The sequence below is a fragment of the Pelmatolapia mariae genome, linkage group LG4 (genome assembly GCF_036321145.2).
Source record: "Pelmatolapia mariae isolate MD_Pm_ZW linkage group LG4, Pm_UMD_F_2, whole genome shotgun sequence".
Classification (NCBI taxonomy): domain Eukaryota; kingdom Metazoa; phylum Chordata; class Actinopteri; order Cichliformes; family Cichlidae; genus Pelmatolapia; species Pelmatolapia mariae.
Window position 1 is genome coordinate 35,636,999 of NC_086230.1, and position 139,029 is coordinate 35,776,027.

General features: G+C 47.9%; 9 protein-coding genes and 2 non-coding genes across 17 annotated transcripts in view; 9 read left to right on the plus strand and 2 right to left on the minus strand.

Annotated features, from left to right (window-relative positions):
• The window catches only part of nr1d1 (nuclear receptor subfamily 1, group d, member 1), an 11,306-nt gene extending 8,938 nt beyond the window's left edge, over positions 1-2,368 (plus strand). The window contains exons 7-8 of the mRNA XM_063472586.1: positions 15-225; positions 984-2,368. Coding sequence (XP_063328656.1) covers positions 15-225; positions 984-1,204 — 432 coding nt within the window. The 3' untranslated portion in view covers positions 1,205-2,368. The remainder of the gene's footprint in view (positions 1-14; positions 226-983) is intronic.
• Positions 2,369-6,704: 4,336 nt separating this feature from the next.
• On the minus strand, positions 6,705-17,674 carry si:dkey-225f5.4 (uncharacterized). 2 transcript variants are annotated; one of them, XM_063472593.1, is made up of 10 exons: positions 17,478-17,674; positions 10,159-10,290; positions 9,821-9,914; positions 8,779-8,902; positions 8,536-8,693; positions 8,043-8,185; positions 7,788-7,965; positions 7,452-7,591; positions 7,208-7,370; positions 6,705-6,903 (listed from the first exon to the last, which is right to left on the minus strand). In XM_063472593.1, the coding sequence occupies exons 2-10, from the start codon at positions 10,173-10,175 to the stop codon at positions 6,838-6,840; spliced, it is 1,083 nt and encodes a 360-aa protein (XP_063328663.1). In that variant the 5' UTR covers positions 10,176-10,290; positions 17,478-17,674; the 3' UTR covers positions 6,705-6,837. The 2 variants fall into 2 exon arrangements, with proteins under 2 accessions (XP_063328663.1, XP_063328661.1); XM_063472591.1 differs by having other exon boundaries at positions 7,776-7,965.
• Positions 11,053-25,937, plus strand: wipf2b (WAS/WASL interacting protein family, member 2b). 4 transcript variants are annotated; one of them, XM_063472590.1, is made up of 9 exons: positions 11,053-11,220; positions 12,356-12,452; positions 12,545-12,842; positions 17,378-17,407; positions 17,613-17,738; positions 17,975-18,631; positions 22,520-22,735; positions 22,948-23,049; positions 23,297-25,937. In XM_063472590.1, exons 2-9 carry the CDS (start codon positions 12,387-12,389, stop codon positions 23,335-23,337), a joined length of 1,536 nt encoding a protein of 511 aa, XP_063328660.1. In that variant the 5' UTR covers positions 11,053-11,220; positions 12,356-12,386; the 3' UTR covers positions 23,338-25,937. The 4 variants fall into 4 exon arrangements, with proteins under 4 accessions (XP_063328660.1, XP_063328657.1, XP_063328658.1 ...); XM_063472587.1 differs by lacking the exon at positions 17,378-17,407; XM_063472588.1 differs by lacking the exon at positions 17,378-17,407 and having other exon boundaries at positions 22,520-22,597.
• A 421-nt stretch (positions 25,938-26,358) lies between these two features.
• Positions 26,359-37,872, plus strand: utp18 (UTP18 small subunit processome component). Of its 2 annotated transcripts, none has more exons than XM_063472594.1 (13): positions 26,359-26,729; positions 27,539-27,687; positions 27,795-27,890; positions 28,991-29,067; positions 29,150-29,247; positions 30,025-30,150; positions 30,228-30,402; positions 30,478-30,578; positions 32,964-33,054; positions 33,148-33,271; positions 33,380-33,554; positions 33,626-33,768; positions 35,140-37,872. In XM_063472594.1, exons 1-13 carry the CDS (start codon positions 26,511-26,513, stop codon positions 35,162-35,164), a joined length of 1,599 nt encoding a protein of 532 aa, XP_063328664.1. In that variant the 5' UTR covers positions 26,359-26,510; the 3' UTR covers positions 35,165-37,872. The 2 variants fall into 2 exon arrangements, with proteins under 2 accessions (XP_063328664.1, XP_063328665.1); XM_063472595.1 differs by having other exon boundaries at positions 28,991-29,049.
• A 3,137-nt stretch (positions 37,873-41,009) lies between these two features.
• Positions 41,010-47,415, plus strand: LOC134625655 (E3 ubiquitin-protein ligase TRIM58-like). The gene is made up of 12 exons (XM_063470911.1): positions 41,010-41,117; positions 41,481-41,924; positions 42,181-42,285; positions 42,668-42,763; positions 42,876-43,109; positions 43,196-43,394; positions 43,477-43,566; positions 44,369-44,395; positions 44,682-44,708; positions 45,958-46,133; positions 46,213-46,368; positions 46,923-47,415. Exons 1-12 carry the CDS (start codon positions 41,010-41,012, stop codon positions 47,130-47,132), a joined length of 1,872 nt encoding a protein of 623 aa, XP_063326981.1. The 3' UTR covers positions 47,133-47,415.
• A 2,043-nt stretch (positions 47,416-49,458) lies between these two features.
• On the minus strand, positions 49,459-56,132 carry ube2m (ubiquitin conjugating enzyme E2 M). The gene is made up of 6 exons (XM_063472596.1): positions 55,853-56,132; positions 54,008-54,102; positions 53,634-53,672; positions 50,627-50,730; positions 50,462-50,525; positions 49,459-50,346 (listed from the first exon to the last, which is right to left on the minus strand). Exons 1-6 carry the CDS (start codon positions 55,965-55,967, stop codon positions 50,206-50,208), a joined length of 558 nt encoding a protein of 185 aa, XP_063328666.1. The 5' UTR covers positions 55,968-56,132; the 3' UTR covers positions 49,459-50,205.
• A 1,925-nt stretch (positions 56,133-58,057) lies between these two features.
• Positions 58,058-74,109, plus strand: zgc:158376 (uncharacterized protein LOC100101643 homolog). Its single transcript, XM_063472597.1, has 11 exons — positions 58,058-58,680; positions 61,688-61,888; positions 64,058-64,201; positions 65,276-65,362; positions 65,446-65,616; positions 65,790-65,822; positions 65,910-67,132; positions 68,187-68,350; positions 68,771-68,932; positions 69,021-69,242; positions 69,320-74,109. The coding sequence occupies exons 2-11, from the start codon at positions 61,703-61,705 to the stop codon at positions 69,583-69,585; spliced, it is 2,658 nt and encodes an 885-aa protein (XP_063328667.1). The 5' UTR covers positions 58,058-58,680; positions 61,688-61,702; the 3' UTR covers positions 69,586-74,109.
• A 3,654-nt stretch (positions 74,110-77,763) lies between these two features.
• On the plus strand, positions 77,764-89,023 carry kpnb1 (karyopherin (importin) beta 1). Its single transcript, XM_063472598.1, has 22 exons — positions 77,764-78,081; positions 78,915-78,973; positions 81,005-81,187; positions 81,264-81,464; positions 81,541-81,693; positions 81,782-81,841; positions 81,916-82,005; positions 82,093-82,203; positions 82,310-82,411; positions 82,499-82,723; positions 82,805-82,996; positions 83,226-83,356; positions 83,732-83,879; positions 84,050-84,121; positions 84,199-84,343; positions 84,447-84,529; positions 84,736-84,843; positions 86,129-86,272; positions 86,495-86,600; positions 86,936-87,050; positions 87,440-87,601; positions 87,691-89,023. Coding segments are annotated over exons 1-22 (2,631 nt in total). The 5' UTR covers positions 77,764-78,041; the 3' UTR covers positions 87,692-89,023.
• On the plus strand, positions 86,730-86,867 carry LOC134626840 (small nucleolar RNA SNORA79). The gene has a single exon (XR_010093849.1). It is a non-coding gene; the product is annotated as a small nucleolar RNA SNORA79 (small nucleolar RNA).
• A 1,228-nt stretch (positions 89,024-90,251) lies between the features above and the next one.
• Positions 90,252-90,333, plus strand: trnas-uga (transfer RNA serine (anticodon UGA)). Its single transcript has one exon. It is a non-coding gene; the product is annotated as a tRNA-Ser (tRNA).
• A 248-nt stretch (positions 90,334-90,581) lies between these two features.
• On the plus strand, positions 90,582-100,803 carry LOC134626625 (suppressor of cytokine signaling 7-like). 2 transcript variants are annotated; one of them, XM_063472599.2, is made up of 10 exons: positions 90,582-92,853; positions 93,953-94,014; positions 94,721-94,825; positions 95,114-95,251; positions 95,582-95,721; positions 95,795-95,963; positions 96,040-96,168; positions 97,410-97,545; positions 98,214-98,381; positions 98,789-100,803. In XM_063472599.2, exons 1-9 carry the CDS (start codon positions 91,163-91,165, stop codon positions 98,359-98,361), a joined length of 2,718 nt encoding a protein of 905 aa, XP_063328669.1. In that variant the 5' UTR covers positions 90,582-91,162; the 3' UTR covers positions 98,362-98,381; positions 98,789-100,803. The 2 variants fall into 2 exon arrangements, with proteins under 2 accessions (XP_063328669.1, XP_063328671.1); XM_063472601.2 differs by lacking the exon at positions 94,721-94,825 and having other exon boundaries at positions 98,789-100,802.
• Positions 100,804-139,029: the final 38,226 nt, after the last annotated feature.

Sequence of the window (139,029 nt, forward strand, 5' to 3'; positions counted from 1 at the left end):
GTTTCCTGTCTCAGGTGCTGATGGTGCGTTTTGCGTCGCTGTTTAACATGAAGGAGCAGACGGTGACGTTCGTCTCCGGCGCCACCTACAGCCTGCAGGAGCTGCGGGCGATGGGCATGAGGGACCTGCTGGGAGCCATGTTTGACTTCAGCCACAAGCTGGCGGCGCTGGAGCTGGACAGCGAGGAGCTCGGACTCTTCACTGCCGTGGTGCTCGTGTCAGCAGGTGAGGAAAGATCGCCGCCGCCATAGATTAGCTGAAACGTATCGCAGTTATTTAAGCATATTTTGTTGACAATTTAAGAAGGAAGTATAGAAAATCAACTTCCTGTTTGTAGCACGTAACTACGGCGAGTTCAGGTGTAGCGTGGCGAGCTACACGGTAAGTTCAGGTGTAGCCCGAGTTTGTGTGGTTTAGCTGTTGTTGTTGTTTTCGATGCACGTTCAATCATCCAGGTATGGAAATCGCCAAAAGTTGATTCTTTCATCTGGATGTTTTCAGTGGAGAAACGTTTCGTCATCATCAGGTAACGTTTCTCCCTCTGAAAACTTCCAGATGAACAGAATCAACTTTTGGGGATGTTGTTGCTGTTGCTGCTGTAGTTGCACCAGCTCGTTGAGTCGCAGGTTGTGCCATGTTTGGTGTAGTTGCAAAAGGTACCGTTTGTTCAAGCTGTTGCTGTAAGTGAAGCGTCGTGGTTGCAGTGATTTAGGTAGCAGCGGGGTATGTAGATGTTGTTGCCGTAGTTGATGTATTGTGTTTAGTTGCTTATTTAATTATATTTGGTTGTTGTTGTGTGTCGAAGTTGTACATGTGTTTGTTTTTAAACTGCTTAGTTGCAGCTGTTGCTGTAGATGTAGTGGGTGGGGTAGTTACCGGGTTTGGTTCAGTTGCAGTAATTGTAGACGTAACAGTTGTTGCAGTTGCTGCAGCTGTAGTGGTTGCCCGTTGCTCGCTGACCTGCCCTCTCCGTGTGGTTTCAGACCGCTCCGGCATCGAAGACGTGGCGTCGGTGGAGCAGCTGCAGGAGAATCTGATCCGCGCTCTTCGCTCGTTGGTCAACAAGTCGCCCGTCGCCCCAGAGAGCGAGCACCTGGACGTGGACTCGCCGCGCTTCACCAAACTGCTGCTGAAGTTGCCCGACCTGCGAACGCTCAACAACATGCACTCTGAGAAGCTGCTGTCCTTCCGCATCGACGTTTGATGACATCACTGCGATGTCACCACATCGCCACGCTCTCCAGCCCTTAACATTGCAACGTCATCCAGACCGCATCGGACTGGCAGGATGATGATGTCCTCAGCAGAACTTTTCAAGACATGCGTCTCCCCGCCAAAATAAAAGTCTGCTTTACACAGCTGGTTGATGTTTTAAAGGAGCACGCCGCCATTTTTAAACCACACTATTTTAACCTGTGTAAGCCCAAACCGCCCTATGACAGCTGGGATAGGCTCCAGCGCCCCCCGCGACCCTGAAAAAGGATAAGCGGAAGCGAATGGATGGATGGAAGCCCAAACCGTTAGCTTAGCCTAGCCAGCCCAGTTCTTTGACTTTACTGGAGCGTCGCCAGCAGGAAGTGTGAAAGACAAAAGAAAGAAGCGTGAAGGACGTGGACGACGACAGTCAGACACATTTCAGCCGAGTACGCTAACTGACGAGCTCACACAGAAGAAACCTGTTCGTTCAGCTTCACTTCCACTTCCTGTTGATGTCATCATTCTGTCTGATTTTAGCTTCGTTAACGTTCATGATGAGTTCAGACGCTTTTAATTTGAAAGTTTTCCCAGCTGGAGACAGATGCACACTAAAAGTAGCTCTTTCAAACGTCTTCACCATAAACACACGAGTAATGTGGACGCATCCAGCAGCTTTTAATGATTTTAAGGACTTTGGGATCAGCTCCTTCGATTTTCAGCGGCCGGCGATCTCTGACTGCAGCGGCCTCCGCTTCCACTCTGCAGGAAACAGAAACTCTTCCAGTACGAACTGATTCATCCTGAACTTCCAAACTGTGGAGCGCCCGGAATGATGACTCCACCCACTAAAGAGACGGAGGAGGCGGGCCGTGACCTGGTGACGCCTCAGACAAACCTTATGCAGCTGATGTTCTGTAAAGAAACTGTACATAGCCATGAACACAAAGATCCAGCTATACTTGAACTGTTTGCCCTGAGATGTGTTGTACACAACTATTTTTGGTTAATATGAATATATGCCTGTGCAGATATCGTGACTATTAAAGTATGTACGAGCGAGGAAGTGCACCTGATGAAAGAAGATCTCTGATGTGTTTTAATCTGTGGTTTATGTTGTAAAGACGTTATATAAAAATATATAAAATTACATATAAATATATGCACACATGAATCTGAGTCGTCCTGAATCTGTAATATTCACACTGATCATAAAGATGTTACTGCGATGGACTTGATGATTGGATAACGACTCAGAGCTGAAGTAAAACGACTCTTCGACCTTCAGTTTTCTCTCAGCGAAGCTCATTTTACCCACCAGCAGCTGCTGACACGTTCTGATTGGTCGGTTCAGGACAGGACGCCCCGCTTCGATATTTCCAACCGTGCAGATGCTAGCAGCAACATTAGAGCTCCATGAGTGTGGTTGGAGGAGAAGCTGGAGTTACAGCGGCTGGTGGAGATGCTGTAGTGGCAGGGTTTGATGTCACAGACTCAAGCTGCTGCTGGTTGTAGTTGCAGCAGCTGTAGAGCGGGTGGTGTAGCTGCAGAAGGGCCTGATCCGAGCTCTCTGTTATTGTACCGCAGCAGCTGGCTGTGCTGAAGGTGATGCTATCAATGGCTGCTCGCTTCACGCCCCAAATCAAAATGGAGGAGGCTGTAAAGCAGCTCATGATGTTGGGACTAACAGTCACAAAAAGTCATTTTACTACAATAAAAACTTTTTAAAAAATCTGAAAACTGAACAATCAGTTTTATTTAAATAGCGCTAAATCCCCATCCACCTGTCAGTCAAAGAGGCCACGCCCCTAATAATGAAAACTTTAAACAGTTGAGTTATGACCACATCCTCCCCTGTGCGGTTGTTATGAAGAAATGATCAAAGCGGTTTGTGTGTCAGGCTGCAAACGTGTTTGTTTTAACACGGAAGTCTATGGGACTGACTCACTGCTGCCTCTGCTGGGCACCACAGGAACTGCAGCTCTCAGTGCTTCCATCTTGGGTTTATTCTAGTTTATTTAGACACAAAGCTTCGTCTATGTCACCCAGCTCACCTTTATTAGTGGAATATAAAGGTGTTTAGGGTTATATTCCAGTGGGTCTGAGCTCAGCGGCACAGTCTGCCCTCTGGTGGCGTTTTTGTGCCTTGCACTACTGTCACTGAAATACAACATCTAACATCTTCTCTTCACCATCACACATATTTATCACTCTGTGAACAGTAAAGTATGAGAAGAAAAGAAAAAATATTTCATGTGTAATTTCAGGTTAAATGTTTAATGTTTCATATAAGAACGAGACACGTTGATAACTTATTAAAACAAATGAAAAACATCATATTTCATATGAACTATAGGCTGTAAATACAGCAGCGCCAGCTTTCTCCTTCACCAGACTCCTTTGACTTTTTCACTGATTTTATAGCCTCAGACTGTGACAAACACATCCAGGTGTGTCTGAGCAGCATGAGGTGAAGCTGATCGTGATTGGTGGGTTTTTGGAGGTTAGTGTCCTGTTGGCTCTGAGCTTTCAGCAGTCAGTGGGACAGCAGGAGAAGAAGGAGAAAGTGAGTCACTCTGAGGAGAAAGTAGGTCGAACTGCAGCCTCATAATCAAAGTTCCACTTTCTGGATTCTGATTGGCCAGCTGCATCTCGATCTCAGCATCCCCACTGCCCAATGAGCAGCCAGCGGGCGGAGACGAGCGCTGTCCCAGTTTCAGATGGACTCGCACATCACTTCCTTTTAGTGCTCTGCGTCCTTATATAACACGTTTACAGCTGTGTGGTGCGTCACCGTGACAACGGGTCACTCTGATCTCTGATTTACAGCAGGAGGAAGAGGTCGTCAGGCAACAAACAATAACACAAACAGATGTTGCACACTTGTTTGTATGTGTGACACTGAGCTGCAGGCACATGCTTCATATCCACACCTGCATGGTGATGATGTTTTCGTGTGGGAGCAGTTTCCACCAGACTCCAGTCAAAAATGTTCCGTTTTTCACACGTTGACTTTTACAGTCACGTGTTTTTCAAACTTCAGTCAGATGTTTATCTGGGTTAGAGCTCCTCCACTGACGCACCAGACTCCACTCATATACGTGTGTATTTACAGTTAATAATAGCTGCTTTTATTACACCTGGCAGCCGTCTCAAACCGTCTGCTCATCTGAGGAGATGCTGACAATCAGTAAATGCTTGGAGCAAAAACACGAAGCAGCTCGGCTTTCGTACGTTCCTCAACCCAAACTCCATTCACATTTGTGCTCATTTTAAACACGAACAGAATCCTTCACTTAGTCCACTCAGAAATTTTCCTGATGTCAGTTTCCTACTGGTGACTCAGCAGCAGTCACACACGTCCATGTTACGCTGTATTAAGAGTGGGTGAGATGTGTGTGGAGGGGAAACTCCACAGTGATCTGCAGTAATCTCATTCTTCAGCCGGACTCCTGTGCATACACACTAACCAGCAGCTGCTTTTACTCCACTGTCCTCTCACCGGACTCCAGGTGGACCTTTCCACACCTTGCTGTGATCAGTGAAAATCTAACTATGTGCCAAAGAGCATCAGTTTTACAGGCTGTAATTTAGAATTATTTGTTACACCAAACTCCGTTTAGTTTTTGGCTGATTTTACACTTCCGTGCATTTGAACCAAGCCCCAGTGAGAAACGTGCTGTTAAACCTGCATGTTCTGCAGACACACGTGAGCTCCGTGGCTGTTTCCGTGTTTCTATGAGAACACGTGACCCGGTGTGTCAGCAGCAGGAAGTCTTCCCGCGGGCTGCGCTCGGTTTTCCCTCAGGAGCCGCTCTGTCTGGTTTCTGACGGCGTGACGTGTTCCTGACATGTTATCTAATCACGCGGACATGCGTGTGTGTGTGTTACGTCACGATGTACAGTATCGGTACAGCAGTGCATGCTGGGAAGCAGCAGACAGCAACACGAGAGGAAACAGCGGGCGTTTATCAATATGCGTACTTGCGTTCTCGTGTACTCGTGATACGTCATCAGTCGGAGACCAAGTACTGTTCCAATTCGAAGTACGCATCACACCGAGAACGCGAAAAAGTCCCGGATGTGTTCTCGATCCGCCCATTTTATCGAGCATGCATCGGTGTAGACTTGGGACAGCTATATATCCCAGAATGCATTTCGTCCAAAACTCAACAGCGGACTCCCGGCACATCGCCCCCCCCTCCCCCCCCTCCCCCGCTCGCGGACTTCTCACTACTCAGGTTAAAGAAACTCCAGCAGCTGTCTATAGTATTGAGTGTCCACTAGAATAGAAATAAAAGCGTTCTAACATCTCACCTGCTTGTTTTTATTAAGGTATGTACACGTATGTACATGTACACTATTTTTATTAATAGAGGTTTCAACACTGAGGTTAACAATGATATATAAGTCACTTAGATCACTTCTAAATGTTAATGTTTGGTTTATTTCAGTGTTTTATTTGTTCCTGAGTAAACTGGTTTGGCTGTGATTAAAGTTAAGCTTCATAACATGTTACTCACAGTTAAATTAAGAGGGGACGGCAGTAAAAACTCCGGACCTGTGACATCATCACGTACGCTGGTACAAATCATGAGTCCGTGCTCGGGTACTTGAGAATTGAGAAACAGCCCACGAGTCCGTGCTCGCGTTCTCGGCGGGTACGTACTCCCGTGCGTTCTCGGCGAGTACGTACTCACCGAGCACGCCAGTACGTACTCGCGTACTTGGGCATTGATAAACGGCCAGCAACTCCCGGTGGCAGCTTTACAAAATAAAAGCTTCAGCTAAAGAATTGAATGAATATTTTTTTCTGCTGGATTATAAATGAAAGAAGTTCATGAAATGTTTTCAAACATCGTTTTTTTAAGTTTACATTTAAAAACAGACCCAGCTCCAACAGTCGCCCTCTAACTGGATTAGAGGCAGAAATGGGCTTTTAAAAACAGCCTTTTTATTAAAAATGAAAATGGTTTTACTCTGCAAACATGCTTTTATTGATTAAAATCCTTCAATAATTGGTTTATTTTTTCTCGTAAATATTCCTTTAATTTGACATATTTACTGACAGTTTCATTATTCCCTAAATATTTTCTTTATACGTTTTTATTTTCAGTACATTTTTTCTTATTCTTTTATAACTGACTGCATTAAATTACAAAACTTTGTTAGAGTGCATAAATGAGTCCCTTTGTTACCTGAACACCTGGCTCAGCTGTGACTGATGGATGCTTTTATTACCTTCAAAAGTTGATGCTGTTCATCTGGACGTCACCTGGATGAGTGACGAAACGTTTCTCCCACAAAACGCTACGTCCAGATGAACAGAATCAACTTTTGGAGATTTACTTTCCTGGGTGATTGAGAACGCATCAAGACGATGCTTTTATTAGTTTAAAGATGAAGTTTCTGCTTCCTCTGTGTGAAACTGATGCTTCTGTAAATTCTATAAACTTCTTTATTTATCAGAGACAAACTTCATGTTTCACAGACCCAGTTTGTCCTGCAGGCAGAGGTTTATTTTCATGTCATGTGATTACAGACAAAAACACTTCAGGGCAGGTAACACATGTGCAGGTGAGAGAGCGACCCCTGGTGGACGTGTGAGAGAAGACAGGAAACGGTACAGGAGGAAGACGTCGTTCAGAGGAGAGGACTGCTGTAGAGAAACACCAACCACTCGGTCAGACGCAGCTCACCGCTGGGAGGCTTAGACACACACACACACACACACACACACACACACACACGCGTTCGTGTGAGACGCTGCAGCTGGAGCAAGAACACACGAGGTTAAATCAAAACCACTGAGATGAATCGTTGAGGCGGTCTTTGGGAGGTGGAGTAAAGTGGGACGCCTGTCACGGCCCACCTGTGCAGGGTAACCACAGCGACTCAAGCATTCTTTACTTCCCCTGACTCCAAGCCTCGCGTACTAACAAACCTGAAACTCGATAATTTCACCTAAAAACAAGAATAAAGCACAGACTGTGAAAACAGAGCTTCCTGTTACCTTCAGCCCAGATGTGTCCACATGTTGCCCGTCCCGCCGAACGGACAGCAGGCGCGCCCGCCCCGCGCGCGGGTATCCCTCCTCCACCTCCAGGTGACACACCAGCGATGCCGTCTTCAGGTAGACGAGGAGGCGCTGGGCGGGGCGCCAGTCAATAGCGAAGCTGAAAGACAGATGGTGATTAAACGCCGACGTGGGAAAGAGGCCCCGCCCACGTCAATTCAATAATTGGTCAGCGCTTCACCTGGACCGCAGGCTCTGGATCTCAGACAACAGCTCGGCCTGCCCAACATAACACCGCATCACCTCCAGCAGGGCGGCACTCAGCTCCACCCGTCGGCCCGTCAGGCTGTCCTCCGCGAGGCCCGCCGTCCCCTCGCTCACCTGAGGATCAGACACCTTCATCACGCTCCATTTGAAGTTCGGCTACACATACTCACTGATCGATTGATCTACAGTTTGTAAGACACGCCCCTCGCATCTGTGATATCCAATCAGTTTTAATGAGTATTGATTATTGATGGACTAACAGTTCTGAGTGTCGGAGGAAACCTGACATCACACACACCTGTGTCCTCACCTGCAGTCTGAAGCGGTCGTCATGGCTCCAGGTGACTGACAGCCTCAGCGGCTCCAGTTCATTGGACAACAAGTCAGAAGAGGGGTGTGGCCTGAGCTCCACACAAAGCTCTGATTGGTTGAAGGCGAGCAGGTTGATCTGCATGACGTCCTGCGTGGCGCTGACGTGCACCTGCAGCCTGCCAGGTGACAGGAAGTCAGGTTAGCGACCAATCACAAGGGCTTCAATAGAGTCATGTGACTTTGTGGCACTCACTCGTCTCTAAGTCGCTGCCACTCAATCAGGTGACCGAGCGTCACCTCTGACTCCGCCCTCAACTGGGCCAGCTGAAGGTCACATGACTGCAAAGCATTCTGGGCGTTCAGCAGAGACGACTCCAGCTGCTCACTATGCTGCCTCTGCAGGGAACAAGGAGACAAGGGCAGGAGGAGACAAGGAGAGGAGAGGATGAGGCGACAAAGAAAAGCAAGATTACCTGATGTTTCACCTCCTCGACTCTTAGTGACTGACTTTAACCTCTGTGTGTGTGTGTGTGTGTGGATACCATGTTTAGATGTCTTTCTGAGGACCAAAACTGGAATGTGACTATACTTGTGGAAGATTGAAGACATTTTGAGGCTCAAAATATGGTTTTAGTGTCAGAGTTACAGTTAGGCTATGGTAAAAAGGAAAAGCATTATGTCAATTAGATGCCCCCACTAAGATATGAAATCAAGTGTCTGTGTGTGTGTGTGTGTGTGAGCGTGACCTTGCTATGCAGATGCTGAGCCAGCTGTGTGAGTGTGTGTCGTCTGTCGTGGATCTGTTGGATTCTGTCCTGCAGAGATCTGAGCAGCGCCTCGGTCTCCTCCACCCCTGACCTGCTCTCCACCTTCAGGGCCTTCCACCTGCCCCGAGCCCCGCCCTCTGACACACACACACACAGTAAGTCACTTTCTTTGTGTTCTTTCCAGGTGAGACAGCACCACAGTGTGTGTGTGTGTGTGTGTACCTGGTTGGGGGGGGCAGGACTGTGCCATCAGTTGCTGGGCAGACTCCAGTCCTTCCAGCAGTGACATCATGGAGTCGAGGACAAACAGCTGACGCCACAGAACCTTCTGCATGCGACGGCGGTCCTGAACACACGTGACAGGACGATTTCAGGGAACTGTTTTGATCTGTCAGCTGATTGTAGTAAATACAACATAAAAGAGATGATGTCACACAGAAATTAGAGCCAACTTAAAATAAACAATAAAACAACATCATAGAAACATGAGGGTGACACACTGACGGGGCTCAGTGTTCAGGTCTGAGGAGGATTCATACCCAGGAGCACAGGTATACGAAACATATTCCATAAACAAACACTCACAGTGTGTGTGTGTGTGTGTGTTCTGTTAGCACTGTGGACTTTATTAAACACACCAAAACATCTGGATCCTGAGCATGAGGAAGAAGACTGACTGAAGCTCACTGAACCTCTGACACGCTCCAGACTGCTGCCTGTGAGTCATGTAACATGGCAGCCATTTTTAATGAGGACAGACAAAGCAAAGCCTTTCGCCAGCGTCCCTCCGTTATTGACGTTTCTCAGCCTCGTAGCTGGACTTCATGTATTTGTGGTGATTTTCATCAGACCCGAGTCTGTTTCTGCTGTCAGCCTGGAGCTGCTGAACAGATCTTCACCGTTTCTGAACAATGACAATAAACACCTCCTCTACTTTATTCTAACGTTGCAGGGATGGCTGTAGCACGGTGACGTGTTACACACACACACAGAGGGAACTGCTCAGTAACTGCGTGTGTGAGTATCAGCTGCGTGGTGTCTCTGGTATAAACACTGATTGAAGTCCGCTCTGACAGGCTGGCCTCACTCAGGTGAGAAACTTTAAAACTTGTGACTGAGCCAACTCAGGGCCTGCTCTCCATTTCATCTGACTTGTTTACGGTTTAACTATTCCCTAAGTGGGGGTCAGAGGTCAGGGTTTTGTGCGTTTCGCGAGGACTCTGATGTGTTGTGAGGTGTAGGCGGACTATTTTCTGCCACAGACCGTAAGGAAGAGCACCATCCGCGCCGCCTGGTCGCAGTCCGGCTCCGGTTCTCCGCGGGGCTCCAGCAGGGCCGGATCACAACGCCGAAGCACGCTGACAGCAAACAAACAAACAAACAAACAAACAAACAAACGTCAATACTGAACCCTCGGTGACGCAGACCGTTAGCTTCAGCTGCTAACAGCCGATAAACTTCAGATTTTCAATGTTTTATTTCATCACGCGAGGCAGAAAACCGTCGCGTGACCCACGGTTCACGTGTGAAAAGGTTTCTGGAGTGGAAACAAACATTTATTGATGAGATTGATCAGAAAATATGAAATATTTTCAGACTTACGCTCGCACCGCCGCCATCTCTGTTTTCAAATATCCGCGCTCCCACCCGGGAGCTGATTGGCTCTCTGACAGTGACGCTGCAGGCAGTTAAGCCAATCATCGTGTTGAAGACAGCGACACTCAGCGGTGAAATCTGAAAAGCACCCATGAAATAAAAAACTTTAAACATTAAAAACGTATTTTTTCAGGTTTAAATAATCCTGATGCAGAGGAGGAGCCACGTCAGGTCATTCAGGTAAAACATGGAGTCGAGTGAGGACAGAGTGTACAAACTGGTGTATTACATTTAAACTTTTACATTTTTACAAAAGGGTCAAGAGTCTTTAACTGAAAGAATTTAAAAAGAAATTTAAATGTGTTTTATGAATAGAGAAAATGATTGCTGTTTTTGAGATTCTTTAAAAATTTACTTGATATACATTTTATTTGATATTATAAACTCATAATATTCTGATTGAACGCTCGTGATTATGACAACATTTGATTTCGAGAACTTCATGTTAAAAGAGATCAAAATGAATCTCTGCCTTCTCCTTCTTCTTCTCTAACCCTCTGCATGTCCATGTCCTCTGAGGTCCTCTTCTTCTCCTGCCTGGCAGCTCCAGCTTCATCCTTCACCCTCCCTCCTCTGCACATGCTCAGACCATCTCAGCCCCTCTGAGATGGTCTGAACCCCCAATGGACTCATTTCCATCCTGCTTACTCCCAGTGAACATCTGAACATCAGATTTTTTTTTAAAAAAAAAGGGAAAAAAAGGAAAATTTACGGAAATAAAATAACAATAATCTTATAAATGCGCTCATTTGTCTTTATTAAAGGGAAATGGGTTTAAACTTGTAATTGTGTAATAAGAATGCCAGAATGCCGTTATTTGGCGCAGTGAGCATGCGCAGGTGCAGCAGCAGGTCACGTGTTCTTGTAGAGAAAAATAAAGAAATCTCTGCAGAGCTGAGGCTAACGGCGGAGTAACGGTCCTCACGGCGGAGACTCCGGGAGTGAGAAAGCAGCCAGCGAACCGAGAAAAGCATGAGCTAGGCCACAGAGAGGCAGTGACGCTCACAGGTACCGTTTATTCACCTCACCTGTCCGAATGTGCGCAAAGCTAACGCGCATGCTAACGCTGAGCTAGCAGATTGGGCTCGCGATGGAGCTAACTCCGCATACTGATCAGCCTCTGCGGGGGGAGGATTGCACGGATAGATGTTGGTCACTGTGCAAACAGCTGGAGGGGAGCGCGGTGAGGAGGATGGACCGTTAGCCCAGCATCCTAGAGAGACAAGGCCGGTTAGTCCGGAGCCAACCCCCCCGCCACCGGACCCGGGCTGGTGGGGTCCAGTGGAGGCAGAGTTGAGAAGCTGTTCAATAGTTCAGGTTTGACCAACAGAAAACTGGTTTAAGCCACCAGGTGAATCCAGACTGCACCGTCAGGGTTCAGGCCTCCATCACAGGAGCAGCCGCTCACCTCTGACACTATGGCTTCGTTCACACTGCAGGCGAAAGCGCATCAAATCCAACTTTTTTGACCCTATGCGACCCATATCCGATCATGCTATGACAGGGTGAACGGCACAAGTCCGATCTGGGTCACTTTGGTATGTGGTACTGAATCCGATATATATCTGATGTTTTAGAAAGCGACTGCTGTTTGATGGTCATGTCGCATTAAATCCATCTTTTACGTCACTGACACAAGACAGACGCCAATTATCAGCGCTGAAGAAGACATCGTGAACGCTTCCTGGCCATCCAGTGAAACTGTTGGGAAGACAACGTTGGAGAAACGTGAACATTTTATTTGTACTGTATAATCTGCAGATTCTGAGAAAAATCTGCAACTATCCTTTGAAGCACCGCTCCTCTCTAAAAACAGCGATAAGGATAATTATTAGACCATATGTAAATAACACAATAACTTTATAACTTAAAGCAAAATTGGGAAACGTAAAGTCCGAAACAGTCAAACAATCCTGTTTGCTCTGGGTCTAAACAGAGCGCGTCGTGTGTGACGTCTTCTTTTGCGCATGCGGGCCGCTTTGAGGGTTCACACTAGAGCGCGTTTGCTGTCACATTTTATTTGTAGTGTGAACAAGCAGACAAAAAAATCGGATTTGATCATTAAGAGCTGCAGTGTGAACGTAGCCAAAGAAGAACAGCATCATCAGGAAGGTAATGATCGGATTGTGTGTCTGTGTTTCAGGTGATCAGGTGTGTGTTGTATCAGCTGCAGGATGCCCATCCCTCCTCCACCTCCTCCTCCACCTGGGGGACCCCCGCCTCCCCCCACCTTCAGCCAGGTGAGCTTTCTCTCATTCATAACCTGTGAGCCCGAGAAGACTCGCAGCATGTCACAGTCTGGTTATTTAACTCCACTTCCATCTCTCAAAAGGCCAATACCAGCCCCCCGAAGCTGAGCAAGGAGGAGGCCAAAGGTCGTGGCGCTCTGCTGTCGGACATCTGCAAAGGCGCCAAGCTGAAGAAGGTGGCGGTGGTAAACGACCGCAGCGCCCCGCTGCTCGACAGTAAGACTCAGACACCAAAGAGCCAAACAACCCCCACAGAGCACCCATACATTCGCTTATACCAGTACCTACACCAGCAGCAGAGCCTGCCCAAACAGCAGGGGGCGCCGTCTGAGGAGCAGAAGAAGACGGTCGGAGATAAGAGCCCCACGCTGTCGCTGGAGAGTAAGAACGCCATCTTCTCTGGTACTGGAGTCAGCGTGCAGGAGGCCGAGCGTAGCCTGAAACAGCCGCCGTGTTTCCTGTCCACCGAGGGAGAGGGGCAGACGGGGCCAGACCCGCTGAGGTCAGCTGACCTGATGGTCAGCAGATCAGCTGAAGGTTTACCCCCCGAAGGGGTCCTCGGGGTGCTAAGCTCAGCTACGGAGCGCTTCCTTTAGATTCCTGCGTCTGAAATCAGCTGATCGCTCATAACCATGTGACCAGCAGACGCAGTCAGATCAGAGCTGACCTAAACTTGCCTGCACAGCGGAGCACGCCTCACACTCATCCTGATGAATAACTAAACCTGTGGGGGGCACGGGGTCCTGATACGGCCCCGGTCACGAGCTCACGCTTCAGCCTCTGATGTATGTAAACATGGCGTGGGCCACGCGTGTGTGACTTGTTAGTGCTAGCACTTTAGTTCAGAACCTGCGCATTAAAACCACAGACTCCTGTTCTGGGATCTGTTTTCCAAAGTTACCAAAATAAAGTTTAAACATGTTTCAGGACAAACACTCAGCAGAGTTTAAAAAGGAAGTGAGCGCAGGCAGGTAACACGCAGGTAATTCATCGAACCTGCTTGTGTTTCTGCTGCTGGCCAGCAGGAGCAGCCGCTTGGCCGCACAGACGGCGTTTAAATGTGACCCGGGTCCTTCGGGCTGATATGCGGTCACCCCTGAAGATCCAGCCTGTGCAGGAAACCCCGTTCCTCCTGGAGCTGTCACACACTGGTCCAGAAACATTCTCGTCGTCAGTGTGACGTCACAGCGAGGACGCAGGTGATTAATCTGACCTGGTATCAGTGTTGGGATTGGAGAGAGTGTCAGAGCTTCGACTCTTCTTCTGCGTACCCTCGGTGGCGGCGAGGTGTGAACAGCTTCAGCTGTACAGGCAGAGACGGCCGTCAGCAGCCTCTGACGCACGCTCGGTCAGTTTGTAGAAGCAGGCTGAAACAGACGTCACTGCATGAGCTGAAAGACTGGAGGAGCGATCGCTCTGCTGCTGCTCCTCCGTCTGTAGACGGCTCGTCGTCTGTTTGACGGGCGGCTCTGAAAGTGGCCGTGACTCCTCTGCCTGTCATCAGGCTCACAGTTGACCTCCACACACACACGCCGTGTCCCCTCCGGCTCTGACTTCCTGTTTGTTTCTGTTCCACCTTTTCCTGTTTCTCCTCATCTGATCCGTTCTGTCTGTGTCGGCTTCACCCTGAACCTCCGTCATGTCTCTGCTCTAACTTCTCTTCCTTTCTCCGCCGAGTTCAGACTTCAGGTTAAAGTTGCACCATGGCGGTGGCGTGCGGGCTCGGTGGGCAGGTGACGGAGCGGCTGTTGAAACAGATGCTGCAGCTTCCTGCACAGCTGCTGATGACCTGATGATGCTTTCTGCTTTGCTGTGTGTGTTCCTGCTCTGTAAATGTCTGCCGTCCACGCCACCCACAGTTTCATCCCAAACCATCGACGCACTTGCGACCGCACGTACGCGACACGGCTGAGCGCTCACCTGTCGGTGGAGCTGATGTCCTGGCCTGATGCTGGTTTGCAGAACAGGAATGTTTACAAGCAGATTGAAAGCCGCGCTCGCCGTTTCCTGCATAGACTCTGTCGGGCGACTGAAAGCCGCCCTATCACACACCGATCAGCAGGATCATTGTCGTTGTTATTTATGTAGCACATTTAACTCCAACAGCAACGTTGACCAAAGTGCTGAACAGAAATACCAAATAACTCTCATAGTGTATTAAAAAGGCAGTGAATACCATAGATTGACAGTCGGAGCCTGTCTGATGTGTGGGGGGAGATTATTCCACAGTTAAGGCGCCACGACCACAAACGTTCGATCGCCTCTGTGAACCAGCCTCGAACTGGGTACGGCTAAAAGCAAAAGATCCTTTGATCTAAGAGATCCAGAGGGTGCATAAGGCTGCAAGAGGTCCGATAAACACCCAGGAGCCTGTCCGTTCAGGGCTTTGTAAGTCTACAGTACAATTTTAAAATTAATTCTGACGTGAACAGGGAGCCAGTGAAGACGGCGAGCATCGGGGAAATATGTTCACGTCTTTTAGTTTGTGTCAGAAGACGAGCTGCAGCATTCTGGACCGACTGCAGTCTTACAAGGCAGGTCCGACTAACTGCAACATATGAGGAGCTACAACTGTCCAGGTGGGATGTAATAAAAGCGTGAATCGCCTGTTCAAAGTTTTAAAAGATAAAAATGATCTCACCTTGGATAAAGGCCTCAGTTTGTAAAACAACTGAGCTAATTTGTTTTTTAAAGGTGAAATTATTTTCAAATATAACCACCAAATTTTTAACGTGCGACTTAATAAAAGGCTCAAGACTACAGGTGAGAGTTAAAGTGCTGGGATTGCTACGAAACGTTTAGGACGTTGGAGGCCATCCAGGCCTCAACTTCACCGAGACACTGATGAAGGCTTCTACTGGAGCAGAGCAGCTTCTCATCAGTCTGTGTGTCATCGGCGTATCAATGGAATCAAGTGTTATATTCATTATATGAAAGTTAGCTAGAGGCAGCATATAAATAGAGAGTAAATTGGCCCCAATATGGAACCCTGAGGAACACCACAAGTAAGGGGAACTGAAGAAGACGTGAAATAGCCAAAGCTCACAGAGAAAGTCCTGAACCACTATGAGGGAAAACCCTTGGACAGAGCTTTAAAACCAGACTGAAACCTCTCCAGAACATTTTTATAACAACAGCTGTGTGCAAAGAAATTTTGTCTCGACTGTAAAGTAGAAACCCAGAACGTGTCCACGGCGGGTGGATGTTTCAGGAGTGAAACTGAGAGCGTGCAGCGGGATCAGTTAGCTTTTAGCTCGTACGCAGACACGCCTTGCTAACCTGCAGCGGGACAAGTGGGCGGCAGACACCTCTGACCTTCCTCTACAGCATGAAGCCTGCCGAGGGCTGCACAGCTCGGTCATCCTGCTGCTTTCACTGCTGAAGGGTTGCTCTGCTTCCTGTACCCGTGTGCTCAGACCAGCTACAACTCAAGTTAGCATTTCCACTTCCTGTTTCCTCGCTTTGAAGTCAGTGGGCTTTCCTTTCAGTGTCTGAGAGGTTAACACTCAGGCCCCGCCCCTAACAATGCAAACTCTAGCTGTGTCCCAAAACGTCGGCTGCATCCTTCGGAGGACCCGGCCTTCGCGGTCTACGTGGGCCGGGTCCTTAGAAGACTGAGAAGGCCGGAAGTGCGAGGCTGTGAAATGGGACGGTCTAGCCTTCAGATTAGCGTCACCGCTGTCTCGGTGGAGTTTAATAAACTCGGCCGTCTGCTCCTTGCTATCTAAAATATAACAGGACACTGGCGTAAATTCTCGACCGTCTCACACTTCTGTTTAATCAGTTTTCTGTTTAACGTTTATTCAGCTGTGTGAAAATCCCGGAGGAACCCACCCGATGGATTAATAAAGTTTTATTTAATCTAACAATCTAATAACTTTGATCTCAGCCAAACCGATTTACTCCGGAACAAATAAAACACCGAAAAAAGGCAAACAATAACATATTTAAGTTATCCGAGTGACTTATATATCATGTTTAACCTGAGTAGCGAAAGAGCGGGGATCTAAAAACGATGAAGCCGGGAGTCTGCTGCTCTCGCCGGCTGGAGTGACCATTGAACCCCCCGGCTTGCTATCGAGCTGGTGGGTAACAGACGTCTCCGAAAACGTCGGCACATTTTTGCAGATATGTGATGTCTTGATAAACCAAGCAGATATTTGTAATTTACACAGCTACTTTCTCGCCTGAAAATATGTTAAAAGTTTATTTTGTGACCCAGAAAGATTAATAAGACTAATTTTAAAACTTAGTAGCGGCCGCCATTGTTGGCAGCTGAAATTTGGCTGGGCCGCGCTATGAATTCTGGGATATGGTGGGCCACGAAGGACACACCCGACCCATCCTTCAAATTCGGGGAAATGAAGGACGCATTTGTCGGCCGCATTTGAAGGAGTCGACGAATTGGGACAGCCTTCGTCGCCTGGCTGTGACGTAATCGGCCTTCAAATGTGGCCTCCGGAGGATGCAGCCGACGTTTTGGGACACAGCTTGTGACTCACTGCTGCCTCTACTGGACGGTAGAGGAACTGCAGGATTGGAGGTGAATTAATTGTTCTAACATCGCCTCGTTAACCCACTGGCTTCATGAGTATGGAAAAGGGGCGGTGCTAACTTTAGAAGCAGAATGGGCCTTCAGGTAAAGGTGAAATAAACAGACATTTTATCTCACGGGTGGGCGTGGCCACACTTCAGACCAACTTTACATCTACTTCCTGTAGCAAATCCCAGACTGATTATTCCATGTTTTCAGTCGTCATGACGTCTGGTCTGATGGTGGTGATGTGACTCCTTCCTCTTTCGCCCTACCTGACGGATAAAATGTCTCCAGTTTGTTCCTGACTGATGCAGCCCTGATGATGTCACTGTGATGTAATAGGTTATAATCGATGTGTTTTCGACTGTTTGTTGTGCTGGCGATGATGTCATCGGAGCTGCGTGGGAGCGTAAAACACTTAAACTTAAAGTCTCACTTCATCTCACCTCATCTCACCTGTGGCAGTCTCTTGACCTCACCTGCATCCAACCTTGCACACTAATCCATCCCATCGTCACGTCAGTGTCGTAGCTGTGGTGTCGGTGTAAAGCAGTGATGTCACACCCTCAGGAGACGGAGCCCTCACTCATCTGTCCGATGGTTGTGGTTCTCAGAGCCGAAAGGAGGTGGAGCAGCAGCTGCAGGAGCCAATGGGAGCGGAGCAGGCAGTCCATCTGGTTCTGCTGCACCAATCGGAGGCCTGTTCACAGGCGGAGTTCCCAAACTGAGGCCAGTCGGAGGTGAGAGGTCATTTGCTACTTTGTCACTTTGTATTTTTTCAATTTCAGATCGTTTTTATTTGTTTTCATATTTTTTTTTGTGTTTGTTTTATAAAAAATCTTCTCTTAAATTTTTAAAATTTTAATGATATTTTTTATTTTTATTGTTTATTTTTATTTTTATTTACAAATAAAAACAAACGGGTGTTAATAAAGTTTTAGATGTTTGTAAACTTACCTTGCCATATTTTCCATAGATGGCGCCGTCGGTCGCTCTCCCTCCACTCGGGCTGCTGCGCCCCGCCCTCCCAGCCATCGCCATGATGATGCAGAGAGCCCCTCCCCTCAGGCATCATCACCCATGGAGACATCTCGCACGCCGCGTCCTTCCCTCCCCAACCTGTCTTCATCCCCTTCCCCCTCCTCCCCCTCCTCTACAGCCTCATCCCCCTCCACCGGCATGAAGCACTCTTCCTCTGCCCCTCCTCCACCCCCTCCCTTATGTCGCAGAGGTAACGCCCCCTCCCCTCCCACCTCCGCTTACAACAGAGAGAAGCCCCTTCCCCCCACCCCCAACAACACCCCTCCACTGCCCTCCAAACCCCCACCATCTCCTAGCAACAGCAGGCGCCCTCCTACCTCGGGAGGAAACCCCGTGTCCTCCTCCTCTCTGGCCCCGCCCCCTCCACCATACCGCATCACTAACGGCCCAGCTGGTGGCGGTGGAGAGGCAGCACCCGAGCTGCCACAGCGCCACAACTCACTCAGCAACAAGAGGCCCGCCCCCTCACCAGGGGGCCACACCCCTTCCAGAGGCCCTGCCCCTCCACCTCCTCCAGCTTCACCTACACCCTCCCAGCAGGGTGCCAACAGGCCACCGCCCCCTGTTAGAGAGCCGCCAGGTAGAGGAGCAGGTGAGAGGTGATGTCATTAAGTTACACAGGCAGTAAGACATAGTGCTCCGGGTGCATTATGGGAAATTTAAGAGCAAATGTTCATTTTATTTTCATGAACGCTTTAACAAATATTTTAATAAAAAAAATTTTATTGAAAATAATAATTTTTGCGTTCTGTAGCCATTCCTGCAGTTTAACTAATTGGTGTGTGTTATCTGGCTTCATGGACAGATAGAGCTGGGTGTCATCTGCATAGCAGTGTAAATGTATGCTATGTCTTCTAATGATGCTGCCTAAGGGAAGCATGTATAATGTAAACAGAATTGGTCCTAGCACTGAACCCTGTGGAACTCCATAATTAACCTCAGTGTGTGAAGAGGACTCTCCATTTACATGAACATATTAGAGTCTATTAGATAGATATGATACAAACCACTGCAGTGCAGTACCTGTAATACCTACAGCATGTTCTAATCACTCTAACAGGATATTATGGTCGACAGTATCGAACGCTGCACTGAGGTCTAGCAGGACAAGCACAGAGATGAGTCCACTGTCAGAGGCCATAAGAAGATCATTTGTAACCTTCACTAAAGCTGTTTCTGTGCTGTGATGAGCTCTGAAACCTGACTGAAACTCTTCAAATAAGCCATTCCTCTGCAGATGATCTGTTAGCTGTTTGACAACTACTCTTTCAAGGATTTTTGATATGAAAGGAAGGTTGGAGATTGGCCTATAATTAGCTAAGACAGCTGGGTCTAGAGATGCTTTTTATTTTTTTATTTCTCCAGGCTAAATGATGATCCTCTAAATTTGTGACACGCCATTTCCTCTCCAGCTTACGAGTTATCTGCTTTAGGCTACGTGTTTGAGAATTATACCACGGAGTCAGGTACTTCTGATTTGAGGCCTTAGTTTTCACAGGAGCTACAGTATCCAGAGTCGTACGTAGTGAGGAGGTAAAATTATTAACAAGATAATCGACTTCTGTTGGAGTAGCGTTCAGATAGCTGCTCTGCTCTGTGTTGGTACAGGGCATTGAAGATGATAACAGTGGGTGGATTATATTCTTAAACTTAGTTACAGCGCTTTCAGAAAGACATCTACTGTGATAAAGTCTACTCTCCACTGCTGTGTAATCAATCATTGTAAATGTAAATGTTATCAGGAAATGATCAGACAGCAGAGGGTTTTCAGGAAACACTGTTAAATGTTCAGTTTCTATGCCATACAGTGGCTTGCAAAAGTATTCGGCCCCCTGGAACTTTTCCACATTTTGTCACATTACAGCCACAAACATGAATCAATTTTATTGGAATTCCACGTGAAAGACCAATACAAAGTGGTGTACACGTGAGAAGTGGAACGAAAATCATACATGATTCCAAACATTTTTTACAAATAAATAACTACAAAGTGGGGTGTGCGTAATTATTCAGCCCCCTGAGTCAATACTTTGTAGAACCACCTTTTGCTGCAATTACAGCTGCCAGTCTTTTAGGGTATGTCTCTACCAGCTTTGCACATCTAGAGACTGAAATCCTTTTGCCCATTCTCCTTTGCAAAACAGCTCCAGCTCAGTCAGATTAGATGGACAGCGTTTGTGAACGGCAGTTTTCAGATCTTGCCACAGATTCTCGATTGGAGTTAGATCTGGACTTTGACTGGGCCATTCTAACACGTGGATATGTTTTGTTTTAAACCATTCCATTGTGGCCCTGGCTTTATGTTTAGGGTCGTTGTCCTGCTGGAAGGTGAACCTCCGCCCCAGTCTCAAGTCTTTTGCAGACTCCAAGAGGTTTTCTTCCAAGATTGCCCTGTATTTGGCTCCATCCATCTTCCCATCAACTCTGACCAGCTTCCCTGTCCCTGCTGAAGAGAAGCACCCCCAGAGCATGATGCTGCCACCACCATATTTGACAGTGGGGATGGTGTGTTCAGAGTGATGTGCAGTGTTAGTTTTCCACCACACATAGCGTTTTGCATTTTGGCCAAAAAGTTCCATTTTGGTCTCATCTGACCAGAGCACCTTCTTCCACATGTTTGCTGTGTCCCCCACATGGCTTGTGGCAAACTGCAAACGGGACTTCTTATGGTTTTCTGTTAACAATGGCTTTCTTCTTGCCACTCTTCCATAAAGGCCAACTTTGTGCAGTGCACGACTAATAGTTGTCCTATGGACAGATTCCCCCACCTGAGCTGTAGATCTCTGCAGCTCGTCCAGAGTCACCATGGACCTCTTGGCTGCATTTCTGATCAGCGCTCTCCTTGTTCGGCCTGTGAGTTTAGGTGGACGGCCTTGTCTTGGTAGGTTTACAGTTGTGCCATACTCCTTCCATTTCTGAATGATCGCTTGAACAGTGCTCCGTGGGATGTTCAAGGCTTGGGAAATCTTTTTGTAGCCTAAGCCTGCTTTAAATTTCTCAATAACTTTATCCCTGACCTGTCCGGTGTCTAAATCCAATCGAGAATCTGTGGCAAGATCTGAAAACTGCTGTTCACAAACGCTGTCCATCTAATCTGACTGAGCTGGAGCTGTTTTGCAAAGAAGAATGGGCAAGGATTTCAGTCTGTAGATGTGCAAAGCTGGTAGAGACATACCCTAAAAGACTGGCAGCTGGAATTGCAGCAAAAGGTGGTTCTACAAAGTATTGACTCAGGGGGCTGAATAATTACGCACACCCCACTTTGCAGTTATTTATTTGTAAAAAATGTTTGGAATCATGTATGATTTTCGTTCCACTTCTCACGTGTAGACCACTTTGTATTGGTCTTTCATGTGGAATTCCAATAAAATTGATTCATGTTTGTGGCTGTAATGTGACAAAATGTGGAAAAGTTCCAGGGGGCCGAATACTTTTGCAAGCCACTGTATGTTAAAACAAGATCTAGAGTGTGATTAAAGTGGTGGGTGGGTTCTTTTACATTTTGACAGAAGCCAATTGAGTCTAATAACAGATTAAATGCCATGTTGAGGCTGTCATTTTTAGCATCTACATGGATGTTAAAATCACCCACAATAATTATTTTATCTGAGCTGAGCACTAAATCAGATAAAAAGTCTGAGAAATCAGAGAGAAACTCTGTGTAAGGCCCAGGTGGACGATAGATGATAACAAGTAAGACTGGTTTCTGAGTTTTACAGCTGGGGAGGACGAGGCTAAGCATCAGGCTTTCAAATGAATTAAAAGTCTGTCTGGGTCTTTGGTTGATTAATAGGCTGGTGTGAAAAATTGCTGCCACACCGCCCCCTCGGCCTGTGCTTCGAGGTTTCTGGTAGTTAGAATGACTCGGGGGTGTTGATTCATTTAAACTAACATAATCATCCTGCTGCAACCAGGTTTCTGTAAGGCAGAGGAAATCGATTTGTTGGTCAATTACTAAGTCATGTACTACACCGTTCAGCTGCTTTACTTAGTAAAAGTCTGCTTGCTCGCTCCGGCTGTGAGCTCCTCGCTGATGTGTAATTACAACAGTGAGTGCGTGACGAAGTGGGTGTGTCTGCTCTTCAGTCATGGAGCAGGTAGACCGGCTCTGACCGAAGAGCCTCTGGTTGAAGGCGACGCTGTGGCTCTACTGTGATCTGAGCACACGAGCTGTGGACACTCAGGGTTTAAATTAGATGCAGAGACGGGTTTAAGGTGGAAATACTGGAATAAAAGAAGTGATTCTGAGGTTTTCACCCTCAGGGGAGTTCAAATCATGTTCAACGTCATCTCTGGACGTCACGTGATGGAATTTATTTAATCGTACTTGTTCTGAAAATATTCAGATTACCTTTGGTTTCGTTTTTTTCTTTTAAAACTTATTATGAAATTGTTGTAACTTCATAAAAATTTTAACAAATTATTTTTGATTGTTACACAGTTTTCAGAAGTACAGTAACCTGTGTCGATCTCTCCTCAGCTCCTCCGGTTCCGGTCCAGACGTCCTTGAGGGCTGGTGGCAGAGAAGCCCCGCCTCCCCCTCCTTACAGGACACATGGTAGCCCCTCCCTCTCTTCCGATCCCCCGACCCGAGGAAAACCTCCTCCCCCGCCCACCCGCACCCCGGCCGCTCCTCCCCCGCCTCCCCCTCCTCTCCGAAACGGGCACTCCTCCTCCGTCCCTCGCTCGTTTGCGGGTGAGTCCGTCTCCAGCAGGCGGTCGATGAAGCTGCTGCTGATTCTCTCTGTGATGATCTGATTAGATCTGAGTTCGTCTCCTCGCTGCTGTGTCGTCCTCCTGTCTCTCCCCTCTTCTCCTTTTATTTGTAAAGCTTGCCGTGTAAACGCACACGCAGCTGTTTGTATCACACTCTGAGCTGTTTCCTGACTCTGTGTCGTCCTCCTGCAGATGATTTTGAGTCCAAGTACTCGTTCCATCCTCTGGACGACTTCCCTCCTCCGGACGAGTACAGACACTTCACCAAGATCTACCCGAGCAAGGCCAACAGAGGTACGACCTCGTGCACGTCTTTGTTTTCATTCGTCCGTTTTTTCACGAAAATAACACAGAACAGGAAGTGACGTTAGGACGACGAGTTCTGCTGAAACAGAAAGAGGTTCAGTGGATCCGTCACATTTTATTATTCATTCATTTATTTATTTATTTATTATTATTGTTATGATTATTACAAACAAAGAATCCGAGCAGACACAGAGGGAGCGCAGAAGTTTAACAAACATGTTTTTGTTTGTTTCAGTGATGCGAGGAGCTCCTCCCCTTCCTCCGGTCGGGAGGTGAACCAGGAAGATCACACACCTGGACCACACACACACACAGAGACACACACACAGAGACACACACACACACACACACACAGAGACACACAGAGACACACACACACAGAGACACACACACACACACACACAGAGAGAGACACACACACACACAGAGAGACACACACACACAGAGAGACACACAGACACACACAGAGACACACACAGAGACACACACAGACACACACACACAGAGACACAGACACACACACACAGAGACACAGACAGACACACACACAGAGACACAGACAGACACACACACAGAGACACACACAGACAGACACACACAGAGACACAGACACACATACAGAGACACAGACACACACACAGAGACACACACACACACACACAGAGACACACACACACACACACAGAGACACACACACACAGAGACACAGAGACACACACAGAGACACACACACAGAGACACAGACACACACACAGAGACACAGACAGACACACACAGAGACACAGACAGACACACACAGAGGCACACACGCACAGACACAGAGACACACACACACAGAGGCACATACACACACACACAGAGGCACACAGACACAGAGACACACACACAGAGACACACACACACACACAGAGGCACACAGAGACACACACACAGAGACACACACACACACACAGAGGCACACAGACACACACACAGAGACACACACACACACACCTTACATCCATCATCCTGTCTGAAGTCTGCGGCGTTCCGGCTTCGTCATCCTCGCCTTCTCCATCGCTGCCTCATCTACGCTCACAGCTGATTGGCTGAGAGAGGTCTGACAGAGGGACAGACTGACGAGTCGCAGAGAGATGGCGGGAGGAAGCACTGAGGAGCCTGATTTAAAGGGCCAGTACATCCGTGCACGAGTCCTCTGAGATAAATGTGAAGCTCGGGAGGCGCTGAGCCTCCTCTCTGCACCGTTTTCATGTTTTTAGTTTTGCACCGGCACTTTTTGTTTTCACAGACGTCTGCACAGACGCAGGACACAAGAACAAAGTCACTCAGTGACTGAGCTTAAAGGAGCCGCTCGGCGTTTTAGGAAACCTTCTACAAGGAGCTGATTGACAGGAGACTCGTCGTGTCCCCGAGACGATGACGAAACATTGAGTCGCTCCTTTAACGAGGCAGGCTTCAACTCATGTTTCCTGTAGGAAGCTGGATCGGGACCTGAACTGAACTCACTTCCTGTGTGAGTAGACACGATGGCAGCGTAACTGCTTCGTCATCGTCACCTGCCGTGGTGATGTCATTGACCTCTTACCGAGACTGGAGCTGGTCCGTGAGCGGGCGGGTCTTTAAGTGCCAAGTGGGAGTAACTCATCTGGGATCAGCTGACTCCTGCTGCAGGTCATCAGCAGGTTATACCATGTTGGTGGACTGTGTGGGGGGTGATGGAACAAACCATCACAGACAGACTGGAAGTCTCCCACCTGCAGCGAGGACTTCCTCCCTTTTTTCTTCCCTCTAACTACAGACTAAACCTGGTGCATGTTGTCTTTATCTGAGCTGTGTGTGCGTGAGAGAGAGAGCACATCATTTCTTTTTTTAACATGCAGTGTTAAATAATTACCCATGATGCAGAGCGCGCAGGTGTGAGTTGACACTCGCTCTGATTTCAGGAGCTGAATCTTGAGTTTTGTTTGAGGTTCAAATCAGGAAGCTGACGATGTAAAATAATCTGAGAGCGACGAAGTCGAGAAGTCCTGATGAAGAGTCACACGAGTAATGATGATACTAATGAAAGTTCTTGGAATAATTTGTCAGTAGAAATGCTTTAATGGTTAACGTGATAAAACATTTAATTTAAAAAAGCTCTGAAAATAATTTTGACTTAATGCTCGAGTTGATTAAAATAATAAAATGACATTCAGAGAAAATGAGGACATTTCTGGAAATGAAGTCAGATTGATTACGTTTCTTTGATAAAGCTGAAAAAGAGAAACTGTAACGTGTAAAATCAGGATGTTTTTATTTACCTCGTTTTCTCTAACGTGTCCGTGTCACACTCATGTTTCCAGTTTCTTGTGACTGTTTCAATATTTTTGAACGTACGTTCATGTTTGATGACTCGTTTTGTTTTTCACATGAAGCCTTCTTCCCGTCGCGTCCTGAATCCTGGTCACGTGACCCATGAGCGATTTGAGACTGAATCTGATGTGGTGCTCAGGTTTGAGGTGTTTGCGGTCAGAGCAGATTTCGACTCTTCTTTTCTGGACCTTCGCTTGCGGTCCTGCAGCAGCAGAGTGCGGCTCAGTCTGCACGCTTCGTTCCATTTTATAGCAAACTGTCTGATTTTGTGTTCTTTGATGATGCATTTTGAACTGCAGCAGAGCCTCCTGCCCCATGCCTGGTCTGTTCTGCCTTACACACAGTTAGACTCTGTAAAAAACTACTAAAAGCTGTAACAAAGCAACCCGTGTGCTGCAGGGTGGCGGTAGTGACGGTAACCATAGTGACGATAGTGTCGGGCTGTCCTGCAGCTCTACTGAGGCTGAAGCTTCAGTCCCAGTTTAACAGCATGCTCCTCTGCTCTCAATAAACTCCTCAGCGACTCTCTGTGTCCTCTCTTATCTCCTCACACAATAATATTTCTATGGCTCTGTTATAAAATCTGATGGTGTGAAGAAATTACATGAAACATGGAGCTTTGTAAATAAAATCAAACGTTAAGTAGCTCAAAAATCACATTTTTTAGCAGCAGTCAAAACATGAAATGGAGTTTGAGATATTCATTTAATCACACAAACACAACGTGGGGAGTTCAGCAATTTGAAGAGGAAAAAATAACATTTAGAAAAAACGGAGAACATTAATTCAGTAATTATATTATTTGATATTTATGTGGAGACTGAGTTTACATTTAGAGTTTAAAAAATAAAAATATATTTTCTTTTTGGCATTTCTGCTTTCAATCACTAGGGGGCGGACTTTATTTTTCCGGGTTCGGAGGTCATCTTACCGGAAGCACGTGATTGCACAGCGAGTGAGGGAAAAAAAAAAAACACACTGGTCTCCACATGTGCAACACAGTCTGCTCCATGCTAAGAAAAGGATTACAAGTGTTGTGAGGCTGGCTTAAATTCGCAGTTTTCTGATTGGAGTTTGGTGCAGAGGACGGAACAAACATGGAGGACATGAGCTTCATTAAGCTGCCGGCCAATGAGGGCAAACAGCCGGCCAAGAAGAGGGCGAAACCCCCGCAGTCTAGCCTGGAGGAAGAGGAGGAGGAGCGGCGGAGGAACGTAAAGAACCTGGCGGTGCTGGGGGAGAAGAACAGCTCGGTGAAGCTGCTGGAGGAGCTGGTATTCGGGGCCGAGGAGGAGCTGCTGGAGAGACTCGTGGAGGTGACGTTCACCAGAGACCGTTTAAAAAAACAGCTCATTTAAATTTTTTCGGACACTAACTGGAAACCTCTGCCTCTGAGACCGAGCTGCCGTAACTCTCATGAAACGCAGTTATATGTGGTAAATTCGGTTTAACTGACCTGAAAGAAAAGTCACGAAAATCTTTGCTAACTGAAAAACTCTCCGTTTCCTGCGGTCGGCTTCAAAGTAAAGACAAAGTTTGACATTTACAAAAGTTTGCGGGGTGTTTCTGGTAAATTCGGCTCGCTTATTAACAACCATGATGTCTAATCTTTTCAAGCTTAGCTTGTATGAACCAAACTCCATTCAAAATATCCCTGACTTTTGTTCTCGTGCGCATGAGCAGATATTACTTTGAAAACTAAGGTTACGAAGTTTTCCAAGCAACCAGCAAACCTTTGGGTTTACCGCCAGACTCCATTTAAAAGTCTTCTAATTTAGATTGCCTCTGTTTGTGTGTGAACCAGGCTGACAGTAATCTACCACCAGACTCCATTTAAAAAAAGTCTTGTTTTTCTTTCCCTGCTCAGAAGCTGAAACTTTTGTGTATATATAAGACGAAGACGACTGTGTAGGACTTTGATTTAGACCCGCTGAATATCTGAGCACCAGGTGAAGAAGAGTTTTTGTGGTGAAACACTTAAATGTCAGGTCACCTCCCGTTTGAACGATGCTGTAAAACTGGGTGAATTTTTGAATGGAGTCTGGTTTGTGGAGCTTGGTGGTGAATCGTGCTGGGTTCAGGTCAGGTTTTGGTTTTTCACTGATGCTTCCTGTTCCCTGAGCAGGAGGACGAGGACCAAACCGGACTCCTGCTGCTGGAGGACAAAGATGAAGAGGAGGCAAAGGAGTCTGAGGATGAGGGCGGAGTGCGGCAGGAGCTGCAGGCCGAGAAGAAAGCGGCGTGGGTGGACGAGGATGACGAGCTGGAGGAAGAGTGAGTGTTTCACAATAAGACGTGTTTTAGGCTGAAAGCAGGAAATCAAAGATGATTGTGGTGAGTGAAGACTCGCGTGATGATGCTGAGGTGTTGGTGTGTTTCAGGGTGGACATGAAGCACCGTTTCCGTAGAAACCTGATGAAAGGCGAGGCAGAGTCCATCATGACCAAACAGAAACTGCAGCAGAGGATGAGGGAGCAGTGAGTATGCACGCACACAGACTAGGGCTGCCACGATTAGTCGACTAGTCACGATTACGTCGACTATCAAAATCGTCGACGACTGATTTAATAGTCGACGCGTCGTTTGAAGCTTTGTAAGATCCCAAAAGACGCAGGAATAAGTAGTAGGATTTAAGAGTGTAATAACGGACTGAAACAGAAGATGGCAGCACTGCATGTACAAGGATGCCAGCTGCCGTTAAACCCCGAAGAAGAAGAAGTAGCTCTGTCCCAGAATTCATAGCGCAGCCCAGCTCAGTTGTCAACAATGGCGGCAGCTAGTTAGTTTTAATATTACTCTTATTATTCTTTCTGGGTCACAAAATAAACGTTTAACATATTTTCAGGCGAGAATGTAGCTGTGTAAACCTCAAATATCTGCTCAGTTTATCAAGACACCACATATTTTCAAAAGCGCTCCGACGTTTTCGGAGACGTCTGTTAACCACTAGCTCGATAGCTAGCCGGGGGCAAGGCTCACTAGAGCCGCTGAGAACACCGGACTCCCGGGAAATCGTTTTCACACCCACCGCCGTCTTTCGCTACTCAGGTTAAACATGCATAAGTCACTTAGATAACTTAAAAATGTTATTGTTTGGCTTTTTTAGTATTTTATTTGTTCCTGAGTAAATCGGTTTGGCTGAGATTAAAGTTATAGTTTTTACACAGCTGAATAAACGTCAAGCAGACAGCTGGTTATCAGAAGTGTGAGATGCTCCAGAATATACTCCGGTGTCCTGTTATATTTTAGATAGCAAGGAGTTTATTAAACTTCACCGAAACAATCTGCAAATTTCATTAAAATTTAATAAACTATCATCTTGTCTTTATTTTTAGTTAGCACATACTTTAAACACTTAAAGCTGTAAGCTAATGATAGTTATATAAGAGCAGATGCTGCTGGTGCAATAAGCTGTACGTTTTACGTCCAATGGATGCATGACCTGATTAGTCGACTAATCGCAAAAATAATCGGTGACTAGTCGACTATCAAAATAATCGTTTGTGGCAGCCCTAACACAGACGCACACACACACACACCTATAAACACACCTGGACGTGTACTGCGTGTGTTTCAGGTTCCAGAAGGCGATGGGAGGAACTCCATCATGGGCGGAGAGCGGTGCCCAGAAGAAGAGTAAGAGGAGGAGGAGAGGTAGAATCTAAAATGTTTTTATTATTTTAAGAGTGTTTTCAGTTGACAGAAACTCAGACTCTGCGTCTCTGTGTTCCTGAAGCTGAGGAGGAGGAGGATGAAGATGAGGAGGATGACCTGCTGAGGAGGACGGGAAACTTTGTGGCGTCCTCGGACAGCCTGCCCAGCAGCATCCTGAGGGTCAGTTAGTCCAGCAGGCTTCTGTTTGTCTTTCAGGCTGTTCCACCAGACTCCATTCAAAATATTGCTCATTTTACGTGTTTGCTGTAGGTAATGTTACAGAGCGATGAGTGTTAAACCGGTGCTGGGATATTTTAAAGTTTGTGTGTGAGAACAGGATGTGAGGCTTTGTAAAAGGTTTTTCTGCTGAATCTGGTGTGACGTGGTTGCCAGACTCCGTTCAGGATATGGATCATTTTAGCAGCAGCAGCAGTGACTGTGTGAACATGGGCTTTGTTAAAAACATGTTTGATGCCTCACAGCGCTTTGAGTGAATTCTGAGCTCTTCACTTGAATTTTGTTTGTTTTTACAGATTAATAAAGTGAGGTCGGACGGCTGTTTACTGACATTTTTGCCACCAAACTTCATTTAAAATCCTCTGAATTTTAGATTCTCTTGCACAGCAGTTTCAGGCTCAGCTTGCAAAGTTGGTTCAGGTCATTTTCTACCAGACTGCATTCAAAATCTGCTAATTTTCTGTTCTGCTGTTCATGAGTGAAAGTTCATGTTGCTTTCCGGTTGTCAGTGCAAAACCCTGTCCTCAAACTGAAGCCGAAGGGTTCATGTAAAAACCTGTGGCGGGCTTCCTGCCAGACTCCATTAGAAAAACGGCTGATTTATGTTCTGTAGCTCACAGGTGAATTAGTTTGATGCTGTCATTTGTTATAAACACACACAGACGAGCGCTCGTTAAAACATCAGGTCTGACTTCCTGTCGTCTCTGCGTTCGTAATCAGGTGAAGAAGTGTCTCCACGCCAACAGCGCCCGGCCGTCTGAGGACAGGCTGACCACCGTCCAGTTCCACCCCAGCGCTCAAGTCGTCATGACTGCCGGCCTCGACCAGTCCGTCTCCCTGTTCCAGGTACGGTCGAGCCTCTCTGCTCAGGTGTTAGGCTCAGGTGGGAGGGATCACGTGATTTTGACCTTCCTCCTCTTCAGGTGGACGGGAAGACCAACCCGAAGATCCAGAGCATCCACCTGGAGCGCTTCCCCGTCCACAAGGCGCAGTTCAGCGTGGACGGGGAGACGGTGATCGCCACCAGCCTCAAGAACAAGATGTTCTACCTGTACGACATGATGGAGGGCCGCGTCTCACCTGTGCACACCGTCAGAGGTGAGGCGGGGTCAGAGGTCGGGGGAGGAGACGGTTCCCGAATTTCAAAATAAGAGCATCTTTGTTTGTCATCAGGTCTGAATGAAGCTCGAGTGAAGGAGTTCTCCGTGTGTCCTGAAGGAGGCGCTCTGCTGCTCACAGGCACCAATGGATACCTGCACCTCCTCACCCTCAAGGTAACTCCTCCCCCTCGCCCCTCCCCTCTCCTCCTGGGTACTCCTGATAACTCAAGCTGTGTCCCAATCCAGCAACCGCACGCTTCATAGTACCCGCACTTCGCAGACTACGTGAGGCGGGTACTCTGAAGTGCGGGGAGGCCAGAAGAACGAGGCTTGTGAAATGGGACGGTCTGGCCTTCGTCGCGCTGCTCAGGTTGCCTAGCAACCATGATACTAACAGCTGGAAATGTTTCATACAGCTTTGTTTGACAGAAATGAAGGAGAAAAAATGTTTTTTTGTTTGTTTATTTTTTTTATGAGATCTGTTGAGTATCTGAGGCTGAGACCACAGGACTGTAAAACATGATTGTTGGGCTTCACTTCTGTACTGAACAGTCATTTTAAGATTAGTTAGTAAATAATAATTAGCTAATGTTGTTCATGAGACTAAAATCATCTCACTTTGGTAATGTAAATATAATATGGTCAATTGCAATTATTTATATTTCCTCACCTTAAATCTTCACTCAAAGACAAGTATCTTTGACAGTGTATATATAGATGTATTATACATAAGAGACAAATATTGTTCGTCTAATATGTTGGCATTATTACATTTGGCTCAATGCTTACATATATGTGTAAAACTGTTTCTGATAAAATGAAGAGTAGACTGATATATTGAATATTCCTTTATTGGGTGAGAAAATCAGACCATGTCATAACTGCTTTAAGTCATACAGAATAGATATCAGAGCCTTAAACAGGCTGACTTCTGCTAAATGGGTCAAACTGGGCAGAAAGTAAACAAACACATAACATCCTTATAGAATATGATGTAACACTATAGATCAACTTACCTCAGAATATATAAAGCATATAAACAATTACAGCAATATGATGCAACAAACACAGCAGTGCTACTAATCCAAAATACTCAAAGCTTCATAGAACTGAAACAAACATTTATTTTTAGCTCCATTCTGCTGCTGATACATACTTTAGGTTTCTGAATATTAAACTTGTTGCTGCCTTTCATAGTGTGTAACTTGAAGGCCCTGAGTACTTTCTCCCACACTGAAAACACTGGAATGATAACATTATTTGAACATTACCTAATAAGACTGATTCAGGACAGATAATTAGTTATGTTAAACTTTCCTAGCAGTCCTTCACAAACAGGGAACAGTCTGTCTATTCTCTCCATCTGTCAGCTGCTGCTGGCTCTTCCTCCTCCTCTTCCTCACACACTGCTGAGTTTGTCCTGGTGGATCATCAGGGGTGCAAAGCCTCACAGATGATGTGCAGCAGTGGGTCCCCAGTCTGTCCTCACTCTGGACACTTGCAGTTGTCACACATGGAAATCAAATGTGTGATAAGCTGCAGGATTCAAACACAAGTGTAACTTATAAATACATGTTCATACTTTTATTCCACAATCAGAGAGAAAGAAACAGAGAGAGAGTGCAGGACAGACAGACAGGTGACAGTCTCAGGTGTATACACTGCTACAAAACAGCACAAGAGAAGGAGGATTTAGTGTTTGTGTTATTACGAGTGCTAAACAAGAAGAGTTCCAGATGGTCCAGTGGACACATGTGTGACTCCTGTGATTAAAGCATCTTTCTTTCAGCTTAACGAGTGAACCGTCAGCTCGTTCAAACACACGTTAGAGTCCGTTTGGCTCGACACCACCGAACAGAGGCAGCAATATAACATAGCTAACATTAACAGTGCAGTGAATCCTGCTTGTGCCGTGATATTCAGGACTGCAAACCGAGCAGCATCACTGACTTTCAGCTTGTTGTGTTTGTGGATATATGACTGACTTTAATTATCCATAAAATCATCACATTCTCTGTAAGATTAAGGTCGACTATTGAACGGCGTATATTTGAAAGGCTTTAAAACCAAGTTAGTACAAACATCACTAATGTCACATAACTTTGCCGACATGTGGCCAACAGTAATGTTTTAATGTTCTTCATTATTAAACATTCGCACATAAATAAGTGACATAATATTCAGTACTTACTTTTGAGAGTTTAACTTTTCGTCCGCCCCGCTTCAGCCATCCACCTTTTTTTCTGAACAAATTATCCACACCCACCGCCGCGCTATGAATTGTGGGATATATGGGATCACGAAGTGTACACCGGACCACACTTCAAATTTGAGGAAATTGACGGCACATTTGGAGAACACTTTGGATTGGGACAGCCGTTGTTGCGTCGCTGTGACGTAATTGGTCTACAAATGCGCACTCTGGAGCGTGCGGTCGCTGGATTGGGACACAGCTACAGTGTAGCTCTGACAGAGGCGGAGCTTGCAATGTGACCAATCAGAAGCATGGACAGGTGAACTGATGAAACTCTAATATTAGAAAAATCTGTGTGTGTGCAGACAAAGGAGGTGGTTCGCAGTATGAAGATAAACGGTGATGTCAGCGGCGTCGCGTTCTCTCCTGATGGCAGCAAAGTCTTTGCAAACTCGGGTAAGTCGAGGAAAGGTGGGCGTGTGTGTTCCTGTTCTTGTCATGTGATTAATCTTTGTGTGTGTGTGTGTGTGTGTGTGTGCGCGCGCGCAGAGGATGGGGAGGTGTATGTGTGGGACATGCGCAGCAGTCGGTGTGTGAACAGGTTTACGGACGACGGCTGCGTGAGGGGAACTTCCATCGCCACTTCTCAAAACGGGCGGTACCTGGCCTGTGGGTAAGACACGCCCTCGTAACCATGCTGCTCTCTGATTGGCTGAGAGCTGTGTGTTAGTTAAGGTTAAAGATGCCGGAGTGCTCAGTGCTGAGCTCCTCTTGTTTTCAGCTCTCAGTCGGGTGTGGTCAACGTCTACTCTCAGGAGGTGTGTCTTAATTCGGCCAATCCAAAGCCTCTGAAGGCAGTGATGAACCTGCTGACCTCAGCGACCGCCCTGACCTTTAACCCCACATCGGAGATCCTGGCCATTGCGTCCCGCGCAGAGGATGAGGCTGTGCGGCTGGTGAGAGACGGCGGTGATGATGATGACGATGGCGATGATGAAGAACATTAACAGTTTACCTTTGTCCTCAGGTTCACCTGCCCAGCCTCACCGTCTTCTCCAACTTCCCCGTCGCCAAGAGGAAGATCGTTTATCGAGCCAGCTGCCTCGACTTCTCCCCGCACAGCGGCTTCTTCTCACTGGCTAACAACAAAGGCCACGCCCCCCTCTACAGGTGAGACAGTCTGTGGTCCCACAGGCGTGACCCTCTGGAGTCCGGGTTTTTTAACCTCTAACTCTTCTTTGTATTTGCCCCGCCTTGTGTTCAGTGCGGCCTCGTGCGTCTGAACGTGCACGTATTTCTTCAGTGTGACAAACACGATGCAGCTGAAATCGCACACGAGCGTCAGACCTGTCGCACGCCAGCATGATGTCATAACTGCAAACAAAAACTGTTTATAAACTATTTTTACAAACTGTTTACCTGAAAACGCCGTGATGGCCTCGGGCGTGTCTTCAAACCCATTACAGAAGCGGTCACAATAAGACGCCACGCAAATTATGTGTCACTCCAAAAAGTAGTTCCTGTCCACCACAAGGCAGCGGGGCAGATCACAGCCCTGAAACCTAAAGGTGTATCCCTCCTCCTGTCCTCTACCTGGACACAACGTTTACATCTCACCTGCTTTTGGCGGCAAAATCACAAATCCCCCAAAACGCGCCCTCTCTCTCTCTCTCTCGTCCTCACCAACTAATGCTACGTGTTGTTTCTTTTTTTTATATCGTGTTTTGATTGGTTCATCTTTTCCACAGCGTCTTTGTCCCGTCTCCCGCCCCTCCCTGAGCCTGGTTCTGTCGGAGGTTTCTTCCTGTTAAAAGGGAGTTTTTCCTTCCCACTGTCGCCAAAGTGCTTGTTCATAGGGGGTCATATGATAGTTGGGTTTTCTCTGTATGTATTATTGTAGGATCTACCTTACAGTATAAACCGCCTTGAGGCGACTGTTGTTGTGATTTGGCGCTGTGTAAATAAAGTCGGATTGAGCGCTTGCCGTCATGAATCAATCATGTGATCGTGACCCCGTCCGTGGACAGCAGGGGGTCAAAGTTTAAAAACGGCAGCGTGGACTTTTCTGTGTGATCAGCTGTTAATACGACACAAACTCAAACAGGAAACTGAGGGTGAAGTCACTGCCACCACATATAGGTCGCCTCAGCAGCAGTGTGACGTTTGGAGGCGGAGCGCTGTCTGCTGACCCCTAATCACATGACAGCTTTTACTTTGAAATCCAGTTTATCCCGTTTGGAGAGACCATCGTCCTCACAAAGTGACTGAAGCAGCTGCAGCGAGTTCTCGGGGTGAAGAGCGCCCCCGTGTGGTAAAGAGCTGGAACAGCTGAGAGCGCACCGGAGCGAGTCTCACACACACGTTTACATCCATGACACACTGACCTCAGCTGGACACACTTAGGCTTCTGTGAGATGATTGATTGTGTGTGTGTGTGTGTGTGTGTGTGTGTGTGTGTGTGTGTGTGTGTGTGTGCTCGCACATGTGTGTGCGTGTCACGTTCCCGTACATGCTAACGTTGACCCTGCTCTCTGTCTCCAGGTTGCTGCATTACAAAGAGTTCTGAGGGGCGGAGCTTCGAGCACGAATCAGACTGTTTCTGTAAATACTGAAACCTGCAGAGGACCAATCAGCTGCAGGAGGCGGAGTTTGTTTGATTGTTTGTATGATGTGATTTCATAAAGACTCAGAGGATCCCTGCAGTTTCCTCCGTTTGTTCAAAACCAGTTTTATGAAACGCTGACGTCGTTCTGAAGTGTTTCAAATAAAACTCACTAAATATCATCAAAATACAAAAATGTGAAAGAAAAAACATTTTATGTAGATTTGACAAACTGTCGAACTGCCATCATAGAAATAATGTTTTTATTTGTAGTTTCATTTTGAGTTCAGATAAAATATTTTATTGATAAATAACATCGCAGTGAGCTTTAATTAAAGAGGAAGTCTTTAAGGACTGCTGCAGGTTTGTAATTGTAAATAAAATAGTCTTTTGTAGAATCTTATAACAGAAATCACTGATTAGCTCTTATTGTCTAATAAAAACATTCAGGGACACACACACACACACACACGCTGTATAATGGGTCATTATGACACACACAGGTCAGGTTGGAAGGCCGAATTTGAAGATAATAAAATTCTACAGGTTGTCTCATAATTCCTCGCACACAGGTGACATCTCCACTGATCGACTGGTTGATTTGATTTGATTACATCATCAAGTGAATTGAGTGATTTTTGAGCTGTTTTGGCATCATTGAGCTTCCGTACAGCAAACAGCTGTTTCATGAACAGTCAGCATTGAGGAAGTTGCAGAAGTGACCAATCAGATGACAGGAAGATCAAACTGGATTTACCAGCTCGCTCACACACGCTCGCGCGCTGCTGCAGGAATGTCCTCGGTCCTGTCCGTCCGCCTCCTTCAGGCTGAAGCATGAAAAGCTCGTGTCACTCCCAAAAACTCGTCAGCGCTCACTTCCAACCGTCACGTTAACTTGGCCCTCGAGCCAGGCATCATCCAACCTGCTGCCATCACAGTTCCAGAGGTCAAAGGTCAAATTCTTGTTGAAAATAAAGTTTGAAAGATTTTTTTGTTTTATTTAAGCTTTTATTAAATGAATAAATAAATATAATGATGTTTTCATTTCATGTTTATTTTATAACATTTATTTTATTAAATAATTCGTTTGTTTACTAATATTTGTTTCATCAGCTATAATTTAGATACATTTTTGTTTTATTGTTATTTCATTTAGTTTGGGTTCGTTTGAAGTCTGATTACATGATTGAAGTTATGAGAAGATCATTTTAATGTTTCTTTGTTTTTAAAGTTTGGGACTGAAACATTTTTAAAAACCAATAAAAGGATTTGATCTGATCGTGTTTCCGATCGATCGGATGTTAAAATGTGCCTGAAAGTTGGGGGAGCAACAATCTCACCTCCCAGCTGCATAAACACCCACCCATAAATCCACCCACCAAACTAACCTGGCTGCTTTCTGCACCTGTTGGCCCCGCCCACGCTGACATCACAGAGGAGCACTAACCAGAGTTTCAGGCTCCAGAAGTGGCTGACCTGACAGAGAGGAAGGTAAGAACTTTTCCCTGTTTCACGTAGAATGATCTGGACTCACAGACTGATCTTAAATCACAGGAACAAAAACGTGTTCCAGAAACTCGAGCGGCTGCGAGAGTTTAGGTTTGGCTGTGTCTCTGATTGGTCAGGTGAGCACACCTGTGCAGGTGTTCCTGTGAGTTTGGCCTCCTGAGTCAGAGCTGCAGGTGGAGCCTGCTGTAGGTTTGATTTCAGATGTCTAACCTGACGTGTGAAAACAAAATCTTTACAACCAAAGTCTGAACCTGTTTGTGATCGTGTGGAGTCTGAGCACCTGTGGAGAGGTTCACACCTGAGCTCCAGCTTTTACTTTCAGTCTGGACTAAGACTGAGCTGCAGACACGCTGATGTCTGAAAGTTTGAAGTTTCTGGGTCATAGAGAGGATCTGATTGGCTGCTGTGATGAGGAAAGGTGTTTCTCTGCTTCCTGTTCCACCTTGTCGCTCACTAAACACGAGCAGCTGTTAGTGGGAGATAGAAGTGAAGCTGTGGTGCTGCTGGGTGAAATCCACGCAGTTAGTCTTTGTGTGCTGGTGGAAGAGCAGCGCCTTTAAACAGAAACCACAAACAGCTGCTGAGCTTCACTGCCGGTTTGTCCTGACTGAGTGGGACGCGTTGGTCCTAACCCACCGGTGGCGTGCAGACACCTGACGACGCCTTCCCGCCCCAGTGGAGGCAGTGTCAGGCTGGGTGGCTGATTCGAGCCGCACAGACGCCCCGAGGATGGACTCGGGTTCAGATTTAGCCCAAACCCAACGAGCTTGTGCAGAGTCGTGACTTTAAAGTCGTCCCAGAGTTCAGGATGTTCTTACTGCTGTCTCAGAATTTTAAAATTCAGATGATCTGAAGTTACATGAAGTATTTTTCACTCTGCTCATTTTGAAGCTTTGAAACAAACAAACCTAACTGATGATCACATTTTTAGACTGTTTTCATTTCTCTGGCGTTCTGTCCGGTTACATTCATTTAAAATGACTCTGACTTGACTTGTTTCCATGTGCTGATCTTATCTCAGCTCTGACTCACTGTGACACGCAGAGCTGCTCGTGGTGAAACACGTAACAGGTGTTTGTTGATGCGTCTAAATTCTCCGATGGTCTGCGTGCAGCACTCGGGGCAGGCTCAACCTTTTATCGGGCGGCGTGGTCGCATCCACGCTCCGACATGTTTGTGCTGCTGCCGAGTTTCCACTCAGCTCTCACTTCCTGTTCTGGAAATAATGGAGGAAAAACAGGAAGTTTAAGTTTTGAAAACAGATTCAGCCGCACCTCCACCATTAAAACAGGACGTTACAGACGGAAGACAAAATAAAATCAAAATAATAATACATAAACGTATTACATGGTCTCGAGTGGTGGTGGGGGGATTTATTAAATCGATTCAGCACAAACATGTAAACAGAGAGCGTGGATCGTCCACAGACGCCGTCGGGCTGAAAGCCGACAGCTCACAGGTTTCATCAGTCTGACCAAAACTGACTGAACCAGCAGCAGAAGATCAAACTACGCTTCATGTTTGATAATCATCATCATCATCACTTCCCTCTGACTCTGGCTGTGACTTCCTGCACAGCTCTCTCTCTCTCCCAGTGCACTCAGAGACCAGTTTACCATCAAATCTCTGTTTTCTGCATTATTCTCTGCTGCTGTGTTCAGTGCTGTCGGCCTCTGACAGCAAAGCCTCATCTCTGCTGTTCACACTGAACAAATGCAAACTTCAACGATTGCTCAGCTGTGTCTGTAATCAAACCTGTGACTCTGCTTCACTTCAGCAGCTCATCTTCACATGTTGATTCATGGTTTTATTTTAAATGGTAAATGGCCCGTATTTGTATAGCGCTTTACACTACATTCAGTCATCCACCCATTCACACACACATTCACACACTGGCAAGATACATTGTAGCCACAGCTGCCCTGGGGCGCACTGACAGAGGCGAGGCTGCCAGACACTGGCGCCACCGGGCCCTCTGACCACCACCAGTAGGCAACGGGTGAAGTGTCTTGCTCGAACCGGCAACCTTACAGTTACAAGGCGAACTCCCAACTCTTGAGCCACGATCGCCCCAGGTTTAAGGTTATCTGCTTTAAAAAGCCAGACCAGGAAAATCTGCTTCATGTGTTTCTGTTTTAGCCTCAGTTACTTTGACACAAAGGCCTCTGCTGTGATGCTCACACCTCTGATCAAGTCTCACAGTGTCAGCTTTGTTTTACACAGAGAGAAAATATGGAGATGAACTGATAAATGATCAGAATTAGAATATTTCTGACTGACTGAGTCAAAACTGAATCGAATCAAATTGAATCGGGACCTTGTGAATCGATACCCAGCCCTGGCCTCGAGGGTCAGCTGTGGTAAACAGCCCTGTGATTGGCTGGTGACCTGTGCAGGTGTGGCTAAGAACAGGTGGGCTGTTTAAGTCCATCCTGGTGCTGCTTCATCATCAGCGGCCATGTTTCTCTGAGGTGAGCAGACTTTTCCTTGGTGTGCAGGTGTGGGCTTTATACTTCACAGACGTCATGCGGACAATTCGGTTTTTATCAGGATTCCTCTGAAACTTCCCGATGGATTTGTTTTACATGTTCCAGAGACGATGAACTTTGTCTGGCTCTGGATCGGGGAATTTTTGGAAGCGTTCTTTCAGACAGAGACTGGACTTCCAGCTTAATACCAGAGAGAAACTGACCCGGACCTCCTCGTGAGACTCCCTGATGGAGGAGGACGGGGAATAAAAAAACAAATCTGAATGTTTCCAAAGAGCTGAAATCATCAGAGCCAAACACCTGACCTGTTTGTTCTGTCACGAGGGACTCGGGACTACTTTACTGGTTTATGAAAGGGTGTGTGAGCGCTCTCCCACCCACGGGGATCAGCTGCTCTCTGAGTGTTTTACAGTGTAGATGTGCAGATGTTTCCAGATGTTGGCAGAGCGACGCTTTGATCCTGACGGGAATGAAATCAGCTGAAGCTCAGAGTGAAGATGAGATGAGTTTGTTTGAAATGATCTCATCACAGATGAATCACCTCACGCTCCCTGCTCGGCCTCTGATGAAGAGGAGTGGCACGTCCTCGCTTTGAGAGTGATGAAGGTGAGAGGTCATCCTCTGGCTGAAGCCCCATCAACTTCTGCCTTTAGGGTGGAGCTGCTCGAACAAGCCGGAGGACCCGAAAGGTTGATGCTGTTCGTCTGGAAAAGGGCACATCCAGACGAACAGCATCAACCTTTCGGGATTTCCTTACCTGGATGACTGAGCATGAACACAAACTGGAGGATCACGGTGACGCTGCAGCTGAGGCGGTCGTGCTGTTATCAGAACCAGTTCCTCCGGCGCAGTGACGCTGAATAAACCTGCTGCCGATCTCCTGTGACCAATCCCAAACTCAGACGTCACGGAGGAAACGGGCCGAGGCGCAGCAGCCCACCCGACTCGCTCGGCTGCCTCTCCATCAGCATCCAGAGTGTCCAGTTCAGTGGGAGCTCACGGAGCGTGATGCTGCAGGGCGCCGAGGCCATGCTCCCCCCGCTGCACGTCAGCCTCTCCTCGCAGACACGCCTCAGCCTGCTTCATTCTGAACTGCAGCTTCACGTGTCGGCTTAAAAACACAGTTTTAATCTTTTAAGGCCTGGAAGCTTCACCTGTGACCTCACAGGAACACAAAGGTGCAGGTTCCTGTAAACAGCTGGCCCCGCCCTCTCCACCTGTCCAGGCCTGAGCAGGTGTTGACCATGCCCACCTGTCTGTCCCCGGGCTCTGACTTATTGCTGGTATTTGTGGTTCTGGGTCAGAGTTCAGTGGGATTGGAGCAGGAATGCGGTTTGGCGTGGGCGTCCTGCAGGTCTGAGCAGATAAACATCGCCTCCTCCTCCACCCGCTCCACCATCGCTTCACCGCAACGCTGCTTCATGGTCACGAACCTGACACCGCTGGAAAGCCGGGTTATTGATATGCAGCAGCATCTGTGGGTGGAGCAGCTCATTCCTGCAGCGCATCTTGTTTGGTGGATTTGATGATTGAAGACCGTCGAACACCAGCAGCCTGACACCACCTGCTCCGTGTCACAGCTGTGGGAGACACCCACAGACTCGGGTCTGCTGCTGCACCCACAGGTCTGGTTGGTGGCCATGAAGCATCGTTACGGTGAAGCGATGGTGAAGCAAACCCAGATGTTCTGACTGAAGTTTATCAGTCAGAACATCTGGGTCGCCGGGCGGTGACGCTCTGAAAGGTTACAGATGTTAAAGCGCCTGATCCTAAACCCCGCCTCCTCTGTGTCCTCCTCCAGGAGCAGCACGATGGCGGAGTCGGCGGAGCTGTTCACAGAGCAGGAGCTCACCTGCTCCATCTGCCTCGACCTGTTCACCGACCCCGTCTCCACCCCCTGCGGACATAACTTCTGCCAGGTGAGTCCCACCTGCAGGTGTGAGCACAGGCGGCGCTGTGCGTGGGATTGGAAGCTGCTGCTTCAAATAATCAGAAAACGTAAACAAATCTGTGATCATTGACGTGTTTCTGCTGCTCGTCACGTCCTGAAATGCTTCATTTGTACAAGCTGCTCTCGATTCTGAGTGTTGTTGTTGTTGTTACTATGACGACGATGGTGTTGATTAGCTGCTGTTTTTGGCAGGTCAGGTATTCGTCCTGCTTTACAGCATTTTAAGAACTAACCAATCACAGGGTCTGCAGCAGTGTTAGTAATGCAAACAGAAAACTACCTGGGGGTGCGTTCAGGTGCAGTGGGTTACCGGTGCGTCCTGTGCCCGCAGGCGTGTATCGGTGGTTACTGGGCGTCCAGTGCCGTGTCCACCTGTCCACTGTGCAAACATCAGTTTGAAGGACGTCCTCAGCTCAGCATCAACAAAGTCTTCGCTCAGATCGCAGAAAAGTACAAACAGACTCACTATGCACCGTTACCGTCACCCTTCGGTAACGGGACGCCCGGCGCCGCGATGGCAGGCGCCATGAACACCAACCCCTTCCTGACGCCTGAGCCATCAGTAGCTCAGGCGAACGGGGACGTAGTGTGGTGCGACGTTTGTACGGGAATCAAACAGCCCGCCGTCAGCTCCTGTCTCACCTGCACCGCCTCCTACTGCACTGAGCACGTGCAGCCACATCACACCACGCCATTCTACGCCAAACACCCCCTGATGGACCCCCAGGAGGCCCTGAGGGGCCGCACCTGCTCCGTCCACCGGCGCCTGATGGAGGTATTTATTTTTCTCTATGATTACTTGATTTGATGTTTATGTAACATTTAAATATTTGAATGTTTTTTTTATTTTAAAATGGTCATTTTCAGATGTTACAATAATTATTTTTTATATTTTGCCACATTTTATATATTTTGAACAAATTCAAAAATTATTTTTGTTTTATTTTAATAACTGTTTTTATTTGATCATGTAAGTAAAACTTTTCCATATCAGTTCATGTTCTGCATTGATGAGCGGCTCACCTGTGCAGGTGTACTGCAGGACGTGTGAGAGCTGCATCTGTGCCATCTGCGTGCTGGAGGAACATCGGATGCATAAAACCGTCTCCGTGCAAACTGAGAGGCTTAGCAAGCAGGTACAAATATCCCAAATTATTCCCGGGAACGCCATTTATTAAAATAATTTGATTCTATTTTTTTATTTCATCTCATTTTGGTTGACTGTTATGTTTGTTAATGCTGCTCATTACATTTCATTACAATTCGTCATTTAATTTATTATTACATTTATTATTTGTTGTAAATTTGTAAATTTTATTTGAAATTAATGAATTTTTGCAATTGTTAAGATTTTTTTGTTTATTTTTGATGAAAAACAAAGATTTTAAAATGATGAAAAAACATTCTGGAATGAAAATAAATCCTTCGAGATGAATACAAAAAGTAAAATTCATTGTTTGGTCCAAAGTGATTTTTGTTGTGGCTCTTTGAATCGACCGTGTCTGCCTGCCTCTTCAGAAACAGGTGTCCAGGACGGAGCAGGAGATCCTGAACCGGATCAAGGAGAAGGAGATCCGTGTGACGGAGCTGAAGAAGAAGCTGGACAGCCTGCAGGTGACACACCTGTTTGCTCCTTATGTAAAAACCTGGGGGGGGTGGAGCATGTGGAGGACGATGGCGTTGTCGCTCTCTCCTCACCAAACATCTGAACCCGTCTGTGTTTCAGAGCTATGCTGACAGAGAGCGCGGCGAGGTCGAACTCCTGCTGGGCGACCTGTCCGGCTCGTTGGACCAGATCCGGTCTCGTGTGGTGGGCGGGATCGAGACCCAGCTGAATGCTGTGATGACAAAGGGGGAGGGGATGGTGAACCGCCTGGAGGAGGAGCTTAGCCAGCTGATAGAGAGGAGAGCCGTGCTGGAGGCACAGGCTACCAGTCAGGATCACATCGCCTTCCTGAAGGTGAGGATGCCTGCAGCCACCGATCCCAGAATCACGACAGAGGCCCGCTTCATCACCCCTCTTCATCACCCCTCTTCCTCCCTCAGACATACGAGGCGACCACGGCTCCTCTGGCCGAGGATCTGCATGCCCAGGCGGATGACGACTCGCAGCTGGTGCTCCACTTCCATCTGGGCGAGGTGAAGCTCGCTCTGTCCGAGGTCAAGGAAAAGATGGAGGAGATCCAGACCGGGGAGATCCGCTCGCGAGGACCGCGAGGATCCCGAGGCTCCCGAGCGGACTCCTGTGAGTTCCAGATGTTACAGCACGGTCTGCAGATGTTGGGTTCCAGATGTTTCCTCTGAGTCGTTTCTTTCACCTGTTTCAGTTTCAGCCGGTGACATGATGGCGGCAGAGAGCATGCTCAGTCTGAGAGCCAGCACGACCAGTCTCAGGAAGAGCCAGTGGTCCCTGAAAGGTGAGAGGTCAGAGGTCACTTCCTGTATCTACCTGCAGGTGTGCCACATTCCGGGTTCAAATCCCCGACATTCCGATCATTCCAAGCACTTAGGAACTGCTCCTCTGTGGAGCCCTGCAATAAAGAGTGACTCTATTCTATTCTCCTTACTGAGGGAAAGAGTTTATCCAGTCAGAATAAGTCAGAGAAGCGAGCTCCGTCAGCAGCAGACAATTACAGCCACGGTGTAGGATGGAGCGCTGTTGCAGGTCCACTCAAGACACCACCCACTAAAACACACGCTGATTATAAATGTATGTTATCATCACCTCACTGCACTCTGTGTACATATGAAAAAGGAAACTATGGAGCGGTTCTTATATAGCCCTGGTCTACTCTGAGCACTCAGCGCTTCCCGTCCTCACACGTGCACACGTGTCCTCACACGTGCACACATGTGGACATGAGTCCACACATGGACACTCTGATGGGTCAGTATCATGCCCAGTGATATTTAGCACGATTGAACCACAAACCTTTAGATCAGCAGATGTACATGTGCAGTATTTTGGCTCTTTTGTACACCACTTCATTTTTTTTTAAGTTTTCATACTTCACTTTTCTTCCTGTGCCCTGTGAATGTCCACAGTGTCTCTGCTGTGGGAACCACTTGTTTAGTGATAACATGTTGCTTACCTCGACAGGTTGACTTGTTTAGGGAAGTGTTGCTCATCCCACAATCTTTTATGATGAGGAAATGAGTTACAAGTTGTGGGGCTTTTATTGTGAAAGAATAACTGAGTGTTTTCCTGTCTACTTTCAGACCTAAAGAAGAGCAAGCAGGTGTCAGGTACGTACCTGTGTGAGTGTGCAGCAGACACGGATGCTCACCGTCAGCCTTTCAGACACCGATAACCTGAAAGGCTGACGATAATAAATAATAATGAATCAAATCAAAGATAACAGATTTTTTTAAAATGCTGGTCGTTTTTAAACGACACAAAGATGAAGTGAAACGATAAAAACACTGAGTTGTTAGGAGGTGATTGTTAGAGAAGCTGGAGCGGTGGGAGGTTTGTGAAGAGATGAGAGCTTGTTTCAGATTGCTGATGAAATGTGTTCATTTGTTGTTGCAGGATACAAGAAGGCCCGACTCTACATGGGTGAGGTTTTCAGCGTTTTGGTTTCTGGGTGTTTCGGTTGATGCAGGTCGGGTTTGGTTATAACTGCATTCACACAGACAGACAGCTGCCAGCTAATGCTCGGCAACATCCAAGTAAAACACTCTGGCTCCACCCCCTCAGACGCTCTCTTACCACAGTAACCTCACAGCAGCCACGTTACTGGTCACATGATCTCATTAAACAGCCCAAACACGGTCCAGAGGTCCAGCTCAGGTGAAGCTAGCCACCTGTGTCACCATCCACCTTTCAGTCACAGAGGCCACGCCCCTTAATAAAGCACATTTTAAATGATCCACAGAGACCAAACAGTTTGTGTTTCAGGCTGTAAACGTTTGTTTCTGCTGTAAAGTTTTAACATGGGGGGCTGACTCACTGCTGCCTCTACTGGACGTCAGAGGAACTGCAGGTTTAGCCTCATGGTGAGGTCTTCAAATTATATATTTCTAAGCAAAGATAAGTATTGGTGCTTCATTGGATTCAGCGTTGTTATATATATATATATATATATATATATATATATATATATATATATATATATATATATATATATATATATATATATATATATATATATATATATATATATATATATATATATATATATATATATATATATATATATATATATATATATATATATATATATGTGTGTATATATATATGTGTGTGTGTGTGTGTGTGTGTGTGTGTGTGTATATATATATATATATGTGTGTGTGTGTATATATATATGTGTGTGTGTGTATATATATATGTGTGTGTGTGTGTATATATATATGTATATTATATATGTATATTTGATTTCTGGACTGTAGAGGAGCTTTGCATGATTCACAGTTCAAAATAATCCTCCTGTATCAGATACTGGGCCTCAGCGCAGGTTCTCTCTTCATCCTCTGAACGTTGTGATTGGCTGCCCTTCATAATCGTCAGATAGGTGCAGCTCATGTGGTAGAATCGACCGTAAAGGGGATGTGCCCTCTCTACGACATCATTTCCTCCCCTTTTGCTGCCTCTGCGGTCTGATCTTCAGATTCACAGGGTTACTGAAGCTGACTCTGAGATCACTGATATGAAACTCCAAGGCTCAAACAGGGGAAGTCCACCTTTACTCATCCTGTGGTGAGGTGTCGGGATCGTCCTGGATCGAGTTCTTCAGCCATTGTGATGACTATTTCAGCCTCCAGGGGGCCTTGCTGTTATGTTTACCTGTGCTTGTTGCTTCCAGAGGACGCGACGCTGAACCCGGTGACGGCGTATCCCTTCCTGATCCTGTCCGAGGACCGGAAGCAGGTGAAGAGAGGAGAGAAGCTGCAGTTCTACAGAAACAGCCCGCACAGGTTCGACGTCTGGTCCTGTGTCCTCGCCAAGGAGGGATTCAGCTCCGGGCGCCACTACTGGGAGGTCAGGACCCAACCGGCCTTGGGACTGGGTTCAGTAACGGTTAGCAGGATCCAAGTCTGACCTCAGGTGTGTTTTTCAGGTGTGCGTCGGGGAGAATAAGGACTGGAAGCTGGGCGTGGTCAGCGAGTCGGCTCAGAGGAAGGGTCTGTTCGATATGTGCCCGTCTCACGGATACTACGCCATCTGGTGGAGCAGCAGCCAGCTGAGGGCGCTCACCACGCCGCCGCTCACCAAGGTCCAGTCCACGTTTCACATGCACTTTATGTACGGAAGGCCACTGGTGCCACAAGAAAGCAGCCATTCAGACTTAAACATTATTTTGGTCAGCGTGACTTTAACATAGAAAATCTCTAAATTTAATTGAAATAAGTTATCGCAAAAAGTACCCAAAATCCATCATTTCCACACATTTAATAACTTTAAAATCTGATCAAATTAATTCTAGTGTGTTAATGACAAAATTTTAAGGCAAGAAGGATGCAAACAGGCCCATCCTGTAAAGCTCAATAAAAAAAAAAAAAAACAAATTAAAATTCACACCAAAAAGTCAGCATGTTTAAAAACTTGGTTTTTATTTTTAAAAAGCAATAAATCTAAAAACTGATTCTTCATTTTCACACCGTCATTTATGTTTTTAATGCAACAGTTAAACTTTGAGTCCTTTAATGAATACAAAAATGCCACAGTGTCTTTTTGGCACCAGTGGGCTTCCACACCTTGAGGCTTCTTGACAGTTTGCAACTTCTGTCGACTCGTCTTAATCGCAATCTGTTTGCGTCTCACCTGCAGGTCAAAGGTCACCACCCCAAGCTGCGACAGGTGGGCGTGTTCCTGGACGTGGAGGAGGGTCAGGTGTCCTTTTACAACGTCAAGTCGGGCTCAGAGATCTACAGCTTCCACACATCCACTGAGTTCACCGAGAGGATGTTTCCTCTGCTGGGGACCGGAGACAAAGAAGTCCCCCTGATCCTCCTCACCACGCTGCAGCACCCGGCCTGAGGGACTGGGACCAAAACCGGGACCAACCGGAGGGTCAAAGCTGAGCGAACTAAGAGCAGAGGGAGGAGGTGGGAGGAACTGCGGGTGGAGTCGAATCGTCCTCACGTTGATCTCCAGACTCTGCAGTGAGACTTGAAACAACAAAGGATGTTTGTCTCGTTTTGTCCCCGTTAGATCCTGACAGGCGATGATTTTGTAATATTGATCACTGAAGAACGATGTGCTCTTACAGCAAGAGCTGCTTCTTAAATTTAAATGTAAATATGGTCATAAAAATACATCAAATGAATCGAGGGAACCAATTTTTTAAAAAATTAAAATGATATAAAGAATGAAAGTTTTCACTTTGTGTAACCAGTTTGCTTTTGTAACGCTGTAAAACTAAAAGATTAGTAACACTAAACCTTTATTGAGATTTTGTGAAACATTAAATATAAAATTATTAAACTCAAAGCAAATATTTGATGTCATGAATACGTCACGTTTAATGTAGCAGCTTATAGAACAATAGTTAAATTCTGTTTTCATATTTTTTCTAAATGCGTTGCCTTTTTTTAGCAACATATTGGCAACCTTCTTTTCGGGGGGCGGGCGCAGCAGCTTCTAGTGGACGTCAGAGGGACTGCAGCCATGGTGATAGTTAACAACTGACAGTTAAAATATTTTATGAAAAACAAACATGTCAGCGTGACCTCGGATTTTTGCCAGATGCCACTTTGGTTAGTATGAACGTCCGTGTGCTGTAAAGCTCGTTTTTACAGTAGATTCTGAGACGTGTCGAATAACGTTGGAAATAAAAGTGAACTTGTTAAATAAAGAAAAGTAGAATTGAGGTTGTTGACCTGGGTTTTTTTTTTTTCTTTTATTCATGTTGCTGAAACACAAACTTACTGTGATCAAAAATAAACGATGTCACAATAAAATCTCCTGTTAAAGGGCTGACATGAATGAGTGAGGGGCGGTACAGGTGTTGGATGAGCTCCGTCAGCCGATGGAGGAATCCAGACTTCCTCAGCAAGTGAAGGTCAGAGGGTCACAGATTAGAGATGGGCACGACCCCTACACCGGCAATGTGCCACGTGACCATAGACCAGCCTTACACGGATGCACCCCACAGCCAGCAGGTCAAGGTTCAGATCTGGGATCGCACCACAATCGCAAAATCCCTCCATGCGTCCAGACCCGACCCTCACATCACAGCTCGGATCAGAAATTCATTTCATTTCTTCATTTTCACCTTCTGATGATTGGTTTTACTTCCTGCTGCTGACCGCCATTGCTCCAGCTTGTTTCTCTGATGTAGGACGAGCTCAGGACCAGTCACATGCTTTTAAACAATGTATTCCTGACACTCGTTATTAGATTAAAAGAACCAGGTAACGCACACTCGCTGCACGAGTCCATGGTTGTCATCGGTGACGCTGAAACAGAAATCATGTCCGTTTAAACCTTTCACATGTCAAACGTGCTGCGTGCTCCGACCTGCCAGACAGTCCGACAACTTTGTAATAGCAGGTTATTAGCTCAGTGCCCCCTACTGTCCCACCCATGTTACTACAGCTCCAGCTCCTGGTCGTAACGAGCTCACTGAAACTGAGCGTGGTGCTGAAACGGGACGCCAGCGCCGCTGTCTCTCCTAGGTATTCCACGATCAGCTGATTACCGTAGGGCAGGGTCTCAGGGTGCTGAGGCGTCTGCTCAGCTTCACGCTTCATGTTATCCTTACACCACCGAGCACTGAGGCGTAGAGCTCGCCGCAGAGCCTTACCTGACCATCTTCAAACTCCTCCCCCCACACTGGTGACATCATCTGTGGCGATCGAGGACCGAAGTGACGTCAGCACAGCTCTAGTCATTCAACTTCATATTTTATTTAACATAAATCATACTGCAGTCAGTGTGAACAGCCGGGGTTTCAATATACACAATAGAATCGTAACATTTTAAGCCCCTCCCCCTTAACCCCCCCCCCAAATGAAAATCGACCCCCCCTCCCCCCATAACCCTGCCCCCAGACCTGCAAGCCTTTAAACATAACCCTCCCACCCTATAACAGCCCCACCCATCTCACACAGCTCCGCCCACCAACCGTCTTCATGTTTCCATCTAGCAGCAAACTCCAAACTCCTCCATCCGCCACACCTGCAGAGCATCATGTGACCACCTTAAGCCCAATGGCACTAACAAGCCCCTCGCATAAAATCAAGCTCCACCTCCACACCACCTGCGGAGTAACAAGCCCCTCCCTCCAGTGTAGGCACACACAAAAATCAAAAACATGTAGCATCTCCTAGCATTGCTAACAGACTCCGCCCACTCCCACAAGCCACTCCCCCTTTGGTGTGGGCACCCACAAAACACTGGAGTAGAAAAAAAAGAGCATGTGCTTAAGGCCCCTCTCCTACAAGCCCCTCCCCTTGTGCTGACATTATCATTACATCTGCAGGTGCAGCGGATGGCTTTAAGGCTCCGCCTACAGGTGGTCACAAGCTCCGCCCACAAGTGTCCATACAACACTGAAGCTGCGAGGGTTTGGAGTTTGCTGCTAGTGGACTTGCATGTAACCAACAAGGGGGCGGGTCCATTCTAACCGCCCATCTGATGTCAGGCGCCCTCGCCAAAAACTCGAAAACTAACAAAAAGAACGAAAAAAAAAAAAATCACATGGGTATCATCATCACCAGCATCATGGCCATCACTGACCACCCTGCCCTCCCCCTCCCCCATTATCATCATCATCGGCGGCCGTCTGCTGGCAGCCATCTTTTTGAGTCCATTTAGGTGTGTGTTGTGTGTCGGCGTCCCGCGGCGGCATGTCGACGGTTCAATGCTGCGTCTCAGAAGTTAAACAGAGAGAAACGGGAGGAGAGGGAGGAGGGCAGAGGGGGAGGATGAGGTTCTTCTTCTTTTGTTTTGAAACAGAAAAGCGTCTTCTGGCGTGCTGCTTCCTGTCGCCGCAGCTCCTGCTTCAGCCAACGAGCAGGACCGGGGAGGAGGGGGAGGAGAAGTAGTGAAGGTGGTGGGAGGGGGGAGGTGGGATGAGAGGGAGCTCAGAGGATGATGGGACGCTAAGTTATTTAAGACATCTCTCAAAGTAGGTGGCGCCCACGTAGCCGCCCCTCAGGGAGCGATGGACATTCTGCTCGAAGAGCCGCCGGTTCGTCTGCAGGACCTCCGCCGCCTCCTTGTTCAGCGGATCCTCTGGGTTTGGCTCCTGCGGGGGGAGACGGGGAAGCAAAAGGCGAAAACAGTCGTTAAATGTCTCGTTACAAAACGTTCACCAGCTGAGGGCAGCACTGAGCCGCAGAAGAGAAAACATGCGCACTCACTAGAAATAGATACTGTAGGCCGTAGATGATGGAGTTTATTGTCAGCACGGGCTTCCAGTCCTCTCTGTGGAGAAGGAGGAACAGGTGAGCAGCAGACCTCACCTGGAAACGCTCACCTGTCTGACCTCAGTGTGACCTCAAGTTTGATTTTAAGAAAGCACACACCTTAGGATGTTTAGGCAGACGTTGCCCTCCAGGTCGATGTTGGGGTGATACACCATCGTCTCACACTTTACCTTTGGGGGGTCGTGGGGGTAACCCTGTCCTACCTGAAACACACACACACACACACACACACACTGTCAGATCACCTGCTTCTTAACGAGCCCCCGGCGATGACCCTCGAAATGCCGCCGGACCCTCTGAGCTGAGATTAGATTAGGAGCCTCTACAGGTGAGGTCAGAAGTCTCCGCCAATCACAGGCGTGGATGTCAGGATGGAACGACTGTACAGCAAACATCAAAGGAGTTGGAAGAACAGGTTTGTGAAGACGTTTCATCCCAGAAGCTTCTCTGTCCCAGATTTTAGTGGGAGTGGCCCTAAGAGTATTCATCATGTGACTCATCACATGAGCCAAGGTGTGAAAAAGGTGTGGGTGATTATCAGCAGATGTCTTGGAACCATTGTGAGACTTTGCCCCACCCCATCATGTGACCCACTGAGGTCACCTGACGCAGGTTGTGAGTGGGCGTTAGGGGTCTGGGAAGGATCTCAGACTGCAGTGTAGGTGGCGAATGTGAACACTGGCATCCTGGATAGAGTAACCTTTGACCTTTAGATGCAGATGAGTGTTTTGCTTTTAGAGCTGAAGAAGCTTGTTGGATGAGATGAAACGTCTTCAACAACCAAACACAAGTCTGCTTGCTTTCTTCCCGAGCTCCCTGGACTTCCCTGAGCTGAATGAAGTTTGCATTTGTTTTGGATTTTCTCTGATCCACACAGGCCCAGATACACAGACACATCTTTTATTAAGCGGGTTTTATTTTGACAAGGTCAGGTTATTCAGATGTGTCACCACTTTGGCCTGGAAGAAGACCCAAACTGTCCCCCTCAGATGACACCACATTGGTTGGGATGTTCAGGAACCACCGAGACTCAAGCCTGCCATGACCCACAGTGAAGCCAGTTTCACATCACCACGGACCGAGAGGGTGCCGACCAAGAAAGAAGCACCTGCTCCAAAATCAAAACCTTTAAGGTGGATTGAAACGTGTACCTGCCCACATGGATGAACCAAATGCCTCCAGGAGAAGAGTCTGATGGTCAGAGACAAAGACTGAGCTGTGTGGCCAAAGGTTAGTGGTGGTTAGAGCTGGGCGATAGAACGATAACGATATGTATTGCGAAATAACTTTTTCTCGATAGAAAAATTAAACTATTGCGATAGACACTCGTCTCTCTTGCTCTCTTAAAAAAAAGAAAAGAAAAGAAGAACAGCCAATCCAAATTAAGTAGCGCAGAGCCGAACCAATCACAGCCGCAGCGTCACGTCACGTGACTTGTTACGTACAGCACGAGTTCCAAGACGCACATGTGTAGTTTGGGAAGCAGCCAGCCGCCGTGTCGGTCGCGAACGAAATGGCTCTAGAGCCGAATCTTTGACGTGAACGTCGCGAGCCGGCTCCTTATCGCGAGCCGTGGGTTTTTTTTCTTTCTTTCTCTCACCCTCTCTCTCGCACTTTTTCCCGCTTCACTCCGCACGCGAGCCTTGTGCTTTACGCTGGGCAGAGGGGGGAGGGGCGGTAGTTACACTCGCAGTAGCACAGGAACAGAGCGGGAGGGAGAGAGAGAGAGAGAGAGCCAGGGACAACAACGTCACATTAGAAAGGTATAGTAATCATCCACAACTATTTTCAGTTGCAGATGATAAAGGATTCAGAAAGTTCAGAAAGCTATACAACAAGGAGAGATTGAGAATTTCCTTTTAGTTCTCAGTTTATTTGATATTGACAAAAGTTAGTCAATTTTGTCTGTTCTTCTGTAAAACAAACTAAGATTTATTTTTAGAATTAATATTTTGTTTCTAAGTGGAATTGACAATTTAGTCTGTTTTGTTTGTTCTATTTTGAAACGTAAACGCTTTAGCGGCTGCCTTTTGTGTAGTTTGCAATATTTGCCTTTATTTATCTGAAAAAGTCTCATGTTCCTTAAGTACATCTACCCTGTTGAACTTATTATGGGAAATAAATATTAAAATCAAGACAAGCTGGTGATTATTTCACATTTTACTTGTGAGCAACGGCACATTTAAATCTTACACATATAGTTATTTGGCTTATATGGTGATATATATCGTTATCGCCTGAAATGAAAAAAACATATCGTGATATGAAAAAATCTTATATCGCCCAGCTCTAGTGGTGATGTGTTCATTTATTGGCCCTGTGTGGAGCAGGGAAACTCCAACACTAATTCAAACCTGTTTTTTAGAGTTTTAGAGTTTGCTGTACAGTCACTTCAGCCTGGAACAAGAACATCCAGGCCCATGACGACTGACCACAGCTACCAGTCGCCAACGGTGACGGTCCAGCCCGATCCTGAACTATAAAAACTATCATTGAAACGCATTAAAACGAGCCACGCGCTTATCAAAACGTCTCTTTGCCTTCCTGTAAATCATCAGCGACGAGCCTCCTCTCCTGACCCCCACCGGCGTTCCTACCGGCCTGCAGCCGCCACCGCAGCAAGTCTGCAGGCGGGCCAGCCGGAAGACCAGGTGGACTCGGGAGACCTGCAGGACCGTGGAACGTCACACGAGTCTGTCAGCGATTATGATGAATCCACCTGCTAGTCCTTTACGGGCTCACCTGCAGAAACCTCAGGACTTCTTACAGCTCAACCATGAGGACATCTAAACACTGAGTGAAAGGCAGCACCTGATTAATAACACCAGAGAAAATGAGAGCCTCGTGGAGAAAACGGAAGAAAAAAGTGATTTTATCATCGCTGGAAGCCAAATTCATAAATAAAGTGATAATTAACTAATGGAGCTACATTAGTGAGCCTCTTATTGATGTTCTCAGGGCGCTGTGGGCCGGACTTTACACAGGTGAGACCTGTTGTAAGACCAGTGGAGGCTGCTGAGGGTCAGACTGTTTCAGGATTATTTCAGCATGAAGAGCCGAGGGTGGAGCCGAGGGTGGAGCAGAGAGAGAGACGGCTGTTTCTCACCTTAAAGCTGAAGACAAACTTTCCTCCTTTGTAAAAACCCTGAGAGACAAAAAGACAAACAGAGGCAGACTCGTTAGCTCAGCATCATCTTCATCTCCCGATTCAGCCCCTCATCCTCACTCTGTACATCCTGAGGTTTCATACACCTGTGTGCCACATGAGTGGGAACAATCAGCTCTGGTGTAGCAGTGTCTGAAACTGGTCCTGCGCTCACAGGTGGAGGTGTTTCACTGCTTTTACAGACAGCACTGCTCGTGTTACTGACACACACCTGCAGCTCTCACAGGTGTTTATCCTCAAAGTCAGAGAGGAATAAAGTTTTTATGCAATCACGTCTCTGAATGAAATACACACACACACACGCACGCACGCACCTCGTCCGGTGAAATGATGAGTCTGAAGTTGAGGAGGTCGTCATCATCGGGGAAGTTGATCTCACACGTCTTTGGTAAGTTCAACTCATTGATGTCTGAAAAACAAACACAGGCAGGTGTTACTGATTCTGATTCGTCCTCGGGAATCAAAGACGTCCTTCATCTCTTCTTCTTTCACTTTTCAGAGGCTCATGAAAACATCTGGAGCTCTAAATACCTTGTCCGTATGCTAGGACCTGTGAAAAAGCAGTGCTGACAGGAGGGTCTCTGAACTGTCCCAAAAGACTTAAAACTCCAGAACAACATCTGGAACACTTTCAGCTAGAACTGGAACCTTCTCCAAGACCTCCTTCAGCATTTCTCAATCTCACCTTGGTATTTAAGGACTTCTAAAACCTCTGGACCTCTTTAAATATTCTTAAAAATCTCCACATATTGTGTTCTTTAGGACTTCAAAAATGTTATGTCATCATCTCCAAAATCTCAAGAACCTCCAGAGAAGAACACAAACCTCCTTAATCAACTTAGATGAGCATCAATGAGAAATAACGGCCTAGACCCATGAGGTAAAGAAATAAAAGGACCATTATGAAACGAATCTAATTAACTTTTATGTGTCAAAACTTTTTTGCCAAAATGTGGAAGAACAACTTCCAAATGTAAAAAACCCTGATGTTCTTGCAGGTTTAGGGGGTGACTCTGAAACCACTGGATCCCTTCTTGTTGTTTAAGGCACCAAAACATCTGGACCATCTTCAGAACTGCTTTGATCCCGTGTGGTGGGTCAGTGCGGACCCAGGTGGTCACTCAGGTCTTAGAGAGATGCTAAACACAGGTTGGAACCCAGACCCACGGGCCTACAGATCCCCTGAGGACCCCAAACCTCTGCAACCCCATAAATCGCTGAGATTCAAATTGTCATTCATCAGGTGGGTGGAGGCAAGAAGAAGTAGGTGGTTGGTGTCAGGAACACACGCTTTTTCCTGGACACTTGCTGGGGCATCACCGCCCAGCCTTTTGGCCTGTGTCACTCCTGCTCGGGTTATGCTCCAGATAAGAGACCAAAAGGTATGAAACCACCGACAACCAGCCAATCAGATCCATGGAAACCACAGAGCCCAGTTCAGCAGATCACTTAGAAGTTGAGAAGGGTTTCAGACCTGTCCAGGTCAGATGCTGCAAAGTAGACAGATCCCGATAAGGTGAGCTGGACTCTGAGAATAGGGACCTGAGCCTGTTCTCCTATTGGTCACCCACACCAGGTGACTCACAAGGCGTCTGACAGGCAGGCAGGACCCTCAGAGTCTACTGTGATCCACCACACAGGTTCAGCCTGGTTCTAACCCTGCAGTCTAAGCCGGGCTCTGATCTGCGTTCACCTGTCGCCCTGCAGCCCCTCGGGTCGACCTGCACCTGAGGAGGATAGAGGGTCAGGAAGGTGGGCGCTGTGCTCAGGTATTCCAGTGAGTCCCTGTGTTCCTAACTCACCTGGTGTTAGGTAGAAGTGGACCCCACGGAACTGACACAGCAGTTAGAGGCTAGCTGCCGTTAGCCGTCAGTGTTTACGGCTGTCCGGCGTTAGCTGTTAGCAGCTTGTTCCGGGTTAGTGTTGTTAGCTGCTAGCTGCTGCTAGCTGCGTGCTAACACCTTTAGCCTGCGTTTTGTTTTCATGTAGCACAGCCGGGCTAGCAGCCGTAGCTAACACCACCTTCAGCCGCAGTTAGTCGGCCAGCCGTTAGCCCGAGTGAGCTACAGCAACACCGGGTCTGGGTTTGAGAGCCCTGGGTCCCGTGGGTTCGGTGTCGGCCCGTGGCCAGTGGGTAACTCTCGGCTAACAGAGCCTACCTTTCTGTATTCGGAGCTGGGCCGCGCTGGCTTTCTTGCCCCCGGCTCCGGTTCTGTTTCCTCCAGCAGATTCCTCGTCTTTCTTCTGCTGCTTCAGGGAAAAGAGCTTAATCATCTTCAGTTATTTGACACACGAGGCGTCCCTTCTGTGAGCCGTCAGCGGGTCTGAGAGGGTCTGAGAGCGGGGTGGTTTCCCAACAGCACCGTGATGTGAATGGAGCCGGTGCGTCTGATCACGGAGGCAGGAGGAGCTAGCAGCGGAGCTAGCAGCAAGCTGGCTAGCGGGAGGGAGGGGAGGAGAGGAGGGGGGTTGAGCGCGCTCGCTCGCGCGCGCGCGCCCGTGTGTTGGTCTGAAGCACATGAAAGTCCACTGGTGCCAGAAGAAAACAATCGGGAGATGGTCTGGGGGCTGCTGGAAAGAGTGAGGGGGCCACAGGCAGGTAAACCCAGCTTTAAAAACTCTGGGTTCAAGAAAAGTGATGAAAAGCACCTGAACATGAGTTTGAAGGTGTTTGTGATGAACAGCTGTCTCCTCAGTAAGGGAGGAGAGCGTGCTCAGCACCTCCGGCCTCTGTGCTGGTGTTCCAGTTCAGCCCGGTGGAGATGTGGACGTGTAGGCTTCCTGTCTCAGGACAGGTGCTCCATGCAGTTACCCTCTTCCTTTGAAGGGGTCGTGACCCGAAGCTGAAGCTGTTCAAGGCAGACAGGAATGGAGACGGCAAATGTCCTGAAAGCAGACAAAGTAAAAGCACTCGTTATGCAGAATCACAAGTTATGTTATTGGCTTGTGATTGCTGATCCATGCATGTGTACATCAGTGTCATGTGGCATGCCGAGACAGACTCTGCAGGACGTTCATCTAAAAGTCAACTTCATGTCTCTGAACTGAGAATCAGCCTCAGGTGAGTCAGTGAGGCTCATGCTGGCTGCGCTCACCTTTGCTGCAGTCTGCAGAAATTCAGCTTTGCAAAAATAAAACTTGTTTTTCGTGCAGTCTGCTCGTACTAAATCAGAGTCCCATAACTGTCTGCCTGTAAGTACAGGTGGGGTCTAAATGGCAGCACAGGGCGCTGAAGGTGGAATTTAAAACATTGACCTTTAACCTTCTGCTGTGAAGACTGGTTTTTGCTGACAGTTTGGATCCAAGTGGATGTGACCAAGAAAGCGCAGGTGGACTAAAAACACTGCAAATAAAAAACAGCAGTGTACTGATTCAGTGTAGTCTGCAGTTATCACAGCGAGGAGTCTCAGCATCCGTGAGTTATGCTTTACTATTATCCACCCCAGACTCGAGACCAAATAAACGCAGTCGGGTCAGCTTCAGCAAACATCAGCATAAATCCCGTTTTTATGGCAGGAAACGTCCAGCTGGCCGTCACTCAGTCAGAACACTGTCAGCAGAGCTCGTCGTCACAGACGTGAACCTTCAGGTTTGAGCTGGAGCTGAGATCAAAGATCCACTTTCAGCAGAGCCACTGTGCCCTCTGAGGAAATGCTTATACCCAAGTGTCTGAACCCACAGAGGAAGGTCACTCACGTTTACAGAGGAGAACAGTACTCCACACATCACACATCACATGACTTTGTTCATACAGCAGACAGCAACCACAGTCAAATGTAAAATTATATCAGTAAATAATAAAAACAGAAGACATGCACTGGGAGAAATGACACAGTAAATCAAATCTAATGTAAAGCTGGAACGAAACATAAAATGTGTTTTATGGAATAAAATATTTATAAGACATATTGTGAATAAACCCTGCGGTGAACTCAGGAATCAGCGCTGCTGTGTTTCTTTATAAAAATAAAAATCCCAGTTTTTATGAGCTGTAAAATTATTCACCAGCATGTTTTAGTCGTTGATTAATTTCATTTTTATTGCACCAACATGTATGTGCATGTGTTTGCTGCATTTTTTAAATCTTTTTTTTTACCTTTAATTTCATTTTCTTCCGGATTCTACTGATCTCTATATTCTATTATATTTCAAATGTCTTGTGTGGGCTAAAAAACATTTTAGCTTAACGCTTTTTTGTGGGGAAGCGGGACAACTACAAGTCCCACAATGCCCTCCGCACTGTGACGTGACACGGAGAGGCGGAGCGTGCATATCGTTTGTGCCTATATTTTATTTAGCGGTTTATTTATTTATTTATTTATTTTATTTTCCGTCTCTGTCCGAGGCTGAAGCAGCGCGCGAGCTCTGCGGTCACCTGCATGATGTCATCAATGCGGGGTTAAACGTGCCGCGAGCCACCGGCCGATTCACGACACTGAACCGAATCACGCGCAGCACCGCAGCCTCGCGCCACACAATAGAGTCGCAGAACAATAGCCGCGCGCGGCGCTGCTTTCCCAGCCTACGGCGGCGAACGGGCCTAGTTCGTGCGGAGGAGTATCACCGGGAACGCGTTGAAAGCGCCGCGCTGCGGCGAGAACGGGCCGTTGTGTGTATTTTGGAGCCCCTCGGGAGGAAGAGCCGCGGAGCACGCGGAACGCGCTGCGGGGGGAGAGCGAGGCGGACCGAGTGCAGAGAGAGAGGCGGACAGAGAGGGGAGTGAATGGGCACGACTGCGCCCTCTGCCTCACCGATATCCATCCGTTCTCTACCGACACAGTTAGACCACCGCGGTCCTTCAGGCAGGCCAGCCCGGAGAACCGGAGCCAGCGGCAGCCAGCGGGATGGCATGCGCATGAAGCAGCGGCGGGCGAAGAAACAAGGAAGCGGACGGCTAGCTGCGCTCAGCACGGGCTAACGTGGGCTGATTGTTGGCGGATACCGATTCTAATGAGCGACCCAGGAGCATGCGAGCTGATTCAGAGAGGTGAGTGGGGAAGGGTGCGTGAGGGTCGGGTTTGTTCACCTACACCTGCCCGGCAGCTAGCTGCGGAGCGGGGACAGCGTGAAAGAGGAAGCTGCTGCAGGGGGCGGACGGGCTGCTAGCGTGCTAGCGTGTTAGCACGCCTAACGTTAATGTTTTAGGAGAGGCTGGGGAAGGGAAGGGGGGCTGCCCTCCTACGTGTGATATTAGGTGATTAACAGGGCAGACGGTGTGTACAGGTGTGTGGTCGGGGCAGGTATGCCCAGGCTGGCTGTAGGTGACTGTGACGGGATAGCTGCTAGCTGTTAGCGGTTAGTCTCCAAACGGTGCCAGATGCGCATCTTCATTATTATTGCTGTTAGCTACAGCCAGCCTCTATTTCCGTCACATGTTTAATTAGAAAATCGCGTTTCAGGTGATGTTCTCATACAGGTGTTTCTGTGGGCTCGTGCTGGCCTGGAAGGAGGAAGCTGGTGAAAACGATCCTGGGATGTTAGCTTCACACAGGAAGCAGGATTGCTTCACCCTCTCCGTTTTCATTCTTTAATGTCAGGAATATTATTCCCTTGATTACTGACAGGCACTGTGAGACTACAGCAGCCGCAAGAATACCCAGAAAATACAATAAATATTATAAGTAACGTGAAAGAAACACAGAGTGAAGCTTCAGAGCATGCTCAGCACCCCGTACAACCAAAACACCTGGATTTAAAAACACCTGGATTTGGACCAGATAATGAAGCAGATCCGGTCTCTTAGTGATGTCAGTATGTCGAGTTCCACCTAACAGGTTTAAATAATAATGTTGAATCTTTAAGCATGTGGCTGCTCTGCAGAGGACTGCTTGCTGTTTATGGTTCTTTTACTTTGAATCTTTTTTGGAATAACACTGTGTCCCTGTTGGATTTATGCAACTGTAAACCTGCAAAGATGCACTGATACGGCTTTACACTCTCCCCCTCAAACTCCAGGAAGTTCTTGTCTCACTGGAACAAAATAAAGTGTCTGCAGGTGCTGCTGTGCACTCACCTTTGCCTGATGGGAAAGCAGGTGCAGCAGATTTATAAACGGGTTTCGTCCAGTCCTTTCACTGCTCATACCGAAGCCGCTCACGATCAGCTTTGAGGGGGATTCTAGTGTCTGATTAGAGTTGTTGTGAGGAGCGTGTTCTTGGTCTCCCCGCAGTGAACTTTGAACTCTGACTCCAGAAAGTTTTATAGTTTTTACCAACAAACTGAACAGTTTGAAGTCGAGGATGAAGAGAACATAACCTGAGACTTCCAGATGTTTACGGCTTATTTGTAACACACACTCCAGTCCACAGGAAGTGACCTCGGCACAGCTGACACTGCTCCACAAGTGCGTGCACCAGACCCTGAACTCATCATCGTTTACACAGAGGAAGCTTTTTGAAAGTAATTATCAGTTAGAGCAAATGTGTGTTTTAATGCTCTGCAGCCACTTTTAGTGCGAATGGGTTTATACAATAAAATATCAAATTAATGTCACTTTAACAAAGTGTAAAGCTGAACAGTTGCTTTAAAAATAATAAAGGTACAGAGATCAATCACGTCTGTCCACACAGTGAACTGTTGTTAACATCGACCACATGAGTGATGATTAATTAATCGAGCAGTGCCGTGAGGCTGCTGCGAACAGCATGTCAGCTGCATGTTGGCGTTTTGGTTTTATTCTTACAAAATGTTTTTTGTGCCACGTGAGAAAAGGAAAAAACCCAAAAACAACCATCGGCTCCTTCTGGTTATCGATCAGCTGAACCTGATCAATAGTCAGTATCAGTCAGGAGGAGAGGGAGGCGTGTTCATCAGGTTTAAACTGCGTTAAATTGGCTCCGTAACCTGACGGGCGCCTTCTTACAGGGCGACTGTGATTGGCTGTTTAGGTCTGCCACTTCCCATCTGGCTGCTTCTGCTGCCATGTTTCGAGTCAGCTGGAGGGCCAACTCGTGTTTGGGTGGTGAAACTGCAGGGCGGTGCGGGCGGAGCACGCACACGCATAAATGGTGGCTGTGGTGGGCGGCTGCGCAGGCTGCGCCGCAGATTCAACACTGAGTGTAAATCCAGCTTTGGTTTACCCCGTGCTGTGCGAAAGTCTTGAGTCACCCCTCATTAATTTGCTTCCGAGCAGCCAGACCTTCTTGTACCTTCTAAAGTGCTCTTGAGCAATAGTCGCCCAGTTTCTGAAGTTGTTCTGTGGACACTGACTGCTTTTTCACTCCATTCCTCGTACCTGACCGTTTCCTGTGAAGCACAGTGGAAGTTCTGTCATGGGTTGAGCTCATTTCCAGCGTGAGACACTGCCAGTCCAGGGAAAGCACACCTGGATGGGCCTCGTCAGAGCCCGGACCTGCAGTGCGAGGTCATCCTGACAGAGAACACAGGCAGAAACATCCAAAAACTAATAAACATTAAAATACTGAAGACTCAGAGGGTGTTTTAAACCAGTCGTATTCAAATCACCAGTTAATTACATGACTTTCTGGGTCCTTATGATATGAAAAATGTTTTTCCTTTTGTTGAACGTCAGACGAGTTTCTGTTGATTTAATTTTCATTTTGTGAGACGCACATTCTGTTCCAGCCGTTTAAACTTCTTTAATAACACGTACGACGACTTCAGTCCATCTGTAACGTTTCAGGAAGAAAACAAAGTGTTTGTTGGATTTAAAAAAGCGTCTTGATGAGTCCAGATGTTTGATCAGCTGTTAGTGACATTATTGGTGTGATGATGTCATTAAAAGGCTCTGACAGCACAAACATAGTTCAGAGGTCCAGTTCAGGTGAAGCTAGCAGACAGCCTGTCAGTCAAAGAGACCACGCCCCTAATAATGCAAACTTTTAGCCTTAATACGACTGAAACAGGTGAGTTAGAAACAGGTGTTGTGAGGGGTTTATCTACATGCTGTAAACGTTTTTACCTCCACAGGGATCATCTGCTGCTGTCCCACATGCTCATATCTCTGTCCTCTCTCTCTCTCTCTCTGGTTCCAGCTGACTTGTTCGGTGATGTCGGGCAGTAAGGCGCTGGGCGGGGGGGCCGGCGGGGGGGCGAGGCGCAGGCGGACGCGGTGCCGGCGCTGCCAGGCCTGCATGAGGACGGAGTGCGGCGAGTGTCACTTCTGCAAGGACATGAAGAAGTTTGGCGGGCCCGGCCGCATGAAGCAGTCCTGCCTCCTGAGACAGTGCACGGCGGTGAGACACACACACGACACGACAGCAGACGCCGAGACTGTAACCTAAACATGAACCACACTGGCCTTAAAATGAACCTCATTGTTAGACTCTACACAGCAGCTTTGCATGATTCGGTTCAGAATCAGTCTTCTTTGTCTGACCTACGTCCCTCGGAAAGCTCTTACACAGAGCTCTTGTTTAACCCTGACAGTGTTTGTGTGTAATAGTCACAGTGAAGTGGACATGCTTCTGTCACACACGGTCACCGTTGGCTGATGTTTGCAGCTGTGTGCCGTCCAGCAAAAACCTGCCGAGAAAGCAGGAATGTGTGCGGCTCGCAGACTGAAGGGTGACCTGTGCTTTTAGCTTTGGATCATCCAGCCCAAACATGTCAGTAACGCGTGACCAGCAGGAGATACGTCAAATCTCGCAGGGCTTGCTCAGCGGTCCTCTCCACCGCTGGCACACCGGCCAGCGAGAAAGCCCCTCCCACAGACTGTCAGATCAGGTTCAGTTCGTCTGCAGGTACGCCTCGGCGGTCAGACCTCAGGTTCTGTACACTCAGGTACCACTGTAGCTTCAACTGATATGAAGTAATGATTGATGAATATTATGCCCTTTGACCTCTGAAGCCCTCAGCTGGAGTCAAACCCAGCTCAGCGGTTTGCTTTCAGGACCAAGTGTCAGAAGCATGTGACTGAGCAGATCACGGAGGCGTGTTAGCTGCAGTGTACATGCATGTTCAGTCTCAGCAGCGCTCCATCATCCAGAAACATTCAGCTCATGAAAATCACACTGCAGGAACCCGTCCACTTATTTATGCTCAGATCTGCAGTCTGAGTAACGGTTAAACAGGTTTCCATGTCAACACGGTCCTCCATTACACCTGCTGCTGTCCCTGACGACAAGAATGCGACCCATGCACAGGTGTGTGTGTGTGTGTGCATGCATGCTGAAGATGTGCTGTATTCTTCTTTCTGTGTGTCGATTCTTCAAATAGCATCAGCCAAGAGCCCAGCGGGCGACGATGCTGGGTTTCCGTGGCAACCAGTGATGGTTGCTGGCACTGTGAGTGAGAGCGAGTTGGCTTTGATCCATTGCCATTTCACAGAGATGCTTAAAACACACACACACACACAGTGAGACGGTCTGCGGCTCACATCGATGGAGATTTATTTATCTGTTGTTGGAGCTTTGTGTGGAGGAGGAGGGTGCAGGTTAGGATGATGCTCCTTGCTTTGCTCCCTCAGCAGGAGCAGAGACGCCCCCTGGTGTCTGCTGAGAGGATGAGGAGCAGCAGCTGCAGGTGTTCTGAGTGCTGCTGCCTCACTGAGGTCGAGCAGTGACCTGGCGACCTGCAGCTCGTCACCTCTTTAAGTCATCGCGAGCTGTTTGAGGCCTCAGACCGCAGGTTTGGGTCTGAGCGGGTGTTGGGGGGTCGACCACCCTCAGTGGGTTTGATGTGTGAATCGTTCTCCTGGTGTTTCTGACCGTCACACACAAAAAAATCTGTCGTTTCTGAGTACATGAAACACGAAAATAAAATAGGATCATGCGTCTGTGCTGTTGACCTTTTGGTGACCTGCCTGTTTCTTCATACCTTCTCGACTTTTAAAAGTTTGAAGGGTGCATGATCATGTTTTTAAAAAAGCAAAATGCGATCCAGCCAAGGGTCACTGCTCGACTAACGAGGTGAGATTGTAGAAACACACTCGGCTTCTGTTTGGATGAAAACAGCACAAGCTACAGACCCAAACACAGCAGAGCTCCACGATTCTGCACTCGGATCAATAACCGCACAGTGTTGGAGGCCAGAGCAGCCAGATGAACGCCCTGAGGGGAACGGCCCACCTGCAGGATGTGCAGAAGAAGAACTCTTGATCGATCAATCAGATCTCGACTGAGCCCTGAGCAGGTCAGGAGGGTCTTAAAGTCACAGGAAGGAGTCTGCCCCTCACCTGTGAGCCTGTTCTGAGATCCAGATGTTTCTCTGAGAGATGTTCAGTTCTACTGTTTGATTAGGAAGCAGGAGTAGACATTAGAGCTCTAAAGGTTTCAGCTTTGTGTGGTTCATTCAGGTACTCGCCTCCCACAACATCTGCATCCACGTCTTTATTCAAACTGTCAGCACGTTTCTGTTTTTACCCCCCTGTACACGTCTCACCTGTCTGTCTCACCTGTCTGTAGCCGGTGTTGCCTCACACAGCCGTGTGCTTTGCGTGTGGAGAGGCGGGGAAGGAGGACACGGTGGACTCAGAGGACGAGAAGTTCAGCCTCTCGCTGATGGAGTGCACCATCTGCAACGAGATCATCCACCCCAGCTGCCTCAAGGTCAGTTTGCCTGGAAAGGGCTTTTATTTTGAAACGCCGGTTTGTTTCCTGTGAATGAAAGTTTAATGATGCTGAGGAAAAACTGGGTCAATGCAGCAGAGCTCTCAGAGCTGTGAACGAGGATGGAGATCTGCGCTCGACACAGAGACGGACTCGGATCTAGATGTTTGGAACTGTGGCTGCACATCATCAGCGTGCAAACACACAGCATGCTGCTGGAGTGCAGACACTGCACACACTGAGGTGGACCCGGAGCTTCATTCTGGCTTCTTACTGTCCTGAAAACAGAAACCTGGATCTGGAAAGGATCGCTCCTCATTTTATCTTTTGGTTTCACTCGGCTCGCCCTCTGTGGCTGCTGTGCAGGAGATTGATGGCCCTTCATCGGTGTGTGCGGCAGCATTAATCCACACTAACAAACCAAACAGGTGCTCCTTGGTTTCAGTGAGCTGCTGTCACACACTTCCTGACTCAGAGCGAGTTCACTGAAAGCAGCAGTGACTCAGCAAAGTTTAATCTGTGTAACCTTGTAAGTGTTCAGCAGCTGCACACTGGTCACATGATCAGGTTAAATACATTCAAATAGCAAGCAAAAGTTCCCTGGCTCGATCAGGACGTGAGTAACATGTGGCGCTCATAAATGTGCCTATAACAGTGTAATTCCAAAAAACTCATTAAATAAATGATAAATAATCTGTCAGAGCCACCGACATCTTAAATGTCACATAACGGTGTCTGACGGCCTTCCACAGACAGGGAAACACTCCGGGGCGGATCTGGTCCATACGGGGTACGGTCTGAATTTGTATTTGGCCGACTAAGTTTGTCCAGCAGCAGCCACCGTAGCTCGGATTACGCTGGAATTGGGAGAAGAAAACAGACCTCAGCTATCTGAGTCGGCTGACGTGGTGAAAAATTAGTCGCTGTAACTTCAAACTGAGAATATTTCCTTGCAGCGGCTCCATCACATGACCCGCAGTCGTGTCGAGCTGCTAGCATCTCCTCCTCTGCAGCCGCTCGCTGCTCTTCCTGATGTTTCCAGATGTGCTGATGTGTGCTGCCTTTTGTCCTCAGATGGGCAAAGCTGAAGGAATCATCAACGACGAGATCCCGAACTGCTGGGAGTGTCCGAAGTGCCACAAGGAGGGCAAAACCAGTAAGGTGAGAGTGGGACCAGTACAGGGGACCGGTTCGGGGCAGCGGTGCGCTCGGATAGACTGAGCCCTGCTTCTGTTTGTGTGCAGGACCAGGCGGACGGCTCGGGCAAACGCAGGCTGGATAATGGTGAGGTGGGCCGGTGGAAACTCACCGATGACCCGCCTCCTAAAAAGAAAGCCCCACCCACCTCAGAGGAGGGCGGGCACAAGAGGAAAAAGGAGAAGGAGCTGCCTGCGGACAGCGGGCCCAAGAAGAAGGTGACCTTAAAGTCAGATTGAACGAGTCACAGAGTTGATTATAGATTATTGATCTGAGGTGTTTAATGTGCTCAGATTTAAGACTGGAGGAGGAGCCAGTTCACAGCTCCCTCTCCAAACTGCTGTTAATGACACTAATGATGTTATCGATCTGCTTCCTGTTTGTTCCTCAGATGAAAGGAGGCCACGAAAAACGCCTGAAAAAGGTAAGACATCCACCGCTACCCCACGTGATGTCCTCGAGCTCGGTTACCCGCCCGCTTTCTCTGACGTGTCGTCTTTTCTCTCATCAGAAACCCAAACAGGAGGCGGCAGAGTCCAATGGCCCCTCCTCCTCTGGGGGCGGAGCCTCAGGGGTGCAGGGCTCCTCCACGTCATCTTCCTCACAGCCCGGAGGAGGCGGTGGTGTGGGTGGGACGTCGAGCGCCGACCAGCGTTCCCATCACAGAGAGAAACTGGAACGATTCAAGAGGATGTGCATGCTGGAGCGCCGGCCCTCCTCCTCCTCCTCCTCGTCCTCCAGCTCAGAGTCTGACTCTGAGTCTGACTCTGACGACTCCCTGAGGGGGGAGCAGGGGAGAGTGTCTTCCCCATCATCGTCCTCGCCAGCCCCACCCCCTCCCGTCGTCTATAGCAACAGCAGCAGCAGTCGGGCGGAGCGGGAGAGAAGGGAGAGGGAGCGACGTCTGGCCGAGCTCGGCTTCAGTGCCAGCGAGGAGTCGGAGGGGGAGGGAGGGAGGGGCGAGGAGGACGAGCGGGAGGACGAGCAGGCGGGGGGAGACAAGTCCCGTCGGAGAGGGGAGGCGGGGCTGTCTCAGAGGGGACGCAAAGGTGGGCTGATGGATGGAGAGGATGAGGACACGCCCACTTTGGACAGGACCAGGAAAAACTCCGCCTCCCTGCCCCCGCCCTCACCGCTGTCCTCCAGTCAGATGGCTCCGTCCTCGCAGCATGACAGCTTCACAGGGAAGCAGCGCAGCAACGGGCAGGAGGCGCGCAACGGACGGACACGTGGAGGCACGGGGGGAGGAGGGGGCGGGGAGAAGGAGAACGCGAGCGGAGCTCTGGCCAATCACAGACACGGCGGGGGCGGATCAGGCGGGACCAAAGGTAGCGGCAACCGTGGCAACAAGATCCGAAACAACAAGAACCAGACGTCTAGAAACAGCACCTCCTCCTCCTCCTCAATCCCCACCTCCAACGGCGGGGGGGGTGGGGCCAGCGGACTCATGATGTCAGCCATGGCGGCGTCCCCCTGCTCACAGCCGTCCCGCCTCGGCCCTCGCTCTCAGATGATGAAGCGCAGCCCGCCGGCTGTACCCTCGCCTCCCCGCCCCGTGCAGATGGAGAGGCACCTGGTGCGTCCCCCGCCAGCGTGCCCCGAGCCCAGCTGCCTGCCGCTGGACTCTGGCACCGCCCACATCATGACACGGGACGTGTGGCTGCGAGTCTTCACCTTCCTGAGTCACAGAGAGCTCTGCGTCTGCATGAGGGTCTGCCGCACCTGGAGCCGCTGGTCAGTCGCTGTGAGGTCACGGGTGCGAGGGGGCGGGGTCTCGTACGATGATGATCAGAGCCGCTGTAGCTTCCGATGAAGAGCCGAGCACGCCCCTTCTGCTGATTGGGTTTAAAAGTTTATTATTGGCTGGTTTTAATAATTATGAGGCTTCTGCAGGTCCTCAAAGAGTTTAAAAAATAAATAAATAAATAAAACGCTATAAGAATAAGAAGCGGAGTCTGACGAGTCGTGCAGTTTAAATTTATCAATAATTAAAGTCGTGAAGCTGATGGCTCACAGGGTCGATCCTGCGGGCCGAGGCCCTGAGACTGTCTTCAGGGTTTGCTTCCTGTCAGGCAGCCATACGATGAGACGCTTTCAGTGCCCGAGTCAGGTCTCTGTACGCCTGCGTGTCCATGAACACTTTGCCTTAACCCCCTACTTGGATCGATCAGAGCAGTTACTAAAATGTGCCACGGTCAGACTGCATGCCACCGATTGGCTGGTCACTGGCATCTCTCACAAAATCAAAACCGCCAAAACGACAGCGTGTTAGCCGCAGACCCAGCAGGAGGTATATCGGCCCCTCGACCTCCACCTTTGCTGTAGCATTCGTGTCGCATACTCACTATGTCATGGGACCCTCGGCCGTGTTGCTATGACGACAGCCACACACATTAGGTGGTACTCGAGTAGGGGGGCTACAGTTGCACTTTTACGAGACAAAAGTGGATTCGCTTCGATCAGAGCTGGAGAACAACGGTAGGTCCGAGTTCATCCCGTCTGGGTTGGGTTTCCAGGTCGATGCGTCTCGCTGTAGACGTGACCTGTGCTTCTGCGTCGTAGCTTACGCCATAAACGGAGCCCCGTTTTAATCCCACGCTGCAACCTTCCACCTAACCTGACGTGAGCCTCGCGGGTAACTACACGTTGGGTCGACATATACCGCCGTATCTCTAGTGGCGTGGAAGGTTGCAGTGTGGGGACTAAAGGAGTTTCCTGACTTTCCTTCAGTGTAACCCCCACGGTCGTCAGCCTTGCGGACTAAAGCTGTGGTCTCTCCCTCCCCCAGGTGCTGCGATAAGAGGCTGTGGACTCAGATCGACCTGAGCCGGCAGCGCTCCATCACCCCCCCCATGCTGAGCGGCATCATCCGCCGGCAGCCCGTCTCCCTCAACCTGGGCTACACCAACATCTCCAAGAAACAGCTGATGTGGCTCATCAACCGCCTGCAAGGTGACTGTGCCCGCCGCCACCTCCACCCGCTGCACACACACATTACCCCCACTCGCAACACGAAGACTGAAGCGCGAGGGGAACTTTAATTATAAAAACACTTTGATTCTGATAACTGCTGTGGACCCCATCTGACCGAATCAACTTCGTATTCATCCGCTCACGCTGTGGGTCGGCAAATAGAGCCGAATCTGAAGGCTTGTTTTCAAGGCCTCACACAGGTGTAGCTCACCTGCCCACACCCTGTTACAAGTTGCCGTGGTTTTCATTTGGACCTGATGGTGTGAGGTTTATTGGCCAAACCAGGTCACATGATTCTCCTGAGACCTCCTACTGGAGCCGTTTCGCTCCTTCCTGTGAGGCAGCGAGCGGCTCCACCTCTCACCTGCGAGTCTCACCTGTGTCTTCTGTCCCGCTCAGGTCTGCTGGAGCTGAATGTGTCGGGCTGCCCGTGGGCGGCGGTCTCCGCTCTGTGTCAGGCCATGTGCCCCTGCCTGAAGCTGCTGGACCTCAGCAGAGTTGAGGACCTCAAAGACTCTCACCTGAGAGAGCTGCTGGCGCCCCCACCTGATACCAGGACAGGTGAGACACCCACATCGGAACACCTCCGCCTGCACAAAGGCTCTGAGGTTATCACATGTTTGATTCTCTGCTCTGATTGGCCCTGCAGCCCACGGGGAAACCAGAGCGGGGCGTTTCCAGAATGTGACGGAGCTGCGTTTGGCGGGTTTGGACCTGACGGACGCGTCGTCCCGCCTGCTGATGCGTTACGTTCCTCACCTGGCCAAGTTGGACCTGAGCCACTGCGGGAACATCACCGACCAGACGGTGCACACGCTCACCTCCCACATCTCCCCCCTGAGAGAGACCCTCACCCACATCAACCTGGCAGGTAAGCGACGCCTGAACCTCACCGTTGTCCTGCTCCACCTGTGCCACTGCTCCGCCTCACCTGTCTGTGTTTTCTAGGTTGTGTTAAGGTGACGGAGCAGTCCATCCCGCTGCTGCGCCGCTGCACGTCCCTGCAGACGGTCGACCTGCGCTCCTGCTCGCTCCTCTCCTCTGAGACCGGACAGCTGCTCTCCTTCCCCTCCAATGCTGCCACCTCCTCCTCCTCATCCTCATCTTCTTCCTCTGCTACCACCACCACCAGTGTCGCCGCTACATCCTCCTCCACGCCTGCCGCCTCCTCCTCCTGTCCTCCTGAAGACAGAACGCTGCTAAAGAACAGCTAAAGTCCGCCTTCATGTTATGTGACACTCAAGTCCAGGTGGCCTGCGAGCCCAGCCTCGCTCCTCATTACACTACAGACAGGTGAGGAGGAGGAGGAGGAGTTGTGCAGCACTGCTCCTGACACTGGAAGAGGAGGAGGGACGTATTTTGGGAAAAAGTTGTTGGTTATAGTTAAAAATAGAAACCCTGAGCATGTATATATTTGTTCTCTGTATAATTTGGGTGTGTGTATATATCTGTAGGTTACTGTAAATGACCCCTGACCTTTGAACCATCATCCCACACCTCCTTAAACTCCCCCATCTCCTTCCTTTCCGTCCTTCCACCCTGCGACCGATCATCACGCCGGTCAGCTGCTCGTTGAGTGAACTCGTCGAGCGAACGCTCCGCGCTCCGTCTGTGCAGGTCAAGCTTTCCCTCTGCTTCCTGTCTCACAGCATCGTCCGCCTTTATTTTCGTGTTTCTCACCTGAAGCGTCACCGACCTCACACTACACTTTTCATGTCCTCCTCTGCACAGACCACAAATCCATCTACCGTCAAAGTTCATTCAGACTGACCTTTACTGAACTTGGTTTATTTAACGTGACGAACTCTTCACATTTCAGACGCTCGCGCTGCTAAGTGACTCAAATGCAGGCAGAAACTTCCATCAATCGACTGTTTCTGGCACCTCTTGTGGTTTCTCTCTCCAAAAGTTTGCCGTGATTTGAGTAAAGACCTCTGACCTCACCGATGACTCCCCTGTAAATACAAACAGCTGAGTGCGTATGAATCGATTAATTGCCCAAAAGATCAGAAAGAGTTTGTCACTGGAAAAACTTTAGTTTGGTTTAGTCCAACACACCATCCACGACTCAGACGTTGGCTGTACCGTCACCGTGACCGACCGACATCGGGAAGGAACCAGAGGGAAAATGGCGAGGGATGGATTCCTGCTGACGGGTCGCTCGTATTGGGTCGTTCACGTAGGCGAACCTCGAGTGTCGTTTTCGTAACACTGATTTCTTCTGCTGCTGCTCTGCAGCTTGCTTCAGGCAGCACAGACACATTTTCTATTGTGGAGCCCATTTCTTTTAACGAGACCATGATGAATGTACTACAAACACCACGACGGAGCAGAAGTCCGTGTTCGCTGGGCTCAGTTTAACCTACAGTCAGTCTGAGCAGGCTGTGGAAGCGTGTTCATAAAACACAAGTGCCAGACCAAAATACCGTCCGCACCACCCGAGGTGACTCGATTTCAGACTAAAATCATGCTGTCAGAGTCCCATCACTGGGCGAAACATTGGCGCCAACTTCCTGTTACGCCCCGGCAGGTCCTCCAAGTTCCTAAACCGTGACTAAATCTTCTGCAGTCAAAATGGAGGCGTAGCTTCCCTTAGCGCGCAGGCGACCTCCGTCAGCTGACGACATAAGGACAGCCGTGTCTTAGCTGCTTTAAATGTACCGACGCGGTCCACAAGGAGCCGTCCTTCAGCTCCTAATATTTGATGTTCCGCTCCAAGACCTCGTCTTAGGTCGCCCCGGAAACAACAGCTGTGGAAGAACGTGGTGGAAATGAGTTTTGAAGGTGAAGCGGGGATCAGTGCTGATTTAAAAACCTCTCTGTAGCTCCGCCCGCTCGATCAGTCGCACGCAGCTGAGACTGGTGGGAGGCGCGGAGCAAGGCTAGTGGTCTCCCCACGCTTCCGGTGCTCATGCCGAGCTAGGCTGCAAACTTCACATGTGGTACTATTAAAGGATCGCAGTCTTTGTTTCCTGTATCGCAGGTGACCTTTGGCCATGTGTGGGTTGTGTTCAGGTGTTCCTCCTCCCTCTGAGCGTGTGCGTGATCAGACTGATCACGTTGTTTGAAACTGAGCCTCAATCATCCCCGTTTGATTTTATACCCTGTGTCCATCACCTTCGATCAGCTTCCTCTGATCAATCATCAGTTTTCTCAGGAGTATTTGTTGTCTTTGATTTTCTGTTTTCTATTTATTTTGTGCCACAGCAGCGCTTCCATCTGCTCCGATCGGAGACATTCCTGTTTTCTGGCTGCTCGCGCTCCATTTGATCAGCTTCCTGTCGTTGCATTGTTCAGATTACTTTGAGAAATACGAATCTGTTTGCTGAAGAAACCTATTTCTGCCAGGAAAAGAAAAACATGGATGAACAGTCCAAAATCGAGTTCGCAGAAGCACGTCTGGACTTGTTTTATAAATCCTGTGTGCGTGTGTGCGTGTGTGTGTGTGTGTGTGTGTGTGTGTGTGTGTGTGTGTGTGTAATCTTGCTTTTGTTTTAAGAATCTTAATTTAGCATAGACTTATTTTATCATATCCCTAATTTTTCTTGTGATTTGCCATCAGTTGATCTTGTTTCTTGTCGTGTTCTTGACTCGTCTCAGGTTATTTCTTAATTTTAGTCACTCTGTAGTTGCGACTGAGAAAATCAAGATGATGACTTTGGGTCTTAAGTTGTTTCATTCATGAAGCGTTTGTTTTCTTGGCTTAAATGGGCTTCGGTTGTTTCTTGTGGGCGTCAGTTATGAAAAAGCATTCAGTTGTATTTGAGCAAAGGTTTTTGTTTGGTTTTTTTTTCCGTGTTTCCATGGATAAAAGCAGGGAATTTCAATTATAAAGTCGCACAGATGTTTCATAAATCACGTCCAGATACTCAGCTGTAACTGTTGGGTTTATTTTTCTTAATGTATATGAACTGCCTGAGTTTCCTTTGGGTGGAGGGTAGTGTTAAAAATGTTTTTTTATTTTATAATGTTTGTATTTTAAGATGTACACGTCTGCGACACATCAAATGGTCGATCAAATCACAGCGGTTTTAATGACTAAAACTTACTTTTCAGGGTAGACTAGAGTAAATGGATTGCCTTGAACCAGCTGGCAAGTTGGTTAGCTGCAGTCAGTGTTGCTTTACCTCCGCTGCTCAAATATCACTCAAACTATTAAAACTAGTGGACAACAACGTCAAATTAGTGAAAACGTCCTCTAGCTAGCCCACATTAGCGACAATACCCTTTTTAATTTAGGGATTTATTGTTGTTAGTCAGCTAACACGCTAACACTATAAGGATAAAAATAAAAACTAAAGAATAATTGAGTAAATTGCATGGAGCAAAATGGCTAATAATATAATGTTGGAACTTACATGAGAATCTAGACAGGAATATTAAAAACTGAGGGCGGGAAATAATTTGTCAGGTTAATTTATAACAGCTAAAGATAACAGAATTAGTTTTAGCTAGCTAAATTAAAGTATAAACTAAAAAAAACATACTTTTTTTTTTAAGGGAGATTTTTATTTATCAATAAGCTAACAAGCTAATTCTGTTTAATTTTAGCTTTGAAACTTGTCAGGAAAATTCCAAAATAAGCAGGAAAAGGGTCGGATTTATCAGGCTAGCTGAAGGTAACTGCAATGGCTGTAGAGGTTTAGGGTTGGCTGGCTAAGAATACCTGATACTGTTAAAGTTTTAAAAAAGAAAATGAGCGGGAAAATGGCTACATTCTTTAGGCAAACATTGATTCAGAACTTGGTCAGAAAAATAAACATGGAGGAAAAAATTAAACAGGTCTAAAAGTTTAGGTTTTTTTTTTTTTTTTTTTTTTTTTTTTTTTTTAAATGATTACATTCTCAAGCTAATTGGTGTTAGCTTGTTGGTTTAGAATAAAGTGTTCACGTCTTTCTGGGGACATGATCATAACTGTTTACTGTCTGCTATTAGTCATTTTCTGCTGTTTGTTTTAAATATGTTAACCGTTGCCCGTGTTCAATTCTTAGGGGAAAAAATGCAGCGTCAGCACCTTCTGTTAGTTGGTATGAGTGAATATTGCAGCGCTGCAGCCGAGGTATCGCAGTGTTTCCTGCAGCAGTGCGTCGACTTTGGGCTGCTACCGGCTGTGAAAGAAAAGTATTATGGGTAAATTTCAAATTGCCTGTGACGCCTTGTTGTGCCATAAACGCACCAGATCAACTGTCAGCATGTGAATGGGTCATTTTCTTTTTATCTTTTTTTTTTTTTCTATTTGTTGAGTTGTTGTTTTTTTTGTTTTGTTTTTTCGTGGGGGTGGCGTGCTCTCTGCCGCTTCAGCTAGCAACAAATGAGGAGGTCAAATGTGATTGGACGATAATTGCTAAGTAATGAAAACTGTTTTCCAGGCGGACACCTGCGCTCTCCTCGGGATCTTAGTAAAAACTGAATCATGTGGTGTTTGATGTCTTCTTTTTTTTTTTTCTTTTTTTTTTTTTTTAAAGATGCACTGGATCATCATCTTCATCCTCACCTTTTGCCAAATGTAGTTTTTGTTGTGAAAAGGGGCATTTTATCCTGTTTTCCCTCTGTTGGGTTCTTTTTATACTTTGTCCATGACTCTTCCATTGTGTTGATGTTTTAAAAAAAAAAAAAAAAAAAAAAGAGGAAGATGTTGGAAAAAACGGTAAATAGACACAAAAAGACCAACTCAAGGCAGCTACGTATGAGTGACTACTGTAAAATGACTAATAAAGAAGCAATGGGTTTGTTTTTCAGGTGCGTGTCTTTATTCAGCTCCACCTGTTTCATTCAGACTTTTCCTGCGCCACTTCACCTGCGCTCACCTGGTCCTAAAACATCAACACGGAGTCAGACACACAATCATAAATGTGTCAATATGAATGTCTGCAGCTGTTTTTAGTAAAAACCTCTGAATCAAAGTCGAGGAGTGACACCTAGCCTCTCTCTCTCTCTCTCATATACAGGTCCTTCTCAAAAAATTAGCATATTGTGATAAAGTTCATTATTTCCTGTAATGTACTGATAAACATTAGACTTTCATATATTTTAGATTCATTACACACAACTGAAGTAGTTCAAGCCTTTCATTGTTTTAATATTGATGATTTTGGCATACATAACTCATGAAAACCCAAAATTCCTGTCTCAAAAAATTAGCATATCATGAAAAGGTTCTCTAAACGAGCTATTAACCTAATCATCTGAATCAACGAATTAACTCTAAACACCTGCAAAAGATTCCTGAGGCTTTTAAAAACTCCCAGCCTGGTTCATTATTCAAAACCGCAATCATGGGTAAGACTGCCGACCTGACTGCTGTCCAGAAGGCCATCATTGACACCCTCAACCAAGAGGGTAAGACACAGAAAGAAATTTCTGAACGAATAGGCTGTTCCCAGAGTGCTGTATCAAGGCACCTCAGTGGGAAGTCTGTGGGAAGGAAAAAGTGTGGCAGAAAACGCTGCACAACGAGAAGAGGTGACCGGACCCTGAGGAAGATTGTGGAGAGGAACCGATTCCAGACCTTGGGGGACCTGCAGAAGAAGTGGACTGAGTCTGGAGTAGAAACATCCAGAGCCACCGTGTACAGGCGTGTGCAGGAAATGGGCTACAGGTGCCGCATTCCCCAGGTCAAGCCACTTTTGAACCAGAAACAGCGGCAGAAGCGCCTGACCTGGGCTACAGAGAAGCAGCACTGGACTGTTGCTCAGTGGTCCAAAGTACTTTTTTCGGATGAAAGCAACTTTTGCATGTCATTCAGAAATCAAGGTGCCAGAGTCTGGAGGAAGACTGGGGAGAGGGAAATGCCAAAATGCCTGAAGTCCAGTGTCAAGTACCCACAGTCAGTGATGGTCTGGGGTGCCATGTCAGCTGCCGGTGTTGGTCCACTGTGTTTTATCAAGGGCAGGGTCAATGCAGCTAGCTATCAGGAGATTTTGGAGCACTTCATGCTTCCATCTGCTGAAAAGCTTTATGGAGATGAAGATTTCATTTTTCAGCACGACCTGGCACCTGCTCACAGTGCCAAAACCACTGGTAAATGGTTTACTGACCATGGTATTACTGTGCTCAATTGGCCTGCCAACTCTCCTGACCTGAACCCGTTAGAGAATCTGTGGGATATTGTGAAGAGAAAGTTGAGAGACGCAAGACCCAACACTCTGGATGAGCTTAAGGCCGCTATCGAAGCATCCTGGGCCTCCATAACACCTCAGCAGTGCCACAGGCTGATTGCCTCCATGCCACGCTGCACTGAAGCAGTCATTTCTGCAAAAGGATTCCCGACCAAGTATTGAGTGCATAACTGCACATAATTATTTGAAGGTTGACTTTTTTTGTATTAAAAACACTTTTCTTTTATTGGTCGGATGAAATATGCTAATTTTTTGAGATAGGAATTTTGGGTTTTCATGAGTTATGTATGCCAAAATCATCAATATTAAAACAATGAAAGGCTTGAACTACTCTAGTTGTGTGTAATGCATCTAAAATATATGAAAGTCTAATGTTTATGAGTACATTACAGGAAATAATGAACTTTATCACAATATGCAAATTTTTTGAGAAGGACCTGTATATAAAATTTAAAAGCAGAACATTCTAAATATCCTGTCACTGACTGGAGCAGATCGGGATGAACACAGGAGGTTTTCTGGGTTTCTGGCTCATGCTCGAGTTCTCCAACATCGTAGAAGAACGTATGACTCGGGTGTGATCTGTAACAGCCTGTTCCTGCAAACCCAGTAGCCCTCCTCACCAGAGCCATGTCTACACCTGTCCATCACCTATCAGTGCGAGTCCAACTTATACTGGCAGCTGCAGGTCGGCCTGATGATGTGTCCATGCAGTGAGGTGAAATCTCCACCAGGGCCACAGAGCGCTGTCACAGTTCAGTTTTATTCATGTCGCTCCGAGTCATCACGGCGGTGTCCTGAGACCTTTTAATCGCGCCTGGTTTCAGAACTCGGAGATGATGATGGAGATGCTCGAGGCTTTGAGACAGGACCGACTAACGACAAGAGTCCGATCTCTCCTTCAGGAAGTCCTTTGCTTCAGCAGCACTTCCTGCTGCCCTCTGCGTGTTTGACCTGAACGATCACTTTCTGGTTCAGGCCTCACCTCCTCACAGGAGGTGGTCATCTCTGGCCTCCCACCAGAGATGAGGAGCGGGGAGTCTATGCAACAGAAAATTAAGTGAGCTCTCCTTTAATGGAGGCCACAGGCAGGAGGACGGAGGAGGAGCTTGAAGATCGAAAGGCTTTGACGACCTGAGGAGAAGCTGCTGACAGAACTGCTGACTTCCTGTAATTGCTTTTATACAGCGCTTTCATGTGACGTCATTGTTTATGTTGTTGTGTTTGGTGTCTTCTTCCTGTTTCACGTCAGTCTGAGGACAGAAAACATGACATAGTCCTGCAGCAGGTTCACCGACACACTCACAGACACGTGAATCCAGCACAAACCAGCAGCTGGAGCGCAGAGCAGCTACAAGTACAAGTACTTAGTTACTTGCACGAGAGACTCCGTACGCCGAAAAGAAGCCAAGAGGCGCGTGCTGCTGCTGCGTTCCTGTGTAGCTCGGAATCCACAGCGCCTAGAGCTTTTATTCAGTTCGTGTTGTTCAGGGTTACATTAAAAGGGATCGTTGAAGAAAGAAAACGTTTTCAGTTGAGTAAACTTTAGCACAATGACTGTGCTCAGCGTACTTTTTCCTCCAAACGTCTCATTTTGTCAGCTTTGGGCTCCATCCACCCCTCAGCAGGAGGAGGCCCCGGGACAGACCCATGACACTCTGCAGAGATTATATGCTGGCCTGAGAACGCCTTGGTGTTCCCCCGGATAAACTGGGGAGAGGGAAGTCTGGGCCTCTCTGCTTAGGCTGCAACCCCGCTCTGGATAAACGGAAAAGACTGGAGGGATGGGTTCTATTGGGGGGGAGGCTGGAGCCTATCCCAGCTACCAATTTAATTTAATGGAAAGGTATTTATAACACTAACAGCTGTTCAGCTGCATTTTAAAAGAAAATATTTTCAACCACATGAATAAATACATTAAAAAATAAACTGTGTGATTCAAACTGCAGCAAAAATGTAACCATTCTTTTAGTGTGTTAATAACAAAAATTTAAAACTAAATAGAATAAGATATTATGTATTTGTGTAGTTTAAAAGTGATGTGTGATATCTATATTTTCAGTCATCAGCTCCTGCTCCTTTTCATGCATGGATGCAGTGTTGTTTTAATTGAAAGGAAGGTTTGTGTGTAGGAAATGAATTACTGTTGCACCATGTGTGAAACAAAATGAAATGAAATGAAATCTCAGTGTACTGAGACAGGATGATATGGTGTCCGGCGGTCCCTGAAGGCAGCACGTTTTCGGCGTCACTGCGTGATATCCCTCCGCGGGAGAGAAGCGCGCAGCCCTTTCCCTCCCTGTAGCACAGGATGCGAACGGGCGGCGGTGAAGCGACGAGACGTGACTCTGCGCCGACGCTGTCAACATTTCCCGCAACATCCGAGTGAAAATACGCCGAACGAAGACCGGGGAACCTCCGCCACCCGTATCACCGACTGAACCCGTCCTGTGCCTGACAACGACCGAGCTCCGTGGAAGAAATATAATCCGCTGTGGGCGCTGCGCGGCAACCGAAAGTGTCGGACTGAAGAGAGGCAGCCGGGGGAAGGAATGGAGCTCATCACGATTCTCGAAAAAACCGTCTCTCCGGGTGAGTCCCTGCACCACGCACCGCACACAGCCGTCGGCCCGGGCCCGATGCCGAACCCCGGGCCGGGGGGTGCGGTGTTTGCGAGACGGCGGGCTGCCCGGAGCACCGGGGAAAGTTGGAAGCAGGGAGGAGGGAAACCATGCTAGCTCACTGTGCTAACCCGTTAGCGTTACGGCCTGACGCCGCTGGTGACTTAGCACTCTACCGGGCGTTTAAGCACACTTTACTGGCATTGGTAACCCTTTAGCCTGTCGACGGGAAACCAGAAGACGCTGTCATATCGCCATCACGCGGATTCGGGCCCACATAGGCCGTAATGCCGGCTGTGTGTCCCCGATCAGAAGCCGCGACCCTGCCCATGCCCGGGTTAGCCGTTAGCTTCTTCGCTAGCTCGGGCCATTCAAACTGTCGGCCGCTTTCTCGGTGTGTTCTCCTGGGTAACGCCGCTTTAGAGTCGCTGCGGGCACAGGCGAGCGCCCTGTTTGTGAGTTGACCTCTGCTCCGCTGCTTTAAGCGGAGTTGGCACAGTTTTAGCGGCTCCGCTGTTTGCACATAAAACTTCATGCGCGTCTCTGGAAACGTGTCGGCTAGCGTTAGCCTGCTAGCACAGTGCAGGTGGCTAGCGCCCATGTTGCAGGGTCGGTGTGCTTCTCGGCACCACCGAGGGCTCTCACCGGGGCGGGAGTTAAACTTTCTGACTCTGAGGTGAATCATTAGTGCGGGACATCCACCCCGGGGCCGGGTGCTTGTGTGTGAACGTCTGGTGAACACGTTTAACCACCGTGTGTTAGCCCGTCCGCTAACCAGCCCCCTCCTCTCTCCTCTGTCCGCAGACCGGAATGAGTTGGAGGCGGCGCAGAAGTTTCTGGAGCAGGCGGCCATAGAGAACCTGGTGAGTATGGAGGGAGAAGCAGCTGGAGCTCAGGCTGCTGCAGGAGAGGAGCGGACAGGGGCTGAGAACTGCTGGATCCCGCCGGCTTTTCCTCCTTCCTCCTCCCCTTCCTCCCTCTGCACAGGCGCACACGCACACACACTCTTCACATATGTGTCACATTGAAAGCCTCCATTGGCTCCTGATATGACCGTGCCAGGGTCTGCATGCTTCAGCCACTTCAAGGTCTTCATCAGAGGGCGAAAGTGATGCTCCCACACTTCCACATACCCTTTGTGTGGTCCTGACCTTTGACCTTGCCCTCACATACTATTTAAGTACAGATGCTAACTTCAAGCAGAACAGGAAGTGGTTCATAGCGAGTATAAATATGTATGTCGAGCGAGTATATCTCTGTAAACGGGCTGTTTCTGCTGGTCACTTGACTGCAGCTTTCTGTGACCAGGTGTGGCCGGCACGTGCGAGCAGGTGGGTCTCTGTGAAACATCAGTGTGAGGGTCACAGCTTTTCCAGGGTTTCTGTGAGGGTTGGAGGCCGTCTCCACGGGTCGCTCTTCTTGACTGTAGTGAGGGTGGGGCTTGATGAGTCAGGGTGTTGCGGTTACATGGCTTACTTGTTACTCAGGGAAATGTTTAAATGTGTTGACAGATGTAGTGACTGGCATGTAGAACTCCAACTAAAAGGTGCAGGTGGGGGGCAGTCGGGGTAGGGCCTGTGGGGTTTGCAGTAAATCCGCCATGGGGCTGTGGCGGTGTGCGGTGTAGTTTGTGACCATGTGGACACTGTTGTCACGCGTCACTGGGAGACCAGGTGAGCCATCCTGAGCAGCAGGTTCACCTGAAGAAATGTTACTTCCTGTTTATACACACAGACACTCCATATGATCGTCAGCTGCGTGAGGTGATGTCATCATCGGCGGGAACCAATAAAATCAAAGATGACTTTCTGTAGTTTCTTATTTTGTAGTTTTTGCTGCATCAGGAAGATAAATATCAGACTCTGTGGTCACATGACCTCGGTGTTAGAGACAAAGGTAAGAACAGTTACCGTTTATCTCACAGTTATAAATGAAGCCCCACCCCTTCGCTTTACAGTGTGTTGACAATAAAACCGTAAACTCGGCAGAGTGTAACCAGTCCGAGTCCATAACTCCTGCCAGACGCCGCCATCGTGGCCAGAAAGTCCACTGAGCTGATATTTAAAACTGACTCTGTTCAAATCCAGATGTTTCTGCTGGATCGTGGTTTCTGCATGCTAAAGAATATCTGCATACACACACACACACACACACTGTGCTGCTGTGGTCGTCTGCTCACTGCAGAGAAACAGTTACTTGTCTGTCCAGAGAAGAATAAAAGTTCTGGTTGGAGCTGATTGAGAGCACCTGGACACCTGCAGGAGGCGTGATGCTGATGGCGTCCTGCAGACAGAAGAAACGTAGTTGGCAGTTCTTTGCTGTTTGCCTCTGTCTGCGTGTGCTACTGCCACCTTCTGGCAGGAGGAGCACGCTGCGTCTTGTCAGGGTTGAGGGGAAAAGTATTTTAGTCCAAAAATATCTTCGCCTGCTTTCTTCTCTGGTCTGACGATAGTTGTAGCTCGCCGTCCTTCAGCCTGAAGCAGAGCGACGGGGTCAGGTGTGCCTCACCTGTGCAGACAGGATGAATGGAAGCGGAGCGAGCGATCAAATCACTAAGTGTGTGTTTAATGCTCCGCCCAGCAAACTGACACCGACTTAATGTTGACAAGCTAAAGTAAAACCTGGTTCCAGGTCGGCGACCGTTCCCTCGGTTCCTGTTAGTGCTTCCTGTCTGTGATCGTACCTGCTGCCTTCCTGTGCACACGCTTACACCAGAGACGAAGAGCAGCTGTTGTAACGAGAAGCTGAGTGTTTCAGCTCCAGTCAGTAAAAATCACAGCGTCGTAGCTTCTGGACAAAGCTTCCTTCACTCTCACTGTTTCACCGTAACTCAAACCAGATGTTTGACGTAATCAGTGATGCTCATCATGTGACCTTTGCTCCTCCTCCTTCAGCCCACATTCCTGGTGGAGTTGTCCAAAGTGTTGGCGAACCCGGGGAACACTCAGGTGGCTCGAGTTGCTGCCGGTCTGCAGGTGAAGAACTCGCTGACATCCAAAGACCCCGACGTCAAGGCGCAGTACCAGCAGAGATGGCTGGCTATCGACATCAACGCTCGCCGCGAGATCAAGAACTACGTAAGGGCCGAGCAAACCCGGCTCACCGTCCGCCGCCGCCTCCACCTGTCTAACGGTTCCCGTGTGTCTCCGGCAGGTTCTGCAGACTCTGGGCACAGAGACGTACCGGCCCAGCTCGGCCTCGCAGTGCGTCGCCGGCATCGCCTGCGCCGAGATTCCCGTGAACCAGTGGCCCGAGCTGATCCCGCAGCTCGTCGCCAACGTCACCGATCCGTCGAGCACGGAACACATGAAGGAGTCCACGCTGGAGGCCATCGGCTACATCTGCCAGGACATCGTGAGTCACGGCGAGCACGTTAAAGCACGCCACCTGTTGTTACCCGAGTGTTCGCTCACCCAGCTGTTTCCCGCAGGACCCGGAGCAGCTGCAGGAGAACGCCAACCAAATCCTGACGGCCATCATCCAGGGCATGAGGAAGGAGGAGCCCAGCAACAACGTGAAGCTGGCCGCCACCAATGCGCTGCTCAACTCGCTTGAGTTCACTAAAGCCAACTTCGACAAGGACGTACGTTGCTTTCTCCTAACTCCTCCCCCTTTTAATGTAACTTTATTTGCAGGGAATCGCGCTGACAAATGTGTGCTTCCTGTTTCAGACGGAGCGACACTTCATCATGCAGGTCGTCTGTGAAGCCACGCAGTGTCCCGACACCAGAGTGAGTAACGCCAGAGCAATGCCCGTGACCTTTGCCCCTCACATGCACTCACCTGCTGCTCTGTGCTGTTTCAGGTGCGCGTGGCGGCCCTGCAGAACCTGGTGAAGATCATGTCTCTGTATTATCAGTACATGGAGACGTACATGGGCCCCGCCCTGTTCGCGGTAAGACACCACAAACCTTTATTTAAACCTGAGAGTCAGTCGGAGTCGTCTCAGCAGCGCTGCTACTCTTGTCACTTCCTGTTTCAGATCACCATCGAAGCGATGAAGAGCGACATCGATGAGGTGGCGCTGCAGGGCATCGAGTTCTGGTCCAACGTCTGTGACGAGGAGATGGATCTGGCCATCGAGGCCTCAGAGGTCAGTGTGACGCTTCCTTTAACCAACAGGAAGTTGTTGTTTTTTTTAAATTTTTTACTTCCTGTTTGTTCACGGTTCGCTCTCTTGCTGTCTCGTCCAATTGCAGGCCTCGGAGCAGGGACGCCCCCCCGAGCACACCAGTAAGTTCTACGCCAAAGGTGCGCTGCAATACCTGGTCCCTATCCTCACCCAGACCCTCACCAAGCAGGTAGCTCACCTGTCGGAGCCTCACCCCGTTTACCTGTCTGTGGCTTTGAGTCTACCTGTTTAGCTCCGCCTTCTCCTCTTCCTGCAGGACGAGAATGATGACGACGACGACTGGAACCCGTGTAAGGCGGCCGGCGTGTGCCTGATGCTGCTCGCCACGTGTTGCGAGGACGACGTGGTTCCCCACGTGCTGCCCTTCATCAAAGAGAACATCAAACATCCCGACTGGCGTTACCGCGACGCCTCCGTCATGGCCTTCGGCTCCATCTTGGAGGGACCTGAGCTAAACCAGCTCAAGCCGCTCGTCATACAGGTGAGACGCTCGAGCGGCTCGCCCAGTCTGTCTGTCGCACAAATCCCTCTGTGTACTAAACTCCGCCCCCTCCTCCTGCAGGCGATGCCCACCCTGATCGAGCTGATGAAGGACCCCAGCGTGGTGGTGAGGGACACCACGGCGTGGACGGTGGGCAGGATCTGTGAGCTGCTGCCCGAAGCTGCCATCAATGAGGTCTACCTGGCCCCCCTGCTGCAGTGCCTGATCGAGGGCCTGGGGGCGGAGCCCAGAGTGGCCTCCAACGTCTGCTGGGTGAGTCGCCGGTCCACGCTGGGCGTCATGTGGCCTTTGAGAGAACTCTGTCAAAACGAACCCGACATCAGATTTTAAAAGTAAAACATTTAAAATCAGTTTGAATAAAGTCGCTCCGTCATGCATGTTTAAGTCTGCGATCGGTGATGTCATCGCCACTCGGATTGAACACCTGGGGTCACCTCGTTCTTCTTCGGTGTAAACCTTAACCTGTCGTCTCCTCCCTCAGGCCTTTTCGTCTCTCGCAGAGGCGGCGTACGAAGCCACGGATGCCGCCGAGGACCAGGAGGAGCCGAACACCTACTGCCTGTCCTCGTCCTTCGAGATCATCGTGCAGAAGCTTCTGGAGACCACAGACAGGTATGATGATGCTCACACATGTCACTTCAGGCTGATGTGTCGCCGCTGCAGTCAGTCTGTGCCTCCGAAGTGACGACCGCAGCCTGATGGCGGTGTGAGCACTTCCTGCTGCAGGACTTCCTGGTTTCAGAGCATAAAGAGCTGGCAGACGGTTTCCTGTCGGCCCTCCGATCGTGTCACAGCTGCTGTTTCCTTTCACTTTAAAACTTCGAGTTAACCGCTTAAATGATGATGTCATCACAGAGGTTTCTGTGATGATGTCGACGTTTGTGGGCGGGGCTCGACACTGAATGCGCTCAGTCATCGGGCCGCCGTCGTGCCTCCTTGACAGCGCTCTGCGTACTCGTCTCTGATTGGTCTGTTCCTGTCTCTCAGGCCCGATGGTCACCAGAACAACCTGCGCTCTGCGGCGTACGAGGCTCTGATGGAGATCGTGAAGAACAGCGCCAAGGACTGCTACCCCGCCGTGCAGAAAACCACGCTGGTCATCATGGAGCGGCTGCAGCAGGTCCTGCAAATGGAGGTGAGGGCGCCGTCTTAGGACGCTGTGAGCGTCGCTTGGATCTCAAAGTGATTCAAGAGAAAAAACAGAGCTGAAATAAACTAAAAACAGGAAGTCAGTTTTGATCAGACCAGGCAGCTTTTAATTTGAAAAGGCACTGGCTTCACGTCTCTTAACTTCCTGTCTTCCAGTCTCACATCCAGAGCACCTCAGATCGGATCCAGTTCAACGACCTGCAGTCGCTGCTGTGCGCCACTCTGCAGGTGAGACGGGACACCTGAGCCTTTCTGTGCTCATGCTCTTATTATGGCGGTTCTGAGTGTTTCCTGTGTGTGTGCAGAACGTCCTGCGTAAAGTGCAGCATCAGGATGCCCTGCAGATCTCAGACGTGGTGATGGCGTCCCTGCTGAGGATGTTTCAGAGCACTGCCGGTTCCGGAGGCGTGCAGGAGGACGCGCTGATGGCCGTGTCCACGCTCGTCGAAGGTACGCCACAGTTACCTGAGTAACTACACGGCGAGGGCAGTGACGTGTTGTGTTCAGGGGGCGCGGCTCTCCACGTGTCTCACTCTGCGTGTTTCTCTTGCAGTTCTGGGCAGCGACTTCCAGAAATACATGGAGGCCTTTAAGCCGTTCCTTGCCATCGGACTGAAGAACTACGCAGAGTATCAGGTAGGACTCGCACAGCTGATCACCACTTCCTGTTTCACAGTCGCAGTCCGACCTCAGAGCTGAGAGGCAAGTTTGCTGTTTATGGAGGAGGAGTTGCAGCTCTGATGTCATCACTCATCAGTGACTCAGATGTCACAGTTTTAATGTTCTTATTTTATTACTAATGTTACAAGTTCAATGATGATGTCATTGACGTGTTGCTGCAGGTGTGTCTGGCGGCCGTGGGTCTCGTGTGCGACCTGTGCAGAGCGCTGATGTCCAACATCCTGCCGTACTGTGACGAGATCATGCAGCTGCTGCTGGAGAACCTCGGGGTGAGGAGGGGGAGGAGCTCCTTCGTCTGTGTCTGCTGTTATTGACTTATTGACATGCACCACACTGACCGTGATGTGAAAACCACGTTTATCTGAGACTTCCTCTCTCATCACTTCCTCTAGTTTTTCTGCACATGCTCAGTGGCTGGAGCACTTCCTGTGTGGCACAGATTTGGGCCACAGCGCCATTAGCTGGCTGCTCTGATATCAGTGAAGCTGTAGAAATTCAGGCCGTTTCTCAATTCTCAAGTACGCGAGTACGTACTCGCCGAGAACGCACGGGAGTACAGACTCGCCGAGAACGCGAGCACGGACTCACGATTTGTACAATTGGAACACCAGCGTACGTGATGATGTCACAGGTCCGGAGTTTTTACTGCCGTCCCCTCTTAATTTAACTGTGAGTAACATGTTATGAAGCTTAACTTTAATCACAGCCAAACCGGTTTACTCAGGAACAAATAAAACACTGAAATAAACCAAACATTAACATTTAGAAGTGATCTAAGTGACTTATATATCATTTTTAACCTCAGTAGTGAAACCTCTATTAATAAAAATAGTGTACATGTACATACGTGTACATACCTTAATAAAAACAAGCAGGTGAGATGTTGGAACGCTTCTATTTTTATTCTAGTGGACACTCAATACTATAGACAGCTGCTGGAGTTTCTTTAACCTGAGTAGTGAGAAGACCGCGAGGGGGTTGAAAACGATGTGCCGGGAGTCCGCTGTTGAGTTTTGGACGAAATGCATTCTGGGATATTTAGCTGTACCAAGTCCACACCGATGCATGCTCGATAAAACGGGCGGAGCGAGAACACATCCGGGACTTTTTCGCGTTCTCGGCTTGATGCGTACTTCGAATTGGAACAGTACTTGGTCTCCGACTGATGACGTATCACGAGTACACGAGAACGCAAGTACGCACAAGTACGCATATTGATAAACGGGGTCAGTTCCATTCCAGTCAACCTTTGACCCCCACACAGTCAGCTGGTTCAGTTTCCACATTAGCTCCAGTCTGCCCCTCACAGGGTCGGTCCAGATATTTTGACCCACAGTCACATGATGATCCAGGTGTACCGAGCAGCCACCTGTCCGCAGGTGTGGATTATTGATTATTAATGGCCTGTTGATCCCAGACTTCACCTTCCTCTGGTTCTGTTTGATCACCTGATGGACATTTAACAGCTGCCTGTGTTCCAAAGCAGTCTTTGTGCTGCTCACCTGTCTGACCCTCTCACAGGTGTGCAGATGTTAAACGTTGGTCTGTTTACAGAACGAGAATGTGCACCGGTCAGTGAAGCCTCAGATCCTCTCTGCGTTTGGCGACATCGCTTTGGCCATCGGGGGCGAGTTCAAGAAGTACCTGGACATCGTCCTGGACACCCTGCAGCAGGCATCGCAGGCTCAGGTGGACAAGGTAAAGCCCCACCCCCTCACAGATGTCTGAACAAACACTGAATCTTGAATTTTGGCCTCGGGTGTAGAAATGCTCAGCTTAGATTCAGACATCTGTGATGAAAACTCATGCACCACGCTGACCGTGATGTAAAACCAACCACGTGTATCTGAGACCTCTGACCTCACAGTTTTACTTCCTGTCTGTCCGAGTTCACCTGACACATCTGAACCTGTGTTTCAGACGGACTACGACATGGTGGACTACCTGAACGAGCTGAGGGAGGGCTGCCTGGAGGCTTACACCGGTATCATCCAGGGCCTGAAGGGAGACCAGGAGAACGTCCACCGTAAGGACACACACACACACGCGGACAGACAGACAGTCTCTCTGGCAGCGTCTGTCCTCAGGTGTCTGGGGCTACCTGGTTGTCTAAGTGCTAACTGTTATCGCTGTGATCACATGACCACAGCTCCAGCGACATCAGTTCCTCTTCCTGCTTGCAGTCAGCAGGAGGCTTTAGTGATGTCGCAGACAGACGTGGGTCCTTTTCACCCGGGAAGCTTTAGGCTGCCGCCGAACTCACAGCTTCCTGGTTTTGCGGGACCCAACAAATAAAAAAAAAAAACAACCCCTGTTTGCTTTACTTCCTCTCTCACCCTCATCTCTTCTCCACCCCTGCAGCCGACGTGATGCTGGTGCAGCCTCGGGTGGAGTTCATCCTCTCCTTCATCCACCACATCGCCGAAGACGAGGACCACTCTGACGGCGTGGTGGCCAACGCTGCCGGGCTCATCGGGTAAGCAGGGGGCGGAGCTGAAGCTCAACCATGTTAGTCCAACATGGAGATCTTATCAGGAGGTCACAGCCAATCAGAGGGTTCCTTTACCCCAGAACACTTCATGCTCAGATCAGATATCACAGAGCAGCTTTTATGGTTTTATTTTGAAGGAGCTAAACTTCCTGTGGTCTGCACCACAGCTGATTAGTGAGGGTCACATGGTTCAAAGTCTAAGGCGTGGTGGTCGGTGAAGAGAAATCATGCACCACGCTGATGGCGTGATGGAAAACGAACCGCATCCTCTGAGACCAGCACGGTTACCCTGGCGATGCTCCAGTGTCCAGCTTGAGAGCTCAGATTCTTTTCACATTAAAAGCCTCAGTTTGTTTGACGTGTGTGTTCCGTAGTGACCTGTGCACAGCATTTGGGAAAGATGTGATGAAGCTGGTGGAGGTTCGCCCGCTTATCAACGACCTGCTGACGGAGGGCCGGCGCTCCAAAACCACCAAGACCAAGACGCTCGCCACCTGGGCCACCAAGGAGCTCCGCAAGCTGAAGAGCCAGGCCTGGTGAGGGCGGAGGCATGCTGTGAAGCTTCTCGTGGCTTCTCTGCTTCACTTCCTCTCTAACCCTCCCCCTCTCTCTCTGTCTCCTGCAGATGGCGGGCGTCGTGTCAGGGCGAGATGAGACTTCGGATGACATCACTGAGGACAAATCGGCCGCTGGATTAAATCTTCTGTGTTTGTCGGCGTTTCGCTCGAAGCAGCAGAAGAAGAGATGAGTGTCTGTGTGTGAGCGCGAGAGAGACGTGTGAGCGAGCGAGAGATGATGACATCACACCACCTTCAGTTCCTGCAGGCGATGACCCCGCCCCCTCCCCCCTCCCCTCTTGGATGGCCTGTGGACTGGACTCTGACTCCTCCCCCTTAAAGAAACCCCCTCTCCTTCCACTCCTCCCCCGCCTCTGCCCGCGATCCGCCTCTTTCGCTGTAGCTGGGCTCTCCTATGACATCGTGATGATGTCACCGACCTGCCGCCGCCACCCCCCCTGCTCAGGGGGAGGGGGAGGAGGGGAACTGTGTGGAATCAGCTGATCGAGTGACTGCGTGGACTACTTCTTCTGTGGAAAACTGGATTTTTGTTGCTCTTACGTTTCTTCTTCTGAGCACTAAACATGGCGGCGGAGCTGTGAGGGACGGATGCCTCCGCCCGCTCCGTCTCCTCCAAACAACGGCAGCACTAAATTCCTTCAAAATAAAAGCCGAAACGAAGCTGAGAGGAGCGAGTGCCAAATGGGAATAGTTTAGCCCGGGCGTGAGCGAGTGCCGCGAGCTGCCTCGGGTTTCCTCGCCGCCGCGCCTGCTTTGGGAACGGGTCACTCACCTTTTTGCTTGTTAAGATTTCAGATGATTGAAGACGTTTGTATGAGGTTCTATTTTTCCATTGCTATGATGAAAATAAAGTTAAAGTGATACAAAACATTCCCCGAGCTCTTCTGTGCTTTCGCTCTTCTTCTTCTCGGACTCCTGGACTCAAACGTTTTGGACTCTGCTGATTGGATGCTGAGCTCTGGCTGCCTCCCACTGTTGGTTTGTTTACTCGACGCTACAAAGAACCATGATTTTTGTTTTTTGGAACTCACTTCATGGCTTGTTCAGTAGCAGTAAGGCGGTCGCTCCTCGCTGCCGGGTGACTTCCTGTTGGGACGGTTTTAAAAAAAACAACACTGACACGAAGCTTAAATGCTGCAGAGCGCGCTCAGTGCCACCTCTATGGCCGGAGAGCTTCGCTTTCAGTTGATGGTCACTGAAAGCGAAGTGGCTCTGGCCTCGGAGGCTTTTATTTTGTAGAGGCGCGGCAGCTGTAGGGAGGAAGCACTTCCTGTGTTGACATGAACCTGAAACTTTTATTTCTGAATTGTGAATCATTTGAAGCCGATCTGCTTTTTCTTTCATATTCAACTTTAGTGAACTAATAAAGTCTATATTGTACTGACTGTCTGCTGCTTCTTCACGCCGCTACTGCTTCCTGCTGGAGTCTGACAAAATAAAAGCCTCTCACTGCTCTCCATCGGGGCTCAACCAAGTCACATCCTGATGCGATGGGTGAAGCAGTGTGTGGTGTCACGTGACCTCATGAGTGTGTTTTATTTTATCTGCTTTGCCTCAAAACACAAACGCTCTTCCTCTGCACCAGACTGCATTCACAAAACTCCTGATTTTACCTGAGTACAGGTGAGCTGCGACAGTTGGGACTTTTGTTTAAAACATTAAAGTACAACACTGAGGATTCAGGTCCCAGCGGTGCTCAGACGTGCTGCTAAAGGCTGGCGCAAGCTCTGCAGCACCGCTATAAAACCAACATGAAGGGCTAGAGTATGGTAAAGCTCGTCGGGCCTGTGTGTGTGTAAATAGGTTATTCATAACAATCTGCAGGTAAAGGGTGACGGGCTGGCTCAGCGTGCTTAATGTGTCGCCTCCATGGTTTCTGAGTGGCTCGTTATGTGCTCAGCATTACGGAATATCCTTTAAATCTTTCTAAATGTGTTCTGGAAGGTTCAGTGTTTCCTGCAGCGCGTCCTCGCACAGCAGGGTAAAAAAAAAAACTTGTTTTGGCTGTCACAGAGCACCGGACTGGACCCCGGGCCACATGTTGGACACCCAGCCCTGCCCTGCGTATACACTCACAATAGAAATGATAAACCAGCTCACTGTTGCTGTGGAAACAGCTGAAAAGTGAGAAATGCACAATAATGGAAAGGTTTTCTGTTTCGCTCGCCAAAGCAGCACCTGTGGGCTCTGGAGGCTCACCTGAGCTTTGAGTTTCCCTGATCTCCGCTGTAGCTCAGGTCAGGTGTTCCTGCTACGAGCACAGGTGAGAGCAGCAGCATTATTAGCATATACTAATAATACAATGATGACAACCCAGGGGCCTTACTTTGAGAACCTGACTTTCTCCTTCAGACCTCAGAGGGATTTTCGGGAATGATGATGTTTTCCATTGATCTGATTGGTCCGTAGGTTGTTTCTGATGAAACACCTTCGTGACCTGAGAATCCATGATTCACTTTTTGTTTTTCTTTACGTGGTCATCGGACATCAGTTATCGACTCCTCAGCCTCTCAGTCTGCGTTTCACATACAAGTTATTGACTGCTGGAGAAGCCTCTGACGTCACTCATTAGCTTCAGTTTCCCGGTCAGCTCACTTGCTCTCCGCCTGCTGCGATGGCCGAGAGGTTAAGGCGTTGGACTTGAAATCCAATGGGGTCTCCCCGCGCAGGTTCGAACCCTGCTCGCAGCGATATTTTAAATAAAGTTCAAACACTCCCCTGAAAAAGCTGCACGAGCCGGAAACAGCCCAGAGAGTACGCGTCACACCAAAATAAAAAAGGAACTGTATGAATGGATGAATTAAAACCAATGACTGTAGAAACCAGTCATTGATTAAAACACACAGACACAACACAGATAAGTAAAATAAGTATATTAATAATATTTTATAAACACAAAAAAGAAATATAAAAAACAGAAAATAAAAGAAGTCATTAAAAAAAATACAACCAACTGAAAAACAATAATTAAAAATAATACCTGTATATTACTGCAAAATAATTAAATGAAATAAAACTTTACTGCTGTTCGTAACATTAAAATTTTAAAGTGATCCAATTAAAAGCGAAATTTTTTTTTCCATAAATCTTTATTTTCCCTCAATAAACGACAACAATCGTCATCATCATCATGAGGCTGTCAGGTCCCGGCAGGTGTTCGGTTCCCTCCGTTAATCGTTCAGCTATGATCGGTGATCGATCCTGCGTGCGCAGCCCCGCCTCCCGCCGTGTTGTCTGACCGGAGGATGAGGAGTCTTTAGGAGGCTAACAGCTAACGTCACGGAGCGGCGGCACCGGGGTCGTTTTTCTCGTTCCTTCATGTTTTGACGTCGTCCAGCGGAGCCTTCGCCGTCACGAACCGGACCGGACTTCACATGTCCGCGGCTGTGCGCTGCCGGCGGCCCGGGTAGCTCTGCCGGGAGATGCGGCAGCAGCTAGCAGCTAGCCGTTAGCCGTTAGCCCCGCAGCTGTTATGTAAGAGCCGAGCGACTAGCCGCGCAGCTAACGTTAGCCGCCGCCATGAATGACGCGCAGCAAGAAATGTCTCCGGACTTCGTGCTCATGCGGCTCGTGTCCGCCGCGGAGTACGACCGGCTGGACGAGCCCGACGAGCTGATGTCCGGGGGCGGCGGGTTCGGCCCCGTCAAAGCCGTGCTGGGCCTCCGCGGCGGCGGGTTTGACGTGGACTCTGGCGGCCCTTCGGCAGGCCTCGGCTCGGCTTCCCCGCATTACAGCTCCCCGCTGCCCGGGAAAGGAGAGCTGAGCGGCGGCCTGGGGCTGACGCACGCCCCGTCGGGCTCCGAGGCGCCGCTGTCGCCCCCTCCGTCCGAGGACTTTGTGGACTTCCCGGTGCCGCGCGGGCACGGCTCCGCGGGGCACGGAGCGCAGCTAATGGTGCTCCAGAACTTGCTGCGGTCCGGAGACCGGATCCTGGAGTGCGGGCTGGAGCAGCCGCCCCCTGGCTTCCTGCAGGAGGAGGCAGAGCGACAGAGACAGCAGCTGGACCCGGTGCCAGGCACGGGTCCTGGCAGCGCGACAGCTGGTCCCGGGGGAGGAAAGGACCAGAACCCCCCTGCGCAGGAAAACCTGCAGCCGCAGCAGCTATTGCAATGGCACCCGGTCCTGAGGCTGGGCTCCCAGGCCCCCCAGCAGGGCGTCCCGGCTCTGGACTCGGAGTCCGGGTCAGTCCTGTGCCACACACACCACCTGCTGACAGACCGGCTGGCTAAGTGGCCCCCGGGCCTGCTGGACCAAGCCCTGCGGGCGGGGCTGCTGGAGCCCAGGAAGACCTGCCCCCCCAGGTGTCAAGACCCGGTCCTGGCTCCAGAACACAGGCCAGTACACCCGGGCGAGGTGAGGGAAGGAAGTGGCGGGCAGGAACTGGTGCTCTCGCTTTCTCGCTGTTCCTGCCATGGCGTCCTGGCCTCGGGGTCCGGGGGCATCGGGCCTGGCGAGGACCCCAGCGAGACGAGCGACGCCCTGCTGGTCCTGGAGGGTCTGGGGTCAGAGGAGGTGGGGGGACTCGGGGCAGAGTCCGGAGATGCGGAGGGGGAGGACACTGACAAAACAGAGCGGGTGGTGGGTGCAGGGATGCCTGGGGGGGCGGGGACTGTGTTCTCCAGTGGGACTCTCAGCGGGCTGATGCGGCAGGTGCACAGACTGGCAGAGGAGGCGGGGGTGTGCACAGATCAGAGCTGCCGGTCCTCACTCGCTGTTCTCGGCGCCACTGTGTCCCTCCCCTCCTGCGTGGACCCCCAGCCCCTCATCGGCAGCACCGCCACCCCCTGCCCGTACCTGCCCGTCCGCCCGCCACTCTCCCAGGCTGCTGCGGCGCTCCCCGACCCCCTCCCATCCTCTGACCCTCGCCCACAGCATCAGCACCAGTCGCGCTCCCAGCCCCAGAGCCGTGCCGCTACCCCCAAACTGGGTGTGGCATCTGGGGGAGCGGGTCGGTCAGCCTCCCCTCTGGTGGTCCTGGAGGGGGAAGGGGGTGCAGGAGGAAGGGAGGGGGAGAAGATGCCCCGGGGGAAGTCGAGGAAGGGGGGGTCGCTGAAGGTCCGGCTCAGCAAGCTATTCAGAACCAAGAGCTCGAGTGGCGGCTCGGGGGGGCTGCTGGACAAGAGGCCGTCCCTAGCGTCGTCCACGTCGTCAGGGGGCAGCCTGTTGGACGTGTGGGGGTCCACCTGCAGCAACCCAGACCAGGACGGCAGGTGAGGTCCCAAACTGATCAGGTAGTATTGATTAATCAGCTGCTTAGTTTCTCTGACATCACAGAACAGATCAGAGCGAATCGGTGACCTTGTTTTTGTTCAGGGGCGACTCACTTCCTGTTTCCTCGAAGCGGGGGATTTTCTGACAGTCTCATTCTTCTTGCGGCCGATCGAGTAGACTTCATGTTTCGTATTCCTGTGCAGCTCACAGTGAAAGTGTCTCTGATCATGTGACACTGATTAGTGGGGTGTGGGGTGCTTTGTTGTAACCATGGATACTGAAAGCACCTGGGCAGGTGAGAGTCAGGTGACACCAGGTGTTAGATTGGATCAGTTTTTATTGCCGGATAAAAACTGTGACTTTACCTGTCGGCACACAGGAAGTGAAACTGCCCTCTCCTCAGGATGCTTCCTCGAGCAGCAGGTTAGTTTGTGTTGCTCACCTGCAGTCAGTGTGATGGTGTACACGTGACATTTCACCCCCACAGTCACACTGACTGTAGTGTGAAACACAGCAGTCGCTTTTCTCTTCCTGGCAGGGACGAGTGATTTCTTCGTCGCTGTCCACCAGACTCAGACCACAGCGAGCGGCTGTGCCTCTGTCGGCAGGTGCAGGGCGTGTTTTTGTGTCACGCTGGTGTTTGAAGGGGTCACTTTAGATCTGAACAAATACTTTAAAGCAGGGGTGTCGAACTCCAGGCCTCGAGGGCCGGTGTCCTGCAGGTTTTAGATGTGTCCTTGATCCAACACAGCTGCTTTAAATGACCTCCTCAGCATATCTTGAAGTTCTCCAGAAGCCTGGTAATGAACTAATCATGTGATTCAGGTGTGCTGACCCAGGGTGAGATCTAAAACCTGCAGGACACCGGCCCTCGAGGCCTGGAGTTGGCCACCCCTGCTTTAAAGCATCAAAGTGTCCTGAAGCTTTTCTTTGAGCTGAAATGTTTATTCTGAGTGGAGTCGGGTGGTTGCTGATTCTCACTCAAGATCGTTCCCGTGGATACGAACATGTTGACGAGTTGCAGCGTTAAAACCTTCGTGCCTCGCTCTGCAGTCAGGATGAAGGTGATGGTGCTGATGGTGTTGTTTGTGTCTTCAGGCTGCAGGTATCCAGACCTCACAGTGCCTTCTCTCCGGTGCCCTTCACTCCGGCGTTCACCGGTGAGTCCACACAGCTGTGAGTGTGTGAGAGGTGAACAGGTGAGATGTTTTTACCTGAGTTGGTGTGACTGAGTGTTTTCAGCAGCTCTGAGTGGCCAGTTTATTAGGAACCCCTCTATAAGCTCATTCACGTGTGCTCTGCAGCCGCGAGAATGTTAAACACTCTTGAATGTGCGAGACCAGGTGAGCAGAGGGCAGGTAAAATTCAGGTGTCATGTGACCTGCCTCTGATCAGTAACTCAAAAATGTCACATTAAATATACCAAGTATGTTTTTAAGAAAATAATTTTAATATTTAATTTATTTGCTAAATGTAATTTATTTCTGAATTTGACAGTTTTGGTCCTCCCAAACTTGTGGGGTGCTCCAGGGTGTGTGTGGGTGGAGCCAGCGGCTGGGGGTGGGGCGGTGTGGGTCTCTGCAGACCTGACCGCAGTCACAGTCAGGCCGGGCCGGGTCAGAGACTCCTCTGCTTCACGGTGTCAAACATGCGGCCTGGGGACCAATCGGCTGTAAATCGATTATTATTTATGTTTTATTCCGAAAAACGAAACTTTTTCCCGTTTTGCTCCTGACACGCCCCGTGGACCTCTCCTCTCTGCTTCTGTCTGATCACATGACTCATCAGGTCAGCTGATCACTCTTCTCACTAATCTTTCCCTCTCTCCTCTAACCCCTCCCTCTCTCTGCTTTCACCTGTGTCCAGGTGAGACGGTCTCTCTGGTCGATGTGGATATTTCTCGGAGGGGGGGGAACTCTCTCCACCCCCCCACTCCTCCTCCCCCTCCCAGACGGAGCCTCAGTCTGCTTGGTACTTCCCCCTTCTCTTCTGCTTCCTGTTTGCACTTCCTCCTTCTGTGTGTGTGTGTGTGTGTGTGTGTGTGTGTGTGTGTGTGTGTGAGAGAGTCTGCCGTGACTCTCAGGTGAGTTTCTGCTCTCACGGGTTTTCGTGGAATTGTTTTAATCGTCTCATTGAAGGATTTTAGTCCTCTGAGGACCAATCAGAGGCAGTTATTCTGTTTTAGAATTGTTACTTTGTATAAAGTTTCATTTTTTGGCTCTTTTTTTATTATTTTTAATGTTTTTTTTTTTTTTGCAGATGATTTTGGGGGTCCTCCTCAGCAGCACGGCCCCTTCATGGAGCGCAGCGCCGGGGCCTCCATGCAGTCGCTGCCCCCCCGACCGATGGCCCAGCCCCCCTCCCTCAACACCATCCAGCACAGCCTGAGCCTCAACGGTAGCGCGCGCGCACACACACACACACACACACACACACTGAACTCATTAATGGCGTGTTTATTTGTTGATGCGTTTCCTGTTCAGGTTTATTTTCTATTTTTTATGGTTTTTTACTATGTTTATGTTTAGCTTTGACTAATGAATACATTTGTGTAATTTATTTGTTTTTCAATAATTAAACTTCAAATATCAATTTTGACAGTTTTTTTTTTTTTGTTTTTTTACATTTGGGATGTTTTTACGTTCTGATTTTCGTTTTTATCTTTGTTCTGTAGCTGGATTTGTTTATGTACATTTTAAACTCATGCCCCCCCCCCCCGTCCTTCAGACACCTTCCTGCGAGGTTTACCTCGACCCGTCCCCCTGCGGCCCGACGGGCAGCCCCCGCCCCCCCGGCTCGCCCCTCGCTGCCCGCTCAGTCGACCCGATGCCGGCAACTTCGCCACCAGCCTCAGAGAGCTGGAGAAGGTGGAGCTACTATTGCCTACTTTTGTAGCCTGCTGTGCGAGTGGGCGGAGCTAACCTGTGCATCTGCTTTCAGTGCGGCTGGTACTGGGGGCCGATGAACTGGGAGGACGCCGAGATGAAGCTGAAGGGGAAACCGGACGGCTCGTTTCTGGTGCGGGACAGCTCAGACCCGCGCTACATCCTGAGTCTGAGCTTCAGGTCGCAGGGAATCACACACCACACACGCATGGAGCACTACAGAGGTAACACACACACCTGTGCAGCGCCATGCCTCGCCTGTGAGCCTGCGTCCGTGTCTCACGGTTTCTCGTCCTGCAGGGACGTTCAGCCTGTGGTGTCACCCAAAGTTTGAGGACCGCTGTCACTCGGTGGTGGAGTTCATCGAGCGAGCCATCATGCACTCCAAGAACGGAAAGTTCCTGTACTTCCTGCGCTCGCGAGTCCCAGGTACCAGCATCCAATCAGCTCCAGGATATCTGTGGCTGCACAAGCACGTGACATGGCCTCGGACGCACCACAAACACGTGGCTGCAGCCGCTCGGTCATTAGATTCTAACAGGGAGCCTCGTGGGTCACAGCCACACTACTCAACTACGCAGCTAGTGTGACCTCGATGTTTTTCCAACCCTGAAGCTGCGTCCATGTTTCGTGCTGTCAGTGATGACTCTTGTCCATATAGTTTTGACTCCGTGTATTATATTATATATGGTGGGGCCAAATATGTAGGGACATGCTGGGGGGGGGGGGTTGATGAGATGAAAACAGGTTCTGCTTGTCCGCATATTTTTGGACAATTCTAGAATCCAATGAAGACATTATTTCATCTACATTACCTTCACAAACAAGACATTATATAAGTACATATACAAGCTCCATCTACAGTTCAGCCTGTGGTATCTTTATATAATCAAACCTTAAAAATAATGGATAAAAAATCGGTTCGGTGGCATCATTGTCACATTTTACAGAAATATAACTTATTTAGTTTTAAGAGTTTTAATCATTGGTGTTATCTTAAATTAGTTTTTAAATGTATAAATAGGATGGCCCCAGAGTGTCTCAATAGATACATTCAGAGACAAGACAGTAATCGTGTTACTAGGAGTAAGGTGAACGGTAACTGTAAGATAGTATATCACAGATCTACATTCGGTCAGTCAGCATTTTCTATAAAGGCCTGCCATCTGTGGAACACACTTCCAACCGATATCAAACTGATTACAGACATTAGATCCTTTACATTGAAGGTTAAAGTGTGGTTAAAGGGAAACCAAAGTTGTAGTCATTTTATCTGATGATTTTAATTTTATTTTAAATTATTGTCTATTAATTGTAATTGTATTTATGATATAATTTGATTTTATGAAAATTTATGTTTTATTGTAATATGTATTTATTTAGACTGTAAGCCCAACAAGGGACAATTGTTGAAAATTAGCAGTAGCTATAAACCTATGTGCGGTACATCAGTCTCATGTCTTGCACTTGAACTATGTTAAACTGCACTGTCCCTTTTAAATAAAATAAATTAAAATTAAAAGTACACTCCATAATTATCTGGACACATTAGCGTTAGTTACAAAGGTTGGCTGTCCACAAATATGTTGCTATAATAATTACTGGATTTTGATTTGAATCGATTTGACTTTTGTCCTGTTCACTTGAGTTTCGTGTCCTTGTATGTTCAGGTCTGCCGCCGACCCCGGTCCAGCTCCTGTACCCGGTCTCCAGGTTCAGCAGTGTTAAGTCTCTGCAGCATCTCTGTCGCTTCTGCATCAGACAGCTGGTCCGGATCGACCACATCCAGGAGCTGCCGCTGCCCACGTACGTACCCGTCTGAGCGCGCCCACGTCAGACACGGTCCTCCTGACCTTAGAGATGCATAGCTGCCGTTTATCTGTCCCGTGAATCTGTTTCATTCAGAGTAACACGAGATCCTGCGGTCCTCGAAGGACGCCGGGCGAGGATTTAAAACAATGTTGAAATAACCTGAAACTGAAAATAATCATATTGACCCAAAACAAAACACATGAAGGGCTGCAGCGTGGCTGAGACCAGTGGCGGGTTTTTGGTTTAGTTTCATTGTGCAGCTTTTGTTTATTTGATCCTTCATGTCAGTTTCACATGTTTGGTTTGGTCATGTGATGTAAGTAACTGCAGGTAGAGTCTCACCTGTGACTCATACAGCCTGTTTCATGCGCTCTCACAGTGATCTGCTGTTAGCGAGCACGAGCACAAAGCTCCCCTCACACACCAGAACATGACAAAAAGCTAAAGCTAGCTGAGAGCCTCGGTATGAGTAACGGATCGAAGGCGACCTAACCCCGTCGCTGTGATGGAGACGATCCAGAGAGGCGTCCTGTTATCTGCTGAATTGCTGTTATTAAAAAAATCAGTCAGTGCGTGTCTGCGTCGAGGTCCATGTTGTAAAAACGCGTCTGAATGTCGGAGAGTGTAAGCGAGCCGCTAACATCTGTCCTGGCTCCCCTCAGGCCTCTGATCGCCTACCTGAGGAAGTTTTATTACTACGACCCCGAAGAGGAGATCAGCCCCACGCTGAAGGAGGACAAGGAGCAGAAGGAGGAGAGGGAGCGGGGGACGGAGGGCGGCGGCCAGCCGGGGGTCGAGTCACAAACGTAGCACCGGAGCCCGAAGCCGGCGTGAGTCATCTTCACGTTTCAGACACGTGCAGATCTGCAGACACGCGCTCAGATTAAAGCTTTTATTTATTTTTTAGCTGTTTCAGAGCAACTTGATGAAATCGCAGCAATAAAAGAAAAGTGATCTGCAGAGATGATCACTGTTTGCTTCTTTATTAATAAATGCTAACAGGACGGAGATGCTCTGTTAGCATGACGGTTTGTTTCTTTTAGTTTGTCACAGGATTTTATTTGATATTTTCACCTGTTTTCACCTTAAACAACTGATTTACTGTGTTACAGACAGAAGTAATGAGATTACATTCATGATTAGGTTTTTCTGTGTTAGACTGTTGATGCTAAGCTAACACAGATAAGTGTGCACTGTAGTGATGACGGCGTCTCCTCTTCTTCTTCTCTCTCTGCAGTTCTTTCCTTTTCTTTGTTTCTCGGACTCGATCACTGAAGGATGTTCAAAAATCAAACTGAACTCTCAGACTTCAGCCAATCGGCTCCCTCCGCTCAGTCCCGTATCCGGGCGGGTTTCAGATGATCCACCCTCCTTTGAGCTCTCTGATCGGCTCACGGGGAGTCGACAGGGGAGGGGCCGGGGATGTGGAGACTCCGCCTCTCTTTTGATGTCATCGCTGAGCAGCCAGACGGCGATGTTAGCTAAAATCAGTAAAAGAGAAAGGAGCTGAGAAAGTGTCGGTCGCCTCTGGGGTCCTCTGACGATACGAGAGGGTCTCTGATCCCGAGAGCAGAAGGCGGTACAGATTTATCCCAGCTCAGAGCTCGGCGCAGCACAAAGTGTGAAACGGTCCCCTGAATGCACGAAAAGGTCTTTAAATGAATAAAACATTACAGAAATAAACAAATGATTGAACCTTTTAAAGCTAAACTTAAGCAGCTTTGATTCGTCTGATTAGCTGATTCGTAGCTTGATTGATCATAAAGATATTTGATAGGCTCTGAGCGGTCAGCATCAGCTGTGAGCTGGGATCAGAGTCTGTGATCCATAGATCCTCAAACGTCTGCCATCTGTAAGAATGTGGGAGACATTTCTGGGTTTTGGATCTGAAAACTTGACCTGGTGATGATGTGAAAGTGTTGCTCGAGGTGGCGTTCGTGGCGCCTCGGTTGCCTGAGGCGTTCAGGTGTCCCTGCTCTGATCGCTTAAACATTCAGGCAGGTTCGTTGTTCACTCCCACCGGATCACGTCACCGCCCCAAAACTGAGGATGACGTCCTTGTGACGTTCGCGCTGCTGCTGAAACGTGAGCAGCTCTCGTCTGATTGGCTCGGAGACGTCAGCCGTCTACTGCACCGTCGTGTAAAGTTGTTTACTTTCATTTGCACTGAGCGACTTTTGTGAGTTTTGCCCGATCGTGAAGACGAGTCCTCGCAAAAAGCTCCCCGTTCGTCGATCTTGTGTACGCTGAAACCTTTGGTACGATTTTTGCACTGCAGGTGAGGAAAGGCGGAGTCTGAATGTAGGTGTGGAGCTCCAGGAAGAGGAACGCGCTGTGAATGTCACTGAAATATTTCCTGAGGATGAGCCTAGGTCAGCTTCGGGGTTTTATCATTGAGCTAGTGGTACTCTGCCGTCCTTTAGTTCCCGCAGCAGCGTTTTCTCCACGGTCTCGAGCCGCAGGGAAACGAGTCAGCTGACCCTTCAGAGAGCGACAGGTGATCGTGGACGGTCGTTTTCTTCCTTCAGCTCGCTCAGAGAGATCTGAGCAGACTTGGACGTTGAAGGCAGAAACTCTGAAAGTGATTCATTCACCTATAACACGTCCCAATGAGATCAAACCCCGCCCACTCGCACACCTTTGCACACCTGACCAACCACCGCACAAAACAGAATCGTTCAAAGTTACAGAGAAACGGACAGAAACGACCCGACTTCATTAAAAGTGTGGTGTGGGGTGGAGGGGTCGGGCGGTGTTTGAAGCTCGGGTCAGTTTGGGGTCGGAGTTGAATATGAACGCACAAAGCGAGTGTTTCCTTCGTGCATCTGGCCTGTAAGACGTCGGTGTGTGAGGCGGCGCGCTCAGTACGATGGCCGGGATCCTGGAGGCGACCGCCGCTCCGACTGTCGGGGCGTCATTACCAAAAAAATAAGAAAAGAAGAAGAAACAGGACGACTACTGTGACGACTACTGAGCTACAGCTTCCCCAAGCTGCACTGGAACAAGCTGGCGTTCAGATGAACTGGACTCGAGTGCATTCAGACACTGGGAAGACTGGAACACTGGAGCTGGGATGTGAGCGCTTCCATGATGTCAAACAGTGAATGTGGGGGTAAACCTGCACCTGCAGGTGTGCTGACATGTTGTCTGTGGTGTGGGGAGCAGTAATCTGTGCTTGTCACCTGTTAATAAAACAGTGTGGGCGGGACCAAGGCGCTCTCCTTCTTTGATCTGTACACAGGTTCCATGCTTCCAGGAATTCCAAAGGCAATCCTGAAAACCAGAGTCTGCTGTGCAAAAGTCTTGAGCCTCAGCTCATGTTTTTTTGTTTGCAAAGAGCCGACTTGGTGATTGTTTAAGTTGACCAATACTTCTTTAGCTTCTGAAGGTATTTCAGTCCAGTCCTTGGCCCTCAATTCAATTCAATTTTATTTATACAGCGCCAAATCACAACAAAAGTCGCCTCAAGGCGCTTCATAGGTACAGAGAAAAACCCAACAATCATATGACCCCCTATGAGCAAGCACTTTGGCAACAGTGGGAAGGAAAAACTCCCTTTTAACAGGAAGAAACCTCCGGCAGAACCAGGCTCAGGGAGGGGCGGGGCCATCTGCTGTGATTGGTTGGGGTGAGAGAAGGAAGACAGGATAAAGACATGCTGTGGAAGAGAGACAGAGATTAATAACAGATATGATTCGATGCAGAGAGGTCTATTAACACATACTGAGTGAGAAAGTTGACTGGAAAGGAAAAACTCAATGCATCATGGGAATCCCCCGGCAGCCTACGTCTATTGCAGCATAACTAAGGGAGGATTCAGGGTCACCTGGTCCAGCCCTAACTATATGCTTTAGCAAAAAGGAAAGTTTGAAGCCTAATCTTAAAAGTAGAGATAGTGTCTGTCTCCTGAATCCAAACTGGAAGCTGGTTCCACAGAAGAGGGGCCTGAAAACTGAAGGCTCTGCCTCCCATTCTACTTTTAAATACTCTAGGAACAGCAAGTAAGCCTGCAGTGTGAGAGCGAAGTGCTCTAATAGGGTGATATGGTTCTACAAGGTCATTAAGATAAGATGGGGCCTGATTATTTAAGACCTTGTATGTGAGGAGCAGGATTTTGAATTCTGGATTTAACAGGAAGCCAATGAAGGGAAGCCAATACAGGAGAAATATGCTCTCTCTTGAGTCCCTGTCAGGACTCTTGCTGCAGCATTTTGGATTAACTGAAGGCTTTTCAGGGAGTTTTTAGGACTTCCTCATAATAATGAATTACAGTAGTCCAGCCTGGAAGTAATAAATGCATGAACTAGTTTTTCAGCGTCACTCTGAGACAGGATATTTCTAACTTTAGAGATGTTGTGAATCTGGTTAGATACCATATTTCTAAGATTTTCAGGGCCAAGTACAATAACCTCAGTTTGATCTGAACTAAGAAGCAGAAAGTTAGCGGCCATCCAGGTCTTTATGTCTGTAAGACATTCCTGCAGTTTAACTCATTGGTGTGTGTTACCTGGCTTCATGGACAGATAGAGCTGGGTGTCATCAGCATAGCAGTGTAAATGTATGCTGTGTCTTCTAATGATGCTGCCTAAGGGAAGCATGTATAATGTAAACAGAATTGGTCCTAGCACTGAACCCTGTGGAACTCCATAATTAACCTCAGTGTGTGAAGAGGACTCTCCATTTACATGCACAAATTGGAGTCTATTAGATAGATATGATACAAACCACTGCAGTGCAGTACCTGTAATACCTACAGCGTGCTCTAATCGCTCTAATAGGATATTATGGTCGACAGTATCAAACGCTGCACTGAGGTCTAGCAGGACAAGCACAGAGATGAGTCCACTGTCAGAGGCCATAAGAAGATCATTTGTAACCTTCACTAAAGTTGTTTCTGTGCTGAGCTCTGAAACCTGACTGAAACTCTCTCCCTGACTGTTTTCAGACCAGGGTTTTTGTTAAGCCTCTGAACTCTGATCTTTGAACCTTTCAAGCATCATAAGGCTCCGAGGTTTCGAGGAGGTCCAACAGTGAGTCTGCAGCCGTCTGTGATGCATGGTGGAGGTGCGGTCATGGTTTCAGCTGCACGTCAATGCTGTTCTTTGATAAACTGATGAATTCTGAACTCCATCAGAGAAAGCTGAGTTGAGACTGTGCTCACACCAGCTCGTTAGTGTGACTCAAACTGTTCCTCACTGATATTCTGTATTTCATGAACACGGTTCACAAAATCACTGCAAAATATGAAAAAGTGAGGGAGACTCGAGACTTTTGCACAGTAAAAAGTCTGTGGAAGGGAAAAAGCAAAGATGGTGACAGAAGTAAAAGTACATGTTTGTGTTTGGTGTTGTAACAGCCCCTCGAGGTGCTTTATATAGAAATGAAAGATGATACAGTGTTAGAAGACCGAGCGGTCGGATGATTACTACCACTCAGTGAAAGTAGGAAGGAAAAACTCCCTTTTAACAGAAACAGGCTCAGAGAGGGAAGATGAGAGAAAACACAAACTCTGGCAGAGACCTGATGGATTTATAAAAGCATATTTTTAAAGGACCTTCGTCCGGCCCTGAAAACGCTCCTCCTGCACAAAGGAGTCTGAGATTACAGGGAGAACTTCCAGCTGCTCCTCGGAACAACCCCAGCTGAGTTTCAGCTCCAGGCTGACGGCGCTCTGCTTCGCACAGATCTGAGAAGCAGAGCAGCTTTACCAACAGCAGCTGTTCATTCGACTCTTCCTCTGAACCAGCTTCAGTGTTTACTTCCTCCCCCGAGGTCTTACCTGTTATTACCTTGATGCAAACAAAATGAATTGATGTGCTGATGCATGCTCAGGCATCCAGGTAAGGAAATCCCAAAATGATCAGAGGTGATGACAATTTGGATATTAATGATCATAAACGGACCTCCCAGCTTCATTCAGTGGGCTGGTTTCAGTCATTACTGTTCATAAGGTTGGAAACCTGCAGTCAGCTGAGACTGAAGGAGTCACCTGATGCTGGTGAAACGTTTCTCCCACTGAAGACGTCCAGATGAACAGAATCAGCAGTTTGAGTAAATTAATCTGTATTAGCATCAGTGATTGTGCAGTTATTGGTGTTTTCGAGTCTGCTGTGATGAAAGTGCCCTTCTCTGTTGTCGTGGTTACAGTATCAATGAGATGGATCCATGTGCAGTTCATCAGAGGATTTGATCCTCCGTCACGACTCAAAATGACCAAAATAGACTTGAAATCATTTAATGAACAAAAACTTTCAGCACAGGTAAAATGAGCCGACATTTCACAACAAAAGTTAGATTTGTGTGGCTGGATGTGTGCGTCTTTGCTCCCATCAGCCACCTGGGCCTCAGGCTGGAAACCATTACAATAACTATCATCATTACAAACACGCCGCTGAAGTTTTGACTTCACAGGTCAAATGTAATCTATGACATCATTCTAATAACACAGCAGCACAAGCTCCACCCTCAAATCGCCATCTACAGTCAGACGTCTGGACTGTTGGTAACTGTTCGGGGTTAGAGCTGATGTCATCGCCGTGGTTAGGCGCAGGCGGGGACGTTGATGCAGGACTCTCTCTGGTCCTGCTGCTCGCCATCGGGCAACGGGCCACAGTTGACTTTTGGTGTCCCGTAAAATGAAGCTTTCTCCGACGAACGAGGAGGGTAAAGGCTGCAAACACACAAACACACGTTGTAGTATTCACAGAACGGCATCTGCAGTTTGACACACTAGTTTCACTAAAAACCCGTCGTACTTGGATTTATTTCACTTTCAAAGCAACTGATGTGTTTACAGCCCCAGTTCCAGAAAAGTTGGTACAACACAAAACTGGAACACACTTTGAAATCTCATAAACTGATGTGCCCGTCTGTAAGAAGGGCTCCGGGAAGGTCTATGCCAGCGTTCACCTGTTAGTGGAACAAACCGGCTCTCATTCTGGTCGTGATACACTGGAACAGCTCTTTATCCTCTCAGTGATATTTGAGGGTGGGTGGGAGTTTGTCTACACGTGGACATTCGACTGCATCTTCCACGGTGTCCTGTGGGGGGATCCCTACAACCACAGAGAGCTTGGTTCGTACTGCACTGAGTCAGACTCCGCCCAGCTTCCGCTTTGGCGGCCTTAGAATCTCAGTGCCCGGCGACCTGAACCCGGATAAGCCGGAGAACACGGCTGCAGGGATAAACCTGTATTTTATTCACAGTAAAGTGCAGAAAACATGTCAAATGTTCAATTTCGGAATCATGGCTATTTTTAATGCGCTGCTGCCTGAAGGCCTGCAGATCACAGGTTATTCCTCCAGATTATCGGAGTTTGCAGAAATGTACTGCAGATGAGACATTCACAGTTTTTTGCAGAAACTTTTTTCTGGGATATTTTGCTGACATTAATATTTGCCATGAAATTTTAAAATGTCTCCGTTTTGATATTTGGTAAGTTTTCTGTGTTCTGTCGTGAACATATTGTTTGGGTTTGGATCTCATGTTTTTCCTTCACACAGTGAAGTCCTTTGGAACTGGGGTTGGAATCAAAAGATGACCAAAGTGTGTAAATCTGCTTCTTCTGCCCTCACCTGTTTTTAACAGAGCCGAGTGCATCGTGTGAACACTGAAGCGGTGAATGTGAGTTAGTCTGACCAGCTCACGTGTACTTCAACCACAGCCCAGCCGGCTACCATCCATGAACACTTTAGCTTTTTGTTATTGCTATTTTTTTAAATCTGCGTTTTAACAACGACCTGTGCACAGGTGATATTAGCTCAGGTAGCATCTATTACTTAACATCCAGGACGCCCTGGAGCTCACAGTTGGTTAAACTGTGGCTGCGACTATGAAACAAGGCTTCAGACTTTAAGGTTCTCACTGTGATGTTAAAATCTTAGCTCCCGACTGGATTTTTAACTGCACGACAGATTTGATTTGGTTTGCTGTGTTTTTGTTTTCCAGTCTGTAAACTGACTTGTAGCCGGTGTAATCAGGTTTGCAGATTCTCTTCCTGGACCGGACCGAGTTTTCGCCGCAGGGTGGATCACAGAGACTCCACGGTGTCCAGGCCTCCCAGCGGCCGTTCACTGTAACACAAAAATGTGATCAGAAAGCAGCAACCTCCAAAAACTCCTGAAAACGAAGCCGGTGAGCCACCGAGACCTGCAGTTCCTCTACTGGCCAGCAGAGGCTCCAGCAGTGAGGCTGACGTCACCGAGGCCACACCGGTCTCCCATGTTACACTCTAACAGATTCTGTTCGCCTTTCCAAACACGAGGTGTAGCTCATTCAGCCTTTCTTTAGAAAGTCAACATAATCTGTTGAAAGTTGAGGACAGACTCACTGTTGCAGCCTTTCACGTGGTAGCACACTCGTCTCTCGGTCAGGTTGTCGCCTTCGCAGATGGACCCGTTATGAGCCCGATGGAGACACTCGCGCACTCGTGAATGGCTGCCGTAAGTCTTCCTACAGCTGATGGGTCGCCCGCCGGGGTACTTACACTCACTCCACTCGGACCACTCGGACCACACGCCGTCCACTGAAAACACAGAACTTGGACATGAATCAGAAGCTCGTGCCGCAGTCTTTGCCCTTCACCTGCGCTGAGGTACCAAACCTGGACAGTGGAGTTTGGTTGAGCAGATCTTGGTTTGACGTGCTTCTCCCAGACATGGACTACCGCCATGTTGAGGGGAGGGGCTGTCACATCTCCTGGCTGATACCTGAAGTCCCAGCCCACAGGTAACAGGACAGGAACTGAAGGGCGACCACGACCCCCAACTTCCATTCACTGATGGAGAGATTTTTTTTAAAAAAGGTGGGAAGACCGGTTATTGTCTCTGTGTTGACTCCAGGGGGCGCTACTGACTCATTTTATTTACTGGGGAGTCATAAAGGACTTGTACAGGTAGGGAAACACACAGGTGTACCTCGGCAGAAGGGCAGGTGGTTGCAGCTCTCTGTCTGGTGGCTGTCACCTTGACAATTTCGACCAGGTGGGTTGGATGAAGGGGCGGGGTTAGAACAGGAGCGCTGGCGAGTCCTTCTAACGGCTCTGCCTTGTGGGATGCAGGAACCTGAACACTCACCCCAACTCGACCAACCAGACCAGAACCCGTCAACTGTTAGAGACGCAGAGAGCCCGCTAACACTAACCGTGTCATGTCACCTGACATGCGTACAAACTCCAGGAGAGGCGGCATGCGGAGTAAAACTTTAATACAATAACTTTAATAAAAAGAAAATATGACCTAATTTTGAATGTTTTCTATTGTGAATACAATGTGTGTTTATGATTTTTGTAAATCCTTCTGTTGTTATTTACATTTCACACAGCGTCAGCTTTTGTGTTTTAAAAGATCAAAATAGATAAGGAGCATTAAACCACAGCATCACAACATAACATCAGCAAACAAGGATCATGCTCAGACGTCCAGGAAGAGTGGACGAGACGCAGCAGGGAGACTTTCAGCAGTAACATCACTGAATGTGTTGTAGTCCAAGGCTCCAGGTGTTTGTCAGAGAGTGTGTGTGTGTGTTTTACCTGGACATGGACTCTCACAAATCTTGCTCTGAGTGCTCGGCCCTTCGCAGACTTTGCCTCCATATCGAGGGGCGGGGCTATCACATTTCCTTTCTGACAGCTGAAGTCCCACCCCACAGGAGACTGAGCATGGCCTGAATGGAGACCACGCGCCCCAGGTGCCGTCCTCTGCAGAGACAGCCAATAAGAGCTCAGATAATTTGATAATTTTGACCTTTTTCGGATCACATCATGAGTTGGTTCCCCTCTCACCTGCACAGTTGGGGAGCTCGCTACAGTGCTGCACCTGTAATGCGTCTCCAGGGCAACTGTTGCCAGGTGGCGATGTGTTCTCTGACGGGGTGGGGTTAGAGCAGGAGCGATGTCGCACCCTGGAGGGAACGATGACATCGCCATCTGATTTAGCGATGCACGTAGCAGAACAATGAGACCAGCCAAACCAGCTGGACCAACCACCGTGGACTGAAACGCACAGGTGAGACAGGCGACAGGTGGGAACTGGGTATCGGAAAGACTTTACTGAACCGCTTTAAAAGTAACACACACCAATTAAACTTACCTGTGACCTTTATGTAACACACCTGTCCCCCCAAACTCTCAACACAAAGAAGCCTGTGAACCCTGAGAGCATGAATGACATGAATGTTACCTGGACAGGTGTTTTGAGCTTCACATCTCTCTGTTTCCTCTGAAGGACCGCTGCAAGCCATACGACACTGAGGAGGACTGGAGCATTCTCGCTTTCGCTTCCTGACTCCGACGCCTCCACAGGTGACTGAGCATGGAGACCAGCCGAGCCACGAGCTCCACCCCTTATCTACACACACACACACACACACACACACACACAGGTAATTAGCACATTCAAACAACATGTATGTCTCTGTGTGTTTCTGTGTGTACCGTCGCAGCAGACGCCACTGCAGGGTTCAGTCTGCAGTTTTTCAGAAAGTGGAGCGTTCTCGCACTCTGACTGGTCGATACCGAAACACTTCCTGCTTCTCTGCCTCACTCCCTGCCCACACAGCACGTTGCACAGTGACCATGACGACCAAGAAGACCACTTGAGGAGACTGAAAACACAACAGGCACACAACACAGTGTTGGTGGAGGAGCAGTTATCAGCAGTTTTTACTATTTGTGTGTGTGTGTGTGTACTCACCCACAGGACTCACACTGTCCGTCTGTTTCCATGTAACCATAGTTTGGATTCTGACAGCAGTCGTCTTCGTCCACCTCACCGATCTCCTCATTACACTCACCTGTGTTCAGGTCGAAGCGTGCGAAACACCTCACACAGTCTGCAGAATCACACACACACACACACACACACACACACACACACGCACACACACACACACACACAGAAGGATGACAGGAAAGATGAAGTCAAATCTCAGACTTTTCGTCCTGTAGTTTTATTTTGAATATGGGGTCTTTATGGTTTACGGGGACATTTTGTCTAGTCCTCAAACCTTCAACAAAGGGTTTTGTGATTTATTCAGATCACATTTTTGGCTTCATTTTGGAATCAAGGTTAAGGGAGATTGAAAGCAATGCAAGCAGTGCTTGTGATTACACCCTGCCAAAGTGAACGTGACCTCTCTCCTTTCACGAGCTCGGGCCCTTAAAGCGTCTGTCACTGCCTGTTTGCAGCCATCCTTTAGCTTACTGGCCTCCTGTGGCGTCAGTTGGAAACAGGCATGACTCTGCTTGACTGGTTGAAATCTGTTTCTGATGATTTCACTGGCGTGCTGGTGTAAACGGTGTCTGCAGCTGGTCAAGCTGAGCAGCTTTTTCTGATCGTGATTAACTTCTGCTCTGCTTTCACTGCTCTGAGGTCAGTTATAATCTGATTAATTAACTGATCTGTTATTGTATATATCTCACATGTTTGTACGGGATATTGTATTTGTTTTAAATGTTATATACTTATGTGGTACATGTATTTTTGACTTTTGCTGCCGTGATGCCAGGGCTAACTTGGAAATGAGATTTTTACCTGGATAAATAAAGGACTAATAATAAAAAAAAATCTGCACATAATCCAGCATTAGTGTTTATCATCCTAACAGATACATTTTCTCCTAATAATCAACCTGTGATGTAGAAGAGTGCAAGGTTAGATAACATTAGTAAGGAAAGCCTGGGAGACTCCATCTCTGCTCGAGCCGTCTGCTTCATTTCATGTTTATTTGATTTATCAGTCTTTGTTTGTCTTTGTGTGTGTGTGTGTGCAGGGGGAGGGGGGGGATGTCAACATAGGGGAAAGTTCGTTTTTGCTTCTAGTGAAAGTTGCACAATTTTCAGGCTCACTTCCAAAGACAGAAGCAAACGAAGCACAAAGACAGTTTAATGTTCGTCTCACAGTCAGAGTCACTGATGTCCATCTAACTGCTAACCTGGAGGATTGTTGCTGAATCAAAAAGCTGACTCTAATCTGACAAAGTGACAATTAAAACACACTCAATGTGTGCGTGTGTATGTGTGTGTGTTTGTTCAGGTTGATTATTTACAGATTTAGATCTGATCTCCTGAACCAACAACTCTACACTTTGAGTGTTTTCCACAGAAAACACCCGAACCTGTCACGCTACAAGCTGCTGTGGTCCTTTTGTAAAGTACTTCCACTTAAAGTACTTTTACTCTGTAGTGGAGTAAAAGTACTCCACTACAGAGTAAAGTCCTGCACCTAAAAACTTAATTCAGTAGAAGTGTTGAAGCATCATCAGCAAAATGTTGTTGAAATACGAACAGTAAGAGGAGTCACCGAGCACTAAAGGCTGTTTTTGGTGAAATGCAAAGTTGAATGTTTTTTATGTTTATTTCACTTAAAACCATCTCAGTCCTGTTCTGTTTTCAGCAGATCCAAGAAGTCCTCTCGACAGCTTCCAGACACAGGAGAACGTGCTGTAGCCAGGCTGGAACAAACGTCACACGTGTATTGTAGTACAACACTTAAATACTTCACACCAATGGTAACTTTTACCATGACTCTGCTGTGAATGAACACGGGCTTCAATTAAAGGTATAAAACACAATGTTAAGGACATGATTCTGTTATTACTGCTTTCAGGTTTTTAGTCCTGCAGCTTCACTACAAGCACCTCACAGCGTTATGCGATTCACGTGCTGCTCACTTCACTTCACACGTCTTTACTCGTCATTCATGTCTGTTTGCAGCGTATGGAAACAAATCTTTGTGAGGTGACAGAAGGTAAGAGTTCAGGTCTGACAGTTTCATTTTTTCTACCTTCTGTGGAGGAGCTGCGTCCACACACAGTGTGGGGGTGGTTACACTGCACTGGCTGACACGTAACAAAGGCCCTGGCATAAGCAACAGTCACGTTAACACAGAAGGGAGGATACTGATCTATGATATCGTTACTGTATGTACTAACCACGTTCACACAGACTATAACAAAGTGGAACTCATGATGTGCCACAGTAGCCACCTAGGCTGCGTGAGCTTAAACAGATTTATTCAGTGTGTGTAACTCGTCCATCATCTGCTTTGGCTCCACGGGATTGGGATCTATCCAGTTTATCCAGATCCCAGGTAGACGCCTAAATCCGAATCATCACTTAACCTAACCTGCAGGCGTTTGGAGGACCCGTGCACATAAACCCAGGACCCCGTTACTGTGAGGTGATGGTGCTGACCACCACAATAAAACAGAAGTTATTCTAATAGGCACCAAATCAGCACTGACTAAAGCCCCAACCAGAAGTCTTTCATTACCGAATTTCCCAGAGGAACCCACCTGAGGGATTAATAAAGTTTTATCTTATCTTATCTTATCTTATTATCCATTGATAACTCTGTTGTCACAACCTCTCCTCAGGTTAAGAGTCTTGGTGTCATCCTCGACAGCACATATAAATAATATCACTCGGTCTTCCTACTTTCGCATGCTCGTCAATGCTCGTCACATCTCGTTTAGATTACTGTAATTCTCTTCTCTGTGGTCTGCCTCATAAATCCCTCCATAAATTGCAGTTAGTTCAAAATACAGCTGCTCGTATCATTTCCAGAACTAGATCCACTGAACATAGAACAGCTGTTCTTAAACAGATCCTGCTTCTCACTTTCAAAGCGCTTCATAACCTCGTTCCTCCATATCTATCTGCTCTTCATACAACTCTGCTCTTCTTCAGCTTCCCTTCTGTCTGCTCCACCTGCTCGCCTGACTACCACGAAACTCAGAGCCTTTAGTTGTTCTGCCCAAGACTTTGTATGCACCTCCAGCAGATCTCCAGACCACCAACTCTCTCAATAAATTTTAAATCACGTCTTAAAACCATCTAGACTTTCATACCCTTCATCGTGATTCCATAGTTGTTTTTGTTTTGTTACACTAATGTAAGGAAACCTTGAGGGTCTTTAAAGGCGCTTCTAAATAAAATGTATTAATATTATTACCATTATCACCTCCATGTTGTCAAATATGATTCACTGTCAGTTAAAATGATACAAAAGCATCACAGAGTGACGCAGAGTCACATCTGCTGAGCAGGTTTAAAGGGAAAGCTCAACATCTGGACTCACCTGAACGCGGCACAGAGATCAGCACCAGAACCAGAACCAGCAGACCCCTCAGACCCTCCATCGTCCTTCTTCTGCAGCACAGAAGTGAAACTTAACTCTAACTGTGCCCATGTGACTGCTTCCAGCTCGGGTCCTCCCTCTGACCCTCCTCTGACTGGAACTGCAGGGCGCCGCACGATGAACCGTCACAGCTGCAGGCGGTGAGATCAGCGCTGGTTAATGGGTACTCAAGTGTTTCAGGGTCTTCAAGATGTCAGTCAAAAGTCAGTGTAATGTCCTCGCAAAGGACAAAAACTAGTGCGTGTGTGAGTAAATACAGATTTTCTCTTCACCAACCTAAAAAAAAAACTTGACATGAGGCAACTGCTTATCTGATGACCCCACCCACACCACCCACCCATGTTGGTGTTGGTCACTGAAAACCTAAAACCCTCAACAGGCCTTTCAAATCTGTTCAGTGAAGCCAGATTTATGTATAAAGATGTTGATAAAAGTGATCTATACAATTTTATAGTATATCAAATGTATTTCAAATATCTGTCCCCGACTGCAGCACACAGACACACAAATGTGTGTCTCTGATGTAAACACTAGCCGGGTCAGAGGTCGTGAGGAGAGGACCGACTCCCTGTGTGAAAGCTGCTAACAGAGACAGTGGTTCACACTCAGCCAGAACAGCGCAGGAGATTTGAGCTGTTTGATTTCATCAAACAAACATCTGCAACAAAGAAACTGACATTTGAAATGAGAGCAAGCACCAGAAACATTAGCGCTGCTCATGAGGTACTTTGTACTTTGGTGCTTTTTTTCATCGTCGATGTTATTGCTCTTTAAAAACAGTCAGATGGGATTATTTAACTTTCTTTTTGTCACATTTCTCAGATAAGAGGCTGAATAACTGACGTTGAAATACAGTCGACTTCTACAGTGCTGTGGAACAGTAACTGCAGTTGTTTCATCGTTCCACAGTGAGGCGCTGCAGCCCACACACATGCTGAGCCTCTGAACACAGAGGGAGGACGGCGGGCTCTCTTCGCCCACACGCCTCAGTCGTGTGCTCTCAGTTCACTGTCACCTGTACGATGAGCCACATAAATAAACCAGAACAGATAAATAAATACATACAATAAATAAAAGTTGCTTTATGAAAAAAATACATGTTGTGGAAATCATGGGGACCTCGGCTGGTCCTCTTTGGGCTCTCGTCTCTGAGGGGCCTCTAGATGCCTGGGCCCTGGATCTCCTCCATACCTGCTTCCAGGGGCGGAGCGGGGAGGGGCTTACTGGGCTTAAGCCCGGGTTGTTTTTTCAGAAGCCCGGGGTCTTTTGGAGTATAATTTTTTCATAGTTAGATGCCTGGCTGACAACTGTATAAAACAAAAAACTACACACAATATTCGAAGCACATAGTGCACACTGTGGGAATTTACCACTGTGCGTAAATCCCCCCTAATATTGGTATGATCCGAGCTCAGACACTAAGCGACTGAGCGAGGGGGCGGGACAGCTGCTGCCTGTGGGTGCGCTGTTGGAGAAGCGCAGCCAGGCAGACAGAGGAGAACTGAAGTTCGACCAGGTACCAAAGCAAATCATTCGTACTGTACAAATAATGTAAATATGAGGGTGTATCACGAAAGATTGATATCAAACTGATCACTTGACCCATATTACGTTACTTGCTCTTCAAGTGAATCAACAAATGGCGAAATGAAAAGCCGAACAACAACAATGCTGTTTCTTTAGAGAGTCTTAGCTCACATGTGTGTTTATTTCATATTTTCAGTTGTTTCCCTCCACGGCTAAATAGTGTTTCAGTAATGCACTGATATACAAGAATGGACATAAGGAGCTTCTTTCAAAGAAAAAACTCTGGTAGCTGTTATTTTATATATTATGCTTTGTATGTTGTTCAGTATATTTCTATGCAAAACAAGAGGAATTTCAATACACAGCAGTATATTCACAGCTTAAACCAGATATTTACATACACTTTATGGAAAACACAAGAACATTTTTTTACTGTTAAAAATCAAATCAAATCAAATCACTTTTATTGTCACATCACATGTGCAGGTACACTGGTACAGTACATGTGAGTGAAATTCTTGTGTGCGAGCTTCACAAGCAACAGAGTTGTGCAAAATACAATAATGTAAAACAAGCAAAATATAAAAATGGCTAATCTAAAAAGTAATAAATATATGTACAATATGTAAAGGTATATACATTACTGAAAAATCAATTTAGAGTAAACTTGTTTTGTTTTAGATAAATAAATATTGAAATATCTTTTGAATTAGTTAAATGTCAGAATAAAGAGAGACAGAGCTGTCTATTTTTATCACTTTCATCACATTTAGGAGTACATATACACTAAGTTTATTGTTCATTAATAAGAAAACTCCAGACGATTCCATTCTGAGCTGAAGAAGCTTCTGATTGGTTAGTAGAGTCCATGTGAGTAAATTGGTGGCACACCTGTGGATGCATATAAGGCAAAACACAGAGCCTGTTTCTGTGACAAGGGAACATCAAGAAATATCAACCAAAACACCAGGAAAAGAATTGTGGAGCTCCATAAGTGTGGCTCAGTTTGAATACAATTTGGTGCCATTTACAATTAAGAAATACAGATAATTTCTCTCTTTATTCTTAAATTTAACAAATATGTTTTTATATTTATCAATCTAAAAAAATAAACATTTAGTCTGATTTGATGTTACAATTAAAAAAGTGTTTTTATCTGAAGAGTGATTAAATATCTGGTTTCAACTTTATATATGATGATGTTGGTGTTTGGCTTGATTGTCAGCACAAAGAGGGAGAGAGAGGAACAGAGAGGGAGAGAGAGGAGCAGAGAGGGAGAGAGAGGGAGAGAGAGGAACAGAGAGGGAGAGAGAGAGGAGCAGAGAGAGAGAGAGAGAGGGAGAGAGAGAGGAACAGAGAGAGAGAGAGAGAGAGGGAGAGAGAGAGGAGCAGAGAGAGGGAGAGAGAGGGAGAGAGAGAGGAGCAGAGAGAGGGAGAAAGAGGAACAGAGAGGGAGAGAGAGAGGAGCAGAGAGAGAGAGAGGGAGAGAGAGAGGAACAGAGAGGGAGAGAGAGGAGCAGAGAGGGAGAGAGAGGAACAGAGAGGGAGAGAGAGAGGAGCAGAGAGAGAGAGAGAGAGGGAGAGAGAGAGGAACAGAGAGAGAGAGAGAGAGAGGGAGAGAGAGAGGAGCAGAGAGAGGGAGAGAGAGGGAGAGAGAGAGGAGCAGAGAGAGGGAGAAAGAGGAACAGAGAGGGAGAGAGAGAGGAGCAGAGAGAGAGAGAGGGAGAGAGAGAGGAACAGAGAGAGAGAGAGAGAGAGGGAGAGAGAGAGGAGCAGAGAGAGGGAGAGAGAGGGAGAGAGAGAGGAGCAGAGAGAGGGAGGGAGAGGAGCAGAGAGGGGGGGAGAGAGGAACAGAGAGGGAGAGAGAGAGGAACAGAGAGGGAGAGAGAGAGGGAGAGAGAGGAGCAGAGAGGGAGGGAGAGGAACAGAGAGGGAGAGAGAGAGGAACAGAGAGAGAGAGAGAGACCTTTAACACACCTTTATTACATCAATACTTCAACTCACAACCATAACTGAAAGTAAAAGCCAAATCAACATATAAACAACCCTCCCCTCCCACCATCAACCCCACTCAAATACAATAAACACAAAAAAGAAAAACAAAACCAGAAAACTCCCCATTCGGCTTCCTTCAAAAATTCAAAACTAAATCATCATCAGTTATTGTACACAAAAACCCATCAATGCCCCAAATAGAGACAAACTCTTCAATATTGGACACCATCTTGTAATAAACAAACTCCACTTTCAAACGTGCACCTACTAACCCTTTAAACATAAGTTCTAAATTAACAGATCCTGTTCCCTTCATTTTGTTCCTCCTCGTGAGCCATATACTCATCTTCGCCTGACCCAGTAAAAAATTAATCAAGCAAACCTTCCCACGCTGCGCTGCAGAGTACCTCGGACCCAGGATAAAGAGACCCTCCTCCAAAACACTCCCAAGGCCAGCAAGCCACTGCCGCAGCAATGAAAAAAGGCCAGCAAGCCTGGAACAGCCAAGCCACAGGTGCTGCAGTGTTTCCTCAGTCAAACAGAAAAGACAGTGGGTCCCTGTTTGTGGATCCATATGCGCCACATGTCTGTTCGTAGCCACGGCCCCATGCACTATTCTCCACTGGAGATCCGCACTGCGTTTCTCTATGGGAGGTTTGTACAGGGACCTCCAGCTGCCCCTCGGAGATGACCCCGGAGCCAACACACCTGACCACTTCGACTCCAGAACACCAGCCAACAATCCCCTGTTCAGCACCTTCACAGCCACCTCATATATAGCCTTCTTTGAAATCCTGGACAGGTCACCCAGAACAGGTGTTCGAAAGGAAAGAAGAGAGCCTCCCTCCTCATCCTGCTCCCCAACTGCAGCACAAACAGACAGCGAAGGGAAGTCAGCTGAACTCGGTTGACCACCCGCAGAGCGAGTCCCCAGCGCAGCCCTTACGAGTCCAGGAAGAACACCCATGACTTCGTCCACTAGCTGCTCCAGAAAGCGCAGAGACCTGATCCCAGTCTCCTGAGCCAACTTGGCAGCCGTTTTCCACTGCCCTGCCGTCCTCAGGCCCGCCAGCTTGGTAAGACCAGCATTTACGAGGAACCTCTGCACACTAGCAGTGCTGAGCATCCTACTTGGCACCAAGGGATTGTAAAAAAGAGGCTCCTCACCAACATCACCATAAAATTGAGAACAGTCTCTCTGTACTTTAAAAACAGTCTTCCAAGCAGTCAAAACAGACTGGTAAAAAACAGAGGTCTGCGAAAGGTCCATGCCAGTCAGGTCTATGAGAAACAGGTGCTTGTCATATGAAAGGTCCTTTACTCTGTGAAGCAGCATAGATGCTGTCTTGAACCAGGGTGGTTGTTGTCTTTGATAAAGATAACGCTGTGCTGTCTGAAGACGGAACGCTGTGATCCGGCTGCGAAGGTCAATCAAACCCTGACCCCCCTCTGACACAGGTAGAGACAGCACAGCAGACCTGATCCAGTGAAACCCTCCCCAAAAGAAATTAACCAGTCTTTTTTGTATCTCCTTGAGAAGAGAGGCTGGAGGTTCAACAACAGCAGCACGGTGCCAGAGTACAGAAGCGGCCAGGTCGTTAACAACCAAAGTCCTTCCCCTGTAAGACAACTGTGGCAGGACCCAAGTCCAGCGAGACAACCGGGCAGCAATCTTTTCAACAACACCCTCCCAGTTCTTCCCCTGAAAAGCATCAGTTCCCAAAAACACCCCCAAACACTTCAGGCCCTCCCTGTTCCACTGTGATTCTGCCGGTAACACTGGCTCCTCTTTATCAACACACCCTCCCAAAATGAAACCTTCACACTTTGACCAGTTAACCCTTGCGGAGGTTGCTCGCTCATACAAGTCCAGCGTCTTTCTGAGTGTTTTAATATCACATTGACTGGTTATAAGAACCGTAACGTCATCAGCATAAGCTGACAATTTTACTGGACTTCCTGCTTTGTCAAAGGTAAAACCTAAGAGTCCCTGCCTAAGATGGTGTAAAAGGGGTTCAATGGCCAGCGTATACAACATACCAGAAAGAGGGCATCCCTGCCTGATGCCCCTCTGAGCCGGAATAGGCCGACTCAACCCTCCCCCCACCTTTAACATGACAGCAGCGTTTGAATACAATTTGATCCAAGAAATGAAAATGTCCCCAAACCCAAAAGCTTCTAAAGTTTTAAACAAATAATGGTGATCAACTCGATCAAAGGCCTTCTCTTGATCCAAAGATAAAAACCCCACATCCAAGTCCTTGAGCTTGGCCAGATCAATAATGTCTCGAATTAAAAACAAGTTGTCCATAATAGTTCTTTCAGGGACACAGTACGCTTGATCCACATCAACAATCAAGTCAATACAGGTCTTCAACCTGTTAGAAAGACATTTCGCAAGAATCTTGTAGTCCGTACAAAGCAAAGAGACAGGCCTCCAATTTTTGAGCAAGCCCAGGTCCCCTTTCTTTGGCAGTAAAGTCAAAACTGCCCTCGTGCAACTTGTTGGCAAGATCCCAGTGGTAATACAGTACGTGAAAACCTCATAAATGTCGTCTCCTATCAGCGACCAGAATTTCTGGTAAAATTCCGCAGGAAGACCATCGACGCCTGATGACCGACCACCGTTGAGTTGTTGAACCGCTGAAGACATCTCCACAAAAGAAATAGCAGACTCCAACACAGCCGATTCAGCCTCATCCAACCGTGGCAGTCCCACCAGCATCTTCATCACACAGTCAGGGTCACACGCGTCAGCACTAAAGAGGCTGGCATAAAAGTCAATGGCGAGCTTCCTCATTTCCACTGAGTCAGATGTCACCTTCCCATCTGGAAGCCTGAGGTGCAACATTTGGTGTGACTCTCTAACCCTTTTCTCCAGCTTAAAAAAGAACCTTGTCGGGGCATCTATTTCCTTAATAGTAGAAATCCGAGTCCTGAGAAGAGCACCCTTTGCTCTCTCGTGAAGAAACTTGCCCAAAGCCTTCCTCCTACTGCCCCAGGTATTATTTGAATTGTCTGTGCCACTTATAATCTCAGTCTCTAGCCTCTTGAGCTCTCGTTCTAAGACCTCCAAGTAATCTTTAACAGTGGCCGTTACATGTGATGTGTATTGTTGACAAAAAAGCTTTATCTGTATTTTCCCCACCTCCCACCATTGAGCCAAATTGCAAAAGTCCGCTTTCCTTAGTTTCCAGTGGCACCAGAAGTCAGAAAAAGCTCGACAGAACTCTTTGTCATGAATCAGCTGCACGTTAAAGTGCCAGTGCGAACAGATGGTAGAATGCACCAATAAAGAAATATCAGCAGTCACTAAATGATGATCAGAAAAACCAACAGGTGAAATCTCTGCTTTAACTAGTCTATTATTATACGTCTGGTTGATATATAATCTATCAAGCCTAGCTGCCTTCACATTGCTCTCAGAGACCTTTACATATGTGTACTGTCTGGTTGTAGGATGGAGCTTTCTCCACACATCAGTCAAATCATGCTGAAGAATGATTGTAGACAAAAGTGAGCCCGAAGGTGGATGAGGCTCTCCTGTGTTTCTGTCAACTAAAGGGTGGGTTGTGCAATTCCAGTCCCCTCCCACCACTATTATGGAACCACTATTTAATTTTGATAACTCATCAGTAATTTTCCGAAATAATCGCACACGACCGGCAGCTGAGTTATGGGCGTAGACATTCATAAAAGCAAAAGATATCCCCTTGATGGTTGCTTTTACTACCTGAGCCCTTCCCTGCTCTATCTCACAGACAGAAACATGTGACAGGTGAAGGTGCCTAGAAAATAAAATTGCTACACCCGCACTGAGGTTGGTACCATGACTTAAAAAAGCCGGCCCACTCCAACTCATTCCCCATTCTGTCTCATTATCTACAGTGCTATGTGTTTCCTGTAAAAAGAACACATCAATGTTTTTGTTCTTGCTAAGCTCCACTAAGACTGCACGCCTTTCCCTATCCCTACCCCCATTAATGTTAAGTGTACCTACTCTCAAGCTCGCCATATAAGACAGAGAGAAGAGGAGGAGAAAAAGAGAAAAGACAGTGAGACGCTGCCAGAAAGACACCCTTAGTGCTCCAAACATTTTACTATGCTTTTAAAGGAGTTTTTCCACGTTTTTCCCTTCTCAACTTAGTCAGGATGTTCTTCAAGACGGAATCTTTTCTGTTTGCTCAATTGTTCATAACCAACAACTCTTCTGATTTTCAGAACAGATTTTATAAAAAGATCAACATCCGGAAAAAACTCAGTGACATCCACAGACTGCATACCAAAAGTCTCATCCAAAAAGCGGTTTATATCGTCTAAGGAATACGACTGCTGATGGTCTTCTTGTGAAACAATATCAGAGCATTGCGACAGGGAATCATCTTCCAACAAGTCGTCTTCCTCATTTTCTGCACTCAAAGAACCCGAAACTACATTAGCAACACCCACCTCACTTGCCGCTGCATTGGTCTGTCCACTATCCTGATTTTCCTCCACACTTTCCCTAACCTGTATGTCATCACAGCCATCCTCCACCTCAGTGGACGCCTGTACTACCCCCTGTTCTTCTAGCGCAGCCTGTGGAGCACTGGCTGCGACCTCCATTCTGTCACCCTGCGCCGCTAGCGGCTCGCCGATGACAGCGCTGCTCGTAGACGGCCGCTCGTCCGCATCGCTACAAGCCGGCCGTTCTCCCGTACCGGCAGCGCGCTCCTGCTCACTCGCCCCACTAGCATGAGCCTCTTGGTCACGGCGCACCTCCTGCTCTTTATGAGGGCAGGATGAGCGTTTATGGCCAACATCACCACACTCAAAACACTTCATGCTACCTGCACTGGCGTAAACAGTATATAAGCCGTTTTCATACCGTACTTTAAACGACACTTCCAGTGTCTGTGAAGGTTCAGTAAGATACATGAAGGCCTGCCTTCGCAGTGACTGAACATGCTGCAGTCTGCCGTCCGTGCAGCCAAGACGAACAACCCTGAACCCGCTAGCAAACTTGCCAAAGCGGGTCAGTTCCTTTTCAAGCAGTTCATTCGGGATGAACGGCGGGACACCGGACACGGTGACCCGCGTAGACGGCACAAACAGTGGCGAAACAGCCACAAACAAATCATCCAGAATGATCCCCCTTTCAACCAACAGGTGAACCAAGCGCTCCTCACGGAGAAAAGCCACCACAGCCTTGTTCATCCGAGAGCCATAAGTTATGTTCTCATGGCCCACCTGTTCACCAACAGCTAGCAGAACCTGCTCCACGGTGTACTGCTGGGGCGCTACCACCCTGGCCCCATGTCTGATAGACAGGGGAGGCGAACCCTCACTGGGGAGGGACGCCATGACTCAAGGTAAAACTGGCCAATTAACTAAAATTCTTCACTTCACACAACACAATGAAATAAACTTGCCTTACCTGTTAACCACCCATAAAGCCCAAGTTTTCTGGAAAAAAACAGTCCAAACGTCCCAAACTCACTCAGCGGCTCCACGCACTCACCACACACATTCACACACCCATTCACTCACACTCCCAGCATGCAGTGCAGGAAGGAGAGGAACAGAGAGAGGGAGAGAGAGAGGGAGAGAGAGGAACAGAGAGAGAGAGAGGAGCAGAGAGAGAGAGAGGAGCAGAGAGAGAGAGAGAGAGGAGCAGAGAGAGAGAGAGAGGAACAGAGAGAGAGAGAGAGATTTGATTTTTAAAAAAATTCGTTTATTTTCCATGAAATAATCAACATATTACCACACTTGGCACATTGAAGTGTAACACAAAATCAATAAAAAGTTACACCAACACCTGCCCAAAAACTAGCTGCCCCTCCACCACACTACAGATTGCCCCCCGGTAACCCCAGACCTGAGAAAAAGTATGTAGGTCCGAGACTGACTTATAGAAATTAAATTCTAGCAACAGCCTAGACTTCACCATGCTGACAAACACAGGGACTACCCCAACATTCAGCCCTTCTGTCACCTGTCTCTTCCTGCTCATATACACTGCCATTTTTGCCTGTCCCAATAAAAAATTAAGCAGCTGGCATTTGTTCTTCCAAAGACGAGTAAATTTAAAACCACAAATGAAAATAGTCAGTGTAAAAACTTCCCCACATCTATGAAAGATGGCTTTTAGAAGCACAAACAGAGCCGAGAGGTGAACACACTCAGAAAAACAGTGAAACAGGGTCTCCCTCTGCTCACAGAATGGACATTTGTCTTCCACAGCAGCGTTAATAACAGAAACAAAAGAGTTTACAGCAACAATGCCATGAAGAATCCTCCACTGCAAGTCTGCATGTTTTTTCGTGAGGGGAGGCTTATAAAGGGACCTCCACGCTGGCTTGATGTCAGGTGCCAAGGAGAGATGGGTCCTCCACACCGTGTCATTGCGTCCATTCAGCTTGCCTTGATTGAGAGTTTTTACCAGCAGCCTATACAAAGTTTTTCCAGAGGCCCCTTCCAGGGACACCCCCGCAACATCCACATTATCCAGTAAAGGACCAAAGCAGTTCTTAAAACCAGGAAACAGTCTGATGGAAGGATAAGGATCTAAATGATTCGGAGACATACTGCCATCACAATAACTTCCCAAAAGAGAACACCCAATTCCACCCAACTGGCGTTTCCAGTGGTCCAAAAGCTGACCAACAACTCGAGTAGACCGCATCCCAAGCTGTGCAGCGAGTCCCTCCGGAGCATCTAGCTGAGGTCCAGCCAGCTCCACCACCCTCTTCAGAGAACAGACTTGTGCAGCATGGAGCCGTCTGGAAAAAGTAGTCCTCCCCCAGACAGGGCAATCCAGCAAGCTGCCAAACAGTACAGGTTCCTCCAGCAACCAGTACAGAGAATCAGCCTGCTGCTGCCTCTCTTTCCTCAGCAGAGCCCATACAGAAAAAACACTCTTGTAAAAAGGTGGAAGAAGTGAAGACTTCAGCTTGCTTGCGTCCATCAGAAACAGAGATAAATCCAAACCCATATCACCAAGCTGCTGAAGAATACAGCACGATACACTTCTCCATACAAGATCTTGGGGTCCTGTAAGCAGTCTCTGAATAAACTGAAAGCGAAAAGCAGCCCCTCTACTGGCCAAATGGACCAGACCTTGTCCGCCTTCCTCCCTAGGGAGAAAAAGGACACTCTGAGGAATCCAGTGCAATTTATCCCAAAAAAAGTCCACCAGGATTCTTTGAATGTTAGACACGAGGGTAACTGGGGGATCAACACAGGTCAACCGGTGCCACAAAGCAGAAGAAACCAGATTATTGATGACAAGAACCCGACCTCTGTACGACATGTGAGGTAAAAGCCACCTCCATTTGGAAAGCCGACCGTTGACCCTATCCACCACATTTTCCCAATTCTTCTGCAAAAAAGTGTCATTGCCTAAAAACACCCCTAAATACTTAAGCCCACCCTTTCTCCAGATCAAACCTCCAGGCAGACTGAGCTGATCCCCCAGCTGACCTGTCACAGTTACAGCCTCACTCTTGTCCCAGTTTATTTTGGCAGAAGAAATACAACCAAAAAGAGAAACTGTGTTCTCTAAAACCTTAATATCCGTCTGTGAGTTGATCAGGACAATTAAATCATCGGCATAAGCAGACAACTTCAAAGGTACATTGCACCCAGGAATATAAACACCACACAAGTCCCGTCTTAGTTTGTGAAGCAAAGGTTCAATTGCCAGGGAATACAGCATCCCTGACAAAGAACAGCCCTGCCTCACCCCCCTTAGAACACTGAAAGGACCACTCAAGACCCCATTTATTTTCAGGACACTCGTAATGTCACGGTACAGAACCTGAATCATGGCTACAAAACCTGGGCTGAAGCCAAAAGCAGCTAAAGCGTGCCACAAATATTGGTGTTCAACCCGGTCAAAAGCTTTTTCTTGGTCCAGAGAAATGAGACCAACATCTATACCCAAAGACCTAGAGAGGTCCAAAACATCCCTAATCAAAGTGACATTATCACTTATCAGCCTGCCGGGCACGCAATACGTTTGGTCCCCATGAACAACAGAAGCCATCACGTCACGAAGCCTGGTGGCCAGGACTTTGGAGAAAATCTTATAGTCTGTACAGAGCAACGATACTGGTCTCCAGTTCTTCAAATTGCGTAGATCTCCCTTCTTCGGCAGCAGAGCGATGACCGCCCGTCTACAGCTCAGAGGCAGCAAGCCCCTCTGCAGACTATCCGTGACAACCTCCAGCAAATCCTCACCCATCACAGACCAAAAGTCTTTATAGAACTCAACAGGAAGGCCATCCATGCCAGGAGCTCTACCATTCTGAAAACTCATCAGAGCAGCATGAAGTTCATGCAAAGTTGGCTGAACCTCCAGTTTTTGATTGGTTTCAGCCGCCACCTGAGGGAGTCCCTCGAAGAATCCACTGCACAAACTAGGATTTTCTGAGAAATCACTCTTAAAAAGGTCCTCATAAAAGCTGACAGCAACCTTCCTGATCTCAGAAGGATCCGATATTAGTGAGCCACCGTCAGACAGAGAGTGAATAACTTTCCTTTGCCCATTCTTCTTTTCCAGTCCAAAGAAAAAGTGAGATGGGGCATCCATCTCCGTAGCACTGAGAAAACGTGACCTGACCAAAGCCCCTTTGGCCGTCGTGCCCAACAGGTCGGCTAAAAAAGCCTTTTTGGATTTGAGGGAATCTAAAAGCCCCCGGTTTCCTGTAGACGCCGCTAAACTCTGCAGTTCTACCACCTGAGTCTCTAGGTTCCTCATAGATCTGGTTATGTCCCTAGTAACATTACGAGTGAACTGTTGACACAATTGTTTGATCTGACACTTCCCAAAATCCCACCACTGCTGGATACATGCAAAGTCAGATTTAGATGCCCGGTGAGTGAGCCAAAAAAATTCAAAAGCTGTCCTAAAAGTCTTGTCACGTAACAGGGCCGTATTGAAATGCCAGTAGGCACTCCGTACACGAACATTTTTAATGAAAACAGAACAATGAACCAGACAATGATCAGAGAAACCAACAGGAGTTATCTGACAGTCCTGAAAAATACTCAAATGATGTTTAAATGAGTATATGCGATCCAGTCTCGCCAACGATAAAAGATTGTCCTTAGAGTGACTCCATGTGTACTGTCGCAGATGGCCATTGAAAAACCGCCACACATCTGACAGGTCCACAGCTGCAGCCAGCTGCCTAAGCCTGCGAGAAGACGCAGGATGAGGTTCGATGTGGTTCCTATCCAAAGGTGGGTTGTCAGTACAATTGAAATCTCCACACAAAAACAAATACTCATCATCACTAGAAACCTTAACAGTATCACACAGGACATCTAAAAAACCCATTCTGTCCACTCCATTAGTTGGTGCATATACATTGAGAAAAACAAAAGTCACATGTTCATATTTGACCTTAACTTTCAGCAAACACCCTTTGATTATTTCCTCTGCTTCGCAAGAAACAGGTAAAAAATTCTTAGAGAACACAATCCCCACACCTCCACTACAACTGGACTTATGACTAAAAAAAACATTTCCCCCACAGCCCTTCCTCCAGTCACTCTCATTGTCACCAGTACTATGAGTTTCTTGAACCAACATAATATCTAACTTCTTTAAGTCCATAAGCTCGAAAAAAGCAGCTCTTTTCACCGCATCTCTAGCACCATTCAAATTTAATGTGCCTATTTTGAATTCAGACATGAGAGAAGCGAGACAGAGGAAAAAAGACAGGGACACATAGAGTGCGTTCCTAAACATCATCGTCATCATCAGCAGTGAGTGCTTGAGATCTCACTTTCAAAATCAGTTTCTTTAAACGATAAATCTCCTGGTCTGTCAACACATCATCAAGAAAATTCCCTGATTTTTTTGTCAAGACCCGAGACGACTCAACAAAAAGCTTAAGGTCTGGAAAATAATCCTCCACTCTCACCATCCTGAGGCCTTTGGTTTTCTGCAAGAATTTCCTGATCTCAGCAGGAGAGTACAGATTCTGGTGTTCCTGGCTTAGGGACAAATCACTTTCAGATTCCATACTGCTCTCTCCTGTTCTATTTCCTCTCTTAGCTTTTGACGTTTTTGTAACACAGTGGGCAGGTTCAGAGCTTTTCCTCTTTTGAGACAACTTCAGCAAATCCTCATCAAGCATGTTGTCATCCTCACAAAGATCATCACACACAGACTCAAGAGCCGTGTCAGCTGTCTGACTAGTGTCAGAAAAACCTGCAGACTGGTCATTAGTCAGATCCGTTTCTACACCATCAACACTTTTCAAAATGCCGGTTTCATCAGACCCGTTACTGCTCGGAAAAAGCCGGTTTTCCACAGGCGCCTCGGCAGCGGGGTCCGCCTCAGCTACGGCGGAGCCGCCCGCGGTCTCAGCGGAGCCGCCCGCGGTCTCAGCGGGATTCGCACGAGCGATCGCCGCGTCCCTACCAGGAGCCCTGGCTGGGACCTGCTCTCCAACGGCGTCAGCCGCTGGCTGTGCGTTTCTGAGCCTCTCCGGACAGGAGCGAATTAAATGCCCTTCTCCACCACAACCAAAACATTTCATGCTCTCAGATGAAGCAAACACCATGTAGTTGAAACCCTCTATTTTGAAACTAAAAGACAGGTTCAGCTCGCCAGCGGGGTCTTTGAGGATCATAAAAACCTGCCTTCGGTGACACACAACATGTTTGAGGAGCACAGATCTGCACCCCAAAGAGACCATCTTTATGGGCGAAACTAGTTGGCCATACCGTGACAGCTCCTTAGCTAAAGTTTCATTTTTAATAAAAGGAGGCGCATTTGAGATGGTAACCTTTTTAGCAGGGCTAACCAACGGGAGAACGGGCGTGAAGGTGTCGTGAATGACGACACCGCTTTCCACCAACTCATTAACTTTAGGGACCTTATCAAGAAAAATAACAATCGCACCGTTCATACGGGAGGCAGATTTCACGCTGTCACAGCCCACCACCTCTCCTACAGCCAAAACAGCTTCCTCCACCGAGCAATTCACAGTCGGTATAAGTTTGACAGCATGACGGCGTGTCAGCTTCTCAAACTCTGCACCGCCCTCAACAGCGGGCATTGTGCCAAGCCAAGCCGGTAGCAAAAGCTACCAAACCAGCCGGCAACAAACAAAACACACCAACAACCGTGTGTCGGAAAGATAAACACTCCTGACAGTGAAAAAAGAAAAGAGGAACTCGAAGAAAGAAAGCCACTCACTCCGACACTCCCGTCCCCAGCTCCATGCACTCCGCCATTCACTCAGAGAGAGAGAGAGAGAGAGAGAGAGAGAGAGGAACAGAGAGGGAGAGAGAGAGAGAGAGAGGAACAGAGAGGGAGAGAGAGGAACAGAGAGAGAGAGAGAGAGAGAGGAACAGAGAGAGAGAGAGGAACAGAGAGGGAGAGAGGAACAGAGAGGGGGAGAGAGAGGAGCAGAGAGAGAGAGAGAGAGGAGCAGAGAGAGAGAGAGAGGAACAGAGAGAGAGAGAGAGAGAGAGAGGAACAGAGAGAGAGAGAGAGAGAGAGAGAGAGAGGAACAGAGAGAGAGAGAGAGAGAGAGAGGAACAGAGAGAGAGAGAGGAACAGAGAGGGAGAGAGGAACAGAGAGGGGGAGAGAGAGGAGCAGAGAGAGGAGCAGAGAGAGAGAGAGAGGAGCAGAGAGAGAGAGAGAGAGGAGCAGAGAGAGAGAGAGAGGAACAGAGAGGGGGAGAGAGAGGAACAGAGAGAGAGAGAGAGAGAGAGAGGAACAGAGAGAGAGAGAGGAACAGAGAGGGAGAGAGGAACAGAGAGGGGGAGAGAGAGGAGCAGAGAGAGAGAGAGAGAGGAGCAGAGAGAGAGAGAGAGGAGCAGAGAGAGAGAGAGAGAGGAGCAGAGAGATTTGATTTTTAAAAAAATTCGTTTATTTTCCATGAAATAATCAACATATTACCACACTTGGCACATTGAAGTGTAACACAAAATCAATAAAAAGTTACACCAACACCTGCCCAAAAACTAGCTGCCCCTCCACCACACTACAGATTGCCCCCCGGTAACCCCAGACCTGAGAAAAAGTATGTAGGTCCGAGACTGACTTATAGAAATTAAATTCTAGCAACAGCCTAGACTTCACCATGCTGACAAACACAGGGACTACCCCAACATTCAGCCCTTCTGTCACCTGTCTCTTCCTGCTCATATACACTGCCATTTTTGCCTGTCCCAATAAAAAATTAAGCAGCTGGCATTTGTTCTTCCAAAGACGAGTAAATTTAAAACCACAAATGAAAATAGTCAGTGTAAAAACTTCCCCACATCTATGAAAGATGGCTTTTAGAAGCACAAACAGAGCCGAGAGGTGAACACACTCAGAAAAACAGTGAAACAGGGTCTCCCTCTGCTCACAGAATGGACATTTGTCTTCCACAGCAGCGTTAATAACAGAAACAAAAGAGTTTACAGCAACAATGCCATGAAGAATCCTCCACTGCAAGTCTGCATGTTTTTTCGTGAGGGGAGGCTTATAAAGGGACCTCCACGCTGGCTTGATGTCAGGTGCCAAGGAGAGATGGGTCCTCCACACCGTGTCATTGCGTCCATTCAGCTTGCCTTGATTGAGAGTTTTTACCAGCAGCCTATACAAAGTTTTTCCAGAGGCCCCTTCCAGGGACACCCCCGCAACATCCACATTATCCAGTAAAGGACCAAAGCAGTTCTTAAAACCAGGAAACAGTCTGATGGAAGGATAAGGATCTAAATGATTCGGAGACATACTGCCATCACAATAACTTCCCAAAAGAGAACACCCAATTCCACCCAACTGGCGTTTCCAGTGGTCCAAAAGCTGACCAACAACTCGAGTAGACCGCATCCCAAGCTGTGCAGCGAGTCCCTCCGGAGCATCTAGCTGAGGTCCAGCCAGCTCCACCACCCTCTTCAGAGAACAGACTTGTGCAGCATGGAGCCGTCTGGAAAAAGTAGTCCTCCCCCAGACAGGGCAATCCAGCAAGCTGCCAAACAGTACAGGTTCCTCCAGCAACCAGTACAGAGAATCAGCCTGCTGCTGCCTCTCTTTCCTCAGCAGAGCCCATACAGAAAAAACACTCTTGTAAAAAGGTGGAAGAAGTGAAGACTTCAGCTTGCTTGCGTCCATCAGAAACAGAGATAAATCCAAACCCATATCACCAAGCTGCTGAAGAATACAGCACGATACACTTCTCCATACAAGATCTTGGGGTCCTGTAAGCAGTCTCTGAATAAACTGAAAGCGAAAAGCAGCCCCTCTACTGGCCAAATGGACCAGACCTTGTCCGCCTTCCTCCCTAGGGAGAAAAAGGACACTCTGAGGAATCCAGTGCAATTTATCCCAAAAAAAGTCCACCAGGATTCTTTGAATGTTAGACACGAGGGTAACTGGGGGATCAACACAGGTCAACCGGTGCCACAAAGCAGAAGAAACCAGATTATTGATGACAAGAACCCGACCTCTGTACGACATGTGAGGTAAAAGCCACCTCCATTTGGAAAGCCGACCGTTGACCCTATCCACCACATTTTCCCAATTCTTCTGCAAAAAAGTGTCATTGCCTAAAAACACCCCTAAATACTTAAGCCCACCCTTTCTCCAGATCAAACCTCCAGGCAGACTGAGCTGATCCCCCAGCTGACCTGTCACAGTTACAGCCTCACTCTTGTCCCAGTTTATTTTGGCAGAAGAAATACAACCAAAAAGAGAAACTGTGTTCTCTAAAACCTTAATATCCGTCTGTGAGTTGATCAGGACAATTAAATCATCGGCATAAGCAGACAACTTCAAAGGTACATTGCACCCAGGAATATAAACACCACACAAGTCCCGTCTTAGTTTGTGAAGCAAAGGTTCAATTGCCAGGGAATACAGCATCCCTGACAAAGAACAGCCCTGCCTCACCCCCCTTAGAACACTGAAAGGACCACTCAAGACCCCATTTATTTTCAGGACACTCGTAATGTCACGGTACAGAACCTGAATCATGGCTACAAAACCTGGGCTGAAGCCAAAAGCAGCTAAAGCGTGCCACAAATATTGGTGTTCAACCCGGTCAAAAGCTTTTTCTTGGTCCAGAGAAATGAGACCAACATCTATACCCAAAGACCTAGAGAGGTCCAAAACATCCCTAATCAAAGTGACATTATCACTTATCAGCCTGCCGGGCACGCAATACGTTTGGTCCCCATGAACAACAGAAGCCATCACGTCACGAAGCCTGGTGGCCAGGACTTTGGAGAAAATCTTATAGTCTGTACAGAGCAACGATACTGGTCTCCAGTTCTTCAAATTGCGTAGATCTCCCTTCTTCGGCAGCAGAGCGATGACCGCCCGTCTACAGCTCAGAGGCAGCAAGCCCCTCTGCAGACTATCCGTGACAACCTCCAGCAAATCCTCACCCATCACAGACCAAAAGTCTTTATAGAACTCAACAGGAAGGCCATCCATGCCAGGAGCTCTACCATTCTGAAAACTCATCAGAGCAGCATGAAGTTCATGCAAAGTTGGCTGAACCTCCAGTTTTTGATTGGTTTCAGCCGCCACCTGAGGGAGTCCCTCGAAGAATCCACTGCACAAACTAGGATTTTCTGAGAAATCACTCTTAAAAAGGTCCTCATAAAAGCTGACAGCAACCTTCCTGATCTCAGAAGGATCCGATATTAGTGAGCCACCGTCAGACAGAGAGTGAATAACTTTCCTTTGCCCATTCTTCTTTTCCAGTCCAAAGAAAAAGTGAGATGGGGCATCCATCTCCGTAGCACTGAGAAAACGTGACCTGACCAAAGCCCCTTTGGCCGTCGTGCCCAACAGGTCGGCTAAAAAAGCCTTTTTGGATTTGAGGGAATCTAAAAGCCCCCGGTTTCCTGTAGACGCCGCTAAACTCTGCAGTTCTACCACCTGAGTCTCTAGGTTCCTCATAGATCTGGTTATGTCCCTAGTAACATTACGAGTGAACTGTTGACACAATTGTTTGATCTGACACTTCCCAAAATCCCACCACTGCTGGATACATGCAAAGTCAGATTTAGATGCCCGGTGAGTGAGCCAAAAAAATTCAAAAGCTGTCCTAAAAGTCTTGTCACGTAACAGGGCCGTATTGAAATGCCAGTAGGCACTCCGTACACGAACATTTTTAATGAAAACAGAACAATGAACCAGACAATGATCAGAGAAACCAACAGGAGTTATCTGACAGTCCTGAAAAATACTCAAATGATGTTTAAATGAGTATATGCGATCCAGTCTCGCCAACGATAAAAGATTGTCCTTAGAGTGACTCCATGTGTACTGTCGCAGATGGCCATTGAAAAACCGCCACACATCTGACAGGTCCACAGCTGCAGCCAGCTGCCTAAGCCTGCGAGAAGACGCAGGATGAGGTTCGATGTGGTTCCTATCCAAAGGTGGGTTGTCAGTACAATTGAAATCTCCACACAAAAACAAATACTCATCATCACTAGAAACCTTAACAGTATCACACAGGACATCTAAAAAACCCATTCTGTCCACTCCATTAGTTGGTGCATATACATTGAGAAAAACAAAAGTCACATGTTCATATTTGACCTTAACTTTCAGCAAACACCCTTTGATTATTTCCTCTGCTTCGCAAGAAACAGGTAAAAAATTCTTAGAGAACACAATCCCCACACCTCCACTACAACTGGACTTATGACTAAAAAAAACATTTCCCCCACAGCCCTTCCTCCAGTCACTCTCATTGTCACCAGTACTATGAGTTTCTTGAACCAACATAATATCTAACTTCTTTAAGTCCATAAGCTCGAAAAAAGCAGCTCTTTTCACCGCATCTCTAGCACCATTCAAATTTAATGTGCCTATTTTGAATTCAGACATGAGAGAAGCGAGACAGAGGAAAAAAGACAGGGACACATAGAGTGCGTTCCTAAACATCATCGTCATCATCAGCAGTGAGTGCTTGAGATCTCACTTTCAAAATCAGTTTCTTTAAACGATAAATCTCCTGGTCTGTCAACACATCATCAAGAAAATTCCCTGATTTTTTTGTCAAGACCCGAGACGACTCAACAAAAAGCTTAAGGTCTGGAAAATAATCCTCCACTCTCACCATCCTGAGGCCTTTGGTTTTCTGCAAGAATTTCCTGATCTCAGCAGGAGAGTACAGATTCTGGTGTTCCTGGCTTAGGGACAAATCACTTTCAGATTCCATACTGCTCTCTCCTGTTCTATTTCCTCTCTTAGCTTTTGACGTTTTTGTAACACAGTGGGCAGGTTCAGAGCTTTTCCTCTTTTGAGACAACTTCAGCAAATCCTCATCAAGCATGTTGTCATCCTCACAAAGATCATCACACACAGACTCAAGAGCCGTGTCAGCTGTCTGACTAGTGTCAGAAAAACCTGCAGACTGGTCATTAGTCAGATCCGTTTCTACACCATCAACACTTTTCAAAATGCCGGTTTCATCAGACCCGTTACTGCTCGGAAAAAGCCGGTTTTCCACAGGCGCCTCGGCAGCGGGGTCCGCCTCAGCTACGGCGGAGCCGCCCGCGGTCTCAGCGGAGCCGCCCGCGGTCTCAGCGGGATTCGCACGAGCGATCGCCGCGTCCCTACCAGGAGCCCTGGCTGGGACCTGCTCTCCAACGGCGTCAGCCGCTGGCTGTGCGTTTCTGAGCCTCTCCGGACAGGAGCGAATTAAATGCCCTTCTCCACCACAACCAAAACATTTCATGCTCTCAGATGAAGCAAACACCATGTAGTTGAAACCCTCTATTTTGAAACTAAAAGACAGGTTCAGCTCGCCAGCGGGGTCTTTGAGGATCATAAAAACCTGCCTTCGGTGACACACAACATGTTTGAGGAGCACAGATCTGCACCCCAAAGAGACCATCTTTATGGGCGAAACTAGTTGGCCATACCGTGACAGCTCCTTAGCTAAAGTTTCATTTTTAATAAAAGGAGGCGCATTTGAGATGGTAACCTTTTTAGCAGGGCTAACCAACGGGAGAACGGGCGTGAAGGTGTCGTGAATGACGACGCCGCTTTCCACCAACTCATTAACTTTAGGGACCTTATCAAGAAAAATAACAATCGCACCGTTCATACGGGAGGCAGATTTCACGCTGTCACAGCCCACCACCTCTCCTACAGCCAAAACAGCTTCCTCCACCGAGCAATTCACAGTCGGTATAAGTTTGACAGCATGACGGCGTGTCAGCTTCTCAAACTCTGCACCGCCCTCAACAGCGGGCATTGTGCCAAGCCAAGCCGGTAGCAAAAGCTACCAAACCAGCCGGCAACAAACAAAACACACCAACAACCGTGTGTCGGAAAGATAAACACTCCTGACAGTGAAAAAAGAAAAGAGGAACTCGAAGAAAGAAAGCCACTCACTCCGACACTCCCGTCCCCAGCTCCATGCACTCCGCCATTCACTCAGAGAGAGAGAGAGAGAGAGAGAGAGAGAGGAACAGAGAGGGAGAGAGAGAGAGAGAGAGGAACAGAGAGGGAGAGAGAGGAACAGAGAGAGAGAGAGAGAGAGAGGAACAGAGAGAGAGAGAGGAACAGAGAGGGAGAGAGGAACAGAGAGGGGGAGAGAGAGGAGCAGAGAGAGAGAGAGAGAGGAGCAGAGAGAGAGAGAGAGGAACAGAGAGAGAGAGAGAGAGAGAGAGGAACAGAGAGAGAGAGAGAGAGAGAGAGAGAGGAACAGAGAGAGAGAGAGAGAGAGAGGAACAGAGAGAGAGAGAGGAACAGAGAGGGAGAGAGGAACAGAGAGGGGGAGAGAGAGGAGCAGAGAGAGGAGCAGAGAGAGAGAGAGAGGAGCAGAGAGAGAGAGAGAGAGGAGCAGAGAGAGAGAGAGAGGAACAGAGAGGGAGAGAGGAACAGAGAGGGGGAGAGAGAGGAACAGAGAGAGAGAGAGAGAGAGAGGAACAGAGAGAGAGAGAGGAACAGAGAGGGAGAGAGGAACAGAGAGGGGGAGAGAGAGGAGCAGAGAGAGAGAGAGAGAGGAGCAGAGAGAGAGAGAGAGGAGCAGAGAGAGAGAGAGAGAGGAGCAGAGAGAGAGAGAGAGGAACAGAGAGAGAGAGAGAGAGAGAGAGGAACAGAGAGAGAGAGAGAGAGAGAGGAACAGAGAGAGAGAGAGGAACAGAGAGGGAGAGAGAGGAGCAGAGAGAGAGAGAGAGGAACAGAGAGAGAGAGAGGAACAGAGAGAGAGAGAGGAACAGAGAGGGAGAGAGAGAGGAGCAGAGAGAGAGAGAGAGGAGCAGAGAGAGAGAGAGAGAGGAGCAGAGAGAGAGAGAGAGGAACAGAGAGAGAGAGAGAGAGAGAGAGGAACAGAGAGAGAGAGAGAGAGAGAGGAACAGAGAGAGAGAGAGAGGAGCAGAGAGAGAGAGAGAGAGGAGCAGAGAGAGAGAGAGAGGAACAGAGAGAGAGAGAGAGAGAGAGAGGAACAGAGAGAGAGAGAGAGAGAGAGGAACAGAGAGAGAGAGAGGAACAGAGAGGGGGAGAGAGAGGAGCAGAGAGAGAGAGAGAGGAACAGAGAGAGAGAGAGGAACAGAGAGAGAGAGAGGAACAGAGAGGGAGAGAGAGAGGAGCAGAGAGAGAGAGAGAGAGGAGCAGAGAGAGAGAGAGAGGAACAGAGAGAGAGAGAGAGGAACAGAGAGAGAGAGAGAGAGGAGCAGAGAGAGAGAGAGAGGAACAGAGAGAGAGAGAGGAACAGAGAGAGAGAGAGGAACAGAGAGGGAGAGAGAGAGGAGCAGAGAGAGAGAGAGAGAGGAGCAGAGAGAGAGAGAGAGGAACAGAGAGAGAGAGAGGAACAGAGAGAGAGAGAGGAACAGAGAGAGAGAGAGAGAGGAGCAGAGAGAGAGAGAGAGAGGAGCAGAGAGGGAGAGAGAGGAACAGAGAGGGAGAGAGGAACAGAGAGGGAGAGAGGGAGAGAGAGGGAGAGAGAGGAACAGAGAGGGAGAGAGGAACAGAGAGGGAGAGAGGGAGAGAGAGGGAGAGAGAGGAACAGAGAGGGAGAGAGGGAGAGAGAGGGAGAGAGAGGAACAGAGAGGGAGAGAGGGAGAGAGAGGGAGAGAGAGGAACAGAGAGGGAGAGAGGGAGAGAGAGGGAGAGAGAGGAACAGAGAGGGAGAGAGGAACAGAGAGGGAGAGAGAGGAACAGAGAGGGAGAGAGAGGAACAGAGAGGGAGAGAGGAACAGAGAGGGAGAGAGAGGAACAGAGAGGGAGAGAGGGAGAGAGAGGGAGAGAGAGAGAATGAGGACAGAACAGAGATGGAACAAGAGCAGGTGAGACACACATGTTAGTCAAATATTTGTTTACCAAAAGTATTACCGTATCAGAGGTACTCATGTATCAGTACCTAGTGTTTCTTTTTAGGTTTGTTACTTTTTAAATCCTATATTTATTAAGTTTTGCAGGCTTGTTTGCACAACAAGGCTAAATAATTATATAAACTTTTCTGAATCTATATAGTGTACTTTGGTAGAATTAAAAAATAAATGTAGTGCAGGTCTATGATGATTTTTAGTGCTACTATCATCTAGTTTTGATTCTGGTTCTGTCTTGGTTAAGTCCTAAGTAGTCCTGATTTTGAACTGTTGTAGTCCTGTTTTAATTCCGGATCAGTTCTGGGTCTGGTTGAATTGGGGTTTAGTCCTCGTGTCTTGATACAGCCCCGACTTTGTTCTATCTTGCTGCTTAATTAAAAAACTAGTTTAAGGTGTCCTGCATATGTGATATATATTTTTCCCTATATGAAGTCATCTTTCAGTCATTTCTACCCCTCCCCCCCCCCCCCCCCCCCCCAAAAAAAAAGATCCCACATGCATACTACCCCGGGTGTTTCAAATGACTGTAACCTTACGTGGAGAAACCTTTTGAATAGTACCGTGCTCACGCACACAGGTGTGCACACAGGTGTGCACACAGAGACACTCTGTCTTGGTTCGCTGCCTCTAAGCATATCATGTAGTATCAGTCCTGTGTGCTGCTCAGTAACATTCAATATTTATTATTTACTGTCATTGATGCTTATATTGGTCGTTGCCGTGGTTTCCCTGATGCGTGGTTCTCCTTCTGTTAACTTTCCAACATCCTCTCTTTCCTTCGTCTTTCTCTTCCCCGTCCCCGGTCCTCTCCGTTCTGAATCCTAAAAAAAATTGAATAAAATCTGACCAATTAGAATCAAGTGGATCAGCATGGCAAAGCCGTAATGATCCACTTGGGAAAATAAAAAACAAAAAAACAAAGTAAACAAAAAAAGTGATGGGGACAAAATAATGTAACGTACACAGAAAACACATACGCTGTTTATTAACTTCGGCGTGGCTAAACAAAAAAAACATCTCAGTTTGTGATCTTTAAAAATCAAAGCTGACATGTTGGGTGGTCGAGCGATTCTTTAAGAAGAACTGCGATAACGTCTGCATCACTGGCCGTATTTGTTTACCCAGGCGATAGCGTATCTGGCAAGAAACATCTGTTTACCCAGAAACCCCTGGGGCATGACTGTCATCATTCCTGAATTTTACTGGCGTTTCATTTCACTCCTGTCACACATGACTTACTCGTGCTTACTCTGGCTTTTAGATCAGTGTTAAAACTGTTAAATTTAGTACAGTGCTTAGAGAAGTGCCTTCCTTTGGTATCAGTAAACACGTAGAATAAAACCAAGTTTTCCACATGTTTTGGGGCGATCGTGGCTCAAGAGTTGGCAGTTCTTCTTGTAATCGGAAGGTTGCCAGTTCGACACTTCACCCATTGCCTACTGGTGGTGGTCAGAGGGCTGGTGGCGCCAGTGTCCGGCAGCCTCACCTCTGTCAGTGCGTCCCAGGGCAGCTGTGGCTACAATGTAGCTTGCCATTGCCAGTGTGTGAATGGGTGGATGACTGAATGTAGTGTAAAGCGCTTTGGGGTCCTTTGGGACTAAGTAAAGCGCTATACAAATACAGGCCATTCACCATGTTTTGGTAAAGTTTCAGCACTGCACCACACTAAGTGTTTGACACAGTTAATGTCAGTGAGGGTGGTCGTCAGCTTTATTCCTTTGTGCCATCTGTTTAGAGCACAGGTGTCCAACTCCAGGCCTCGAGGGCTGGTATCCTGCAGGTTTTAGATCTCACTCTGAGTCAACACACCTGACTCAAATGATTAGTTCATTACCAGGACTCTGGAGAACTTCAGACATGCTGAGGAGGTCATTTAGCCATTTAAAGCAGCTGTGTTGGGTCAAGGACACATCTAAAACCTGCAGGACACCGGCCCTCGAGGCCTGGAGTTCTGGAGTTCTTTGTTCTCTAACAGCAGACACCAATCTGGGCTTCTTCTGGTTCCTACAGTGAAGTACTGGCACTGTGTGTGGCCCAAATGTCACACAACAAACCTGCACTAGACCCATCCTGAGCTAATGCCTTCAAAAACTGCCAAAAGTATCCCAGAGACAGCTACAGTCGTGTGCCCCTGTTTGACCAGACATTCATTAGTATCTAAGCTATGTGGACAGTTTGACCCGAGTATGACCCTAATAATCCCTTTGACGCTGCATCAGTGCAGACTACAAACACTTGAGACCATCAGGGTAACGCTTTGTGTAATTTTTCTTTTTGTGCTTCTTCTCTTTAGTTTAGCCTTTTTCTTACTTATTCTTTTTTTCCATTAGCAGGGCTGCACATAAGTGGTCCGCAGGTGCGCATTCGCTGTCAAAATAAAAGACGCGCACCAGATAAGAAGTTGCAACGCGCGTTTGCGCACATATAAAGGCACTGTTTTTGTCCGCTAGAGCGGGATTTTCACAGCATATTCTGCACCACATCTCTGTGCGTTCATGGTTTGTTTGAAGCCAGCTCACCTCCTGCAGCCACTTTTCCGAGAATACACTCTTCTTTTGCAGTTCGGACTCCTTCTGACATTTCTTTGGAGGTGGAGGAACACCAAAGTAATTGCTTAAAGGAGCTTGCTTCTTTGACATCTTTAAGAGTTCTAAACAAATGTCTGTCCTCCTGAAAATCTTATGTGCGCAAACGCACGTTGCAACTTCTTATCTGGTGCGTGTCTTTTATTTTGACAGCGAATGCGCACCTGCGGACCACTTATGTGCACCCCTGTCCATTACTGTTATTTATATTGGAGCAACTGTAACCTACATAACTTCCTTTGGGATTAATAAAGTATGCTGATTCTGATTCTGATTACATAGGGATCTGTGTTGGGGCTGTAGCCTCAGGTTTATATATTGATAAATATTATTTTGAGACAGTTTCAGGTTTGTTAGACACAGCAACACAGAAGTAATATAACAAGTAGTGTAAGGATTGCCTTTGTCCTGGGTTTAATTAAGTAACACACTGCATTACTTTTAAGAAAAGTGTGTAGTAGATTACCTTTTTGAACAACGACCCTAACAGTGATCACAAAAAAAGAGGAGAAATACCTCCGACATGTACAAAAATTTGATCACTGCATGCTTTTAATCTGCATGAGTGTACTGTTTTTGATATACTGCCTAGCGATGGTACTGGCTCTGAAAGCGGAGCCAATTAGAATCGCTAAATCCTTATCAATTTCAATTCCTAGTGAAAACATATTTTTATAGTACAAGTTCATGTACATGTTCACTCAGTGAAGAGCACCATCTGTTTAAAATATGACATCATGGATCTCAGCTATGTAAACCAAGAATAAAACAATACATCTGGACCTTTTAACCCCCCCCCCCAAGATTGTCATGGTAGAGACAGAGAATCAATTGGGGGTCCATGACCCTCTTGGGGGACACTCCCATAGGTCTTAAAATCTGGGACTTTCCTTGCTCTTACAACTCAATTCAATTCAATTCAATTTTATTTATATAGCGCCAAATCACAACAAAAGTCGCCTCAAGGCGCTTTATATTGTACAGTAGATAGCACAATAATAAATACAGAGAAAAACCCAACAATCATACGACCCCCTATGAGCAAGCACTTTGGCGACAGTGGGAAGGAAAAACTCCCTTTTAACAGGAAGAAACCTCCGGCAGAACCAGGCTCAGGGAGGGGCGGGGCCATCTGCTGCGACCGGTTGGGGTGAGAGAAGGAAAACAGGATAAAGACATGCTGTGGAAGAGAGACAGAGATTAATAACAGATATGATTTGATGCAGAGAGGTCTATTAACACATAGTGAGTGAGAAAGGTGACTGGAAAGGAAAAACTCAATGCATCATGGGAATCCCCGGCAGCCTATGTCTATTGCAGCATAACTAAGGGAGGATTCAGGGTCACCTGGTCCAGCCCTAACTATATGCTTTAGCAAAAAGGAAAGTTTTAAGCCTAATCTTGAAAGTAGAGATAGTGTCTGTCTCCCGAATCCAAACTGGAAGCTGGTTCCACAGAAGAGGGGCCTGAAAACTGAAGGCTCTCCCTCCCATACTACTTTTAAATACTCTAGGAACAGCAAGTAGGCCTGCAGAGCGAGAGCGAAGTGCTCTAATAGGGTGATATGGCACTACAAGGTCATTAAGATAAGATGGGGCCTGATTATTTAAGACCTTGTATGTGAGGAGCAGGATTTTAAATTCAATTCTGGATTTAACAGGAAGCCAATGAAGGGAAGCCAATACAGGAGAAATCTGCTCTCTCTTTCTAGTCCCTGTCAGGACTCTTGCTGCAGCATTTTGGATTAGCTGAAGACTTTTCAGTGAGTTTTTAGGACATCCTGATAATAGTGAATTACAGTAGTCCAGCCTGGAAGTAATAAATGCATGAACTAGTTTTTCAGCATCACTCTGAGACAGGATATTTCTAATTTTAGAGATGTTGCGCAAATGGAAGAAAGCAGTCTTACATATTTGTTTAATATGTGCGTTGAAGGACATA

Bases quoted from the DNA above. Each gene is read 5' to 3' on its own strand.
- ube2m (XM_063472596.1), bottom strand. From the start codon at position 55,967: ATGATTAAGCTCTTTTCCCTGAAGCAGCAGAAGAAAGACGAGGAATCT. The intron at 50,526-50,626 runs GTGTGTGCTTTC...CCTTCTCCACAG, and splicing joins GTCTGCCTAAACATCCTAAG to AGAGGACTGGAAGCCCGTGC. The intron at 50,347-50,461 runs GTGAGTGCGCAT...CTCCCCCCGCAG, and splicing joins GCCTACAGTATCTATTTCTA to GAGCCAAACCCAGAGGATCC.
- LOC134625655 (XM_063470911.1), top strand. From the start codon at position 41,010: ATGGCGGAGTCGGCGGAGCTGTTCACAGAGCAGGAGCTCACCTGCTCC. The intron at 43,110-43,195 runs GTGAGGATGCCT...TTCCTCCCTCAG, and splicing joins ATCACATCGCCTTCCTGAAG to ACATACGAGGCGACCACGGC. The intron at 43,395-43,476 runs GTGAGTTCCAGA...CACCTGTTTCAG, and splicing joins AGGCTCCCGAGCGGACTCCT to TTTCAGCCGGTGACATGATG.
- LOC134626625 (XM_063472599.2), top strand. From the start codon at position 91,163: ATGAATGACGCGCAGCAAGAAATGTCTCCGGACTTCGTGCTCATGCGG. The intron at 95,964-96,039 runs GTAACACACACA...CTCGTCCTGCAG, and splicing joins ACGCATGGAGCACTACAGAG to GGACGTTCAGCCTGTGGTGT. The intron at 96,169-97,409 runs GTACCAGCATCC...TTGTATGTTCAG, and splicing joins CCTGCGCTCGCGAGTCCCAG to GTCTGCCGCCGACCCCGGTC.
- kpnb1 (XM_063472598.1), top strand. From the start codon at position 78,042: ATGGAGCTCATCACGATTCTCGAAAAAACCGTCTCTCCGG. The intron at 78,082-78,914 runs GTGAGTCCCTGC...CTCTGTCCGCAG, and splicing joins CGAAAAAACCGTCTCTCCGG to ACCGGAATGAGTTGGAGGCG. The intron at 82,997-83,225 runs GTGAGTCGCCGG...CTCCTCCCTCAG, and splicing joins TGGCCTCCAACGTCTGCTGG to GCCTTTTCGTCTCTCGCAGA.
- zgc:158376 (XM_063472597.1), top strand. From the start codon at position 61,703: ATGTCGGGCAGTAAGGCGCTGGGCGGGGGGGCCGGCGGGGGGGCGAGG. The intron at 65,617-65,789 runs GTGACCTTAAAG...TTTGTTCCTCAG, and splicing joins ACAGCGGGCCCAAGAAGAAG to ATGAAAGGAGGCCACGAAAA. The intron at 68,933-69,020 runs GTGAGACACCCA...TTGGCCCTGCAG, and splicing joins CCCACCTGATACCAGGACAG to CCCACGGGGAAACCAGAGCG.
- utp18 (XM_063472594.1), top strand. From the start codon at position 26,511: ATGGAGGACATGAGCTTCATTAAGCTGCCGGCCAATGAGGGCAAACAG. The intron at 30,579-32,963 runs GTAACTCCTCCC...GTGTGTGTGCAG, and splicing joins TGCACCTCCTCACCCTCAAG to ACAAAGGAGGTGGTTCGCAG. The intron at 33,555-33,625 runs GTGAGAGACGGC...CTTTGTCCTCAG, and splicing joins AGGATGAGGCTGTGCGGCTG to GTTCACCTGCCCAGCCTCAC.
- si:dkey-225f5.4 (XM_063472591.1), bottom strand. The intron at 7,966-8,042 runs GTGAGTGCCACA...GTCACCTGGCAG, and splicing joins TGGCAGCGACTTAGAGACGA to GCTGCAGGTGCACGTCAGCG. The intron at 6,904-7,207 runs GTAACAGGAAGC...TGTGTGTCTAAG, and splicing joins TGGACACATCTGGGCTGAAG to CCTCCCAGCGGTGAGCTGCG.
- wipf2b (XM_063472590.1), top strand. From the start codon at position 12,387: ATGCCCATCCCTCCTCCACCTCCTCCTCCACCTGGGGGACCCCCGCCT. The intron at 12,843-17,377 runs GTAAGAACGCCA...TTTGTTGTGCTG, and splicing joins CCCCACGCTGTCGCTGGAGA to GCGATGATGTCATCGGAGCT. The intron at 18,632-22,519 runs GTGAGAGGTGAT...ATCTCTCCTCAG, and splicing joins GCCGCCAGGTAGAGGAGCAG to CTCCTCCGGTTCCGGTCCAG.